The sequence below is a fragment of the Monodelphis domestica genome, chromosome 7 (genome assembly GCF_027887165.1).
Source record: "Monodelphis domestica isolate mMonDom1 chromosome 7, mMonDom1.pri, whole genome shotgun sequence".
Classification (NCBI taxonomy): Eukaryota; Metazoa; Chordata; class Mammalia; order Didelphimorphia; family Didelphidae; genus Monodelphis; species Monodelphis domestica.
Genome location: NC_077233.1, coordinates 173,674,030 through 173,810,149, shown reverse-complemented (window position 1 = coordinate 173,810,149; position 136,120 = coordinate 173,674,030). Strand labels below are relative to the sequence as shown.

At 38.1% G+C, this 136,120-nt stretch overlaps 3 protein-coding genes and 1 long non-coding RNA gene across 22 annotated transcripts in view; 1 reads left to right on the top strand and 3 right to left on the bottom strand.

The window, feature by feature from the left end:
- C7H16orf96 (chromosome 7 C16orf96 homolog) overlaps positions 1-25,890 on the bottom strand; it is a 90,768-nt gene extending 64,878 nt beyond the window's left edge. Inside the window, exon 1 of one of the 2 annotated variants that reach the window (XR_008913612.1) lies at positions 24,571-25,890. Coding sequence is in view for 1 of the 2 variants with exons in the window: in XM_056806105.1 (XP_056662083.1) it covers positions 24,571-25,017 (447 nt within the window). In the remaining variant the exon portion in view is untranslated. The remainder of the gene's footprint in view (positions 1-24,570) is intronic. The other variant, XM_056806105.1, reaches the window with a different exon arrangement.
- A 14,651-nt stretch (positions 25,891-40,541) lies between these two features.
- LOC103094907 (uncharacterized) lies at positions 40,542-42,640 on the bottom strand. The gene is made up of 2 exons (XR_470135.3): positions 42,468-42,640; positions 40,542-40,736 (listed from the first exon to the last, which is right to left on the bottom strand). It is a non-coding gene; the product is annotated as an uncharacterized LOC103094907 (long non-coding RNA).
- Positions 42,641-42,994: 354 nt separating this feature from the next.
- Positions 42,995-97,863, top strand: CDIP1 (cell death inducing p53 target 1). 11 transcript variants are annotated; one of them, XM_056806103.1, is made up of 8 exons: positions 43,042-43,176; positions 44,561-44,597; positions 59,698-59,829; positions 87,601-87,694; positions 90,759-90,853; positions 91,101-91,247; positions 95,269-95,527; positions 95,764-97,863. In XM_056806103.1, exons 5-8 carry the CDS (start codon positions 90,769-90,771, stop codon positions 95,873-95,875), a joined length of 603 nt encoding a protein of 200 aa, XP_056662081.1. In that variant the 5' UTR covers positions 43,042-43,176; positions 44,561-44,597; positions 59,698-59,829; positions 87,601-87,694; positions 90,759-90,768; the 3' UTR covers positions 95,876-97,863. The 11 variants fall into 11 exon arrangements, with proteins under 11 accessions (XP_001367575.1, XP_056662077.1, XP_007498816.1 ...); XM_056806099.1 differs by lacking the exon at positions 59,698-59,829 and having other exon boundaries at positions 42,998-43,176; XM_056806100.1 differs by lacking the exons at positions 44,561-44,597; positions 59,698-59,829 and adding an exon at positions 77,765-77,869 and having other exon boundaries at positions 43,019-43,176; positions 87,598-87,694.
- Positions 97,864-101,150: 3,287 nt separating this feature from the next.
- Positions 101,151-134,551, bottom strand: HMOX2 (heme oxygenase 2). 8 transcript variants are annotated; one of them, XM_056806094.1, is made up of 7 exons: positions 134,466-134,514; positions 124,735-124,829; positions 105,954-106,088; positions 104,517-104,634; positions 103,329-103,820; positions 102,023-102,146; positions 101,151-101,931 (listed from the first exon to the last, which is right to left on the bottom strand). In XM_056806094.1, the coding sequence occupies exons 3-7, from the start codon at positions 106,040-106,042 to the stop codon at positions 101,807-101,809; spliced, it is 948 nt and encodes a 315-aa protein (XP_056662072.1). In that variant the 5' UTR covers positions 106,043-106,088; positions 124,735-124,829; positions 134,466-134,514; the 3' UTR covers positions 101,151-101,806. The 8 variants fall into 8 exon arrangements, with proteins under 8 accessions (XP_056662072.1, XP_056662070.1, XP_056662071.1 ...); XM_056806092.1 differs by lacking the exon at positions 124,735-124,829 and adding an exon at positions 106,388-106,442 and having other exon boundaries at positions 134,466-134,510; XM_056806093.1 differs by lacking the exons at positions 124,735-124,829; positions 134,466-134,514 and adding exons at positions 106,388-106,442; positions 134,051-134,232.
- Positions 134,552-136,120: the final 1,569 nt, after the last annotated feature.

Genomic DNA, 136,120 nt, shown 5'->3' with positions numbered 1-136,120 from the left:
TAGTGTCTTGAAAGCCAAAATCAACCAGCTTGAAAATGAGGCAAAGGAGAAGAAAGATGAGGTAAAGAGGATGAAAGATGACCTCCATAGAAAATAAAACCAGAAATAGAAGGATGACCAAAAAGCCAAGGATGAAATTCAGTCATTAAGAACCAGAATACAACAACTGGAATGAAGTGACCTCACAAGGCAGCAGGACACTATAAAACAAAACCAAAAGAAGGAAAAAATTGAGGAAAATATGAAGCATCTCATTCACAAAACAGAGGATTTAGAAAATTGTTTGAGGAGAGGCAATTTAAGAATCATTGGTCTACCAGAAGACCATGACAAAAGAAAAAGCCTGGACACAATACTTCAGGAAATTATTCAGGAAAACTGCCCTGATATTCTAGAACAAGAGGGAAAAGTGGAGATAAAAAGAATCCACAGATCACCTCCTGTACTTAATCCCCAACTGACAACCCCCAGGAATGTTATAGCCAAATTCAAGAACTATCAGACCAAAGAAAAGATATTACAAGCTGCCAAGAAATCATTCAGATACCATGGAACCACAGTGAGGATAACACAGGATCTGGCTTTATCCACACTGAAGGACCGAAAGTCAAGGAATATGATGTTCCGCAAAGCAAGGGAACTAGGTCTACAACCAAGAATCAACTACCCAGCAAAACTGACTATATTCTTACAGGGGAAAGTATGGTCATTCAACAAAATAGAAGAATTCCAAGAATTTGCAAAGAAAAGACCAGACCTGAACAGAAAATTTGATCTCCAGGCACAGAACTCAAGAGAATCATCAAAAGGGAATTTAAAAAGAGGGAAAAAGAAAAACAAAACAAAACAAATAAAAAAATTTTAAAGAGACTCAATAAGTTAAAATAATATGTATCCCTATAAGAAAAGAGGTCATTGGTAACTCTTAAAAACTGTTGTTATCATCTGGGCAGCTAGAAGAATCACACTTAGAGGGAACAGTGACAAACTGTATGGGATGAAATGCCAAGAAATAAATATGTATATAGATATATGCATGCTAAATACATATAGTAGTAGTCTCTCGGTAACCGAGGATGACGATTGTCTTTGTGCTTTTTCATCTATGGTGTATAGATAAGTGTGCACAAAGACACTTGTGCGTAAAGGAGACTTAAGTGGAAAAGTCGTTGCACAGAGATAGTCCCACTCTCTCGGCTTTGGAAGCCTGGGTCCAATGACATGAAAAATCGTTACGACTGGAGACTTCCTCAGCTGCATTGGATGGCCGTAGTATCCTTTGTGCTCCAACACGCCCTAAGCACTCCACAGTGCTTTGCTGCATCACCATCTCAGCCGTTGAACCTTCTTGTTGGTTTCTTCAATCTGTTCAGCCGAAGTAGTCTTCACATGCTGGGTGAGCAAAGCCTACATGTGTGTATATACATTTATATACAACTAGAGCTAAAAAAAGAGGTTAATACTAAAAGACATGGGAAAAGAAACAAATGAGGGTAAATGTATATGTCACAAAGAAGCTCATGGCAGAAGGGGGGAGAACATTAATACACTGGAAGGGTAAAGAGGTTGGAGATAGGAAATACTCAACTCTTACATGCTTTGAAATTGACCCAAAGAGGGAAGAACAATTCAATCCATTGGGGCAGAGAATAGATTTGCACCCTATAGGGGAGTAGAAAGGTAACAAAACGACTGGTGGGGAGGGAAGCAGTACAAGGGAGGGTGAGGGTGGGGGGGTAATTTTAGAAAGACTACAAGGAAAATAAAGGGGGGAATAAAAACGGAGGGGGGTAGAAAGGGAAGTAAAATAAGGGTGGGAACTAGGGGAACTGATTAAAAAAAAAACATTGGTGTAGAAGGAAATAGTGAAAGAAGAAAAGGCAGGACCAGGAGTAGAAATCAAAATGCTGGAAAATACACAGCTAGTAATCATAACTCTGAATGTGAATGGAATGAACTCACCCATAAAATGCAAGCTAATAGCAGATTGGATTAGAATCCAAAACCCTACCATATTCTGTTTACAAGAAACACACATGAGGAAGGTAGATACGCATGGGGTGAAAGTAAGAGGATGGAGCCAAATCTATTGGGCATCAACTAATATAAAGAAGGCAGGAGTCACAATCATGATATCTGACAAAGCCAAAGTAAAAGTAATTCAAGTTAAAAGAGATAGGGAAGGTAATTATATCCTGATAAAAGGCAGTGTAGACAATGAGGAAATATCTATACTCAACATGTATGCACCAAATGGCATAGCATCCAAATTTCTAAAGGAGAAACTAGTGGAGCTCAAGGATGAAATAGATAGAAAAACTATACGAGTGGGAGACCTGAACCTTCCTCTATCTGAAATAGATAAATCAAACCAAAAAATAAATAAGAAAGAGGTAAGCGAAGTGAATGAAATCTTAGAAAAATTAGAGTTAGTAGACATGTGGAGAAAAATAAATAGGGACAAAAAGGAATATACCTTCTTTTCAGCAGCACATGGTACATTCACAAAAATTGACCATGTATTAGGGCATAAAAACATTGCAAACAAGTGAAAAAGAGCAGAAATAATAAATGCAAACTTCTCAGATCACAATGCAATGAAAATAATTAGTAAGGGTACATGGAGAGGTAAATCAAAAATTAATTGGAGATTAAACAATACGATTCTCCAAAATCGGTTAAAGAACAAATCGTAGAAACAATTAATAACTTCACTAAAGAAAATGACAATGATGAGTCATCCTTTCAAAACCTATGGGATGCAGCCAAAGCAGTACTAAGGGGGAAATTTATATCCTTGAGTTCATATATTAACAAATTAAAAAGGGCAGAGGTCAATGAACTGGGCATGCTAATTAAAAAAACTAGAAAGCGAACAAATTAAAAATCCTCAGATGAAGACTAAATTAGAGAACCTAAAAATCAAAGGAGAAATTAATAAAATTGAAAGTCAAAGAACTATTGATTTAATAAATAAGACTAGAAGCTGGTACTTTGAAAAAACAAATAAAATAGACAAAGTACTAGTCAGTCTAATTTAAAAAGGGAAAGAAAAAAACCAAATTGACAGTATCCAAAATGAAAAGGGAGACCTCACTTCAAAATGAAGAGGAAATTAAGGCAATCATTAAAAACTACTATGCCCAATTATATGGCAACAAATATGGCAATCTAGGTGATATGGATGAATACTTACAAAAATGTAAAGTGCCTAGACTAACAGAGGAAGAAATAAATTACCTAAACAATCGCATATCAGAAAAAGAAATTGAACAAGCCATCAAAGACCCCAGGTCCAAATGGATTCACAAATGAATTCTATCAAACATTCAAAGAATAACTAATCCCAATATTAAACAAACTATTTGACAAAATAAGCCAAGAAGGAGTTGTACCAAATTCATTTTACAACACAAACATGGTACTGATCCTAAAGCAAGGCAGGTCAAAAACAGAGAAAGAAAACTATAGACCAATCTCCTTAATGAATATAGATGCAAAAATCTTAAATAGGATACTAGCAAAGAGACTCCAGCAAGTGATCACGAGGGTTATTCACTATGACCACATAGGATTCATACCAGGAATGCAAGGATAGTTCAATATTAGGAAAAACCATCCACATAATTGACCATATTAACAATCAAACTGGCAAAAATCACATGATTATCCCAATAGATGCAGAAAAAGGCTTTGATAAAATACAACATCCATTCCTATTGAAAACACTAGAGACTTCCGGGTAAACATGGCTTCAATCTAGACGCAAATCGCTTCCTCTCCCAGGCACCAAAGAAAATAGACTACCTTAAAAGAGCATAAAAATCATCTTTGGAAGAACAGAGGGACTCTCCAGTACCCCACAGAAATGAAGGTACATGGGGTTTGAACATTGCCACACTATAAGGAGGAAAAACTTACACAAAAATGTGAACTGAGCCATCCTTCCCCGCCCCCACCTCCCCCATTGAACCAGAGTAGGGGATCAGAGTGCTCACCGGGACAGCGAGTGACTGAGGAATGTCTCTGTCTGGTGGGGCACACCAGGGTCCTTGGGATCTAAAGACTGCTAGGAAACAACCTCTCAGGGCGGTTTCATGGGAGAACCTTGCACACTGGAGAGCTTGAAGACAGTGGGGCCCCTGCAAACTGCGAACAGTGAGGAGTCTCCAGAGTCTGTAAAAATTGCCTAAGGCCAAAGTTTTGGCCTTTGCTGTAGTGAGGAGGGGGGCAAGTCAGGTTCCCTGGAAACTGACAGTAAATACCAGAGATCCATCCCTCAGAGCAGTTTTACAGGAGTCCTGTGCACCGGTGAGATCACAGAGCACAGGGGCAGGCGCGCTGAGCATGGGGGAGGGCACACGAACAAACCATGGAGGCTGGGAAGAAATAAATCCAACCTAATCCACAGAAAACCCACCCATATCACCCAGACCTCAGACCAAAAAGGAAAGGGGAAAATAACCACCAAAGGGATGGCTCACATGGCCCAAAATCAAGCCTCCAAGAAGAAAGGGAAAAAAAGTGACTATTGAAAACTTTTATGGCAGGAGTACCCAAGGAAAAGAAGGTAAAGAGGATGAAATCCAAACAAAATCAAAACATGCCCCCCCCCCCCAAATGGAAATTATCCACAAGCTCTGGAAGAACTCAAATTGGAGCTCATCCAAAAGATGGAAACCTTCTGGAAATAAAAATAGGAGAAAGAGGTCAGCAGTCTGATAGACAAGGCTTCACAATTGGAGAAAGAGCTGGAAGTCTCTAACAAAAGGGTAGGACAAGCTGAAAAACAAATCCAGTCCCTAAAGACCAGAAAGAAGGAACTGGAAGACAGTGAGCTTGCAAAACAGCAAGAATTAATAAAGCAAAGCCAAAAAATTAATGAATTAGAAGAAAACATAAAATATCTCACTGACAAGGTGATAGACCAGGAAAACAGAGGAAGGAGAGACAACCTGAGAATCATTGGTCTGCCCGAAAAACCAGAGATAAACAAAAGCCTCGATGCTATACTACAGGAGATTATAGAAGAAAATTGCCCACATGGTCTAGAGCAATGGGGCAAAATAGAAATATAAAGGGTTCATAGAACACCCTCTATACTAAATCCCCAAAAGACAACCCCCAGGAATGTAATCACCAAATTCAAGAGCTTCCAAGCTAAGGAGAAAATCCTACAAGAAGCCAAGAAGAGGAGCTTCAGATATAGAGGGGCCCCCATAAGGATCACACATGACTGAGCAGCTAACACACTAAGAGACCACAAAGCATGGAACACGATATTTAGAAAGGCAAGAGAGCTGGGTCTCCAACCAAGAATCAACTACCCAGCAAAACTGACTATATACTTCCAGGGGAAAGTATGGGCATTCAGCAAAATAGAAGATTTCCAAGTATTTGCTAAGAAAAGACCAGAACTTAGTGGAAAACTTGTTATCCAATCACAGAAAGCAAGAGAAACATGAAAAGGTAAATATGAAAGAAAGGGAAAAGGAGAAAAATCTTATTTTTTTCTTTAAGTCAAACTCTCTTCTAGAAGGACTACATTTATTTCAAATTATATATATTAATATGTGGGTAAAATGTATTGTGTAACTCTCAAAAATTTAATGCATCATAAGAGTAGTTAGAAGAATCATGCATAGAGAAAGATTGGGGCATCAAGAAGATTTGGTGAAAGGGGGGACAAAGAAAGAAAAAGGGAGGGGGGAATCATTGATGATACTAAGATTTACTTCAAGAAATGGGGGGGAACTAAATAGAATAATCTTTCCCACACAAAGATACACATGAGAAGGAGAGGGGAAGAACTCTCATATGAGAAGGAGAGGAAGAGAACACGAAGTGGTATTATTTAACCTTACTCTCAGTGAAATCAACTCTGAGAGGAAAGAACATCTAGATCCAGTGGGATCCTAAATTCTATCTTATCCAACAGGGTAAGAGAGAAAGGAAAATTAAGGAGGGGGAGTATAAAAAGGGAGGGAAGGAGAGGGGGGAGGGGAAGGGAACATAAAAAGGGAGGGGCTAGAAAGGGAAGCATATCAAGGGAGGGGACTAGGGGGCCTGACTTAAAGTAAATCACTGATTCAAAAGGTTATATAGCCAAAGAAGAAAGGTCAGAATTAGGGGAAGATATCAAAATGCCAGGAAATCCACAAGTGACAGTCATAACTTTGAATGTGAATGGGATGAACTCACCCCATAAAACGTAGACAAATAGCAGATTGGATTAGAACCCCAAACCCTAACATTTGTTGTCTTTAAGAAACACATATGAGGCGGGTTGATACTCACAAGATTAGAATTAAAGGATGGAATAAGACCTTTTGGGCATCAACTGGTAGAAAGAAGGCAGGAGTTGCAATCATGATATCTGACAAAGCCAAAGCAAAAATAGACCTGATCAAAAGGGATAGGGAAGGTAACTATATTCTGTTAAAAGGGAGTATAGACAATGAGGAATTATCACTAATTAACATGTATACACCAAATGGTATAGCATCCAAATTTCTAATGGAGAAACTAGGAGAATTGAAGGAGGAAATAGACAGTAAAACCATATTAGTGGGAGACTTGAACCAACCACTATCAAATTTAGAGAAATCAAACCAAAAAATAAATAAGAAAGGTAAAAGAGGTGAATGAAATCTTTAAAAAATTAGAGTTAATAGACATATGGAGAAAAATAAATAGGGACAAAAAGGAATACACCTTCTTCTCAGCACCACATGGCATATTCACAAAAATAGATCATACACTAGGTTACAGAAACATGGCACTCAAATGCAGAAAAGCAGAAATAATAAATGCAACCTTTTTGGATCATAAGGCAATAAAAATATTGATCAGTAAGGGTACATGGAGAGCCAAATCAAAAATTAATTGGAAATTAAATAATATGATACTCCAAAATTGGTTAGTTAGAGAAGAAATCATAGAAACAATTAATAATTTCATTGAGGAAAATGACAATGGTGAGACATCCTTTCAAACCTTATGGGATGCAGCCAAAGCAGTACTCAGAGGAAAATTCATATCCATGAGTGCATATATTAACAAATTAGGGAGGGCAGAGATCAAGGAATTGGAAATGCAAATCAAAAACCTTGAAAGCAAACACATTTAAAATCCCCTGAAGAAAACCAAAATAGAGATCCTAAAAATTAAGGGAGAAATTAATAAAATTGAAAGTGATAGAACGATTGAACTAATAAACAAGACTAGAAGCTGGTACTATGAAAAAACAGACAAAATAGTCAAAGTAATGGTCAATCTAATTAAAAAAAGGAAAGAAGAAAGGCAAATTAATAGCATCAAGGATGAAAAGGAGGATCTCACCTCCAATGAAGAAGAAATTAAGGCAATCATTAAAAACTACTTTGCCCAACTATATGGCAATAAATATACCAACCTAGGTGATATGGATGAATATTTACAAAAATATAAATAGCCTAGACTAACAGAAAAAGAAATAGATTTCTTAAATAATCCCATATCAGAAAAAGAAATCCAACAGGCCATCAAAGAACTTCCTAAGAAAAAATCCCCAGGACCTGATGGATTCACAAGTGAATTCTATCAAACATTGAAAGAACAGCTAATCCCAATACTATACAAACTATTTGACATAATAAGCAAAGAGGGAGTTCTACCAAATTCCTTTTATGACACAAACATGGTACTAATTCCAAAGCCAGTCAGGTCAAAAACAGAGAAAGAAAATTATAGGCCAATCTCCCTAATGAATATAGATGCAAAAATCTTAAATAGAATATTAGCAAAAAGACTCCAGCAAGTGATCAGAAGAGTCATTCACCATGATCAAGTAGGATTTATACCAGGGATGCAGGGCTGGTTCAATATTAGGAAAACGATCCACATAATTGACCACATCAACAAGCAAACCAACAAGAATCACATGATTATCTCAATAGATGCAGAAAAAGCCTTTGATAAAATACAACACCCATTCCTATTAAAAACACTAGAAAGCATAGGAATAGAAGAGTCGTTCCTAAAAATAATAAACAGTATATATCTAAAACCATCAGCTAATGTCATCTGCAATGGGGATAAACTAGATGCATTCCCAATAACATCAGGAGTGAAACAAGGATGCCCATTATCACCTCTATTATTTGACATTGTACTAGAAACACTAGCAGTAGCAATTAGAGAAGAAAAAGAAATTAAAGGCATCAAAATAGGCAAGGAGGAGACCAAGTTATCACTCTTTGTGGATGACATGATGGTCTACTTAAAGAATCCTAGAGATTCAACTAAAAAGCTAATCGAAATAATCAACAACTTTAGCAAAGTTGCAGGATACAAAATAAACCCGCATAAGTCACCAGCATTTCTATATATTTCCAACACAGCTCAGCAGCAAGAACTAGAAAGAGAAATCCCATTCAAAATTACCTTAGACAAAATAAAATACTTAGGAATCTATCTCCTGAGACAAACACAGGAACTATATGAACACAACTACAAAACACTCTCCACACAACTAAAACTAGACTGGAACAATTGGAAAAACATTAACTGCTCATGGATAGGACGAGCCAATATAATAAAAATGACCATCCTACCCAAACTTATTTATCTATTTAGTGCCATACCCGTTGAACTTTCAAAAAATTTTTTTACTGATTTAGAAAAAACCATAACAAAGTTCATTTGGAAGAACAAAGGATCAAGGATATCCAGGGAAATAGTGAAAAAAAAATACAAAGGAAGGGGGCCTTGCAGTCCCAGACCTCAGACTATATTATAAAGCAGTAGTCATCAAATCAATTTGGTACTGGCTAAGAGACAGAAAGGAGGATCAGTGGAATAGACTCGGGGTAAGTGACCTCAGCAAGACAGTATATGACAAACCCAAAGATCCCAGCTTTGGGGACAAAAAATCCACTATTTGATAAAAACTTCTGGGAAAATTGGAAGAGAGTGTGGGAAAGATTAGGTTTAGATCAACACCTCACACCCTACACCAAGATAAATTCAAAATGGATGAATGACTTGAACATAAAGAAGGAAACTATAAGAAAATTATGTGAACACAGAATAGTATACATGTCAGACCTTTGGGAAGGGAGAGGCTTTAAAATCAAGCAAGACTTAGAAAGAGTCACAAAATGCAAAATAAATAATCTGGAATGCATCAAATTAAAAAGTTTTTGTACAAACAAAACCAATGTAACCAAAATCAGAAGGAAAGCAACAAATTTGGAAACAATCCTCATAAAAACCTCAGACAAAGGTTTAATTTCTCAAATTTACAAAGAGCTAAATCAATTGTACAAAAAATCAAGCGATTCTCCAATTGATAAATGGGCAAGGGACATGAATAGGCAATTTTCAGATAAAGAAATCAAAATTATTAATAGGCACATGAGAAAGTGTTCTCAATCTCTTATAATCAGAGAGATGTAAATTAAAACAACTCTGAGGTATCACCTCACACCTAGCAGATTGGCTAACATGACAGCAACAGAAAGTTATGAATGCTGGAGGGGATGTGGCAAAGTTGGGACAATAATCCACTGCTGGTGGGGTTGTGAACTGATCCAACCATTCTGGAGGGCAATTTGGGACTATGCCCAAAGGGCAATAAAAACAATAAAATATGTCTGCCCTTCAATCCAGCCATAGCACTGCTGGGTTTGTACCCCAAAGAGATAATAAGGGAAAAGACCTGTACAAGAATATTCATAGCAGCGCTCTTTGTGGTGGCGAAAAATTGGAAAATGAGGGGATGCCCTTCAGTTGGAGAATGGTTGAACAAATTGTGGTACATGTTGGTGATGGAATACTATTGTGCTTAAAGGAATAATAAAGTGGAGGAATTCCATGGAGACTGGAACAACCTCCAGGAAGTGATGCAGAGCGAAAGGAGCAGAACCAAGAAAACACTGTATACAGAGACTGAGACACTGGTACAATCGAAGGTAATGGACTTCACCATTAGTGGCAATGCAATGTCCCTGAACAATCTGCAAGGATCTAGGAGAAAAAACACTATCCACAAGCAGAGGAAAAACTGTGGGAGTAAAAACACCGAGGAAAAGCAACTGCTTGACTACAGGGGTTGAGGGGATATGACTGAGGAGAGACTCTAAACGAACACTCTAATGCAAATACCAACAACATGGAAATGGGTTCAAATCAAGAACACTTGTGATACCCAGTGGAATCACAGGTCGGCTATGGGAGAGGGAAAGGTGGTGGGAGAGGGGGCGGGGAGGAAAAGAAATGATCTTTGTCTCCAATGAATAATGCTCGGAAATGACCAAATAAAATAATGTTATAAAAAGAAAAGAAAAGAAAACACTAGAAAGTATAGGAATAGAAAGGCCTTTCCTAAAAATAATAAACAGTATATATCTAAGACTATCAGCAAACACCATCTGCAATGGGCATAAACTAGAAGCCTTCCCAATAAGATCAGGAATGAAACAAGGATGCCCATTATCACCTCTATTGTTTAGCATTGTATTAGAAACACTAGCAGTAGCAATTAGAGAAGAAAAAGAAATTGAAGGTATTAAAATTGGCAATGAGGAAACCAAGCTATGACTCTTTGCAGATGATATGATGGTTTACTTAAAAAATCCTAGAGAATCAGCCAAAAAGCTAGTTGAAACAATCAACAATTTTAGCAAAGTTGCAGGATACAAAATAAACCCGCATAAGTCATCAGCATTTCTATATATTTCCAACACAGCTCAGCAGCAAGAATTAGAAAGAAAAATTCCATTTAAAATCACCCTAGACAATATAAAATACTTGGGAATCTATCTGCCCAGACAAACACAGGAACTATAGGAACACAACTACGAAACACTCTCCACACAATTAAAACTAGATCTAATCAATGGGAAAAACATTGATTGCTCATGGGTGGGATGAGCTAACATAATAAAAATGACAATCCTACCCAAATTAATTTACTTATTTAGTGCCATACCCATTGAACTACCAAAAAACTTCTTTACTGAATTAGAAAAAAAAACGTAACAAATTTCATTTGGAAGAACAAAAGATCAAGGATATCCAGGGAAATCATGAAAAAAAAAATGCAAAGGAAGGAGGACTTGCAGTCCCAGATCTCAAACCATACTATAAAGCAGAGGTTATCAAAACAATTTGGTACTGGCTAAGAAACAGAAAAGAGGATCAGTGGACTAGACTCGGGGTAAATGACCTCAGCAAGACAGTCTCTGATAAACCCAAAGATCCCAGTTTTGGGGACCAAAACCCACTTTTTGATAAAAACTGCTGGGAAAATTGGAAGCCAGTATGGGAGAGATTAGGTTTGGATCAACATCTCACATCCTACACCAAGATAAACTCAGAATGGGTGAATGACCTGAATATAAAGGAGGAAACTATAAGCAAATTAGGTGAAAACAGAATAGTATACTTGTCAGATCTTTGGGAAAGGAAAGACTTTAAAACCAAGCGGGAGCTAGAAAGAAATCACAAAATGTAAAATCAATAATTTTGATTACATCAAATTAAAAAGTTTTTGTACAAAGAAAAGTAATTCATCCAAAATTTGAAGGGAAGCAACAAATTGGGAAACAATCTTCATAACAAAATTCTCTGACAAAGGTCTAATTACTCAAATGTATAAAGAGCTAAACCAGTTGTACAAAAAGTCAAGCCATTCTCCAATTGAAAAATGGGTAAGGTACATGAATAGGCAATTTTCAGTTAAAGAAATCAAAACTATTAATAAGCACATGAAAAAGTGTTCTAAATCTCTTATAATCAGAGAAATGTAAATCAAAACAACTCTGAGGTATCACCTCACACCTAGCAGATTGCCTAACATAACAGCAAAGGAAAGTAATGAGTGCTGGAGGGGATGTGGCAAAGTCCGGATATTAATTCATTGCTGGTGGAGTTGTGAATTGATCCAACCATTCTGGAGGGCAATTTGGAACTATGCCCAAAGGGCAATAAACCTGTCTGCCCTTTGATCCAGCCATAACACTGCTGAGTTTGTACCCCAAAGAGATAATAAGGAAAAAGACTTGTACAGGAATATTCATAGCTGCGCTCTTTGTGGTGGCAAAAAATTGGAAAATGAGGGGATGCCCTTCAATTGGGGAATGGCTGAACAAATTGTGGTACATGTTGGTGATGGAACACTATTGTGCTTAAAGGAATAATAAAGTGGAGGAATTCCATGGGGACTGGAACAACCTCCAGGAATTGATGCAGAATGAGAGGAGCAGAACCAGGAAAACACTGTACACAGAAACTGATACACTGTGGTATAATCGAATGTAATGGGCTTCTCCATTAGTGGCAATGCTGTGATACTAAACAACTTGGAGGAACCTATGAGAAAAACCACTATCCACATCCAGAGGAAACACTGTGGGAGTAAAAATACCGAAGAAAAACAGCTGCTTGAATACATGAGTCAAAGGGATATGATTGGAGATATAGACTCTAAATGAACATCCTAGTGTAAATAACAACGTGGAAATAGGTCCTGATCAAGGACACAAGTAATACCCAATGAAATTGAGCCTTGGCTGTGGGAAGAATGGGTGTAGGGGAGGGAGGGAAATAATGTGATTATTGTAACCAAGGAATAATATTCTAAATTGACTAAATAAACTTATTCAAATGGAAAAAAAGGATCCAAAAAACTAGGAAAGCCTGACAAAACAGGTACAATGATTGTTAACACTGACACTATGACATACCAGGGTAACAAAAATTATTTTATAGAATCTCAAGAAGGAAATTCTGAAGATATTAACAGAAAAAATTCCCCAGCACTTAGGACACCACCCTGGCACAGAGTTAAAACATTTTTTTTAAACATTTACCTCCCATCTCAGAATCAGTATTCTATATTGGTTCCAAAGCAGAAGAGTGGTAAGGGCTAGGCTGTTAAATGACTTGCCCAATGTCACACAGCTAGGAAGCATCTGAACCCAGATTTGAACTCACGACCTCCCATCCCTAGGCCTGACTCTCAATCCATTGAGCCACCTAGTGATCCTCCAGAGTCAATGCTTAATAATATGTTGTTGACTAATAAATATTTGTTGATAGACAATTCCTATGTTGGAAGAAAAGGGAAAATGATGGGATGCACAGGGAACTTAACAACCAACTCAGATTTTAAAGAAAGGTATGCCATTCAAAATAACTGAAGACAATATAAAATCCTAGGAGTATTCATATTAAAATAAATTTAGCAACTTTATGAACACAATTATAAAACATTTTACACAGGAATAAAGTCAGACCTAAACAACTGGAAAAACATTATTTACTCATGGGTAGGTCAAGCCAATATAATAAAAATGGAAATTCCAGCTAAATTAATTTACCTCTTCAGTTCCATAGCAAACAAATTTCCCACAAATTATTTCATAGAGCTAGAAAAAAAAGAATAAAATTCATCTGGAAAATCAAGAATATCAAGGGAATTAACAACAACAAAAAATGAAGAGGCCAAGCTCTACCAGATTTTAAACTGTAATATAAAGTAGTGATCATCAAAACAATCTGGTATTGGTTAAGAAATAAACTAGTAGACCAAAGGAATAGATTAGTAATCAATACACAGTAGTAAATGATCATAGTTATCTAGTATTTAATAAACCCAAAGATACAAGCTTTTGGAAAAAGAACTTACTATTTGACAAAAACCGCTAGGAAACCTGGAAAACAGTTTGGTTGAAACTCGGCATAAACCAACATTTCACACAATGTACCCAAGATAGGATCAAAATGAATGCATGACCTTGAAATAAAGTGTGATATCATAAACAAACTAAGGAAACACAGAATTATTTACCTGTCAGACCACTTGATAAGGGAAGAATTTATGACCAAATAAGACAGAGAACATTATAAGAAGTAAAATGGATAATTTTGATTACATTAAATTAAAAACATTTTGTACAAACAAAACCAATGAAACCAAAAGAATAGGCAGATGGGTTGCCAGCAGAGCCATTGTCAATGATCTCTGAAAAATCATGGAGAATGGACAATGTACCACAGGTCAGGAACAGGGTCAATAATTTGATTTTCCAAAGGGGAAGAGAATAAATTTTGCAAACTATATACTAGTTAGTTTCATTTCAATTCTTGACAGAATTCAAAAACTTCACAAAAGGGATGGACTGTGAACAACTAGAAAAGGAAGCAGTCACCACAAAGAGCCATTAAATCGTCATCAAGGCATGCTATATTAATCTTTTCTCTTATTTTGACAGAGTTACTTAACTATGAGGTGCAGCTTGAAGATGAGTTCTGAAGATAAATTCTGTAGATATAGTCTAGATATTAACAGAGTATTTAATAAAGTCTTTCACGTTATTCTTGTGGAAAAGATAGAGATGTATGCTAGATTATGTTACTATTGGACAAATTTAGAATAAAAATTATTAATAGGGTATTGATATTCAAAGTAGAAGGGCAGGGAGGTGGCATAATGGATAGTGTCAGTACTGGAGTCAGAAAGACTCATCTTTGTGAGTTCAAATCTGGCCTCATCCACTTACTAGTTGGGTAACTATAAGGACCGGCCTGCAGTCCCTATATGTTTTTACCTGTGGGTGATAACCTGAGAAGGAGAAGGGAGACCGAAGTAAATAGGTGAATAATAAAGACTCAGAGACAACAAGTTAAAACACATGGGGAGTGGCATGAACTCCTTAATATTTCCCTTGGATAATTGATTAAAGGGAAACATGAGGAATAAGAAAACACGTGGGGAGTAAGAACTGCTTAATGCTTCCTATGGACAAGAGTGTCTGAGGATTAATAGGAAGCATGGGGGGGGGGGGGAGGCGACAATGTTGCGAGGAAAGAGAGAGATCAGGAGGAAAAAGTTAGGACAGAGCACTCCGAAGATCCAGGGAAGTAGAGAGAGATTTGCGCTTGTTCCCCAGTATTTATTGGAGGTTTTAGGAATGTGAATTGGGAGGTGATCAATGAATATGTAACATGGCATAGGTCTTAACATTGGTTGAATTGACAATGACGAGTTCAAAGGGGTGGAGATTAACCTGACATGCGCCTTTCAAAGGAATGTGGTCTGACAGGGTGCCCGCTAGGACCCTGTGGCAGCTCAGGAATTCTCTTGCCTTTTGGACTGTAACTTCTATACAATGATCATTAACTGATCTGACCATGTATCTGGTAAATGAATATATAGGATACAATATCAATACATCAACCATACTTCTCAGATGCTAACATGCCTGGTATGCTACAGTAACTTTGGGCAAGTCACTTAACTCTATTTACCTCCGTTTCCTCATCTGTAAAAAATGAGCTGGAGAAGGAAAAGACAAACCACTCCAGTATCTTTGCCAAGAAAACCCCAAATGCAGTCATGGAGAGTCAAGATAATAACTCAGAGTACAGAGCAAGAAAGCATAATAGGTATAAAGGAAGAAAGCTTCTAGGTCCTTTTGATGAATTAATCACATGTGTGAAAAGTACATTTTTGGTTATAGAAAAGTATGAATAGTTGAAGGGCCTGTATCAAAGAGTAATCATTAATGGTTCAATGATTAATTAGTAGGTAGTCTCCACTAGAGTGTCTCCGAAATCTATGTTTGACCTTATGCTGTTTAATGTTTTAAATCAATGGCATGGATGAAGGCATACTTGTAAAATATTTACATGACACAAAGCTAAAAGGGATAACTAACAAACTGGAAGAACAGAAACTGGATCTAAAATGGTTTTGATAGGTAAGAGCATTAGGCTAACTCAAATAATAAGAAACTGAATAGGATAAGTGCAAGGTCTCACATTTGAATTCTAAACAACAATTTCATAAGTATAGACTGGGGGAGGCATGATTAAAAAGGAGTTTGTCTGAAAGGTATTGAGGGCTTTAGTGGATTGATTTATAGGTCCAAATTTGTCAACAATGTGACATGACAGCCAAGAAAAGCTTTTGTGATCTTAGGCTTCATTAAGAAAAGGCAGAGCATGCAGGAATAAGGAGCTAATAAATCTGCTGTATTCTATTCTAGTCAAGCCATGCCTGAAGTGTTATTGTTCAGTTATGGGTGCCACATTTTACTTTAGGCAGTATACTGAAAAGTTAAGAGTGTCCAGGGAAGAAACCCAAGGTGGTAAAAGTCTTTAAATTCATGCCATATGAAGGAACTCAGGATTTTTAACCTAGTAAAGAGAAGACTTAAGTGATACATGACAGCTATCTTTAATTAATTAAAGGGCCAAAAGAGGAATTAAATTTTCTTTTTCTTACTTTTTAAAAAAATAAATTTTGATTACTATCATTTTTTTTATATCACCAAAATTTTCTCAATAATCCTTTTCTCTCCCCACTCCCAGAAAGATGGGATTAGATTGTTTTTTTCTTCTGCTTGGTCCCAGATGTTAGAACTAAGAGTAATGAATAGAAATTGAAAAGAGACAAATTTAGGCTTAATGTCAGTCAAAGCTTACCAGCAATTAGAACTGTCCAAAATTTTGAGTAAATGGCTAATAGATTCTCCCTCACTGGTAATCTTAAAGTAGAAATCATTTGATCATTTAATCACTTGTATAAAATGTAGAGGGGATTTTTTTTCTTCAGTTCTCAGTTGTGACTAAAAGACTCAGGTCCATTTCTGAAATTTTGGGATTCTGTGAAAATATGTTCATGTACATAACCAATCATAGTCTTTTTGGTTAGGAGGCACATAAATCTTTTTTTCAATGTTGTTGAACAAACACAGAATCTAACCATAGAAAAATATTCTAAATTAATTAAATTTAAAAAATTAAAAAAACAAAACAGAACTTGGAATCTAGCAACCATGCATGACAACTCCCTTTAAACTGAACCTTAGCAATCTCAACCAAGATCCTTACAGGAGCAACATTCATTAACAATAAAGCATTCCTCTTCTTGACTAATGACCCTCTTGAGGGCTTTGCAGCCATGTCCAAGCTTGTCTACTTGACTTTTTTCTGGGTTGTTTTGTTTTTCTATTTGAGTTGCCATTGGGTAATTGGTCTTACCTAATCCACCATGGCAGGTTAAGACCCTTCTCAAGAAGTCAGGGGAAGGAGGTTAGCCCAGGAGTTTAAGGACACAGATAGCTTCAGCTTACTCATAGGTATGTTTAAATGCCACCCACATATTTAAAGATATATGACAAGTGTGTTTTCTGGAGTCGTATCAAATTTAAGCTCCTCTGATTTAACTTTCAAAGACCATCATAATATAGTTTCCTCAACTATCCAACTTATTGAGCCACAATATCTTCTACTTTCTAACTCAAACCCTTTACTCTAATAGGCTCAATCAGTCCTTTCATTGTATCAGGACCATGCTGTGATCACTTCCACATCTGTTCAGATCCTCCCAAAGCTGAATCAGACCAGGTGTTTCTCTGTCCTCAGGGTAGGTAATTTTGATAATCTATTTCCCCAATAAGACCAATGGGGTTACATCTAAAAGAAACTGTTTAAGATACTTTTATCTCTTACAGTATTTACTTCTTATACTACTTATTTTCTTTTTAACTAAATAAAGCCTACTTAATAACACTGTTAGTACCTTGAGAGTAAAAACTACATATTAACAATACATGTATAACCCAGTGGAACTACTTGTCAGTTTCAGGAGGGGGAGGAAAGATCAGGAGGGGGGATCATGAATCATGTAATCATGGGAAAATATTCTAAATAAAAAAAGGGAAAAAATAAACTACATGTCATAATTTTTTATCTCCTTCAAGTGTTTAGAATAGTAATAGGCACCAGAATTGTTATCCTCTCTTTAGAAGCAAATAGAAATGGCTGCTCTTACAGTCTTTGATAACATAATAGAAAAGCTTTTGAGTACAACCTGATTGACAAAAATTCCTGGATTAAGTAGCACTGCCCTTACTAATATTACTACCAACCACTTCTTCATATCATCATTATCAACAACTATTAAATATCCTTGAGAATTTGACAAATAAAGCGTACTATAACCAGAACCTTGTTACAGACAAAACTCTTGTCTATAATTGGTTGAACATAATAATACTAACATAAAATTTTATAATGCATAAAATTTTTTATTGATGTCATTTGTTTTTAATATCACCTTCATCCTCAAATATGTATCCTCTCTCCTTTGAAAATCATCTCATAAAAAGTAAAAAAGAAAAAAATTTAAAAAGGGAAAAATATAATTCAGTAAAACACATCAACTATCTAACAGCACATGCAATATTCCATATCCATAGTCCTCCACCTTTGCAAAGAGCATGGGGATTGTATTTGCTCTTATATTCTTTTCGCCAGGTTTGCATGCTATAATTACTTAATAGTTTTAGTTGTTGAAGAATAACTTTCTTAATAGATATTGTTATGCTGAATAATTATAATCTCCAAACTGTATGGAATTAAAAAGCTCTCAAAATATAAGACTTAGCAGAAAAATAAAATTTAAGTCATGTGCTATTTGATAGTGGAGTTGTTTTGATGATACTTTGATTCTATATCCCAATGTAAAATGATCATGTCCTAATATGTTTATCCAAATACAAAATGAGATAATTTATCTACCTGTACCCCGTAGTCTGTCAAACATTAAACATAAAAGAATAATAGGCAGAATGCAATTTGTCTTTGGACTATTTCTATTTGAATCTCATTAAACATTAAGATGAGACACTTGTGAAATTATGAAAACCACAACAATGATGATGATAATACAACTCTATTCAAAGTCTGAGCCTAATTATGATTTGTCAAATTCTCTGTCTAATGAGATCTCAGAACCAAAGATAGACCTGGACCTGGCAATGCAGAAAATAGACTATAAAGAACAATTTTTTTCTGTTAGGTTGTTCTGGGAGATGGGCATTTGATGGGAGTAGTATCTTCATATTCTCAGACAGATGGTTTGGAATGTAGAAAACAAGTCACCATACTAAAATTATGAACTCTGACTACCGTTCTTAATACCTTCATCTAGCCTTAGTCTCAATATGATCAGTAGCTCTGTTCTAAGCCCCAATGCCACTGTCAAATGCAACTCATCTTTCCCCAACCCTGCCTTTGGTTAAAATGTTTCCTAATTGGCCTCAAGCCATTTACAGAGATATTCACATTTCTCCTCAGCTCTCTTTCAGTTCTCAAATTTCAACCAGTTGCACAATTAAAAAATACTTTAAAATTATATTACAGATTATGGGATAAATGGGTGAAGAGGGGAATAAAAGAAAGACCTTTAAAGGTTTATCTCAACCACAACTACTCACTCAGCTGCTTAGTAATCTTAGTGTAAATTTTACAAGTATGTGATGGGAGAGACATGGTTTGTTTGAAAAAGGTCCAGGAGTGTTAGTGTTTCCAAGTTCAATAGTGTGATGTGGCAGCCAGAATAGCTAATACAATTAGTTCTGTTACAACATTTGCTTTGAAAATGTGAATTTGTTCCAGCATGATTGCTATATTAAGGAATGATTTGAACATAATTTGGAATTTCACATTTGCTTATGTTTAATTTTGGCCATGAAAAACAGTGAGAATGTAGAAAACTACACACAGTTGAAACTAGTCCTTGGGAATACACAAAGCACACACACGCACAGCAGAAGTTGTGGAGTGAGGGCTCTGTTGTGTCTACACATTCCCACTCCCCCTATCTTCCACAGGAACTGGGGTATAGGCAGAGCAAGAGACCGACACCACCATTATTTAGTGTCATATTTATGTATTTCTTAACTATTTAGCATGTATGGAACTGCTACCATTTTATTAGACTGCTACATTTTTTATGTCATTGACAAATTAGTATTGTGCCCCTAACTGCATTTTCCCCATAAGTCCTGTGGTTTTTATTATGCAATTTTCCATAGCATAGGTGAATTTTAGGAACACATATTGAATTATAGTAAAATTGACCTATTTTTTTAACATTATTTTATTTGGTCATTTCCAAACATTATTCATTGGAGACACTGACCTATGTTATCTTTGACTTCATTAAATATGACATAGGTTCTAGGAATTATAAATATTGGAGTACAGTATTACAGTTAATTCTGTGGTCAAATTTTTAAAAAAATGTTTAACTTCCATCTTAGAATCAACATTGTGTATTGGTTCCAAGGCAGAAGACTGGTAAGTGACTTGTCCAGAGTCACAGAGCTAGTAAGGGTCTGCGGCCACATTTGAACTCAGGATCTCCTGTTTTGGGATCTGGCTCTCACTTCACCACCTTCATTTCCTCATTTTAAAAATGGAAACAGTAATGCTTGTACTACCTAACTCATGAAAATCTTGGGACAGAAGCTCTTTGTAAATCTTTAAGTCTTGAATAAATGAGTTATTGATAACATTAAAAACAATATTAATAATATGTCATTCAGAAGCCAGAGTGAGAAAGTAACTTCATAAATAATAGAACTTGGGCTGGGTTCCTATGCAATTTCTAGCCTAGTGCTCTTTCCAGTGCACAAAATTAGGAAATTGGTGACCAATATGGGAATCCACTGAGCCACCTAGCTTCCCCCTTGTCAATTTATTTTAAAGGACATTGAGAAGCTAGAGTGTCCAAAGATGAGCAATGAAAATAGATGATAAAGTTCTTGAGTTCATGACATATGAGAATTAGCTGAAAAAAATGAAGATGTTTATTCTGGAGATGAGAGAGGGAACGAGATGAGCAAGAATGTGTTAGCTACCTTTCAGTATTTGAAATCATGAAGAGAAAGGATTAGACTTATTCTATTTGTCCCCAGAGAGTGCAGAACCAGGAATAATGGGTAGACATTACAAAGAAGGGCTTTTAGGGTTGATATCAAGAAAAGCTACTTAATAATTAGAATTTTCAAAAGTGGAATGGGCTAGCTTGAGAAATAGTGGGTTTCTCCCTCTTTAGAGGTCTTCAGGCGAGATGGATGACTATTTGGCAGATAGGTTTATATATATGTATATATATATATATAACTTTTTTACATATTTACATATGTAAAAAAGTTCCTTTGGGGTATGGTTTTGACTAGTTGGCTATCAAGGAATTTTCCAACTCTAAAATTCTGCAGTTCTGAAACGACCTCCAGGAATTGATGCAGAGTGAAAGGAGCAGAACCAGGAGAGCTTTATACACAGACGGATACACTGTGGTACAATCGAATGTAATAGACTCCTCTACTAGCAGCAATGCAATGATCCAGGACAATTCTGAGGGACTTATGAGAAAGAAAGTTATCCACATCCAGAAAAAGAACTATGGGAGTACAAACACAGAAGAAAAACAACTGCTTGATTACATGGGTTGATGGGGATATGCCTGGGGATGTAGACTCTAAAAGATCACCCTAGTGCAAATATCAATAATATGGAAATAGGTCTTGATCAATGACACATCTAAAACCCAGTGGAATTTCTCATTGGCGGGGGGGGGAGGGGGAAGAACATAAATCATGTAACTATGGAAAAATATTCTAAATTAATTAATTAAATAAAAATTTTAAATTAAAAAATAAAATTCTGCAGTTCTGTAATTATGGTTTCATTTGTTTAGTTTTGCTACAATGGAAGGAGTGGTAGATTTATTCAGACAGAATCAGATGAGCCAGATTCAGATTCCTGGGCAAAATATTTAACTTCCTTGGGTCTCTGGTTCTTCATCAGTAAAATGAAGCTAGTCCTTTCCAACTCAAGTCCTATCTCTTCTATTAACCCTTTCTGATAAACGTAGATGACAGTGTGTATAACAGAAAACACTTGTGTCTTCATGATTGTCCATATTAGCTATATCACACAATTTTGAAAATTGAACATACCTAATTTATTGCTTGATTATGTATTATCTTTTGGTTTTGTTTTTTGGTTTAGACTTAGGATTTCATTATTGTGGGAAACTTCTAATGTGGAAACTCCCTCTTCTGATTAAATTCAGTTTCTGTGTGTGATATTAGATTCTTGGAGAATTGCCTTGGGGCACTGAGGGGCTAAGTGACTTACCCATGGTTATAGAGTCAGTACTTAAACCAAGTCTTCCTGATTCAAAGGCTGGTCTCTATCTTCCCTGGTTCTTTATGGTTGCTATTTTGGTTTCCCCAACAAGATTATAAATTCCTTTGGAGGAGGAATCACATATGCCATATATTTCTTTCACATCTTCAGTGCCCAATATATTGTGTATACACATAAGACACTCAATAAATACTCGACTTTAATTGACTTGGAGGATGAATTTGTCAAGCAATGTCCTCCTTCCTCATCTCTACCTTCTGGCTTCCCAGGCTTCTTTCAAGCCCCAGCTAACAGGAAGTTTTCCCGATTCCTCTTAATTCTAGTGCCATCCATCTATGGATTATTTTCTTTTTATCTGGTATCTAGACTGTAGGTTCTTTGAGAGCAGGGATTGACTTTCTGTGGATTCTTTGTATGTGTTAGCACAGTGTTTGGCATTACTGTCTGACTAACTTAGCTAGATAGTTGATAAATAGTAAATTTTAGAGAACAATGTTAGGTGAGAAACACTCAGCTGGCTCAGTAGGAACATCATGGGACATGAGCCAGTGATTATTTTTTTAATTAATTAATTATTTGCTTTTTCTTTTTTCATTTTTTATCTTTAAACCCTTACCTTCCATCTTGGCAATACTGTGTATTGATTCCAAGGCAGAAGAGTGGTAAGGGCTAGGCAATGGGGGTTAAGTGACTTGCCCAGGGTCACACAGTGAGGAAGTGTCTGAGGCCAGATTTGAACCTAGGACCTCCCATACCTCTAGGCCTAGCTCTCAATCCACTGAGCTACCCAGCTGCCCCTCATTATTTATTTTCTGGAGGATGGTAATAATGTCCTAGCATGGTCTCCCTTTTCTCCTGGTTCATATCCATCTTTCCCTGCTGTCAGTCAGGGTAATTGGACTACTGCAATGGTATCTAATATGCAGCCCAAGACCTCTCTCAGTAGGGTCTGAACCAGATATTTTAAAATGTAATTGGGGAGGGGCAGCTAGGTGGTTCAGTGGAAAGAGAGCCAGGCCTGGAAAAGGGAGATCCTGAATTCAAATTTGACCTCAGACACTTCCTAGTGTAGCCCTGGGCAAGTCTTTTCACCCCCAAATTGCTCAGCCCTTACCAAAATTGCTTAGATACTATTGATTCTAAGATAGAAAAGTAAGGATTTTTTTGGGGGGAAGTAATTGGGGAATATTTAACAAAATAAGTAAAAATATAATAAAACATTATAAATATTACCTTTTAAACTACTAATATTAAATATTACATTTAAAAACTAAGTCAATATATGGCCCATAGAGATTCTATATTAGTTCCTATTTCTATTTGAATTTGATGCTATTGAACTACAGCATAACTTTAACCACAATCACTTTGCCTATTGAAAAACCTTTAGGAAATTTCAATACCTACCAAATAAAATGGAGATTCCACAGCTTAGTGTTTAAGTCTCTTTGTAAATCTACTCTAACCTACCATTCCAGCCTCTCTCTCTCACACAATTCTTAATGTCCTTTCTGTTCTAATCAAACCCAAACTGGTCAGTAAATTGCTCTTTCCTCAAATCCTACCCTCTCCCAACTCAATGCTACCCTTTCATGCCTGGAATGGATTCCCCATTCCTATCTTTGTTCACATTTCTTTTTTTTTTACAAAGCTATATTCAGATGCCATTTCTTTTTTTTTTAATCCATTACCCCCAGAGGACTCTAGTTATACTTTTATTTTTTATTGTATTTCTATATATTTCATTAAATATTTCCCAATTATATTTTATTTATTTATTTATTTTTACTTTTAATTTAAAATTTTTTTCATGGTTATATGATTCATGTTGTCTCCCTCCTCCTCTCTTCCTTCCCCTCCCTGGGAGTTAACAAGCTATATATATATTTTCAGATGCCACTTCTAAAAAACCTTCCCCAATGCCCCAGTTGAAAGTGAGTTTTCCCTTCTCAAATTTTTTTTTTAAACCCTTACCTTCCATCTTGGAGTCAATACTGTGTATTAGCTCCAAGGCAGAAGAGTGGTAAGGACTAGGCAATGGGGGTCAAGTGACTTGCCCAGGGTCACACAGCTAGGAAGTGTCTGAGGCCAGATTTGAACCTAGCCCTTCTCAAATTTTTAATTGCACTTGCCTGGGCTTTTCTTTTATAGTTTTTCACACTGCTGATTTCAGTTACTTGTAATTTCTATGATGATAGGGATTGTGGCTTATTTCTATATAGCTAGTGCCTTGCAAACAAACAAAAAAAAATAGGTAGCATTTCTACAGTGCTCTCCAGTTTACTAAGCACTTATAGATGCTATTTCTACATAACAACCTTGTAAGTTAGGTATTTGTATTGTTCCCATTTTATAGTCGAGGAAACTGAAGCTGGCAGAGGTTAAGTGACTTGCCCTGGGTCACCCAGCTAATAAATGCCTATGGTCAGATTGGAACTCAGGTCTTCTTAAGTCCAGTTTCAACACTCTCTCCAACTGTGCTACCTTTGGTGGTTGATACAGGGGTGTTGAACTGAGCATAATAGAGGAAGAAAGGTGAGAGAAGAAAAACGTTCAGGGGCCAGCTATTCTTACCTTTGTCATTCCTTCTTCGTTCCCTTCTACCTTTTTTTTTAGCTGTAACATCTGCCACATATCTTGGGCTGGTGTTTTCAAAGGTTGACTTCTCTCCAACAGCTGCTTGGTGGTGGGCAGCGTTTCGAGAAAGGCTATCTGTTTTTCCACGGCAGAGAGCCGCCGGCCAAAGTCAGTGGTGACCTTCCCGGATAGGTTCCGGGATAATATTCCCTCTATACTCTTCTCTTCTGGCATTTCCAGCAGGCTTTTCGGAAGAGAGACCTTCTGGAAGGGGTTAATGTAGTCCTTCTCATTCCCTGGCAGAACCTTCTTCTGCTCTGACAAGTTGAGGTGCTCTATGATGCCCTGCAGCAAGATACGCAGGGCATTGAAATTCACCACCCCTGGTTCTGGGGTGCCAAGTGAAAGGTTCAGGAGGTCTATGAATTTAATGGTAAAGCTCATTCTGGCGCTGCTCGCTGCTCGGAAGGGAAGTCTGTGCTAACTCTCTGGGCAGCCTCAGTGGGAGTTTGTCAACTCCCCTCTAGACTAGTTGCCCCATAACGTCAGAGGTACACATCCTCCGAGGCTTCCGCAGTGAGTGAGCCATAGTCATTGTCTTAAGGAAGCTTCGGCTTGTTGCTATGACACCAAGGAACATTCTGCAAGACAGCCACTTCAGGAAACGTTTAGAAGTTGCATGCCAGTTAGGAGCACGGGATTAGGAGTCAGGAAACCTGGATCCTCCACTTGACTCTGCTGCCAACTCCCTGAGTGACATTGGGAAACTCATTCAATCCCTGGGGGCCTTGAATTTATCATCTGTAGGTGCATTAGGTGCATCCTTAACTCCCTTTTAATTCTAAAATTCTATGATTCTAAGCACACAATAAAGATAATAGTGATGCAGAGAATTGAACAGACATGTCTAGAATGGCTATAAAAATGTATCTTAGAACAAGGAAAGCCTGGGAAATTTATGGGAAAGTAGATAAAGGAAAATAACCAGATAGACTATATAACATTTCCTGGGAACCTAACAATTCACTTGTTTGGTCATGCTAGACTCTTCTTGATCTGTATTTGGAGTTTTCTTGACAAAAATACTAGATTGGTTTGCCATTTCCTTCTCTAGCTCATTTTACAGATGAGGAAACAGAGGAAAATAGGGTTCATTGACCTGCCCAGGGTCACACAGCTAGTAAACATCTGATGTCAGATTTGAACTCAGTTTGGTCTTTCTGACTCTAGACCTGGCATTCTATCCACTGAGACACCTAGATGCCAAAATAGTTAACAGAGAGGTGCGAATTAAAGCAACTCTTAAGGATTTGCTTCACACATGAGACTGGCAAAAATGACCAAAAAAGGAAAGTGACAGTCTTGAAGGGACTACAGGAAAATAGGCTCCATGAATGTACTGTTAGTGAAACTGGGAACAGGTCCAGGCATTCTGAAAAACAAATTTGGAACTATGCCTCCAAATTTACTAATCTGTGCATACCTTTTGACCCATCTATATCACTAGTAGGCCTATGCCCCCAGTAAAATCAAAAGAAAGAGGAAAAAATCTCTCTATAAAAATATATCAGCTTTTTTGTGGCAGCCAAAAACTGGAAAGGGGGAGGGCATTGCTCACCAACTGAGAAATAGTTAAGCAAATAGTGGTATATGAATATAATTGAATATTATTGTATTGTAAGAAATAATAAAATGAAGAATTCCGCAGAAATTGGGAAGACCTTAAGAACTGATCAGGGCAAAATGAGTAGAAGTATAATAACAATTGTAAGAAGAAAAATATCAACTTATAAAACATTATAAAGGAAAATAACTCTGAGAGTTTTAAAAACTGACAAATACTATGCTAAACCATGAGTCCAGGGGACTGAAAATGAAACATTCTGCCAGAGAGGTTGTTTTAAGGTGAACTTAAAATGTAGAATGAGATATGTCATTCTAGACATGGCCTATGTGAGAGGAGTCCCCTAGCTACATATGTTTCCTTGTCATGCATATTCCAGGCTTTTTCTTGTGACATATTTTGCTATTATATTTAATTAAATGTTTTTTATTCTTAGCAAATGTGTCCATTTGTTGGTTCGTAAAAAGAAATACACTGATGGAGATTCATGAGTCTTGCATGGATACTGACCTACTAAGTACTTCAAACATGTGCTATATTTCAGGAATCTAGGTGGGAAGGGAGCTCCAGATGCTACATAAAAAATGGAACAGAATAAAAAACAGGGCACATATATTTTGAAGGTCTTCTTTAAGTTAGTCCTCAGCATTAAGGAGATTGTAGTCTTGCTCCTCTCATAATGGTCCCCTGCTTTTAGGCAGAAGAAAGAATGTGTACTATACAACAAACAAACTTGGCATTGAAGTTTATTGTGAGTGAAAGAAATGTTGGAATGGCTCTTGTGATCCTAAAGGACACTGTGCCATACTTTCAAGAATTAATGTTGTGATAGGGAAGAATTCTCTTCCTTATATAATTTAATAAGAATGATTTGGCCCTGATTTCATCTTGATAGGAGGTCACATATTCTGGAGTGTCTCCTAGCTGGCAAAGGTTATCCCTTACACACTAAAGGATTGGTCAGTTTCCAGGAGCCAATTAATATGATTGGAAATAAACAACTGATTTTCTAAGCAGATTAATGTAAGCAAAAATGAACCTAGAATTGTACAGACACACTCACCTCCTTTGACTAAGCAAGTAATTTTTAATGCCAGGAAAAGAATGAAGAGTGAAAATTATGTTTATTGTATTCTCTGAATATATCCTATAAAAATAGTTATTTTCTGTGGTAATAAAAACAGTGAGAAAAAAGAATAGGACATAGATTTTTGGATATAACTAATGTGAGAATTTGTTTCTCTTGGACAGGCATATTTATTATAATTCATTATATATTTAGATAAGCATATTGCATATAATTAATTACAAATATATAAAAAACAATATTGCTATGTTTTATATTCTTAAAGATATAAAAATAAATGGTAACTCCCCCCCAAAAAAAATCCAAAGAAAAAAAGAGAGAACTTATTTGCTAATTTGGCCTAAATATTATGGGGGGGCTGAGGGTAGTGTAGGGAATGGGGCAGGTTTAGGGTTAGATTGAAATCTAAAATGTCGCATAGTTCAAAAAATCTGAAGGGTTTAGTATGTCACCATTCAATGGAACTCATCAGAGTTTGAGGCACCCCCAAAGGATCCTGGCATGGTTAGGATATTTCTTGGCTGCATGGGCTCAGAGCCCTACTGGAGGACTGGGATTTTACTTACTTTTTAATCAATTTTCAAACAAAAAATAAAAAGGTAGAAAAATGTACAATATCCTTGACCTTTAAAAATGTTTGTGTAATATTATTTATTTAATTAACTTTATAATATAACAATAAAAAGATTTTGATGTTCCATATAAAAATCTAGCAATTAAAATGTCTGCTAAACTCACTATGGTCTGTGGACTCACATGTGGTCTGTACTGGATTCAGTCCCAAGGGAGCCTAATGTATTTGTGTGTGTGTGTGTGTGAGAGAGAGAGAGAGAGAGAGAGAGAGAGAGAGAGAGAGAGAGAGAGAGAAGAAAGCAAAGCAGTTAAAATGAAAAAGAAGACTAAAGAAACAAAAGAAATGATTGGAAACTATTTAACTCAATTATATGACAAAAATAAGTTAAATGGCTGAATATTAAAAAAAAATAAATATCCACATTAATAGAAGAAGAAATAGTAGGTTTGAATGGTTCAAAATCAGAAAAAGAAACTGAATAATCTATAAATGAACTTCCAAAGGAAGAAAAACCCTAAGACTAGAAGGATTTACAAGTGAATCTTATTAGGGGTAGTTTGGTGATTCAGTGGATAGAAAGCCAGGCCTGGAGACAGACAGACCTAGGTTCAAATACAGCCTCAGACACTTCCTGGCTGTGTGACCCTGGAAAGTTACTTAAACTCAATTGTCTGGAACCAATACTTAGTATCAAGTCTAAGACAGAAGGTAAGGGTTTAAAAAAAGAAACAAACTAGTATATCTTATCAAACTGTTTTAAAAAACAATAGGAAGAAATTCTATCAAAATCCTTCTGTGAAATAAATATAGCCTATTCTAGGGGAGGCAAAGCAGACAAAAAAAATTATAGAACAGTGTTTGTAAGGAATATTGATACTAAAAATACTGAATAAAATATTAGCAAAGTACTTACATCAAAAATGTTAGAAAGGTCATATACTATGATCAGGTTGGACATACCAGGTATGCAGGTTTGATTCAATATTATGAAAACTACAAATATAATAAACCTTATTCAAATTAAAAACAATAAAAATTATGTGATTATGTTAGTAGATGAAGGAAAACCTTTCATAAACCATAAAGGTCCATATATCTTCCCAGTAGCAATGTATGGCTATGAGAATTGGACTTTAAGGAAATTTGAGTGCCACAGAATCAACACTTTCAAATTGTGGGACTGGAGAAGACTTTTCAGAGTTCCCTGGATAGTATGGAGATCAAATTATTCAATACTTAAAAGAAATTAATTCCAACCATTTGCTAGAGGTCAAATACTGAAGCTGACGATTAAATACTTTGGCCATAGAAGGAAAAGTCAGAACTCATTAGAAAAAGACCCTAAAGTTGGGAAAGGTTGAAGGCAAAAAGGCAGAGGAGATGGATAGATCATGTCTTGGAAGCAATAAACGTGATCTTGGATAGACTTCAGGAAAGAGTAGAGGATAGAAAGATCTGGTGTGCTATAGTCCACAGAGTTACGAAGAATTGGATATGACTAAATACCTGAATAACAACAATAATAACATTTATGCTGAAAAAAAAATTTTTAAAGGGAATGAATATTTTTTTTCTTAACCAGTAAATAGTATTCTTCTAAAACTAAGAGCCAGCATTAGTTGTAATGATGAATACTAGAGACTTTATGAATAAAATTAAGGATAGAATATAGATGTCCATTATCATCACTTTAATTTTACATAGTTCTAGAAATGTTAGTTGTAGCAATAAAATAAGAACAAGAAACTGAGGGAATAAGCATAGGCAGAGAAGAAAGAAAATTATTGATTTTTAAAGATAGATGGTTTACTTAGAAAACTATAAAATTTAAAACTTCAGTAAAGTAGCAGGATGCCACACAAATCAACAAATTTTATGTATATTATCAACAAAACCTAATAGGAAGAGAGAAAAAGAAAAATTCTGTTCATAATAACTACAACATATATAAAATATTTGGGAATCTAAATTGAAGATACAAAGAGGAATTATATGAATATGACTATAAAACACTTATTACAGAAATATATAGACTTGGATCATTAGAGAGATATTATTTGGTTGGGATGTACCAATATGATAAAATAATACCACCTACATTAATTTATTCAGTATCACAACATCTAAACTACCAAAGTGCTAGTTTAAAGAACTAGACCAAATAGTAATAGAACTCATCCAGAGGAATAAAAGTTCAAGAATCTCAAGGGAAATAATAAAAAAAGTGGGAAGGAATGGGATCTAGTGGTACTAAATCTCAAAGTATTCTACAAACAATTAATCATCAAGACTAGTTAGTATTGGTGAAAAAATGGGGAAAAAACTTACCAGTGGAACAGATTTTGTTCATGAGATCCAAAATTAAATGAGCAAAGAAATACTGTGTTAGTAAACCCAAAGTTCTTAGCCACAACGATAAGGACTCAACTAATGAATAAAAGCATCTGAAAAAAAAAAAATAGGAAAGCAGTCTTGTAAAAATAGGTTTAGACCTATATCTCCTACCATAGACTATATAATAAGATCCAAATTGATAAATGTCCTAGAAAAAAGGTCACAACGAATAATTTTTCAAAGCACCTTTCAATTTAAGTGTGAAGATGGGATTAACTCTCCCCTTGTCTATTTTTAGCTAATCAAATCAAGAACTTAAAGTACCCCTACTTACCATTAAGTATGAGAGTTTGTAAGGATGATATTAGAAAATAAGTATTGTTTTATTAGTTTAGGGATAAGAAGTAAAGTGGCTGGTTTGAGAAAAGAACTGGAGTTTGAAGCAGATCTGAGAGAGCATGTTAATTTCAGATGTGACAGTTATAACCGTTTTTCTATGTCAGTTACTCTCTCTGGCAGTTGGGAGTTGCTCTCTGACAGTTGGCAGAGACACATTCAAAGACTCTCAGGGCTGGAGGAGGTAATGTCTTTGCCTCTCTCTCTGTCTGAGGGAAAAATCTGAAGGAGCTCAGTGTTTTCCTTTCCCAACTTGGGAAACACTATTCACTATCTATTGTGGTTTTTATAGATTGTTTAACTCTGAGAAGACCAAAGAAAAACCTGGTCTTTGGTTTGGACCAGACTCAGAGTCCTAACTGGATTCTTGTTGAGACTCAATTAGCTAGTCTTTGCTATTTTATAATTTGAAAGAGAAGTTAAGATTTATAAGGATATTAGCAGTAGTTTTTATTTAGATAGTATAAATTTGGGTTAGTCAGATCAGGGAGGAGTAGTGTAGCCTGTGAAACACAGGAGAAGTGATTCCTTGTAGAACCTGGGAGTTTATTTGGGTGGATTTGGAATCCTTTAGAATTAGAAATCCTTTATTTATCTTTATATATTTCAATAAATATTTTATGTTTATAATAAGAGTCTCTTTAGCATCCTTGTACCTGGCCCTGAAGGGAAGTTCACATTTGAGCTTCATTTCATTACTAAGGATACTTTTGATTACCTCTATCAAAAGTATCTGAAAGTATATGAACAGTTTGAACCTGATTGGTGAGTTAAACAGTTTTAAAAAGTTTTGAACCTATATTGGGACAATTTTTCCATCTAAATATTTTATTTTATATTTTGTATTATATATATATATATATTTTATAACTCGCCAAAAATTATTTTCACAAGTCACTTACACAAGTAACACCTCCAAAGGCTACCCCCCTTGGGCAGTGCTAGGTAAGTTGAAAGACTGACACTGGTTTCTGTGAAGAAGGGGAAATGACAGGAAGTGACGTGGTAAAAAGGAGCATAAAAAGAAGAGACCAGCATGGTCTAGAGGCATTTCTTTCTTGGCTTCTGGAGAGATTGGTTCCAGAGATTCATTCCCTTCCTGGTGTTTGGAATGAGTGGCTGAGATTCCTACCTTGGCTTGGAGGAGACCTTTCACTGGATCCTGTGTCAGCTTGCTGGATGAGCAGCTGAGATTCCTGCCTTGGCTTTGGAGGAGGCTGCGTTGGTGGAACTCTGGCTGAAGACACCACTGGGACCTCTGGCTGAGGATTACTAGGAAATCCACATGGAGATCGGACTTGAGGAAGCACTGCTGGGGCTGAGCAGAAGCAGCACTTAGGGTGGTAGGCTAGATAATTCTCTACCTTCTTCTTACATTTTTCCACTTTCACTCTTTCCACCTCTTTGTAAATAAAGCTGCTAAAAGTCATTTTGACTTAAGCTATAATATCTTTAAATCAGCAACCACAATATTACTTTAGAATTCTCATATTTAGCATAAAACCTAATTTAAACTCTTACATAAGGGAGCTCCAAATAATTTAAAGGAACACCTTTCAAGCTATGCAAAGAAGAGTTCTTGAGCAAACAAGGGTTAATGAGGATGACAAAAGATAAAATAGATAATTTTGATTACATGAAATTGAAATGTTTTTGCACACATACAAAAATCTCCCTGCAGTTAAAACTAAAAGGGTAACAGTTAACTAGGGGGAAGTTAGGTTCAGGCTTGACTAGGCAGACTGTGTAGTTTAGATGCCATGGCTGCTAAAACACTGGGCAGGGCTAGTAATATCACAACTAAGCCTGAATTACAAAGAGTTGAAAAAAGGAAAAGGACATATTTGTACAAAAATATTTAGAGCAACTTTTTTTGAGGTGGTAAAGAACTGGAAATTGAGGGGATGTCTATTAATTGGGGAATGGCTGAACAAATTGTGGTAAATGAATGAGATGGAATACTACTGCAGTATAAGTGATAGGCAGAATGAATTCAGAATTCAGAAAAACCTGCAAAGACCTATATGAACTGATTCAGAAGGAAGTAAGAAGAACCAGGAAAACATTGTACACAGTATCAGCAATACTGTATGGTGATCAGCTGTGAAAGACTTAGCTATTATCAGCAATTCAATGATCCAGGACAATTCTGAAGGACTTATGACAAAGAATGATACCCACCTCCAGAGAAAAAACCACTGGTGTCTAAATGCAGATCAAAATATACTATTTTTCACTTTATTTTCTTTGTGTTTTTATTTTGGTTCTTGGTTTTATATGAGTATTCTCTCAAAATAATGATGAATAAGCAAATATGTTTTGCATGATCATGCATAACCCAGATCAAATTGCAGAAGCAAGGAGAGAAGGAATGAAGAGGGACAATTTGGATTTTATAATTTCAGAAAAATGTATGTTGAACCTAGGAAAAGCAACTGCTTGACTACAGCAGGGAAGGGGATACGACTGAAGAGAGACTCTAAATGAACACTCTAATGCAAATACCAATAACATGGAAATGGGTTCGAACCAAGAACACATGTGATACCCAGTGGAATCGTGTGTTGGCTATGGGAGAGGTGGTGGGAAGGGGGGGGGTTAAAGAAAATGATCTTTGTTTCCAATGAATAATGTTTGGAAATGACCAAATAAAATAATGTTTAAAGTGAAAAAAAATGTATGTTGAAAATTGTCATTATTACAAGTAATTGGGAAAATAAAAATTATTTTTTAAAAATATTGGATAGGGAGGATTAGGGCAAGCTACTTTTCAACCACAACTGACTTTTAAAGAACAGTTTTACTAGAACAGAAGAGGTTGATCAGTTTGTATAACCACTGAGCCATTAGTTCCTCTATATCCATAGCTAGAAAGATGATTCTTCATTATTTTAAGGTGCAAGTTGCTTTAGTCCCAAGTTATACATAAAAGGAATCTGGTCCCAAAGCTTTCATATGGTTGCCAGGAACCCAGTATTACAATCCTGAGAATGCACCATGGAATGATGAATATAGGCTGATTCAATAAGGTTTGACTCAATTTCTGCGAGTTTTCTTCTAACTCTCAAAATTCTGTGATTCTCTGTCTAAGCTCAGAGATAACACTGTGAGTTTGAGAGATTTGAAATTTCCATAGGGTCAAAGCTGAATGGCAACAGGGAAAGAGACCCCTGACAACTACTCTAGAACTTGTGGTGAGGTCAGCCACCAACAAGAAGACTGGGCCAAGCCAGACTGGCTTATTAGGAGTAGAGTTCAGGTAAAACATAAATATATATAACTGAGTGTCTTGCAAATTGCTTTATGTTTTGATGGATTTTAAATAGTAGCCTCCAAGAAGATTGTAATAATAGTTACAAATGAAGTTAATGAGTCTTAAGTTTGTTTTTGTCAAATGTGTGCTTGTGAATGTCCTATGTTAAAATTATTTTTGTATGTCGGAATAAATTATTTGTCCCAAATATGATTCATACTGTATAATATCTAGTTGCTCCCCTATTGTTAGGTGGAGGAACCCCTAGACCTTAATTTACAGGTTTAGTGAGCCAAGGAGTGTGAGAACAGGGAGCTTAGTGCTATCTCTTTAGAAGCCAGGCTCCCTAGGGTTGAAATTGGTCCAAACCACATATCTAGGTACAGAAGATGGAGTGGGCCCAATGCCACAGCTCCTATGGACACAGCACTGGCTTTTTAAGGTTAGACATGAAATATTTGAAAGAATCAGAAGACCTTCAGCTCACTGAAAAAGGACCCTAGAAAAGGCTGATAGAAAGACATCAACCAGACTTCGATGTTGTAAGATTTAAATTAACATCCATTAACTCCCACATATTATATTTTATAAGATTTATTAATAATCACTTGAAGTAGAAGAAATAAAAGGACAAAAGTAAAAACCTGAGTAAAACTTTCCTGACCATGTTTGCCAGGAAAAGAGAGAGAGGGGTGGGGTCACACACAAACTTTATCTCCAAAATGCAAGTACTTAACAGGAGAAAGAAAAGTGGGATGCTGGGATTTAGAGTCCTAGAGAGAAAATTCTAATTACACAATGTGATGAGAAGACTTAGAAAGATTTCAGTTTAGGGGCAGCTAGGTGTCTCAGTAGATAGAAAGCCAGGCCTAAAAATGGGAGGTCCTGGGTTCAAATGTAGCCTCAGACACTTCCTAGCTGTTTGATCCTGGGCAAGTTAATTTAACCCCAATTGCCTAACCCTTACTGCTTTTCTGCCTTGGAACTAATAGTTAATATTGATTCTAAGACAGAAGGTTAAGATTAAAAAAAATTTTTTTTCAATCTGCATGAAGTTGTACATTTAGTCAACTCTAATTGTATGTGATTTTCTGTTCTCTGAAGCTTCCCAGAACTTTATCTTTAATAATTACTGAGACTTATAAGGCTCAAAACAAAATACTTTTACCAGTGAAATGAGGGCTATCTCTAGGAACATGCTTAGAGTCACCCTTCCTGATTCCAGTTGACTTTATAGTAGCCCTGAAATTTTTTTAAATGAACCAACAGTCTGTTCTTTCAATAACATATATAAAGTAATTTTCAAACTTTAAAGCACTACCTAAGACTTAGTTATTATTGTCAATAGCAATTATGAGAAATTGATGCTCTATCTAGGGAAACATACATAAATATATACAAATAAATACAGGGTATTTGGTAGAGGAGGTACTAGCAGTTAATGGGATCAGAAAAGGGGGGCTCTTGAGCTGAACTTAGAATCTGGGAATGTCCTTGATATGATGTAACTCATTTGAATCTCATGCCGCAAAATCCAAGCATCTCAGAATTGGAAGTGACCCATACTTGGAAAATAATCATCTCTACAAAATATCCAACAAATAGCCATCTAGCCTTTTCTTGAAGATTCTAGTGAGTGGGAAACCATAACCTCCCCATGAAATCCATTTCATTTTTGGATGGCTCTAATTATTAGGGATTTTGTTTCTTTTAGATTTGTATTCACTTTCATTACATTTTGTTTTTTATAAAAAAGTAATACTCTTTGTAACCTTTACCATCCTCAATAGTGCTTTGCAAAGGTGGTGCTCTAAGCTGGTATCGTCCTTCACTGCCACCTTTTTCCTTGGTGAGGAGATTGTTTGCTGGCTAAGGTGGTTTCTGGTTTCTGGTTTCTTTTTTTTTTAATAAAACCCTTAGCTTCCTTCTTGGCGCCAATACACAGTATTGCTTCCAAGGCAGAAGAGTGGTAAGGGTGGGTCAATGGGGGTTAAGTGACTTGCCCAGGGTCACACAGCTGGGAAGTGTCTGAGGTCATATTTGAACCTAGGACCTCCCGTCTCTAGGCCCGGCTCTCAAACCACTGAGTTTCTGGTTTCTTTTGACTTTGTCCTTGTAGCAACTACTTTACATAAGTTAAAAGTTTTGCTGTGAATGGTGATAATAAAGATAAATCTTAATCTATTTCTATATCCCTTTGATTAACATTGATGGATCATTTGGATAGTTCAAGTTAAATTTGTTTGCAATGTCTTCTTTTTTTAAATCTATTTTATTTTGATGGTGATTTTAACCTTTGCTGTGACTTTTTAGTGGTCTCATTACACACAGGTTGAAGATTCTGACATGATTCCCACATCAGTAATTAGTCATCTTCTAAAATAATGATTTATCAGTTTTGTCAGTCTACATAGATATGTACTAAGGTTGTATTTTTTCTTCCATTTGGGAAGTATGAGAAGTTATTGATTTAGTGATCTATCCCTTAGTTTATTTCCAATCAGCATTTTCATTTTAGTGTAATTTCATAGGGGAAGTGATTATTTCTTACTTAATAATCAATAAACATTTAGTCAAGTCATTTAATCAACATTTAATCAACTAATATTGGTTTTATTTAGGGATGATTGAATCAGATTAAAGATTTTCTTTTTTTTGTATTAGACTCAATAAGTGTTCTTGCTTAAGCACAAAATGCTGAATAGAGGATATCCATCATTTTGACCTGATGATTAAGTAACCAAGTGGCATATAGGGCCTCCTCCATGAGCATGAAGACCAGCTAGTTTCCACTGAGTCTAATCATCCGAGATTATCATATTAGGCATGTCCTAATATTGTGGAAAATATTCCAGTTATTTTAAGGGCTCCTTCACCTCTGCCTCTCTGCCCTTGGTTATGTAACATTGAAAGGTGTTCATCTAGTCTTCCTGTAACTATTTAATCAATGGAGATGACCCCTCTCTTACCTATCCTGTCAACATCACCTCTAGCCTATCTAGTAGGTCCTTCTGGAGGGTCAGGGTATATAAATTTGCTAACTGATAAGACTGTGTGTTTTACTGTGCACCATCTATAACTTCTAAATATCGAGCATTATAAATCTGTGCCCTGCAGAAAGAGGGGATTATCTCAGATAGTGAAGAAGATCTGGGATCTGATTCAGTGAAGGAGACCAGTTGTCTTTAACAAATAATTATTGTCTCAGAGCTCTGCTTCAGTCATTTTTCTTGCAGATGACATATTTTTGGCACAAAGGAAGGGGGATAATGGTAAGATTGATTTTTTAAAATATTTATTACTTGAAAAATGAAATTAAAAACTAAAAATCAAATAGAGGAGAAAAACAATATATAATAACTCCCCTCACCCTATTCTCTACCCTAATACTAGAGATGTTAAAATAAAATCTGGACAATCACATTTAGTAGGAATATTATAGAAGGAATTATTGGCTATGTACAGATTAGACTAGATGCTCCCTGAATTCCTTTCAATATCATATTCTATGAATTCATTTCTATTTCAGTTTAGGAAATTTTAAAATTTAAACATGAAAGTTGTTGCAATTGATATTCTAGAAATGTGAATGCTTCATATAAAATACTATAGGAACATTCTTTCTAAGTCAGGAAGAGAGAGCTACTTCTCCATATGGCTCTCCTGCTCTATTCTTCCTTCCTGATTCCTCCCCCTCACGATGAAGATCCCCAACAAAACTCTCAGATTTGTGCAATTTTTGCCAACTAAAGCATTGTATGTGCAAAATTCCTTGTTATTCCTTCTATTTGCCAACTTCCATTTTAGATAGCAGAGAGGAAAATTAAATGCTTCTGTTTAAACTCCTTTCTCTTACGTTAGCTGAGTTATAGTGCTCATTCTAGCAATGCATCTAGTTGATAAGGGAGGCAGAGGATTTAGACAGGCTATCTTCCAGTTTATAAATGTGGAAATATGTCCCTAATTTTCACTGCTCTTATTCGGAAGAATAGACATCATTTTTTAGTCCAAAAAAAGGGAGGTTAGGAAAGAGGGATTTTACAAAGGAAAAAGAAGTTGATGGTTTTTACTTAAATACTTGGGGGGAAAGTTAGAAAATAAAAGCAGAGAAATTAATCAGCACTATGTGCCATAGTTTTACCAGTAGATGGCAATGGCAGTAAAGCCTAAGGAATAATATTTGCTGCTTTTACACATTGGGATTATTCTATTATTACCTGAGATGCAATTAACATATCAACAAATTTTCAGTAAATTATTGGCTTGATATTCTAAAAGCCAACAGGTGGGCCCTCTGGGATGACAGCCTAGCTCTGTGAGGAAGTCAAAGGAGCCAAGAAGCATATAACTAATGAGTTCATCAAGAAGGACTGGTGTTCTTTTCAGTCTGCAATATTAGAGCCTAGAGAAGATGTTAGAATTCAGATTTAATAGTAAAGGAAAATTGTACTTACCATATGTGCGACTCAATTACCATTTATTAAGTGCCTACTCTGTGCAAGGAACTGTGATAGGTGTTGGATGTACAAAGATAAAGATTAAGCCATTGCTGCCCTTACGGAATTTATATGGTGAGGGGTGGGGATGTTCAAGGAAAGAGAACTTGTACTCAGATCAGATAAATGCATGGTAATTTGAAGGGGAGAGCTCTAATACTGGGTGAGGAGAGAGTATATCAGGGAAAGCATTGGTAAAGGTCAGTATTGTAAGGAGGGGGTCAGGAGTTAATTTATATAAAGGTTGGACTGGATTACTTAACAGTGTGGTCACCAGGAATTTATATTAATTCCAAAGAGATTTATTTACAAAATGTAGAGAGAGTTAAATAAGGAAAAGCAGAGAGAGGATAGGGTAAGATATCTAGCCTAAGCACTAAGTAATTTACTTCCGGCCCGTAACCCAACCTGGGCAGGGAGAATTGGTTCCTAGCTGGCCTCAGCAAAGCCAAGAACCTGGGGGAAAACTCTCTCAAGAGGCTAGTCTCTCCTGAGGCTAGTTTCTTCAGAAAATATCCAGAAAAAGAATCAGCTCTTTCACTCACCACGTGTCAGTCCAACTGTCTCATCAGGAACAGGGTCTCAGGTCCAGTCAACAGATTTCTCCTTCAGTCTCCACTTCAAAGAATGAAGAAGTCCCAGTAGCACTTTTTCAGGAAGTTGTCATTCCCTTTTAAAGACACTTTCTCTTGCGTCACTTCTCATGCCTTCCCCTAATTCTACATCTACCAATCACAGTTGAAGTCCTGCTTTAGGACTGCCCAAGAGGCAGTCCAGTCAATTCTGATTTGTCACCCACTATTGCACACGTGGGTCACAGACATAAGTGGGATGTTTGCAGTTTTGGTGATTAGATCTAAAAATGGGCAGATCTCCATACTCAACTTTTAAGTAGGGTGTTTATACTTTTGGTGATTAAAATCTAAAAATAGGCAGGGGTTACAATTTTAATCTTCAAAATCAGGGGAGAGTTAATTTTAATATTCACAGTATCTAGGTTGAACTTGGAATGGAAATCAAAATTTTGAAGGGCAAAGGAAGGACATTCCATCTGTCAGGGATGGCTTGTGCAAATACATAGGAGAGGATGAAATGTTGATTATAGGAAACAACAAGAAGTCTAGTTTGGCTAACGTGTGAAGTAGAAGATATTTGAAATAAAGAAGGAATTGTGGAGGGCCTTAAAAGTGAGGCTGATTTATATTTATAATAGGAGAAACCAGGGTCAGATGTATAATTAGGTTAGGGTGATCAGAGTTTTCCCCTAAGGTACTGAAATTTAGAAGGTATTGAAAGAAGGTATTTTATTCCTTCAACAATAGAAACAATTGAGCTTAACATGTCCCCAGTAAGAATAATCAAAATGGGAAGCAACTAGATAGCTCATTTTCTCCTATTTACCCATAGAGGAAGTTCTCTATGTAAGCTCCTCTCCCATCAGGCAGGGTACAGGCTCCTTCAGTGGTGGCTTCCTCAGAAACAACAATCTCAATATATTCAGGGATGTCTCTCTGTGGGGTGTCTTAAAGTCTCTCCATCAATGTGCCTTTGTGTCTAAGATCCAAGGTCATTCTAAGAGGTTAGTCTGAGTATAAAGGAGAAAAGTAGAAGGGATGGAGTAAAATTGGTTATACATTTCTTTATTTGAAGGACTGGGAAAAAAGGAGGTGGCAAATAAGTTAAAGTCCTCCACTAATGTGTAAGCTTGTGTTCCCCATATCTGGTATCTGCATAATAACATGGTGGCAGACACATGACTTACTTAAGATTAGCTTGAGCCCAGACTGGGCTTGTAGCTATCTTCCATATAATGGTGCTTCTGTGAACACAGGTAGCAATTCCACTATGAGTAAGTCTAACCTGGGAGATAGCTTAGGGATGTTAAATGCAGTTATCAAAAGGATCTATCTTGACTTCACTGTTTGGTCATGGTTGAAGCAAGTCTTGTGATAGCTCTGGAAATGTATAACACCTAGAGGCTTTGATTTGATCAGACTTTAATCACTTTGATCTTGTCACTCCTCCCAGTTGCCACTTAATCACATCTTTGATTTCATCAATATTAGTTCCTGGTCCAATTGCTGCTCACTCTGATTCTTTCTTGCTGAAGTTTATTTAAACCTGCTTCTTACACCTCTAAGTAGGCATGCCTATACTCTCCTATGTCGTGTTGTTCCTCCTACAAGATTAAAGACTCTCATTGCTACTTTGGTAGTTCTCTTTATTTTCAGGTTTACAAGGAGTTTGAGAGAGGTGGGGAGATCATGGGTCCCTCAATTGGAGCTTACTGGCAGCAGAAGTATTCTGCAACTCCATCCTTCTTGGTGAAGACGACCAACAGTAGACAGATGAGTCCAAGTTTTGAGGTGGCTTACCAGAAGGCATGGACCCTGAAGAAACTATTTGGACCATGCAAAGTTAGTGAGGTGAAATACAGATTCAGTAGTTTCAAAATTTCTCATCATCTGATATTTTTAAGTAGCAACCACCCTATTCTTGATTTATATTTTACTTTGAGTATCTCTTCTATTCCCTTTTGAGAAAATCCAGATGTACGTTAATACTTAAGCACTAAGTAATTTTTCTTACTTGGGGCTAGTTGGGGTGTAAAGAGCCAGAAAGGATGAGAATAAAAACCCAACCCCTTTCTTTAGTGACCATGCTCTCCTAGATCTGAATATAGTCTGTGTTCTTTGAGGTCCAGAGTTGAGAGGTGTCCTTGGTAGAAAGGGAGAGGGGCTATTGTCCTCCCCTCAGCTGTAATCCGTTGTGCTCTTACAGGCACAGTACAGAGTCCACTGTGTCAATTATAGAGAAGTCAAGGAAAATGAGAACAGGGAAAAGGCCATCAGATTTAGCAGCAAGCAATGGTTAGTATATGGTTACTAGAGAGTTTCAATGGAGCAGCATGGGTAAAAAGCCTAATTGTAAGGAGTTTGAGAAATGCAAGTCATTTTGATATTGTGACAAGTATATATTTAACTTCTTTAGGTCTCACTCAGTTTCCTTATCTCTGAAGGAAAGGGTTGGACTAGATGAATACTAAGGCTCCTTCTAAACAAATATATGATACTATGATCCCATGTAAGTAGTGTGCTATGATCCCAAGTAAGTAGTAGAAAACAGAGTGGGAAAATAAAGCTAAATCCTTCCAATGAATGGAAGCAAGCAGTTACTTTGCAAGATTAAATATTATATATACACTCCTTTAGAACTTGAACTCAGGATCTGAAATGTTAATACACATATCTACTCTGAAAATTATGGACAAGGTAGAAAATTGGAGGAAAGAATACTTTATTTTTTCATTTCCCTTTGAACTTAAAAAAAAAGTATTATATACTCATCCTTATTAGAAAGTGAGCTCCTTGAGGACAGGGACAATTTTGCCTTTCTTTTTGTCTCCAGGGTTAGGGGATTCTACTGCTTGGTACACAACTAGCATGTCATTAAGTCATTAAGTATTTATCAAGCACTGTACTAGACATAGAACTACAAATGGAAAGACAGTCCCAATCCTCAAAGAGTTTATATTCTACTGAGTTAAGACAGCACACAAAGGGGAGCTAAAAAGAGGGAGGGGAGAAAACACAGAAGAGGGGGTATAGTAAAGAAAGTTCTTGGTCACTCCTGAATACTGGAGAGGGATGAAGACAAAATCTGTAAAAATCATTAAGTAAACATATGCCCTACATATTTACATACTTGTTGACTCCTTTGTAAAATGAAGATCTCTAATCAATTACCAAGCACTGTCTTAGGCACTATGACTATAAATTCTAATAATCAAATCTAATATAATTCCATTATCTCAATTCATTTACACAACAGCTGTTAAGAAATACGAAATATGCCTCACACACTTCCTAGCTGTGTGACCCTGGGCAAGTCACTTAATCCCCATTGCCTAGCCCTTACCACTCTTCTGCCTTGGAACCAATACATAGCATTGATTCCAAGACGGAAGGTAAGGGTTTTTAAAAAACAAATAAATAAGTAAAATAAGAAATGCAAAATATCATTCCCATTTTGCAGATTAGAAGACTGGGGCCCAGAGAAGCCGTGCGATTTCGAAATGCCATCAAGATAATTAGGAACAACTGGGACCGAGACTACGCGCTCCTACTTACCCTCCCAATATTTGAGGGCAGGGAGGTGAGTATGCTATTCTTATCATGTGGCTGAAATGGTACCCACGGGGCCCGCCTACGTTGTATCTGGCTCACTCGGCAGCTCCAGCTGAGTAGGACCACAAACCCCGCCTACTGGCACGCCACGCCCTGCTGGGATCGGTTGCTAGGGACGTTCTGGCCCTAGCTTGCCCTCCGCCTCCCCCTCCCCCCTGGGACTATCCCTTGCTTGCCGCTTTAGGCTAAGCTGAGCTGGAGCATCACTGAGAACTACGATGCTACACTAGACTGCAACCAACACAGTAACTTTCCCAGCTCACCCCGCATCCCCGATCACGGTGGGATGGGGAACGGGGAGGGATGGCATGTCTAACACCTAGCCACAGAGAAGGCCGAAAGACCCTGACCCTAGAATCAGAGGCAAAAGACCCGGAGGTAGGGTCGACCAGACAAATCACGTGCTGCGAACTCGGTGCCAGACTCCTCCTCCTCTCTTCCCCATCCCCCCCTCGCGCTCGGAGCGCTGACCTCATGGCCCCGCCCCTTGCAGTGACGTTAAAGGCCTCGCCCCTCTCCTCCTCTTCTCCAGCTACTGACACACGGAGGTGACAGTCGCTGCTGACCGTTTCGACTGCAGTCCAGTTTTGTCCTCCTCGCCGCTTTTCTTTTCTCGCAGGAGTTTTTTTCCTTAGGGACTCAGCCAGTCCTGGTAGGTAGCGCACCTAAGCCGGCGGTGGGTTCCTCGGGCGAGTGCTTGGCTGGGGGGAGGGGGCCCTGTCCTTTCCCCCCCTCCCCCGGGGGAGACACGGGCCCTCACTGGCGGTCTGGCAGGGCCCTGTCGTCCGTGTCTGGGGGCGTAACAAGTAGTGGGGGAGGGGGACGCGCCCCGTTCTCGTGGCGCTTTAGAGCTCGCGTCGCTTGGTTCCTCCCGTGTTACCGTCCTGGGCCATACTGCGGGTACTGGAATTTGAAGAACGGGGTGTCTGCAGGGAGAGCGGTGCATCGATCATTGCCCATGGTCCCTTCTTTCTTTCTGTCCCCTCTGCCCTGACGCCTGGCTGCGAGGGACGCGGAGGGGGGACAGATGGCGAGAGCCGGCCTGACTGCAGCGAGGCGGGCGTTTGTTGTACGGATGAGTAGGGGGCGCTTCGGGATGTATATTAGGGCTTTATCCCGGGCATCCGTGGCAGCTGTTATTCCCATTTTTCAGCTCGAGAGAAGGAGGCTGGAGACGGGTCGCTGCCTGTCGAAGGTTGGGTGGTGTATAGAATAGAGGAGTAGAGTGTTTTAGTGGCGGTGGTGGCAGTAGGGAAGTCCTGTACTCTCCTCTAACCCCAAACCTGGGAGTCTGGGTTCTAATTCCAGCAGCCACTCAATAGCAGTGTGACCTTGAGCAAGTGTTTTCACCTCTCTGGGCACACTTGATTGTAGTGACTTCACTGGTTTACCCCTCAGCTTCTCTTTAAATGGGACCTAGGGCCTCTGCAGGTATAAAATTAAGGGTTTAGATTAGATGACTTCTGAGCACCTCGCTCTAAAATTCGATGATACTGTTAAACAACACTTATTGTGCTCTGCCAAGTGCTGGAAATACAAAGATGAAAAATGGCAAAGTGCCGTCTTCAAGAACTTTACATTCCCTTGGAAGGAGACATGACATAAATTAATACCTCCTTAAATGAGGCAGAATGTAATGACTTTAAAGGATAAATCCAAACAAAGTGTTTTAGAAAAGTTTGAGGGAGGAGGGTGTTGTTAAGGATGGGGAAAGTGGCACTTGACCTGGCTTTAAAAGGATTTCAAGAAATAGTGAAGTGGAATGTATCACAGAAATGAAACTGCATGGGTGATGCTCCTTAAGTGCTGTAAGGCACCATTATGGCAATGATTCTGATTTATCCACACTTACTTTTGATGGCCACTTTCAATCCTCCAACTGCAGAAGTAATCAAGGAAAGGCAATAAGTATATGAAGAGTGGGAAATTAGGGTTCATTTTAGTTGAGGCTTGCAGAAAATTTCTCTGTTGGCATTTGAAGCAAGTTAAATGAAGCATTTTAGTTTTAATTAAGATGGAGAACATTTTCTTTACAGGTTGAAGAAAGAGGAAAGAAAGTGGTACTTCAAATAGGTATTTGAGTTTTCATCATTTTTTCACATACTCAAAAAAAACTTTCCTTCTTTTCATGTTCTTGCCAGCTGATTATGCCATCTGTTTGGATTCCTTTGTCATCATATTTATCAACCTTCACTCATTTTTCTCAGTAACTTTGACATCTGACTTATACTTTTCCCATTTTGTTTTTTGCTATCAACTCCAACCACTTTCATATTCATTTTGATGATGCAACAGATACTCTGCCTTTTCTTCCCATGATCTCCTTCTCTGTTTTCTCATGGTCACACCTTAGACTTCACTGTCATTCACAACTGTTAACACTTTAAAACTTCTGAACAGAACACAGAACTTCCCTTTCTGACCTATTGCCTGCATATTTCTACCTCTAATTGCTGTATCTATTTCTCCCTTTCTTTTTCCTTGACTTTTTATTCTTTCACTCTATTGTTTTTTTAATCCATTGTCTTCTGGGACAGAAGAGTGGTGAGGGGTAGGCAATTAGGGTTATGTGTCTTGTCCTAGGTCACATGGCTGAGAAGCATCCAAGGTTAGATTTGAACATGGACCTTCTGTTTCCAGTCCTGTCTCTATCCACTGATCCACCTAGCTGCCCCTCTCCCTATTCTTCTAATCTGTCACTTTTTCCCTTTTCATTTCCCTTTCTCTCTTTCATAGATCTGAATCTCTAGTTGCTGATATCAATAATGTATTCTCTTCTACCCTTGTGAATCCCTTGCCTTTTCTAGGTCTTGGTTTTTCCTGTTCTCATCCATCCTGTCCTTAATCATGTTTCCCTCCACGCCAGGAAGGGGTCTTCCTACTTTTCTACTGTCTTCACCACCTCCTTCCCCATCTCCTCTTGAAATCTCTCACTTCATAAAAGTTTCAATATATATGATACTTGTACCTCCATGAAGCCTTCCCTAAAAGTGGTCTCTCTTTTCTCAAATTTATCATTGCATAATTTTTGGACTACTCATTTGAATTTATCACATTCTTCCTCATATCATAATTATTTGTATGATTTCTAACAGATTATAAGCTGCTTGAAGCTACAGTTTTATGTTTTAACTTTGTGCTAGGTAGATACTGGGGATTAAGTGTTTTGCATACATTCGTTGCTTATTAAATGTTTTTTGCACAGAAACAGAATCCCTATCTATTTTTCTATTGCTACATTTTGATACTGTGGTTCCTTCCTTTATTCAGTCTAGGTACATATAAATTCTGACTGTGCTTCCCAATTTTAGGATTAGAGGAAGAGGGTTTTTTTTTAAACTTAAATGATTTTAATGAAGCTGTGTATTTATTTAGCTATCTACTTATTAATCATTCCATAAGTATTTATTTATTAAGTGATAACTGATTCAGGCATTGTGCCAAGCACTGTAGATATAAAGACTCCCCTCCCTCCAAGACAAACAAAAACCTTAACCTATAGTCTGTGCTCTCAAAGAGCTTTTATTTGAATGGGGAAGATAACTTGAAAATAAATAGGTACAGACAAAATATGGAAGAGCAAGAGGAAGATGATTTCAGAGAAAAGGCATTAGCAACAGAGTAGGGTGAGTGGAAGGGGAGGGGGGGGACCAAGAAAGGCCTCCTGGGGAAAGTGGTTTTTGAACCTGGTCTTGAAGGAAACCAAGAATTTCTAAGAGTTGAGGGAGAGCATTCCAAGCATGGTGAACACTCAGTAATAAGGCACAGAGTTGGAAGTTAGGGTGCTGTGTTTTAGGAAACCATCAAGTTGATCTGTATTGTTGGATCATAGAATTCATGGGGGGTGGGGTGAGTAAAGTGTAGTAAAATTAGAAAGAAGCCAGGTTGTGAAAACCCTTAAATTCGAAACAAAGGCACATCACTTTAACAGTCAACTGTAGAACAGTGCAAACAAGAGGTAATGTGAGCCTAAACTAGAGTGAATCCCACTTATACAATCCTGTATGAGTTATAGAAAAGAGGACATATATGAGAGAAGTTGTGGAGGTGATAGATATGTGAGGTGAATGAGACTGAAGAGTGTAGGATGATGCTAAGTTTGTGAATCTGGGTGAAAGTTGGAAAGAGGAGAGAGTTTGGGGTAAAAGAATATGTTTGGTCATGTTAAATTTGAGGTAACTTGGAGATATCCAAATAGAAATGTCCAGTGGGCAATTGGAAATCTCAGAAGAGAGATTTGGGTTTGACATGTAGATTTTGGAAATAATTTGCTAAGATATAATTGAACCATGAAGACTGATAAGATCATCAGGAGGATAGTATAAAGAGAAAAGAGAAGAGGGCATTAAGGGATACCTGTGTTAATGGGCATGATCTGGATGAAGATTCAGCAAAGGAGCCTAAGGAATGGCCAGAAGAGAGTAGTGTTACAAAAACTCACTTGAAAAGAGAAAAACCGCAAAATCCCAAAGGAGATGGTGGTTCAACTATGATATGCTGCAGAGAGAAGAGGGTTGAACTTTTGAGAAAAGGCCATTAGTCAATTAAAGTATCATTTATTAACTGGATTGAGAGCAGTTTCAGTTGAGTGAGGAGTGTGATAAGAAGATAGATTATAGAAGATTTAGAAGACAGTCAAAGGAAGGGAAATGGAGTCATTGAGTATAGATGATTTTTTTCTGACGAGTTTAACAGAGATGGGGAGGAAATATATATGGAAATAGCAGTTAGGGATAGTCAGATAAGAGTTGGCTTTTTTTAGCATGAAGGAGATCTCATGAGTATTCTTATAGACAGTATGGAGGAATCCATAGTAGTTTTGGGTATGGATTGTTCAGGGAGAACTAGCACCTCCGGTGTGAGGGCTTGCTGAACTCTTTCAAGGCTGCTCAACCCCCTTTGGTGTCCACCTTTGATCCACCTCACCTGTGGCTCCATGAAGCTGTAGCATGGGCAGCAGCCACAGCCAGTAAAATCATGTAGGTGAATGGGTTTGTAAGAGTTAAAATTGGTTTTGGTTAAATTAAGAGTTATAAAAAGTGGGTATGGTCGCCATTTATAAAAATTGACTCTTAAGTCATGAAGCTTTTAGTAGCTTTAGTAGCTTTATTACAGCAAGGTAGAGAATAGTAAAGAGAGGGAAATGTAGGAAGGAGGTAGAAAATATTGCCTAGCTAAATACCCCTAAGTCCAGATTTGAGTGCCCCCAGATCAGAATGGGAATCCTAATGTGAATCTCACCAGTCCACTAGAGTGTCTCTAGCCAAGTGTATCACCAAATTGAAAGACCAATGGCCGAAGAGGCTGAGCCCCAAAAGAATCTCCAACACAGAATCCCTCTTTCAGCAAGAGACACTAAGGCAGAATCACTAACACAGAATTAATGCTCAGCTCTCCAGTCTCGCCTTTTATAAGCCCTTTTCCCACATCACTTCTCTGGTTTCCACTGTGGGCTGGTCTATCACATCTCAGGAACCAATCATAGTTTCTTAATATGCCTGGCATTGGGCTGGGGGTGGGGGTAGGAGAGGGGGAGAAGAAACAGTATTTGTAGGATAGATCCACTTCTGGTCTTTGAGGGTGTGAACTTCCTTTTCTAGTAAAAGGTTCTTCAAGTGCTTGACTAAGTGTGAAAGGAGGGGCACTCTAAGTTCTTGATTGATTAGGTTAAAATAAATAAAGGGAGTTTAAAATTCCCTTTCATAGGCTGAAACCTAGTTGAGAATGAATGACAGACCTCAGACCTGTTGGTGAGTTATGCAGCTACTTACCCCAAGCACGTGAAGACTTTCTCCATTGAATTGGGCAAATGGAACATTTCCAAAAGCCATGAAGGCGGTTGAAGCAGGTGATCTAGTGTGCTTAGAGCTTGGTCAGACATTAAAGACACCAATGTCATCCACTGTATCTTCCACCATCACCAGTTATTCTGGTTTTTGTCTTGCCATTGGGCTTTGATGACTCTGGAAGACAGTGAGGCTGATGACTTTAGTAATAATTTCTTAAAATAATACAACAGTGAAGTTTGCCTCATCAATTAATTCTTCCTTTGTAGGATTATTAATTGAGCTAATTTCAATATCATTGTGTCTCAGGGAATAGGAAGGCCTGAAGAGAGGGAAGGAACTGACATGGGGAGCACTCAGCACACACAAAGTTTATTGCTTATGTTTACCATCTTATGAGTGTGCCTCAAGGTGTCCAAAAACAATTGTAATAGTAACACTACTGATCACAGATCACAGATAACATATGATAATAATGAAAAAGTTTTAAATGTTTCAAGAATTACCAAAATGTGACAGAGACTTGATGTGAGTACCTACTTTTGGAAAAAATGTTCACCACAGACCTTTAATTTGTTTACCCCACCTCCCAAAATGTGGATAGGTGAAGTTACAAGGATAAGGGACAGCAAAAGGAAATAATTTAATTTAGCTTAAGTTTTAACAAAATGGAATTAAAAACCAATTTTTGGTTAAAGGAGTGGGAATGGAAAGTTCAGAAGGGGAGGTCCAATGAATTGTAATATCAGGCTGATGTCAGAAGGTTTTTACTTTCTAGCCAATCAGAAGACACACCAATGTTGCCCAAGATTTTGCTTTGTTATCCTCATAAATCATCATATAAGACCTTACCCTTTGCCATAGATCCAATTTATCAATTAATGGCTAGCCTAGTCTCTAGGGTTGGAGTACTGAGTCACAATGTAAAGGTGGAGTTACAAGTCATAGGACTAGAAACATGACCCATGTGACCTGAGATTACCTGAGTGAACTTGTAAGAGCAAGGAATTTAGGCACATACATCAAAGGAGATAAATCTATGCAAGCTTGTTTGTTTTAACAAAATAAAATTAAAAATCAATTTCCACTTTCACTAGAGAGAGTGGGAATGATAGTCGGGTTAGTATTCTAGAGAAGATATGTAGGGATAGGATCATAGGTGTGGCCTGGGAAGGAAGAAGGGCCACTTCTTTGACAGAAACAGAGCAAAGTGGAGGACTATGTCAGAAGGATATGAAATGAAGAAAGAAGAAAAAATTCTCTGCAAATGGACTCAATTTTTTTTTTCAGTGAAGTCTGAAAAGGAACCTTTTTTGCCAAATCTGTATTGATCTCATTTTAATCGATCAATTTAAGTTTGCCATAATATCAACTAAAGATAAGGCATTCTTATCCAAGAGAAGAAATTCGATGTCTTCCTATGCAATAAGCATAATACATCAACAAAGAGATCTATTGCTAATAAGTCTCTGCTGTGTTTGAAGTTTTTGTTCATTAATGTTTTCACTTCCAGTCTTGGAGTGGGGATTTTGTTTTCAAGCCAGTATCCACTAGCACTTTTAGTTGGTTCACATAGGCCTTGTTTGTTCCTTTCTGTAGTTTGGGTAGTTCAGTAGTCTGCTGCTACTGCCAGTCTTGATGGGGTAGGTGGTATTAGACCACACCCTCTGCCTGCCTCAATCTCTGGCTTCTGTTTTAGTCTTCTAGTGGTTGAGGCTTCTGACTTCTGTTGCTTTTATTTTCTTTCTTTTGGCACATCCCTGAATCAGAAGTTGGTTTTATTCTCTGCTGTGACTCTAACAGGCTCCAGTGAAATATTGGATATCATGTTGGTTTTATGCCTCTATAGCTCTCCTGCACTCACATTGAGGTACTGAGCACCCTGCTGTGGCTCCAAGTGTTCTGAGGATTTCATGGTTTAGTCCTGTCTTTCTGTGCATCGACTGTGGGGGTTGGATCTGTCCCTAATTTGTGTCATAATATGCCAGAGCTAGTATGTGGTACCTGACACTGTTTATTGGAAGTGGCACTGACTTGTGACAGTCTTTTTCAGAATACTGACTGGTGTCCTGTCTGCAAAAGTTAAAGCCAGTTCTCCTCTTCTACCTGCCTTTTCTGGCTTCTAACAGGGGTTATGAGATTTTCTGTTTTTGTTTTTTTCCTAGCTATGGATGCTTCCTCATTTATCTCTGCTGGTACTGCAAGACCCTAAACCACTTTCTTGCCTGTTTCACTCTGTATGCAGTTCTAGAATGTATCAGGAAGCTTTCTTCTGCTTCCAGTTGTTTTTTTTAAGTCACTGGTTTTTCTGGTAGTATTTTCTGATATTTTGCTGAAGTTTATAGGGAAGATTTGGGTTTCTCAATGACTTTTCACATTACCATCTTAATTGGAAGTCTGTTACCAACACATTTTAACTCTGGTTGCAGATAGTTTATAAAAGCCATATATGTTATCAGTAAGTCCACTTATAGAACTGTTTCATGATAGGTTCTGATCTTGAATGGGTAAATTTCTGAGAAATTGTCTAAACCCTGGAAAAAGTCAGTTAGCCTCTTTTGATTTCAGCCCTTTTAATGTTTTTTCTTTGTTTTCTATAGACTCCACCCTTGTTTTGGTGTTATTTCTCAAAAATATGGTTCTTATGCCAGTGAGTGCTCTTGCTTTTTGACAAAGTAGTTAATGACTACTTACTAGATATATTCACTTGATAAATTTTACTTAAAACATGTTTTTTCAATATAAACTTCATTAGTTATTAATCTGCTGTCTGGATACCTGGGTTCAGGTGCCTACTTTTCTATTAATTTACTTTAACTGGACAAGCCATTTTACTTTTCTGTGCCTTAATAAACTTACCTATCTGAGGATATTGGACTAGATAATCCATGAAAATTCCTTCTAGCTGTGTAATTTTGGATTGTGTTTTTTTAAGATGATAATTCAGATTATAATTCTTCTTGCCTCAACCCTTGCCTATGTGTATCGTCTCCTTCATCAGAATGTGAACTTCACAAGATCAAGAACTATTTTGTTTTACATAAATGAATGAGCATTTATTATATGCCAAGCACTGTTTTTTAAAATTTTGTGGATACAAATATGAACAAGCCAGACAGTCTTGGACTTCAAGGAGCTTACATTCAAATGGGAGATGACTGTATATAAAGAGGGTGGTAATTCATGTAGAGGAATGGTTTGGAAACAGCTAGAATTTTGCATGGAGGCCTGGTTCCAGGCAAAATAAAAGGAAAATACACATATCAGAATTTAGTACAGTATGGCCCAGTATCTTCAGGAGATATATTCCAAGACCTACAATGAATGGCTGGAACTATGGAGATAATTGTGTATCTGCTGTTCACCACAGGTAACTGAATCATCTGATTACTGAATCAGTGAATATAGGGGTACAGCTGTCCTACCAGCACCACTGTTCTTGCACTTTGGGGCCATTATTAGAGCAAATAAGGATTTTTCTTAAATAGAGGTACTGTATTGATGCTTCTGTGAATGCAATTAGTGAGAATATTAGAGGCACAACTAGAGGAAAATTTTCCATGGGTATGGGGATAAGGAGAAATGAGTCATATATTGGGCTGATGAACTTTTAATGTTATAGTCTCTACTGATTCGGTGGGAAATTTGAATCTTATGAAGCATTTTTTTTTCCTGGAATTTTCCAATTTTTTCCCTGTAACTAACTACAAGTAACTGAATCAGCAGAGATACAGGGGCATAACTGTTTCTCAGAGGAGCAGAGTCCAGGTTCTATTGGGAAGGAAAATGAGAATTGTGGGTGTAAGCCATATGGTTTGGAAATACATTTGCATCTTCTGTGATTGGTACTGGCATGATGATTGGTACTTTGTAGGAATTAAATAAATTCTATTCATTTATTCCTTTTTTCTGACTAGAGGGAGGAGAAAGTAGGTGATCTAGAATGAGTTACTGGATTGAAGTTGCAGCCCTGTTACCCATGTGACTTTAGGTCTCTAAATATTTATGAGCCCATGTTGGACTAGATCTCTAAGACTTTACTTCTCTGAATTCTATAAGTGTCAGGCAGCATCCAGGGCCCAGTTGAGGCTAAGAATCCTAAATATGTAACTTGGTGTTTTTCTCAGTGATACTCAGGAGTCCTGGTGTAGGAATAGAGAAACCAGTTGATAGGGATTACCAAAGGATAAGGGAGGATTCTCAGGTTGGGAATGTGGTGGAAGATAGGAAAGTAAGGAATGAAGATGGGGAAGAGAAATTCTAGGGTAGTGACTAGTAAAATATTAAAAAGGGCATATGGGATATGCTATAAATTGATGCTGTCCTACTTTAACCAGACCCTCAATATACCAAGGCAATTCTTTTATTCCTTAATTGATTTCCTTCTCCCAATCCCTCCCCCCTTCCATCCCCAGGGCCTTTGTTACAGCTTCAACATTGCTCTTGTATGTATATGTTATTTATATACTCTTTATTAGAAAGTGAGTTCCTTAGCAGCAGGGGCAGTGTTTTTACTTTTCTTTGTGTCTGCAATATTAGCACAATGGGGAACACAGAATAAACTTAGAAAATTCAGAAACAATTCTAGCCTTTCTTTTCTATAATCAAGCTTTCTACACTTTCCTTTTTCCCTTTTCCGAGCAGAGGACTGTGTCTTTCTTTTTCTGGTAGTATTTTATTTTCCCCCAATTACATGTGAAAACAATGTGAAACATTGATTTTTGGTGGTGGGAGAGCAAAAAAAGATTTATTAAATTTATCCATTTTTAGACACTTAATATTCTATATGTATACATGATTCACAAACAGGTTTAAAGGTAGGAATTTTTAAAATTCTAATTCAGAATTCTATTTTTAAAGCAATGAAAAAGTCTAATAACACCTAAAATAAGCCATCCACTAGCCTTCAAGGAAGAAAAACCAAATTTCTCAAAACTAAGAACTATCAAATACAAGAAATATCTAATTTACAAAGTAGTTATATTCCAATGCTTCATTTAGAATAGGGGTTTTTGTTTGTGTAGCAGCTTAAAGTCTATGGACCTCTTCTCAGACTAATGTTTTTTTAAATGTAGAAAATAAAATACATAGGATACAAAGAATTCTATGTTAAAATAAAATTATCAGAATATTTTTTAAAAGTAGTTCGCAGACTTTTAACATGAATTTGTGTGAAATGAAAACTGAGGGGACCTTGAAAATTTCAAAGTACACCCTCTTTAAGGGAGGGGTAGAGAGAGATAAAGATATAGATATAGATGTGGGGCCACTTGTGGCAGATATCTAATCCTCTTCTTCTCACCCACCTCTTTCCTGCTTTCCCTTTTATTTTTTTATTTTTTTGAGATGGGAGGATGAGAGGCCAAGGATACTGAGAAGGCTGGAGCTAGGAAGAGAGAGCATGTATATATGGGAGGTTAGCAGGTGTTCACTTACATTCTTGGTTTCAGCCCTCTGCATGAGGTAGATCCTGGAACATGCAGATTGGGGGGACCTACTATATTTTCAAATCTTGCTATTTCTACCTTTACCACCTCCCTCATGACCAGCCCCGTTATCTTTATTCACATTGTAGGACTTAAATTAATGCCCATTACTTCAAGTGTTATATTTTATAAAGTTTATTAATAATCACTAGAAGTAAAGGAATAAAAAGGTAATTATCTAGCAAAATAAGACCATGTGACCAAGCTCTCCTTGCCTGCTTAAAAGAGCCTGCACCACCAAATCCACATCAGGAAGACGAGAGTGAGAGGTGGGGCAATACTAAATTTATATCCTTCCCATGTCAGCACATAATGTGAGGAGAGTGGGGTGCTGGGAATTATAGTTTTTAGGCTAACAGAGTCTAATAATACAATTCTCCCTGTGATCCTTTGGGAGACTAGTCTCCCCAATGGATCATTTAAACATAACTATCTTATAACTCTAAAAATCTTCTAACTAAAGGTGCATACAATATGGCACCTTCTAAGAGGAAACCAAAATAGTTGGAAATAAGAGGGAAATAGAAGAGAGAGAGAGAGAGAGAGAGCAAAACTAGTGTTTGCTAGGCTCGTTGACAAAAAGCCAATTGGGGGAAGTGTCCCCTTTGGCATAAGAGTTTACATTCAAAATAAGTGCATTCAACCCCCCCACAGTTCAATTTCACTACATCCCAAAGTTCATTCTAGATCTTTTTGGTGCAGTGTGTGGTTTCTGCAGGAATCTTCATGGTGCTTTCTCCAAGCAGTTCAGAACCTTTCTTGATTCAGAAAGATAGCAAGTTTCTTATCCAAAAATTACTCTCAAACAAGAAAAATTTTTATAAAACAAGAATTTTATGACAATTATACAGTCCCCCTTGAGGAGGGTGTTGACAAACCCACAGGTCACCCAGAGATACATAGCTGAGGTATGAGGTATATGAATCAATTGTCAAAAGAAAATAAAAAACATAAAAAACCCAAATAAATGAGAAAAAAGTAACTTCTGGATGAAATATAAAATATCAAAGTCTTATGTGTAAAAATTCCAAGTAAGGAAAAATAAACTTATAACAGGTCCTTGAATCAGGGCCCGATTAAAGGGATTTATGTCCCACAAGCCTGTAGGACCACTGTATTTAGTCAATCGACAGCTAGGACTACAGAAAATTGCCACACTTATGAAAGACAGAAAAGGGACTCGATTTTTGTAGTAGATGGGAATTAGCATTGCTTGGTCTGATTTACTTTTGCTATCAGGGACAGGTGAGCCAATATGGTAGCCAAACTTAGGTATTTGTCAAAATGTGGCACAGGGAAGACCTGTGTCTGACATATATCAAACAGCTGCAACCTTGAACCTCCAATAAGTCCTTTGTCTTGGCACAGATTCTTAATAATCCCACCGGGATTGTTTGGTCTCCTTGACCTTGTGCTCATAGCCACTATACAGATTAACTTTGTGCTTCCTTGGCACTGTGCAATGGCTCTTTTGTGATCCCTTCTCCTGGAATCAGACACAGTTATTAATCAAAGTTTTTTTTATTAATTTATTTTTATTTTTATTATTTATTTTATTTTATTATTTATTTATTTTTAAATTTTATTTATTTTTAAATTATTTATATTTATATATAAATATTAGTAATTAATTAATTCAATTTATTATTTGTTTTTGTTTGGTTTATTGTATATATAAATAAATATTATTTATTAATTTAAAAAAGTATTTTTTATTAATCAAAATAAAAACAAAGTTATTAATAAAGTCCCACAATATTTACCAATCAATGTCAGATTTCCATAGTCTAAAGCTTTAGGGTATGCATTGATATTAGGGCTAATGGATATTTTAAACTTATATGAGTGCAAAATAAAAAAACCATGAATGCTGGTAACATGTGCTTCAAGTACAAAAAAATGAGAGAAAAAAGAACCTCAAATACTCTATTGCACATACAAGGGAAAAAAATAATAAAATTAAAAAAATCAAAAATATATAGTTCACAATCAGTGACAACTGTGTTTGCCCAAGGAGAGGCAGAGGTAGTGGTGCTACTAGATATCTAAAAATCATTTCTGAAAGGCCCCTTACAATCAATTTAAATTTTTAGGTCATTAAATTTTCTAAAGGTTGTAAACAGGTTGTAACCAGTTTGATGGAGTCCACCCATTATCATCTATGTGACAATTAACAAAGGCGCAAAAGGCTGTTTAGGCAACATGTGACCTTGATGGATCTGGTGACAAACCCCAAATCCATAAAGACCTATGGTTTTGCCATGCAAAAGGGTTTGTACAAGTTGTTTTTGAATTTCTACAATGGTATTTTCTCCAGTCCAGTCATATGGGGAGGTATAAATAAAGATAGCAGGATGATGCAAATAAAAACAGTATAACAACATATAGCTAATAGCCAAAACACAGTAATTTAAAGTGACTATAGGGTAACAGAATATATTAGATTAGATCAATATGTGAACTTAACAAACAAAATTAAATCTTAAAAACAATCAGCAAATACAATAAGTGATAGGATAGTCACTGAATTCAAGAGGCCTTTTCTTCAATTCCAATAGCTGTGTTACAGACTTCTTCACTATTTGGAGAGGAACAAACTTGAACAGTTAGCAATGGAGTCTGAAAAACTAAAAATTGACCTCCAGACTCTTTAAGGTTCTTTACCCTCCCCAGTATTATCATCCATCTAGATTCCTTTGGTCAAACCTCTGGGGTTCCCCATACCTGCACTGGGTATAGTGTGGATGAATCCCATATATTGGATGTGTTGCAGAGTCTGGGCAGGCCAAAATAGCTAGGGGGTGTATGAAGATGAATCTAAGATTATTCAAGCTAATCTCAAGGACCAGCGTACCCAGTAACAATAGAGTCCCCCAAAACTTGGAGCTTTGAGAGCTCTGTAATGCTCTCCCAGAATGGGAATTATTTGAGATAGGCAGGAAACTGGGCCATGCTTGCAATTCTACTTCCTGTTTGGAAGAGTAACCTTCCTTTCCCTCCCCCTCAGGGGTAAAAATGCCAGGGAGCCACTTACTAACACTGCCATGTGGACAGGGAGTTAAGAGGCTAAAAGGTAAGCCCTTTAGGAGGCTGCTTGTTGCCTAAAAGAAGTATCCAGACTTCACATTCAAGTGTTAGCAATGCAAGGGAAAGAGGAGTTAATGCTTTACTAGCAACTGCAGTAGTAGGAGGAGCAGCAGCAGCAGCAGCAGCAGAAGAAGAATTAAGGGTTCTAAACCTCACTTCTGGTCGCCATAAATGTAGGACTTAAATTAATATCTAATACTTCAAGTGTTATATTTTATAAAGTTTATTAATAATCACTAGAAGTAAAGTAATAAAAAGGTAATTATCTAACAAAACAAGACTATGTAACCAAGCTCTCCTTGCCTGTTTGAAAGAGCCTGTCCCACCAAAGCTGTGTTAGGAAAATGAGAGTGAGAGGTGGGGGCTACACCAAATTTATATCCTCCCTACATCAACACGTAATGTGAGGAGAGTAGGGTGCTGGGAATTGTAGTTTTTAGGGTAACAGATTCTAATTACACAACATTGTCACTACTTAGTTCAAGCCTCATCACCTTTTGCCTACCCTACTAGTTGGTATTCCTGTTCTAGGTTTAGTTACTGTAGATCATCCTCTACATCATTACCAAAGAGATTTTTCCTTTAGTGCAGATTTGACCATATCACTCCCTTACTCAAAAAAATTCAGGGGTTCAATTCCTGGGGCCTCTGGATATAAACTATCCTGTTTACCTTTTAAAGTATTTTGACCTCAACATATCCTTCTATCTTTGTTGTCTGTTATTGCAAAAATTAAAATTAGATCTCAAATAATAAAAAATATTATATTTAGGAGGTTTATTAAATGATCATTAGAAATCAAGGAATGAAGAGGATACAAAATAAAAACCGCCTGCCCATGGATGGTTAACCATTTTCAAAATCCCCACCTTACCACCATCACTGCTAATTGCTGCATCATGCCAAAGAGGAGGAAGAGCCTCAAGGTCCACTTCCTTTATCCTCTGTCTACAGGAAGTACATAATGACAGGAAGTCAGTGGGCTCTTGGGATATGTAGGTTTTTTTTAGGGTAACAGATTTTCAGTTATACATTATTCTACCTCCTGTACTTGAATCTTTTCAAACTGGCTCTTTCCCTTTCTCATGAACATATCTTTTGCTTTTCCTAGGCTTTCCCTCAGGTTTGTAATATGCATCCTATTACCTCTTCAGAAAATCCTTTTTCTCCTTCAAGATATACTTCAGGCACTGCTTTTTACATTAAGCCTTTGCTAATCCCTTCAACTCTTTACTACCCTTCTTTCAAAGCACCTTGTCTCTATTTCTCTTTTTTATTCTGTATATGCTTGTGTCAACCTGGAAAACTACAGAACTACTAAAGTAATCAACAAAATCAAATCTTTAATCAGACAAGAGATAGATCCATAATAACCAGCCACTATACAGAGTTAAACTAAGCTCAGGTATCACACAGAGTCAAACCCTGGGGGCTCTGGGGACAATGTCTCTGAGAGGATCAACCAAGCTAGATGATTCTCCAAAGAATAATAGAACATAGCAATCTTATATCTTTTGGGGAATTAAGCATAGCAAACATACACTGATGGGTTGTAAGCAGGCTTGGGAAAGAGGCTATAGGCAGAAGCTGGTGTATCAGGGAGTGGTCTCCTACAATGGATAAAAGAAGGATGGTTTCTTATGTCCAAAGGGATTTAAAAGACTGCCTGCCTTTTGATCCACTGCTGGGTTTGTACCCCAAAGAGATGATAAGGAAAAAGACTTGTGCAAAAATATTTATAGCTGCATTCTTTCTGGTGGCAAAAAAAAAAAAAAATTGGAAAATGAGGGAATGCCCTTCAATTGGGGAATGGCTGAACAAATTGTGATATCTGTTGGTGATGGAATACTATTATGCTCAAAGGAATAATGAACTGGAGGAATTCCATCTGAACTGGAACGACCTCCAGGAATTGATGCAGAGTGAAAGTAACAGAACCAGGAGAACATTATATACAGAATGTAATGAACTTCTCTACTAGCAGCAATGCAATGATCCAGGACAATTCTGAGGGACTTAAGAGAAAGAACACTATCCACATCCAGAGAAAGATCTGTGGGAGTAGAAACATAGAATAAAAACAATTGAATCATGTGTTTCAATAGGGATATGATTGGGGATAGAGACTTTAGATGATCACCCTAGTGCAAATATTAATAATATGAAAAAAGGTCTTGATCAATGGCACATGTAAAGCCCAGAGGAATTGCTTGTTGGCTATTGGATGGGTGGGTGGGAGGAGGGAAGTGAAAGAACATGATACATAACTGTGGAAAAATACTCTAAATTAAATAAATAAGCTTAAAAAAAAAATAAAAAGGATAGTTCCTGCCAGGTATTGGTCTTCTTGGGAAAGGATTTCTGATACAATGGGGGAAACTTTCTAAGACAAAAAAGGTACTTAACATTTGATTATGTCTACTAGTTCCACTTAAACTGGAATCATTAAGTACTTTAAGATCTTTTGTTTGGTCTGAAACAAAGTCAGTCTGGGACTTCCCTTAAGGGATTGGCAAATTTGGGGTTTCCAGGTTTCTAGTTGACACTTGTCTCCTTCATTAGGAATAGGAGTTGGTTGTTTCTTTGTAATTTGTATCCCTAACATAGTGCCTGGTATAAGAATGTTTATTGATTGAGTCAGTCCATGAGACTAGAGGTGAGTTTGGAGACAAGTAGAGACAAAATGAGGAAGATGGTGTTAAATTTATGGTTGGACTGAATATATTTAATTGGTCACCAGGGATTTAATTCCTAAATCCCCAAAATGCATTACTAAAGTCAGAATGGAATTTATGGTAGTTTATTTTACAATAGAGGGAAGATATTAAGGAAGCAAGAAAGAGAAGAAAAGGAGAGAGAGAAAGAGAGAGAGAAGAGAAGAGAAGAGAGAGAGAGAGAGAGAGCGTGCGTGAGCGAGCAAGCAAGCTCTGGCTACCTCTGAGCCAGGTAGGAATTCAAAGGCCCAAGCCAGGGGAAATGAGTCTCAAGACGATGGGTTTATGCCTCCAGAAAGTCCAAGGAAAGGAAGTCAGCCTTTACACTCACCATGTGTTAGTTCAATCAGCAGATTCGTTATCAGCCTCAACTCCAGTAGAACTGCTTCTTACAAGAGGTTCCACTCCAAGTGTCTCCACTCCAAGTGTGGCTTTTCTCTCCAAGTGTCTCTGTTAATACTTTTAAAGGCCTTTTTCTCTTGCATCACTTCCCCTAAATTTTTATGTTTACCAGTCACAGCCAGTGCTTCACTCCAGGACTGACCACTCTTTCACTCGTGGGTCACAGTCCTCCCACTCAATGTATGAAATGGGTGTTCATACCTTTCTGTTGTTAAAATCCCAAATGGGTAGATCTCCATACTCAACTTTAAGTACGTGCTTACATTTTGGGGGATTAAAATCTAAAAATAGGGGATTACAATTTAATCTTCACAATCAAGGAAGACCTAAGTACCTTCATTGTTACAATCAGGGGAGAGCCAAATTTAATCTTCACAATGGAGAATAGGAGGAAAGGGATGGATGAATAGACTAGAGATCACAATAAAGGTAAAGAGCAGATCTTTTAAAAATATGTTTATTCAACTCTGAGGTATTACCTCACACCTAGCAGATTGGCTAACATGACAGCAAAGGAAAGTAATAAGTGTTGGAGGAGATGTGGCAAAATTGGGACATTAATACATTGCTGGTGGAGTTATAAATTGATGCAACCATTCTGGAAGGCAACTTGGAACTATGCCCAAAGGGTGCTAAAAGACTGCCTGTCCTTTGATCCAGCCATACCACTGCTGAGTTTATACGCCAAGGAGATAATAAGGAAAAATACTTGTACAAAAATATTTATAGCTGTAATCTTTGTGGTGGCAAAAAATTAGAAAATGAGGGTATGCCCTCCAATTGGGGAATGGCTAAACAAATTGTGTTGTATGTTGGTGGTGGAATACTATTGTGCTTAAAGAAATAATGAACTGGTGGAATTCCATGTGAACTGGAACGACCTCTAGGAATTGACGCAAAGTAAAAGGAGCAGAACCAGGAGACCTTATACAGAGACTGATACACTGTGGTACAATTGAATGTAATGGACTTCTCTACTAGTAGCAATGCAATGATCCAGAACAATTCAAATGGACTTATGAGAAAGAATGCTTTCCACATCCAGAGGAAAAAACTATGGGAACAGAAACACCAAGGAAAAACAACTGCTTGATCACATGGGTCTATGGGGATATGATTGGGGATATCGGTTCTAGATGATCACCCTAGTGCAAATATCAATAATATGGAGATAGACCTTGATCAATGACACATGTAAAAACTCAGCAGAATTACACATCAGCTATGGGAGGAGGTTGGAGATGTAAAAATTAAAATTAATGTCAGTAATAAAATATATTTTTGGTGATTTATTAATGATCATTAGAAATAAAGGAATAGAAAAGGTAATGAAATAAAAAGGCTACGTGCCCATGGCTGAGAGCCCATTTAGAATCCCCACGCTTACTTACCACTGCCACCATGCTCGCTGCAAGCCAAAGAGGGCGGGACCCTCCACTTCCCTGCCTAATATCCCCTGTCTACAGGAAGTATGTAATGACAAGAAGTCAGTGAATTCCCAGGAAATGTAGTTCTTTTTTAGGGTAACAGATTTTCAATTCAACATTCCCCCTGAAATCTGTGGATGACTAATCTCTCCATGGGATCTTGTAAACATAATCAATTTTTAAATTACAGTAATTTGGATAAAAGGGAAAAGAACAAACCCATGATTGCTAGGTGCATTGACAAAAAGCCAGTTAGGGGGCAGTCCCCTTCGGCATAAGAGTATACATACAAAACAAATGCATTCAACCCTACACAGTTCAAATCACCACATCCCAAAGTTCACTCTGGATCTTTTGGTACAGTGTGTGGTCTGTGGAGGTATCTTCATGGTGCCTTCTCCAAACAGTTCACTTTTTGGATTCAGAGAGGTAGCATGTTTCTTAACTTAAAATTACTCTCAAAAGAAGGTAAAATTTTCATTTTAGAACAATAACAAATTATCCCCTGAAGAGGGTGTTGAAAAACACAGGGATCACTTTAGAATGCATGGCTGAGTTATGAAGTATATGAATCAATTATCAAAAGAAATAAAAACATTAAAAATCTAAATAAAAGGGGAAAAATAACTTCTGGGTGAAATATAGACTATAAAAGTCTTATGTATAAAAATTGTAAGTAAAGAATCTAGGGTTACCATGCCCGGGGATCAACTTCCCAGCTCCTTTGGTATGAGACTGTTTTGTCCCATCCATTCACATTTTTACAAATGTGGGAGGTGGGGATTATAATTGCACTTCACTTTAGCTACTAAAATGGACCCTTTACCTCTTGTTTATAAATAACTCAGAGGTAGGCAAAATCATCAGACACAGTTTTTGAAAAAAAATCTAAAAATCATGTCTAAAGACCCCTTAAAATCAATTTAAGATATTTAGCTCATTAAATTTTCCAAAGGTTGTTATACAATTGTAACCAATTTTGATGAAGTCCATCCATCATCTATGTGACAATTTACAAAGCCAAAATGGAAGAAAAAGCTGTTTGGTTTTTTTAAATGGGCTTATTCAATAATATCTATTCAGTATTGTTATAGGGGAAAGGTAACAGTATATAACAGTAGTTAAAACACAGTAGATTAAACTGATTCAGTGTAACAGAATAGTATTGATCAGATTAATATATGAACTTAAAACCAACCAAATTAAATCAGCAAAATACAGACTTTCATAAAACAATGGAGTCTAAAAAGGTTTAAAATATTCTCCATTAATACTCTCCATAAAATACTCCAGTCTCTTTAAATTTTCTTTTTCTATCTGTTCAGATTCCTTTTGTCAGGGCTCTGGTATTTCCCATAGTGAGGGAGAACTTGGTTTTGAGGAATCCCAAACTGGATGAATCTTAGAGACTGGGCAGGCCCAAATGGCAAAGGGTTGTAGGGAGATGAATTTCTCCCCTGAGTCTCAGGCAAGATAATTGAAAGGATCAGTGCACTCGTGAATGGTAGAAAATGTCCTAAAACTGGAATCTGTTTGAAATAGGCAAGGCACTGTTCTTTCTTAGAGTATGCCATGCTTGAAAGGTTTACTTCCTTCCCCTTCCCCCCTGAGATAAAACTCTAGGGAGCAATTTGTTTCCTCTGCCACAAGTTAGGGTGCTAATTGTTGCCTAAGGAAAATACACCCTGGTTTTTTAACATTTGCCCAGAGAGCAGCTCCAAGTTTATGAGTTTCGAAGATACAGTGGCAGCTACCAGCAGGAATGAAGTTGGGGCTGGGGCCAAAGCCAGAGCAGGAGCAAGAGCAGGACTAGGAGCCAACAGGATAGTCAGCAGCAACCAAAGGCAGCAGTGAGGAACAAGGAACTTGGACTCAAGCAGATGGGTGAAAGAAGAGGCATATCTCTTCTCTGCCAAGAGTCCCTGGCTAAGTCTCTCAAACTAAAAAGGGTGGGAGGGAGAGCGACCAGGCAAAAAGTAAGGACTGAAGAAGTAAGGCAGAAGCTCCAAAGAGAGTTTGGAGTTCTCTCAGAGTTTGGGGGATGGCGGGGGGGGGGGGGGGGGGGGAGGGGCGGAGTCGTGGTAGGAGAAAAGTGGCTTAAAAAATGTATCTAGGCTACCTTAAAAAAAAAAAGAGGTTTTTTTTCTCCACTTCTGGTCACCATCATGTAAAACTTAAAATTAAATCTCAATAATAAAAATATCATATTTTTGGAGATTTATTAATGATCATTAGAACTAAAGTAATAAAAATGATAATTAAATAAGACCACATACCCATGGCTGAGCAGCCCATTTAAAATCCCCTCACTTATGCTACCATGCTCACTGCAAGCCAAAGAGAACAGGACCCTCCACGTCCCCACCTAATATCCCCTGTTTACAGGAAGTACTTAATGACAGGAAGTCAGTGGGCTCCCAGGAAAAGTAGTTCTTTTTTAGGGTAACAGATTTTCAATTATACAGAGGGAAGGGAGGGGAAGAACATGAATTTTGTAACTATGGAAAAATATTCTAAATTAATTAAATAAAAGATTCTCAAGATAAAAAAATTAAAAATATTTATTTGATTGTAGACTTTTTTCATTTTTGATAAATTTTATTGGTATTTTACATTGGCTAAATTTTCCTCTGTATCCCTACCTCCTCTTCCAGAGAGCTATCCCAACAGTATATTTTTTCAAAAGAAAAAGAGTAAGAAGAAAAAAATCAGCAAAACAATACACTGAAAAAATAATCTGATAATATATGTAGTGTTCCACACCAGTTTTCAGAGGCTTGTCTCTTCAAAGGACTAGGAGACATTTTCTCATATACTAACTACACTTATTCTTTGTAATTTTATTACATTCACTTTGAATTTTTTGTGGTTATTTTTTCCATTTTCAGTGTTGTAAATCTTTGCATATATTGTTTTCTTCTATTTACTTTACTTTTTATCAGCTAATGTCTTTCCATGTGCTTCTTTGTATTTATCATAGCCATCATTTCTTACAGCACAGTAGTATTTTGTTACATTTGCGTACCATGATTTGTTTAGCCATTCCCCGGTGTAATAAAATACTCTTCTTACAGATACTATATCAGGTTGAAAGAGGGGAGAGGTACAGATGGGCTTTTTCAAGATTTGGGGTATTTGAGGTTACAGAGAACCTTCTCTCTTAACCCTTACTCCTTTCAGGGTTCCCTCACCCTTACAAAGATATCTGACTGCGTTTATTTAACTAAAGATGAATTTAATAACAAGTTCAAATTGGGAAGATATCAGGGTAGAGGGAATAGGAATTGCCCAATATTTTGCCACAGCTTGGGTTTGAGTCTCTCACAGCTTTTGAGCTGAGGGCAGGCCTCACAGGCTTGTGGAGGGTTTCTTTTATTCCTGTCAATGCTTTATCTGTACTAGCTTCCTTAAATTCAAAGTCTTTAGCAGCAGACAGCAAGAGGAAAAAGAGAATCTGATCTTCAGAGCTGGTTGGGCCTGGCTCTTTGGGCTAACTCCCTAAAGACTGGCCTTACAGTTCAAACCGCTCCCCTTAAATCCTGTTGCTCGATGACATAATTACAGGTATCCAGGTAGAGCAAACAGTTGTGAAAAATCCAGAGGCAGGGAGAGAGCACTCCTTCCAGTCTGAGGGCCAAGAAAGAGTAACTTCAATTCTCCCCTCCCCCTTCCAAGTGTCTTTGCTGTCCATCAATCTTCACTAACATTCCAGCTGCTATCTTCTCCACCTCAGTGGCAGAAAGGCCAAAGCTTGATTCAGTTTTCCTTTCCACACCAGTCATCATCTATGTTTCTAGTTTGCATAAAAAAGATCTAATATGAATTGGAAGATGGGAGATGTAGAATATAGGAATTAAATTAAAGTCCAATACTTCAAGTACTCTATTTTTAAAGTTTATTTTCTGACAAAATAGAACCATGTGATTAAGGTTTTCTACCTGCTCAAAAATCTCTGTTACACCAAATCCTGGATAGGAAAAAAAAGAGCACTAGAGATGGAACCACACCCAATTTATAACCTATCTACATCAGCATGAAAGACAGGAAGTGAGTAGGGTACTGGGAATCATAGTTCTGCTGGGGATCATAGTTTTTAAGGTAACATTCAAATTACACAATAAGGATAAGTTGCTGTAGTTGAAGAGTGAGGCATCTTTTCTCTGGCAAAGCAGAATTCGTTTTAGACGCTGAAAGAGCTCTATATAGGTTAGAAGTTATATGGTCCCTGTTAACTGGGAAAAAACACAGAACTACTGAGTAGTCAGAAAAGCCACATTTTAAGGAAAAGGGGTTTCAGTGCTTTCAAGGTCTCCAAACAGAGTAGTTCGCTACAAACCCACGCAGAGTCCCAAGACCCTGGATGTTCTGGTAACTGACCCCCTGGAAGAGTCAACAGTGCTAGATTGACAACTCCAAGGAACAAAAGAATTTGGGGGACCTATATACCATTTGGGGGATCCAGGGACAGGGAAAGATGATTGATTGACTTTATTAAGACTACAAGGAAATAGGAGTGTCTGGCCAAATACTATCAGGTTTAGGAAAGGAACCATAGCCCAAGACTAGGTGTAATGGAATGGACTATTTACTATGGACTCTAAAGAGATGGTCTTCTTGGGAAAGGATCTCTGATACAATGGGAGAGACCAAGAGGACAAAAGGATATTTTAGCATATGCTTAGGCCTGGCATCTCCACCTAAACCAGTATAATCAATCATTTACCTTAGGGTCTGTTATTCAGTCTTATGTTAGCTAAGTTTGAGATTTCCTTCAGGGTGGATTCTCTGGGGAACAAGGGCAAACTTTGGGGTCTCCATCTTTCAAGCTGACTAAACTTGGGGTTTTTAGATTCCATGTTGACACCCCCTAAAAAACTAAAAATTAAAAATAATAACTTGACCCATTGTCATTCTTCTTTCCCATTCTGGCTTTACCTCTTGCCAGACTCCTGTAGTGTCATTCAATAAATATTTGAGAGCCAAGTAGGTACCTAGCATCATGGGGAAAACAAGTCTAAGACTTAGCTATATCTTAAGGAATTTGAAATCTAGACATTGTTAGAATAGGAACTTTAGAGATCATCATATCATAAACCCTTTTATCATAAAAACAAACCAAGAATCAGGGAAATGAAAATAATTTACTTAATATTATAGCTGGTTAGTGGCAAAGCCTTACTTAAACCAGCATTTCCTACCTTCTAGCCCTAAGGCACTTTGCATTTTTTCCTCAGCAGTTTGGAAAACAAAATGTACATTTAACAGTTAAAATACTAGGAAGTATATGATTAAGTGCCAAATAAGTATTTTTGATAACAAGACCTATAGGAACTCAGGAAGGAAATTGCTAATTTCCTTTTATAATAGGGATACTAGACAGGTACAAACCTAATAATGGGCTGTTGTTGGCTTTTAGAATCTATCCTAATTAAAGTTGTAGAAGTTTATCTCAAACAAGTTGAATTTGGTGGGCCATGGCAATTCATGAAAACATTTTACTGATTTAAAAAGGAATAATAAGAAAAAGTGCTAGACTTTTAGAGAATTGCTGTGGGCAGAGAATATCTTGAGTTCATCACAACATTCAACAAAGTCTGTTATGGTATTTTTTTTTTAGCCCTTCTGCCCTAGAATTAATACTAAATATCTATTACATGGCAGAAGAGTGGTAAGGACTTAGGCAATTTGGGTTAAGTTGACTTGCCCAGAATCACACAACTAGGAAGTATCTGAATGAAGAAGCTCCTGTCTCCCGGCTTGGCTCTATCCACTGAGACACCTAGCTGCCCCTGTTATGGTATCCTTAAGGACAAAATGGAGAAATAGTAACTTGCCCATGGTTCAGTAATGTAGTTAGGTTGTTGACCGAATCCAAATATAAATGGATCTTTGTCAGCCTGATGCCTAGTGGCATGTCACATAGCTCTATCTTCCATCCTATCCTAAGTTTTAAAAAAATTAGTGACTCAGTTATATTATAGAAAGAATTCCTAACAAATCTGATATAACAGAACTGGAATGATATAACAGAGCTGACACTGGATGAAAGACTTAGGGTCTTAAAACATCTTGGATGAGCAAAACAAATTTAATGTTTCATTGATTTTTTTTTTACAGTAGAATTACTAAGCAGTAGAATGGTTCCTTGTAACAAAGAAAAAAAATAGTTAAGCAAAACAACTTCTATGGGCACTGTGTCTAACAGCATGTGCCTATCGACAATTGGCCCCCATTTCCCCTCAGATTTGATTTTGGAATTTTCTTTAAAATCTGTGCTAAAAGGACTGCTTAGGACTTGTGTGAAATTTGAGAAGCCATTGGGATCTGTGCCACATAGTTTTTGAGATGCACTTGAAAAGAAACTCTTTGATCCTCCCCAGGAGCCCAGAGACTTTCTTGGAGTTGGAGATAGGGATATGTGCCAGTTGCTAAGGACTGAGGATGCTGCTTCAGTTTAAGAAGTATATAGAAACAATTTTGATCCATGACTCCCAAACTGTGAACTTCGATGTATCTAGGACTTTCATAAAGGCCCCAGTAACTCACCCATAGTGGCAGAAATGATTACTGCTTGCACATGCCAGATACAGGACATTGTGCTAGCCTTAAAATAAATTTAAAAATAAAGGGCATCTTTAAATATATATATGGACTATTTTATTTATTTTTTAGAATATTTTTCCATGTTTACATGATTTGTTTTCTTTCCCTCTGTTAAGTTAAATTTATGGGTTGAGACTGAATATAATAATAATTAGTTGCCAAGGATTTTATTTATAAAACCCTAAATGAAAGTACTCAAATCAGAATGGAGTTTTTATGGTGATTTAATTACAACAGGAGGAAGAAATTATTAGAGGGAGAGAGAGAGAGGGAGAGAAGGAAAGGAGTTTAACTCAAAACTGCTCTGGTTCAGGCTGAGCCAAAGTGGGAGTTTAAGGCCTTGGAGAGCCAAGGCAGAGAAGGGAGTCAGTCCTTATCATTCACATGACTGATCTGAAGGAAAGCTGTCTGCAGGGCTCCTCCAAGATTGAGCTCCAGGATCGAACTGATGTCTAGCCCTCTCTACAGGAAGTGATGAGAACTCCAGAGGCTGTTCTCTACCTCACTTCCTGTGTCTCACATGTGCCAATGGTGGCTCAAGCTTGGCTTAGGACAGCCCAGGGGGACAGTTAGTTGTTTCTGATTTGTCATTAGCTAGCACATGCCCATGTAGTGTGGGTGTGCACATTCCTGGGTGCCAGACAAAGCAAGATGGAGGAAATTTAAAAATCACACCTCCCCTCTTCCCTTCCCCCTCCTAGAGCAATTGTTTTAGTGGACTTTAGATCAGTATAAGTCAGCAGGAGGGCATGGATATTTCTGAAGCTAATACAATCTTAGGCTGTATTCATAGAAGTTTAGTATCCAGGACAAGAAAGAAGATGGTATTGATATACTCTATGCTGGATAGGCCAAATCAGAAGACTGATAATGAAAGATGCTACCTACCACCTGACAGTGGAACTCAGAGTACAGATTAAGATGCACATTTTTTGATATGGCTAATGTATTGTTTTAGTTTGCCTGACTTATTATCAGATTGTCATTTTTTTAGTTGAGGAGGGTTTTGGGGAGATAGTGGGGAACTAGCAGTAATGATACCCCCCCAAAAAGAAAAAAGAGTTGGTGTAATATTTTTTAAAGTACAGAAGAGAACAAAAGGATATTAGGAGAAAGACAAGTAGGACAGCTTTCAAATTAATGGGGGATTTTAAAGAATGCAAGCTGTACAAAATAATTCATAGTTTTATGAACAGGTTTGTGTATATGGACATGCTTATGCTTATTGATGTTTGCCAAATTCAAAATAACAAAATTACAATAAAAGTTCTACAGTTTTTCAAATATGTAGCTTTTTAAAATTTCCTGTCCTCATCACAGTTTCCTTAAAAAAAAATTCATGGGATTTGAATTGAACTGAGAGATAAGAATATGTGAAGGGACATCAAAGTCCTAAAGTAGGCAGTCAGTAAGTTGATTGGAGATGAAAACTGTGAGCCATGTACTGAAGTACTTGAGAAAGGAAGGAGAGTTAGTTAATAGTAGCAGTGTTCAGCACCAGGTAACATGGAAAAATGGAGTGAGGGACCCTCAAAGGAGAATCTGTAAGTTGAAATGGAAAGCAATAGTATACTAAGCCCTCCTGCTCAGTATATATGGGTGATATGAAGAATCATTAAGTAATAGTGTCTTCTAGGGAAAACTAGATTTCTAGGAGCATAAAAATAGTACAGCATAAAGTCATGAATTTAGAATTGACCTAGGGATAACTAAACAAATTGTACATTAATAGAATAGAATATTACTGTATTGTAGGAAACAGTGAAAATACAGAGAAGCATGGAAAGACTGACATGAATTGATATAAAGTAAAGTAAGCAGAACCAGCAAAACAATATATACAATGAATAAAAATCATGTAAATAGTAAGAACCACCACTGAGTGGTCAAAAATGAGTACTGCAAACTTATAAAGAACAAGCCTGTCCTCAAACATGAGATATGAAAAGCTATATCACCTTGCTTCTCTGGAGCTAGGGGGAGAGTGAGAAAGGGAAGGAGTACACAGTATCACACATAATTGTTTTTAATGTATTGATGGGTTTTGCTGACTTTTTTATCACCTTCCTCATTTAGATTTTTTAAAATTCATTGTTATAAACAGGAGAGCTTACTGGGAGAGGAAGAAATACAGGGGTAAATGAAGTGACATAAAAACAAAAAATAGAAATAAAAGTCTTTTTTTTAAACCCTTACCTTCTGTCTTAGCACAGAAGAGTGGTAAGGGCCAGGCAAGGGGGGTCAAGTGACTTGCCCAGGGTCACACAGTTAGGAAGTATCTGAGGTCAGATTTTAATCCAGGACCTCCTGTCTCTGGACCTGGCTCTTGAAATCCAGCCACCCAGCTGCCCTCAGGAATAAAAGCCTTTTAAAAAAAAACTGACCTCCATAACTTCTTTAGTCCAGCCCATATCCAAAGCATGAATTCTGACACACCATTAATGACAAGTGGTCATTTAGTCTCTATTTGAAGACCTCCAGTGATGGGAATTACCTATGTCCAGAGGCATCCCATTCCATTTTTGGACAGCTCTAGTTGTTAGGAAGAACTAGAGGGTACTATGGCTTAGACACTACCTGTGTGTGTGGATAAGTCACTTAAATCATTTTCCTCATCTGTATAATGAGCTGGAGAAGGAAATGACAAATCATTCTGGTGTCTGTGAAGAAAATATTGATGGGATCATGAAGAGCCAGACATGACTGAAGCAACTGAATAATAACAATTGTTAGGAAATTTTTCCTTATGGTCTGTACCAGTGTTGCGGGGGAAGTATTGGCATCAAAGCCAGCACTGGGGGAGCTGTTCTGTTTCCCCTCTTCCCAGCGCATGAGGACATTTTTTTGCATGCCCTGCCCCTCTGTCCAGCCATCCAAAGCAAGCACTTCCTCCCTCTGCCCTCTCTCTCTCTCCCCAGTGCACACAGAGCTTGAATTTGCCCACTGGACACTTGAACTGGAAAAGGTTTTCTGATGCTGGTCTATATCTGTGCTTTTCTTTGGTGTAGGAAACACTCTTTACCTGGGCAAATGAACCACCCTTCTTCACTATTATAATCTTGGAGAGTTGCCTCTAGTGTAGAGAGATTAAGTGATTTGCTCATCATACAACCAGTGTGTGTGTACAGTTGGGACCTGAATTCAAGGTTTGCTAATGCCAAGGCCTAGTATATTCCACTGAAACATACATACTGCCTCATTTTTTCTTTATATTAAACTAAAATATAACTTCCATCCAATCCAGTAACTTCCATCCCTTGATTGTAGCTGCTTTCTGTGGTCAAGTTGAACAAGTCTGATCTTCTATATGACAGCTTTATTTTAATAGCAGATAATATTCCACAAATTTTCTTTTGCTAAATATCCTGAGTTCTTTGAATTGCTCTCACATGGCTCAATTTTGAATTCCCTGATTATATCAGTCTCTTTTGGATGTGCATTCCTTGTCAGTGTTCCTTCTAAAATGTGGTAACTAGTGTTGGACATAATGGTACAGATGTGATCTGACCAGGGCACAGTACAGAGTACTATTGCTCTTTTGCTTTGGACACTTTATTAAGGTAGCCTAAGGCCTCATTAAGTTTGGTTGTCACATCACACTGCTGACTCATATTGAGCTTGCAGCTGACTCATCTTGTTAAGAATTCCCAAGACATTAGACATAAATATTCAGATGTAAGTACAGAAATAAGCCATCTATGCATTCTTTTTGGATGACATGCTTTTAGTTTATCTATATCACCAATTTTTCACCTCCCTTTCCCATCAGTGTGGATAATTATTTAGAAACTAGTTCTAGTCATATAGCAGTTTAATATTCACAAAATTCTTTGTGTATAACCTTTTACATAACAGGATAGAGCATAGAACCATTTGTAGTTCTTTTTTATTTTTTAGTTACGTGTAAAAACAATTTTTGGCAATTAAAAAATTTTTTCATTTCTTTATTTCTTGCAGCATTTTCACAGAAACGTTCAATCTTTTTTTTTTACTCTCTTACTCCCTACAACAAATATTCCACATATTTTATTTTTTAAATTTTTTTTTGAAAATTCTATTTAATTAATTTAGAATATTTTTCCATGGTTACAAGATTCATGTTCTTTCCCTCCTCTCCCCCAACCCCCTTCCCATAGCTGACATGCATTTCCACTGGGTTTTACATGTCATTGATCAAGACCTATTTCCATATTATTGATAATTACACTAGGATGATCATTTAGAGTCTACATCTCCAATCATATCCCCATCAACCCATGTGATCAAGCAGTTGTTTTTCTTCTACGTTTCTGCTCCCACAGTTCTTTCTCTGGATGTGGTAGTGTTCTTTCTCATAAGTCCCTCAGAATTGTCCTGGATTGTTGCATTGCTGCTAGTAGAGAAGTCCATTACATTTGATTGTACCACAGTGTATCAGTCTCTGTTTTCAGTGTTCTTCTGGTTCTGCTCCTCTCACTCTGCATCACTTCCTGGAGGTTGTTCCAGTTCACATGGAATTCCTCCACTTTATTATTCCTTTGAGCACAATAGTATTCCATCACCAACATATACCACAATTTGTTTAGCCATTCCCCAATTGAAGGGCATCCTCTCATTTTCCAATTTTTTGCCACCACTTTAGAGCACAGCTATGAATATTTTGGTGCAAATATTTTTCCTTTATTATCTCTTTGGGGTACAAACCCAGCCGTGGTATGGCTGAATCAAAGGGTAGGCACTCTTTTAGCACCCTTTGGGCATAGTTCCAAATTTGGCAATTGTTTTTTGATATTTTAGAATTCATTTTTTCTTCCCTCTCCTCCCCAAGGTGATGAGTAGTCTGATATAGGTTATATCCATAATTTCCATATTGCTTATGTCATGCACAGAGTAGAAATCTTATGAAGGAAATATAGTGGAAGATGGCATCCTGTGATCTGCACTCAAACTCCAAAAATCCCTTCTTTGGCTGTGGACAGCATTTTCATCATGAATCCCTTGTGGTTACCTTGGAGATTTGCTTTGCTGATAATGGTTTAGTCCATGGTTGATCATCATAGTGCCTAATTTCTGTTATTGTTTACATTGTGGTTCTGCTTATTTCCCTTTGCAATGGTTCATATAAATCTTTCCAGGTTTTTCTGAACTCATTCTGTTTGTTGTTTTTTATGGTGCAATAGTATTCTATTACAACTATATGCCACAATTTGTTCATCCATTCTCCAGGTGATGTATATCCCCTTAGTTTCTAATTCTTTGCCACCTGCAAAGAGCTGCTAAAAATATTTTGGTAGAAGTAGGTCCTTTCCCCTTATCTCTGATCTCTTTGGGATATAGACCCAGCATTGGTATTGCTGCATTAACATTTGCAAGTCTCTTAAAACTTTGATTTCATTTGAGAGGACTTTGGTATAGTAGAAGGAACTCTGGATTCTAGGGACCTAAATTTTAGCTCTAATTCTATTATAGCTAGTTGTGTGATATTGGGCAAGTTAGTTAATCTTGTTGTGGGGGGCTAAGACCAAAACTTAACAATAAAAAAGAGAAATTTATTAATTTAGAATGTAATGCTGAATCTGGCTAGGAGGACAGTATAGGTGGAAGACTGCCTCCTAGGTGGAATAGTATAGATGAAAAGCTGTTCCCAGATGACCTCAATTCTGGGGTCTTTATACTCTTTACAGCATTGAAGACATGACTTTGTGCCAAAGTGAAGATGTGACTCTAGAGTGGTATGCACTGAGGCCCAAAGACATAGGGGTAACCCTCCTAGTTTAGAGGACAGATGAATATCTGAGATACACTTCCTTGATATCATCAAGTTGTATCTCTCTGTCCATCTCAAATCTAAAGGAGGATAATCCTCTCAGTGTCTTATCAGAGTTACAGATGTTTTGGGTTAGGAGTCACCAGGATAGAATGGAACAAAGGAATTTCCCTCCTTGTAGTTTGCCTGAAACATTTCTATAGTTTTGGGAGTACAATGCCCATGCCAGTAGGAATGTCACTTTTACTTATTATGTTGTAGAAATTTACAGAGTAATTTCCTCCTGACTCTAGTAGACAAGTAGTACATATACTTTTCCCTTTATTCATGTCAGAAAAGTGGAGCCATTTGACCTAAGTTGAGTGACTGTGGTAAGAACCAAACCCAGTCTCTTTATATATATAAGAGTAATGGGAAAGAAAGAACAATCACTTTATTTGTCATAACTCTTAATTCTGTTCATATTCTTGTTTATACTTTATTCTGTTTTCTCCAAAGAGGTCCATTGGGTTAAAAGCCAGCCTTAGCCATAAATATCAATAGGCTAATTTCAAATTATTATTATCTACTAAATCATGTATGAGATTCTAATACACAGGCTGGGAATTTTTTTAGTAATGAGGAGCTAAGTGGGAGTGGCTATACTCCGTACTTGTAGGCTAAGAGAATAAAGAGGGAGATACAAAGGGATGGGAACATATGCATAATGAAAGGGACAGCAGTCTATTGCCACTCTAGATGAAACACTTGCCTCCCTTCTGTACTTTGTCTGAATTAATCTTTCCTTTGGAAAAGATACTTTGATCAACAAATCAGACTACCTCTGCCTGAGTTCACTTACCCTCTGATTAAATTATAAATTCTGAATTATGAGGAAAGGTGACATGGTGGAGTGAAAAGAACATTAGATTTAGAGTAGAAGAGGCAAGAAGTTTGAATTCTACCTCTGACATTTACTAACTATGTGATTATAGGCAAATCACTTACTCTCTCTGAGCCCATTTTCCTCATTCATAAAATAGGGGTGTTGATAATAATAATGATAATTATAATCATGGTATTTACTTCAAAGGATCATTATGAGTAACAAATGAGATTCTATATAGGAAATATTTTGCAAACCTTAGAGTCCTATGGAAGTATCAGTTATGTTAATAATAATATCCAAATAAATGATATTTTTACTGGAATGTGGATTAAGCTGGGCAGTAGTGCTTTTTTTTTTTTAAACTCTTACCTTCTATTACTGAGTTTTTGTTTCAAAGCAGAAGAGCAATAAAGGCTAGGCAAATGGGATTAAGTGACTTACCTAGGGTCACACAGCTAGGAAGTGTCTGAGGCCAGATTTGAACCTAGGTCCTCCCAACTCTGGGCCTGACTCTCTTATCTACTAAAACACTTGGCTGCCTGTCAGTCACTTTCTAAATCCTGTCTTGGGTTATCATGCATCTCCAACTTCTATTTTTTGGGTCCCTTTAAGGAACTACTTGCCCAATTAGCTTTTGTTTTGCCCCTTTATGACTCTACACATTTAGGCTCCATAGTATTCTAGCAGTTTTTTCTTTGATGTTGGGTTTCCACCCTCCGGAAACATGATCCAGGGAGCAGAATCTGGATGAAGGCCTCTTGGAGTAGTGCATCTATGGAGGCTTTTTGTTTAGAAAGCTCTGAGTGATGGGAAAGGAAGAAAGCCTCATTTCAGTCAACTCAACAAAAAAGAATGTTGTTCCCTGGCAAATGCCTGAGAACCTGCTTCTTGGGGAATAAATGAACCCTGAGGCTGACAAATGGGTTTGTAATGCCATAGCTACTAAGCAGAAAGAGAGCTCTCTACCAGTGTAAACACCCAATAACTAAGCTTGTGAATACAGCTTATTCCCTGAGAAATTTGGAGCTAATTACAACAATTCTTATGTTCTGGAATGACTTTAGCATGAAATGAATTGTAGAGGAGTGGTGATAGATACCTGTCCTTAATGCATTTAACATAATTTTTTTTTGAGACAAATAGACATAATTTTTTTTGAGACAAATAGACAGACTAGGAAGGACAAAGAAGCATCCTTTAGCCAGGTTTGTTAGTTAATTCTCGATTTCAGAAAGTAACTTAATAGACTTTGTTTCAAAGCAAGTAGCCTTGAACTGTACTGTACTATAAAGCTAATCAGTCAGCAGAGTTGAGGTCCTTTGATCTAAGTGTTTTCATTCTTGAGTTTTATCTATTAGGAAACCTTTGGGTTAATTTCATAATAAATCTATGGTTTTTATTTATGTAGAGCAAGAGTGACCTAAACCTTTTGGTGAGTAGTTATTACTTTTCCTAAATCCTCAAATTCCTGAGCAGGACAGTAGTCATCTGCATCCATACCCTTCTTCTCTAATGTGAATCCACAAAACTCATAGAGGAGGGGTTTGTGGCAGTGCTAACCAGCTTGGAGATATTACCGGTAAGGTCAACTATTAGAACCTTTTTGACTGGGAAATCCTGGCCCAGTAGCTTTCTTTCTGTGTACCTCCAGCTATTTGGTAAATATTGTCTTATAATCATCCATTCCATATACTCCAAATGGGATCTGTACAGTTCCACTCAATGGTAGACAAAGTAAGGGTTTTTAGTTCCATTTACCCTTTCTGTGTTTCACTAGGCACCCAGTGATCCTGTACTGCCTTACCAAAGTACATCCTCTCTGGGTAATGTCCATTTCCCAAATTATCCCTTCAAAACTTCCATTGCTGCTTTAGTGTCTTAATTTTAATTGTTAGAAAGTATCTAATAAATTAATTCACACTAAGGTATGAATGATCCTTAAATTTCCCTTCTTAAATCTTTCCAGCATTATTTGTATTTTAAAAGAGCTTGTTTAACCCAAGGAAGGAATCTCTGTGATGGGATTTTAGGTACTGTGAGGTGGAGGTGGGCAGCAGCCCTTCCTTAAAATGCCATATGATTTAGAGAACTACCTCTTCTCATGATAGGCTGGCCCTGGCCCTGGCCATGGGCTCTGTCATCTTGTATTGTATAGGAGGAAAGAGGAAGAAGAGACTGTGATTTGCCTTTGCTGACTCTCAGACCATAGAGGGATTTGGGAGTATATTGAGATGTTGAAAGTAAAAGTTGTTATCTTTGTTAGCCAGAGCAGCTGAAAAGATGACATTATCAGTAACCCTGCTTCTGAGTGCCTTTCTGATAGCTGCTTAGGTGGGGGAAAGGGGGTCTGCTGAGTCTGTCTGTGTACGTGTCTGAAGTCTCCTCATGTATGAGAGAGACAGTTTTTATTTACTATATGATCATTGAGGACAGTGGCCTAGCCTTGCTGGTGGGGTTTAATTTATTGTTTAGAGTATAATTCTGCCATAAGCTGCACCCCACTCCACATGGCCCAGAATTCTTGTATTCCTGTCCACTATGTTTTCTGATTCCCTGTATTTGTTGAAAGATGGAGAATTATTGTACAAAGTCTAATTGAAGGGAAATAGAATAACTTCTAAATAGGGCAGATAAGAAAGAGGGCAGTAGTAGTCCCCACTGCTTGGGATTTTGTAGCCTGGCCAGCAATGGCAGTGCTGAGATGGGGTGGTGGTCTCCCAGGAGTGAATGGAGAATCATCAGACCCTTTATTTTATTTGTGTTTGTGACCAGGTTACCCTGAGTAGAACTTGGATTTTGGTGTTCTTTCACTTGAACAATGTGAAATGTATAGAGATCACGTTTTTTAATATAGATTATTTTAATTAAATGTTTTTAGTTCATATAAAATGTTTTGTGATTATAGTTCTTTAGCTACAATTTGTAGAACTTCTTTTAGATTGTAGGCTTTTAGTCAAGAGATTGCTAACCTACTTTATAGATAACTAGTCCTTCAGTCAAGGCATCCTTGGTAATGTGTTCATTATACTGACATCCTTTTACACCTCAACCTTGTTTCTGCCTCCATCTCCCCACCCAGTAGCTCCTTGGATAGTTTCCATGTTTTTGATTTTTCACACAGAGCCGGCACAGTGGGATTGCACTGTGGTGAAAATGGCTTCAAGACCAGGAGCCTGGCTTCTTTCCAGGACTGCTGTGCTGGAGATCATCCTGCCATTTGATAAGTGTGAGTTATCTTAGGTTGAATCAAGTTTGATTTATTTTAGACTTGGATTGATATGAAAGTGGCAGAAATGAATAGGTGTTAGCAGGAAGCCAGAGGACATTTCCTATGGCTTCAGTAGGGCGGGTCAGTGTTGTGCACAGCATTATCTTCTCAATTTCTTTTGTATTAATGGAAAGAATAAAACAATACTTGATAGCAAGTAATTTATAACCAGAACATAGATTCATAAAATTTTAGTATTTGAAACTGTAACAAGGGAATCACTTTAAAAGACTGATATATATTAATTTAAGGTCGCCAAGGAATCAGCTATGTAATTCCTAAATGAAAAACTCAAGTCAGCCGTCAGCCTTTTTTGGAGTTTAATTACAATAGGAGTAAGAAGGGAATTAGAGATAGAGAGAGAAAAAGGGAGAGAAGGGAATAGGGCTTAAATACCCCTTCTGTTTAGGCTGGGCCAAAAGGCCCAAGCCCTTAGATAGCTGGGGCAAAGAAAAGAGATCAGTCCCTTTCACTCACGTGTCCAAAATGGAGAAACAGTCTCAGAGGCCCCCACCTTCAGCTTCCTTCAGAGCAAGCCTTCTCAGAGCCCAGGAACCACACCGACCAAAACCTCAACCCTCTCCCTGAGTCTTCAGACCCCCTATCTTTAAGGAAACCCTCCAAGTTGCCTCCCCTCAGACCTCACATCTACCAATCACTGTTCATCAATTTCCCTGTCAATGGAGGCTCTAGCTTAACCCAGGACCGCCCAGAGGTTTCTGGCTTTTGCACATGTCTGTTGAAGGTCATATTTTCAAATGATTAAATCTTTACTCCTTTGCTACAGCCCTTTCTAAATCCTGTTAACTTGAGTAGGGTAGAGATTGGAATAATTAAATTTTGATCTAGGCTGCAGCCCTTACTCAATCCTATTAGGACTGAATAGGGTGGAGATTTATTCCAAGTATCTCCATTGTATCAATTCTAAAATCAATCAAGACTCAAAGAAATTCCTGTTCTATGCTTAAGCATAGGTCAAAGTCCTTTCCATTGTTCAGCAAAGGGTTTCTGTCCTAAAGTAATCTTAAGAAGGGAAGAGAAGGAACCTCCCATGCCAATGGGGTTCCCATTCCAATAGACTATCAGTAAGAAATTTTCCAAGTATGAAATATCCCAATGGTGAAATTTCCAACATTTATAAGTCTAAGGAAATTTGAGGTTTACAAACTATGTCAGTTATCTGCACAAATGAAGGGAAGCAAGCAGACAATTTGAGTATTTTAGAATATAGATTTAAAATATCACTTGCTAAAGCACATTTAAATTTCTAATTGTGCATCTCATGTATTTTAAACACTATATTCATTGTGGTTATATGGTTTTGACTTGGGTGTGGTGTTTTGCTTGGCTGTGCTTGTATCATTAACCTGTGCCAAGGCTACGAAAAACTCCTTTCTAGGAAAACTCCTAAATGCATACTCTTGATTTGGAGACATTGGGGAGATCAATAGATCATCTTCATATATAATATCTGTACATTTATTTATTAGAACTACAGAATCTTGGTAAAAGTTATTATTTCTATTGGCTTTTTAGTTGATTTTCTCATGTCATCTGCAAAGAGTGATAGTTTAGTTTCCTCATTGCCTGCTTTGATCCCTTCAATTTCTTTTTCTTCTCAAATTGCTACTGCTAGCAAAACCACAGAATTTTGGAAGGGGTCGCCAAATAGGGTTAAACCACTTGCCCAGGGTCACTAGGTAGTGTCTAGTACATGCCTGAGCTAGATTTTGAACTTTGGTATTCCTAACTCCAAGCCTTGAACTCTATTCACTGTGTCCTACCTGCCCAAACCACAGAATCTTGGAAGAGTTAGAAGGCATTTATGAGGTAATCTAATCTAGCTGTACCTGAATAGGAACCCCTCTAAAATATTCCTAAACAGTAATCTTGCATTTACTTGAAAGCCTTTTGAGGCAACTTTTTCAACTTTGAGATGTCTTAAGTTTATTTAGGAAGTTTTTCTTTTACAATAAGCTGAACTTTGTTTCTCTGCAAATTCCATTCATTGTTTCTAGTTCTGCCTACTAGTGTGAAGTAGGAGAAATCTGATCTTTTTTCCATCTCTGAGCATTTTAAGTACTTGAAAACCATTATCATGTTTCCTTCAAGTTTTTTTCTTTCTCTAAGATACACATCCTTAGCTCCTTTAATCAGTCTTGTTACACCATGATCTCCTGCCTCCTCATACTTGGTTGCCTTCCTAGATGTATCTCAGCTTTTCAGTACTCTTCCTAATGAACACAATAACTAAATCCAAATGTGATCCTACAAGAGAATACAAATGATGTCTCTTGTTCTGAATGCTGTACGACTTAGTGTAAATTAAGATTCCATTACTTTTTTTTTTTGGTTGCTTTGTTATACTGTTGAGTTACTTTAAGCTATCAGTCCTGTAAAGTTCCTAGATCTTTTTTTTTTTAAGTGAACAGCTGGCTAGCTAGGTTTTCCTCTAACCTATAATTGTTCTTTTGAATTTTGCATATATATAGTTGCTTTTTATTAAGTTTCATCTTTTTAGCTTTGGTACATCATAATAGCCTGTTGAGGCTTGCTTTGGATCATGAAACTAGCTATCTCTTTGTTTCATCTGAAAAGTTGTATGTTTATTCAAGTTTAATTTTTAAAAAATGTATATTATAAAACCAAGATCAGATTTATGGGGCTTTCCATTATAGATTTTCCCTCCACATTGACATCCATGCCTTAATGATGACTATTGTATTCAATTATTAAAACTGGTTCTGAATCCACCTGGTGGTACTATCATTTAGCTCACATTATCTATAAGCTTTAAATTTAAAGTCTTTGTGAAATGTTTGCTGAAAATTGAGGTGTAATAAAAATGTAACATTTTTCTGATCTCTCAGTATGGTAATCCTATTTTTAAAAAGGAAATGGTTTTTTCCCCCCTTTTGTGATCACTATTTCCATCTCTAAATGCTCACAAACTATCCCTTTTTATGATCCATTCTAATATTTTACCAGTATTCAGTTAAGCTTATTATGCCACATTTTAAAGACTCAGTCTCACTTCTTTTTTTGAAAATTAGCATTTTTCTTCCTTCCTTCCCCTCCCTCCCATCCTCTCCTCTCCTCCCTTTTTCCTCCTTCTCTTCCTACCCTTAACTTCTGTCTTAGCATCAATTCTAAGAAAGGAGTGGCAAATGCTAAGCAATCAAGGTGTCAGCTAGAAAGTGTCTGAGGTCAAATTTGAACCCATGGCCTTCCAGCTCCTGGCCTGGTGTTTTATCCACTGTTCTACCCTGTGGCCCCTGCACATTTTTATCTCTATTCCTATGGCACCTTCCCCCCACCCCCCTTTTTCTCCCGTTCTCTGTGAATGTTCAAGGCTGAGTAAAAATGATAGTTCAACAATCAACTACATCAGTCCTTTCAATACCTAAAGTATAATTTGGCCTGTCCTGGAAACTTAAATTCATTAAAGATAACTAGATGTTCTCTTACTGTTCTCTTTTGTGTGGTGTTAACTATTTTTGTTCTATGCTGGTATGATCAATATCTCTTTGGTAGGGAAAAATAAAGAGTTTAAATGAGTGTGTTTTCTCTTGTTGTTATCCAGCCCACTTGAGCAGCAGTCCCATCCCTTCTTCCAAAAGAGCTCTTACTTGCTTTGTTTTGTTTTTAGAATTTACCACAAACCTTAACTTATTTTTGAGCTAAAATAATAATGATGACAATAAATGACACTTAAAATTTTTTTATTCAAAACTTCATAATTAGGGGACAGGTAGTTAGCTCAGTGGATTGAGAGCCAGGCCTAGAGACGGGAGGTCCTGGGTTCAAATATGGCCTCAGACACTTCCCAGCTGTGTGACCCTGAGCAAGTCACTTGACCCCCATGACTTAGCCCTTACTGCTCTTCTGCCTTGGAAGCAATACATAGTATTGATTATAAAGTGGAAGGTAAGGTTTTTTTTTTTTAAACCAACTTAGTAATTATTGACAAAAACATTCAAATAAAATAAACTTATTTTTTAAAAAAAGGTGTTATCAAACAAAGTAACAATAATAACATACTATTTGCCATGAAAGATTTATATGAAGTGGTATAACATGAACAAAAGCAGAGCCCAAAAAAGAATATGTATACAGTGACTACAAAATACTATTTGATCTCTGCAATGTTGGACACCAATTATCATCCCCTTCTTGTGGACACTCTCTCCTCTAGGCTTTTGTGAAGTTGGCCTATGTTTCTTTTTATCTGCCTGCTCCATCTTGGTTTCTTTTTATCTTATTATCATCTATATCTTTCCCCACTGTGGATGAATATATCCTAGGGCTCTCCTGCTCCCCCTTCTCTATAAATTCTCATCAGACTTTCAGCTTCTCTCTCTGCAAATGATGCCTAAATCTCCATTTGCAGCCCTCATTCTCCTGCTCAATCTCCAGCCCTCTGTTAGAATAATTTTGAAACTGTATCGGTTTGTTGGTAAGAAGGGCCAGCTGGCCAAACTTTGTAACAAAGTTGTTATAGACTGGGAAAAACAGTGAGGCCTGTATAAACGGTAAGGCCTTCTCGAGGGATAGGAACTGATGCAACGGTGGAGGCAGTAGGTAAAAAAAAGCAAAACTTCTTTTAAGGTTTATAGGGATTTAAAAGGTTTAAGGGAAAGGTAAAAGCTTAGCAGGAAAGATCCCTAAATACTAATGGAGTACCACCTTGAATCACACCCAACTCAAGGCCTCTCACAAGAACCACTTCCATCTGGTAAGCACTACCTTATGCCCAAATTTCTATCTATCTAAGCCGATTTCTAATAATTATTATTCTTATGTATTGTAAAGTTACTGCCTCCTTGTTGTTGAGTTCAATTCTCCAAATTCCAGTCAGTGAGGGTTTGGGGGCCTCGTAGCTTCTGGCCTGAAGTCCCAGACAAGCGTGCCCCACTCTGTACCGCAGAGGAACAAAAGCCAGATTTTGTTTGTCTAACTGTGGATCCTTCTTTCACAGCTCTTCCCAAAACGTTCACCTTTCTCTTCTTTCCAAAACGGTCACTGCTTCAAGGAATCCCGAAGAGCCCAAGCTGAGCCTCCTCTCTGGACAGGGAACACCAGCAGTGAGAGAGACTGTTGGGCTTCACAGAACTTCCAGTGTCTCAGGCCTCACAGAATTCCTAAGCAAGACCTTAGCTCCAGGTTCCACCCAAGACAGTCGGACCGGATTCACACTCCTGTCACTAACTTACCAAACCCCAACATCTATTTTACCCCGAATACTTCCCAGTAGCTGTGGAATGTATCCATTTGGATGTCTCGGAGGCATCTTAATATTTCTGTAACTAATCTTGGCCTCTAAATATCTACTTCTACCTAACTTTCCTTTTTATGCCAAGGGCCCCATGATTCTTGCATTAACTGAAGGGCCCTCCTCAGCTTTTCCTGTCCATTGCCAGTTCTGTCAGTCAGGCCCCTTCTCTCCGTTCATAACCACAAGCAGCCCAGTAGAGGCCCGCTCTCATCTGGCATATGACACTAGCACCTTAGTGGATATGCCAGGATCTGTTCTCTTTTCCTTCTAATCCATTTTACATACAGCTACCAAATTGGCATTCCTAAAGCACAAGCCTGACCATGTCACTTCCCTAGTCAAGAAGCCTCAGTGACCCTCTATGACTTTAAGGTTAAAATGAAATCTCCTTTGTTTGGCATTTAAAGCTTGCATAGCCCAGGTCCAGCCTATCTTTTCAGGCTGATTACATACAACTCCTCACGTGTTACATGTGTCATCCAAATTCTATTCCATCTCTCACATCTGTGCTTTTGTTCAGGCCTCTTCCCATGCCAGCAGTCACTCCTTTCTTATTCATACCTAGTGGAATACTGAATTCCCTTCAGGGCTCACTCAGTTCAGGTGCTACTTTCTAAAAGAGCCTTTTTCTTATTTCCCCCTTGTTAGTACCCTGTTTGGCCCCCCTCCCCCTTTACTTTGTGTTTACACGTTATACACTTTTCCTTCCCCCAAATGAAGATCCAATCCTAGAGGACAGGAACTGCCTTGTTTTTTATCTTCCTGGCCTTGTCACAGTGTAGAGAGACATTGTATAAAGGCAATTCTAAGAAGCAACAAAATTTGGCCAAAAGAACAGACATTGTTGCTTCCTTAGTATCAAGTTTACATCCTTCCTTTCTTTTGAGTCATTAAGTTTCAAAAACAGTGTTCTAGTACTCATGCTAAGAGGTAATTTTTGCTTACTGCTTTCAAGGAATATTTTTCTGTAGAGGACAGTATTTAACTGTTTTGATACCATACCAATCTGTTAAAGCAAAATACCATGTATAAGTAAACTTTTTAAAAAATCTATTTCTTCTGATATCTTCTGACTCCCTCCCCCTTTTTTGTTTTTCATATTTCATTCCTGGAATGCTACTCTTACATATACAACTTCTGTTATACGATCTTGTTGCCATCTTATATAGTGTAGCTTTCAAAAAATTAAGTTGATATGCGTCTTGTGTTTCTAGCTTATCTCTAGACTATTCCATCTTTTTATTTTAATTGGAACTGTATGTGTCCTCAAAATTTCAGTTTTGAAAACTTTGCTTTTGGGCCAACTTTTTTTTTCCCCCCAATTACATGTAATAACAATTTTCAGCATAAGATTTCTGAAATTATAAGATCCAAATTGTTTCTTCTCTTCCTTCCTCCCTCTCAATCTAGTTTATACATGTATTATACAAAACTTCCATATGGGTCATCGTTGTAAGAGAATACTCATGTAAAACCAAAACCCCTAAATAAAAACATAAGCCAATACAAAAAATCACATGCTTTAATCTGCATTCAGACTCTTAATTCTTTCTCTGGAGATGGATAGTCTTCTTGATCATAGGTCCTTTGAGATTGTCCTGGATCCTTGTATTGCCAAGAGTAGCCAAATCTTTCACAGCATAAAATATTGTGGTTACTGTATACAGTGTTCTGGTTCTGCTTATTTCTCTTTGCATCAGTTCCTGCAGATTTTGCCAGCTTTTTCTGAAATCATCCTGCTCATTGTTTATTATAGCACAATAGTATTACATCACTTACACATACCAGAGTTTGTTCAATCATTCCCCAGGTATGATAGATATCCCTTCAATTTCCAATTCTTTGCCACTACAAAAAGAGCTACTATAAATATTTTTGTACAGGTAGGTCTTTTCCTCTTTTTTTTTTATCATCTCTTTGGGATACAAACCCAGAAGTGGTATCATAGGATCAAAGGGTATGCATAGTTTAGGAGATGATTTTTTTTTTTAGAAAAATTTTAAGCTCCATCTTTCTGAACTTCCAGAAATCTGTTCCCTTAAATTCTCGAGTGTTAGAACATACTTTACTTTTTCCTTTTTTCTCAAACATGAATTTTAAAATGGTCTAATTGAAAATTTTTCTCATTTCTTTTTGTTTCAACAATTTCATCCTTACAAATCAGAATTAGGCTCATGATGATTGGGCAAATCAAGAATTTTGACAAAGGGAGAACCACTATAAATAAACTTTAAAAATTATTTTAAATAATTATTGAAGTTGCCTATCACTACTTTGCCTATATTATAATGGTAATGTTTGGGATTGGTTTCCTTTATTTCCTTCTTGTCTAGGCTTAGTATATACCCATGACTATCGCTTCTATATCTCCCTCTATTGATGCTCACCTAAATATTTTCTATCATGATTCTTCCCTTTCTAATGTAGAAATTTTCTTACATTTTAATATACAGTGCTGCTCTACCACCTCTTATCTCTTCTATTCTTGGCCAATTCAGTACACTTTCCCATCCTGAGCCCCAGTACCTCATATTTCATTGAAGTCACTCAAATTGAATTTGTCTCCATACATTAAGATTCTAGCCTTTCATTTGTATATAGATACCTGAGGCATTGGGTTTTATTGTTTTGTTTTGTTTTTTAAATAAAGATAACCTCCAAAGAAATCCTGCTTCGGTCCCTCATGGAATTAAGATGACTGGTTTCTCAAACATTTTGCAAGCAAATCAGAGGATCTGTTAAATTGGAAAAGGCTTCAAGTATGGGTCCAGTAATAGACTGTATGTTGGAGAGGCTTATTCCTAGGTTAAGAGTAGAATTATTATTTATTTTTTGACTACAGAAATTCTTGAAGACTATTCATTAAGTTAAGAAAGAGTTGCTATCTATTTTGGAGACTCCAGGTTTTCTTACATAATTGCATTAAAATATAGTTTCATGAGGTGAAAGATGGGGGGGGGGGATACAGCTAGATTAACAGTTTATTTGAAAAAAAAACAAAACTGGAAGTTTTAGCAAATTGCAAGTTCAGTATGAGTCATAAAACAACCAGAAAAGGTAATCTGATGTTAGACACTAAAATAATAGCTGTATCCAAAACAAGAGTAGTCAGTCTCACTGTACTCTGCCCTCTTCAGGCCACTGAGTGTTGTTTCTGAGAACCACATTTCAGGAAAGACTTTGAGTCCCATAACTTCCAGATGAAGATGACCAGGAGGATGGCTTAAGGGTCTTGAGAAATCATTCTCCTGGCAAAAAGGAAACCACCTCCTCATCACAGGGCTTACATTCTGTCAGTCACTGTTTTGCCTCATTGCCACTCACTGACAACAGTGTTTGGAAGATTTAAGTCAACATTCATTTAGACCTCAAGCTTATAGGTAAACAAGCATTTTAATTAAATTAGTAAAATCATGATAAAAATCAGGAAGCATGAGACATAAGTATCATAGGATGTAACATTCTAATTAACTTCCAGCTTCAATCTCCCTCCCTCACCGTTGAGATGTTTCTTCATTCTTCAGTTTTCAAGAACAGCAGGAGAGCCATCTTAGAGATGCAGTATCTTCTCTGTCTCCAGCTTTTCCCTCTTCTAGCTCAGTGGAATTTGGACTTAAGCAGTTTAACTTGAAATAGGATGCCTAGGACCTGGGGAGGGCTGCAGGGGCTTTTGGTGATTGTCTTATTTGTAGCAGTGTAGCTGAACAGAATAGCAAGGCTGTTGACTTTGTGGTCTTGTGGCTCTAGGATCATGGAAACTCCACTGTGCCTTGTTCTGGTTCCTGTACCTGTCTTGTCTAAAACCCCAGGACTGAAAAAGGAGCTGCTTGAGTACTCTGACTGCCACTGAAGGTGACAGATGTGGCTGTCCTTGTCCTTCTGGCAGAAGTTGGTCAGCAAGAATTTGTTGAGTACCTACTGTGCACAGTCCTGTGTCATGTATCGTGGAATTATAAGTGAAATATAAAATGTGTTCTGCCTTCATGGAATTTATAATCTGAGTAGGATTACCATGAGACAATTAATGAACTGTATGGGTTGTAAGAACAATAAGTTTAGAGAAGGAAGAGGCCACTGAGGACTATAGTAGCTTGAGGTTTTATAGAGGTCGGGTAATTCCAACTATGCTTTAAAGATGGGTAGGTTTTGATTAGGCAGAGAAAAGGGGAGAAAAAGATAAATAAAAGTATAGAGAATGGGGTTAGGGAAAGAATTCTCCTTTCCTTCCCAATTTTTTTTTTCCTGAAGACTCCTGCTACTTGTGGGAAGGTAAGGAGTAAAGACAAAAGCAAGGAAGGATGTCTATAAATTGGAGTTGGGCTCCTTCAGTATCACAGGGCATCTGGTGGGCCTTTTGCTTTGGGTGAGTTTTTCCCTTGCACTGACAGCTGTGCTTTTCCTTTCTCTCTAGCAGCTTCAGAAGCCTTTTTTCCTGAGGTGCTGATTTTGAGGAAGCTTAATCCTACTCTGAGGTTCCCCCAGAAAAAAAAAGACTCTCTTTGAATAAGGTAAAAGTCTCTTTTTTTTTAAAAAAAAAAAATCACTAACGGGGGCAGCTGGGTAGCTCAGTGGATTGAGAGCCAGCCCTAGAGATGGGAGGTCCTAGGTTCAAATCTGGCCTCAGACACTTCCCAGCTGTGTGACCCTGGGCAAGTCACTTGACCCCCATTGCCTAGCCCTTACCACTCTTCTGCCTTGGAGCCAATACACAGTATTGACTCCAAGACGGAAGGTAAGGGTTTAAAAAAAAAATCACTAAGAAGGATAGACAACTCTATTACTTTTAAAAATAGCTATTCAATAGGGCCATAGATTTAGCACTGGAAATTCCAGAAATTATCTGGAAAGAATTCAGAGAAGTTTAACCGTCTCATTTTATAGATGACAAACTGAGGCTCATCGGTTAAATAACTTGTTCAAGGTCCAAGTATAATAGAGTCAGGATTGGAATCTAGGTCTTCAAATCCAGCACTCTTTCTATTGCACAAACCTTTTCAGACATAAAGGCAGGTCCTCTTAGAATATCTGGGTCAAATATAAAATGTTCTCTGTACAGGTCTGTAGACACAGACCTTAACACAAAGTTTGTTTTACAAAAGAGCCCTAGTGAGTACAAACTAGTGAATAGCTAGTAAAAGGAGCTAGCAGTGATGAACAGCACTAAAATCCTGGCTTGTTAATTCCTAGTCCAACACTATGATCTGTAATTACACCTCCTACTTAATGTACTTCCAGAACCATCTTTCTGAAAAGGAGAGATGATTTAAGTCTATCATCTAAACATGGAAGAGGCCTTAGAAGCTGTCTAGTTCAGTCTCATTATTTTATAAAAGAAACTGAGACCCAGTGATTTTTTTCCTCCCATGATCTTATAAGTGGTAAACATCAGAAGGATTTGAATCCAGATCTTCTGTCTCCAACACTAGGGCTCTTTCTACTGTACCAGAAAAAGATCAGAGGACAAAAGCTATTTCCTTATTTTAAATTTAAAAATTATTATTCTTTCTTAGGGTATAGTGAATCTCTCTTCACCTTAACCTTTACCTAACCCTACTTAAAGGTAACATCCTCTATCATGCCTCCTTTTCATAACCAAACTCCTAGAAAAAGCTGGCTGTTGTATGTGTTTGTCTTCATTTTCTTACCTCCCCAGTGACTGTATTCCTTTGCAGTCTCACTCCTATCATCTCTAAACTGAAACAACTAATCAGTGACCTCTTTAATTGCCAAATATTAACCTTTTCTTAATCTTCTTCCTTCTTGATTCCTATTCAGCATTTGGCTCTGTTGACTACCTCCTAGACACTCTTCCTTGATTTTCATAGTTATCATATCTGGCTGATGCTTCTCAGTCTCATCATTTGTCTTCCACCTTTTTATAGACTCTTTGCAAAAGTTGGTTGGACTTGGGAATTTTTCGCCCTCATTAAGTTAACCCCCCCACCCCCAATATTAATTCAAACACTGCCTTTTCAGGTCTTAGCAATCCATTAGCGGAAGGTGTTACTTTCAAATAGTATGTCTTCCTCACTTGTAAAATTTAGAAGTTGGGCTGGATGATCTCGAAAGTCCTTTCCACATCTCTTGATTCTGTGTGGGTACTTAGTAGAAGTTTTAGGTTGTTTGGGGGGCTCAGGTTTATAGTGAGACTCGCTCTAAATGAATTGATAGAGATGTGGATGAAGTATCTATAGGCACATCCTGGATTCTATGATTTCTCTATTAAAAGGCAAACTCTTAAGGGACAGACTTCTGACAATGCTGAATATTCTAGTTTCATGGAGGGTTTTATTTTCTAGTGTACTAACTAGACCAGCTTGTTTTTGTCATTTTTGTGTTCAAAGGAAAATTACTGCTTGAGCTAGCTAGTGGAAGGTAACTCAGCCAAGCTTTGGATTAGGCTCAGAGAATGATCGAGGTTGTAGCCTGTTGACTTGATAGGAAAGGAAAAGATTGTCTTGGAAAACCTCTTGGTCTGAGCCCAATGAGTATTTTTTTTAATCATTACCGTCTGTTTTAGAATCAATACTAAGTACTGGTTCTAAAGCAGAAGAGTGGTAAGGACTAGGCAGTTGGGGCTAAATGCTCACCTAAGGTCATACAACTAGGAAGTGTCTGAGGCCAGATTTGAATCTAGGACTCCTGACACCAAGTCTAGTTCCATTCACTGAGCCACCTAGCTGCCCTACCCAATGGGCTTTTTTATTTTTTAATTTTATTTAAAATTTTTTATTCCAAATATTACAAAACCAAATAAACATTCCTATACACAAAAAGATTGCATATAAATGAAATCACAAATCTCTCATATGTTTAACTTTTCTTCATAGCTCCATAATAAATCCCATCCATAAGTGTCTCAGCCCCTCCTCACCCTTCTAGAATCACAGAAGGTGATTCTAGAAGATTCTGGGAGACCGACATGTTCATACAAATTAAGACTTTCACCTTTCAGTTCACTCTCTGGAGGTGATGTTCACAATTTATTCTTCCAGTATTAATTCTGTATCTGTGCATAATATTTCTTGGTTCTACTCATTTTGCTGTTCATTTTCCTGTGTAGTTCTTCCAAGTTTTTTTAAAATTAACCTGCTCATCAGTTCTTATGGTGCAATACTACTCCAACACAATCATGTATCACAAGTTGTTTAGCTATTCCCCAATTGATGCACATCCTTTCAATTTCTAATTCTTTGCCACCACAAAGAGAGCTGCTAAGCAATCAAAGCCAGAACTAGGTATATATGGGGAGGGGGGGATGCTTTAAATCATTACTGTTTAGAGAAATACAAACCAAAACAATTCTGAGATATCATTTCACACCTATCAGCTTGGCTGTAATAACTAAAAGGCAAAATAACCTATGTTGGGGAGAGGATGAGGAAAAATGGGGACACTATGGTAGAGCTGTGAAACTGATGCAAACATTTTGGAAAGCAATTTGGAATTATATCCAGACAGTTGTAAAACTCAAGGAGATCAAGGAAAAAGGAGAAACGTGTTCCAAAATATTTTATAGCAGTACCCAATCCTGAAAACTCTTCTATGTAATCATTTGGAATTTTTCCACAGGTCAGCAAAGATGTCCAATGACCCTCCCCCTCCCTATCCTGGGGACCCCTCAGCTCCCCTTTTGGAGGAGAAGACTGGAGGCCCACCTGGCACAGGTAGATCTTCTCACGATGTTTATTATAGAAAAACCACTGGCTTACAAGGGGGCTCCCTGGGGTTCAAAGTCTAGACCATTGTGAGAGCCTTTTTCTGAGGCATTGAAGGAAAGAGCCTGAAGAAATAACTTAAGACTGAAATCTCAAGGGTTCCCCCACCTAGGGAATTGTCAGCTTTCACTGTTCCTCAGAGGCAAATGCAGACCTGAGACAAGCTGACAGGTTCTCCTCTTCTCTTTTTCTACAGGCAGAGCATCACCAGCTATGGTTCAACCCCCTGGCATACCCCTGCCTCCACCAGACATTGGGCCTCCTCCATACGAGCCACCACTTCACCCTCAACCAAACTTCGTTCCTCCCCACTTGAATGCAGATGGTACTTATATGCCCCCAGGTAAGCTGAGAGGGCGAGTTTTTGGACAGAATATCCTGAATCCCTCATCGATTTAATTCATTTCCCCTTGCCTCCTCAGTATAGTATCTTACCTGATGGTGAAAATGATTGTCCTAGCTTTGATACATTCTACATTCAGTCTTGTTTCAGAGTACCTTCTCTGCAAGTACTGTGAGAAAGATGAGACAATCAATACTTGTTTTTCCCAATCATAGCACAGTTGTATGGGGGGTGGGGGGGAGGGTGGAGCAAGGCAGATACTAGAGACAGTATAACAATATAATGTGTAGTGTAAGATAAGTGGCAAATGGACGGTACATTTAGAGAGTAAGTGCTAAAGGCATTCTGTTCTCTTAGGGAGATGAATGCATGAAATTTATTTTTTAAAATTCAGTTTTTTCACTTTCCTTACCCTTTTTCCCCGCCCAATGAGAACAAGAAATACAAAGTCCATTACAAATATGTATAGTCATGCAAACCAAATTTTTGCATCAGTCATGTCCAAAACAAAAAAAAAGGGGCAAGAAAAAGGGAAGAAAATATACTTGTCTGTACTCTTGAGTCCATTAGCCCTCTACTTAGAGGTACATAGGAGGAGTCCTTTGGAATTATGGTTGATCTTGGATCAATATTCTTTCAAAATTGACTTATAATATTGTGGTTAATATGCAAATTCTTCTGATTCTGTTCACTTCACCTTGCATCAGATTATATAAGTCTTCCCAGATTTTTTTTGAAACCACCCTCTTCATCATTTCTTATAGCACAATATTCCACACTTTTACAGTCATTCCCCAATTGATGAGCATTCCCTCAGTTTCCAGGTAGTTCCAGCTTTGGGGGATATACTCAAAAGTTAGTGACTTGGTTTAAGATCCACCAAAGGAGAATGAGGAAAACAGGGGTTTTTTCATAGTTGAATTTAAACAGTACTATACAGTTGTTCCTAACATGTAAATTCCAATCAGCACAACATTCAGGGTATGATATTGGATCCTAGTATCTCCAGTATGAAAATAAACAGTGATTCAATTGGCTTTGGTTAGTTGCTTTCTAATATGTTCTGCCAGATGATGAATATTTTCAGATTTCTTAGAGCAGAGGTACAATATTCTTTTGGTAAGGGTGTATGATCTCCTTTGGCTAGCTTCATTGAAATCTAGGGTTCTAAGAGCCATTGAGCTGAAGAACTGGTCACTCATTTTTGTGCTCTTCAGAGTCTATCCCCATGGTACACCATAGCAGGAGGAAGCCAAAAGTAAGGATGGGTCCCACCAATGCAATAAATATCCTTCTGAATATTACAGTAAAACTACACTCGGGTCCAAGGAATTAGTTTACATTATTCACAGCATTAGTTTGTTTATACATTAAAGTAACATGGCAGGTGCTCTAGGCACAATTCTCAGAACCACTCCACCCATTGTTAGCCTGGCCCAGCAGCCCTGAAATGTCAACAGAAAATTGGGTCCTAAAATTCAGTCATCCGGTTCTTTAAAATAGTATTCAGGCTGGAAGGAATGTTTTGATTTTATGGTAATGTTGGGCCTGGGTAGACTCTTATCAATTTAAGTTATAACTGAAAAAGTCTAGGGATTCTATCTGAATTTAGTGGATAAAGCAAAAAAAGAATGAGAAGTAATTAAGACTACAGGGTATATCGAATATATACATAGGAATATAAGATAGCAACTAGTTAAGGGGCATGAAGCTTCCCAAGGGATTCTTGCTTGGAGGATGACTTTGGATTAGACTTATAAGAAACTCATTTCTGTAGACATTAGCGGACATAAATTCATGCAAAGAACAAAAGTTCATGCCCTAATTTCTGATTTAACTCAACTTCTAAACCAGGGCCTTTTGTTCAGTATTTTATATTTTGGGTAGGAAAGACATGAAAAAATAAAACAAGAATAAAGCAGTTTGGGAAAAGCTGTAGTAGTTCTTGGGAAGGAGGACATCTAAGGAAAAGCTTGTAGAAGGTAATACTTTAACTTTGGCTTGAAGAGAGACTTCTCTGCAGTGTAGGTTAGGTGGAAGTGCATTCCAGGCCTGAGTCACTTCAGCAAGTACTGTTCTATTTAACCAGATTGACAGTGTATAGAGGGGTTGAGTCCAAGTTGCAAAGGAGTTTAAATGCCATCGTTACTTATATTGACTCCTAGAGGCACAGGAAACATTAGAGTTTGAGCAGGGGGTAGCATTTTTAGACTTGCATTGTAGGAGAATCATTTTGGTAACTAGCTGAAAGGTAGAATGGAAAAAGAAATTAAGACCAACTGGGAAGTTAATGCAGTATCATCTCAGGCAAGAAGTAATAAGGGCTTGAACTGGGCTGGTGACCCTGTAAGTCAAGAAAGGGATGGATGCAAGAGGCATTTTGGAATTATAAACTTTAAAAATATTAGGCAAATGATTCAATATGTAAATTGAGTGAGAAGAAGTCAGTGTGTGTGAACCTGAATGAGATGGCTTGAAGGATGTGGTGCTCTGTATAGAAATGAAGGAGTTCAGAAGAGGAGGAAGTTTGGAGGAAAATTAATTCTTCTTTGGACAGGACTGAATATGTTCCTTCTGTACTTAAAACACCTGTGGTTTCCCTGTTGTCTTTAAGATCAAACATATATTTTTGGCATTTGAAGCTTTTCACAAGGAGGGAGACTAGGCTCTCCAGTTTATATAGCTATGCATAGACATGATGATCAAGAATGTAAAGAAAAGTGACATTTAGGAACTTTCTTATTAGAAATGCACAGAGAAAGGAAATTGAGGATCGGTCAGACAAGACAACTCAAAGTAACCAGTGTCATAGAAACCCAAAGAAAACAAAGTGTCAAGGAGGAGGGAGGTGCTTACTTCAAATGCTGAATATAGATTAAGAAGGATGAGGATCAGGAAACGCCCTCAGATTGACCATTAAATGGATGAATGGTAAATTTGAAAAGAGCAGTTTCAGTGGAGTGCTGAGATTGGAAGCCATATTGCAGAGGGGTTAGAGGTGGGAAAGTGATGGCCACCAGCACTCTTATGGCTTTCATGACAGTACTCTCACAATTTGACTTCTCACCGCTCCTCAGTGACCTTTGCTGATTGATCATCCACATCATGCTGAGTAGTTCCCTAATCCATAAAACCCACGTTCACCACTGATCTTAATGCCCTTTAGTGGGTAGGACAGCTGTGGTTTAAATTGTCAGATTGCTTGAACCTAAATAAAAAGTTAGTCTGATGGGCAGTTTCCCTCTCAAAACTCCTTAATGCTTTCAAAAAGTTCTTTCCTTAAAATTGATGCCCAAGACCCACAGAAAAATGGACCAGGAAAAAGCTGGGTATTGCCTCCTGAGTTTACATTCCCTTATCCCACTAGTATGTAGACACCCCCCCCCCCTCAGAATTGGGTGTTGGGTTTTCTGGTTGAAACATGTGGAATGTGTAACATGTTATCTTGAAGACTCTTTACTATGCATGTTTTTAATTATTTCAACTCCCAGAACAGCTTCAATTCCTGCTTAATGGCTCTCTTCTTGTCCCACCTTGAAGGTGTATGAATTTAAGTTTAAGGACTGTTTCCTAAGTTTTTACAGGGGCGAAAACCCTCAGCACTGAGCTACTCTGCTCTCCCCAGGCTGTGTATGTCAAGCCCTGGGTAGGCCTACAGGTTACTTAGCAAAGACAGTGATGAGATTGAATGGACTGACTGAGACTGGAAATCCAAGACACCTGGGTTCTGTTGTGAGATTTGCCCACTTTGGCTGAGTTAGCTGACCTTCCTCATTGCCTTACCTCCCCAGTTGGAGCTAGAGTTCTCTGGAATGAGGTCTTGCCCCATTTTATGAAGCATTTGAAAGGATGCAGGTGGTCAGAAATGGGACTTTCAATCATTTCCTTACAGGGTCACCTTACTCTGACAGTACATTTAAGTCCTTGTACAGATTTATGTTAACAGGTTTTTTTGGTTGGCCTAATGTTTGGGGAAAATTAACCCTCTGAATTGACTGTTTTTATTTTTACTTTTCCTTAGGCTTCTATCCACCTCCTGGCCCCCATCCTCCTATGGGCTACTACCCCACAGGTCCTTATCCAGGCCCTGGGGGCCACACAGCCACCGTCCTTGTCCCTTCAGGCGCTGCTACCACAGTGACTGTGTTGCAGGGAGAAATCTTTGAGGGTGCACCTGTGCAGACTGTGTGTCCTCACTGCCAGCAGTCTATTACCACCAAGATCTCCTATGAGATTGGCCTGATGAACTTTGTACTAGGCTTCTTCTGCTGCTTCATGGGGTATGTGGAAAAACCTAGCCTGGGGAAGAAAAGAATTCTGCCCATTCAAGGCTTGATATCTTTCATTGGGATTGGTCTGCATGGCTGCCCTACTCTCTACCTTTCTGATGATCCCCATCGTCTTCTGATCCTGTGGGACGGGAGCCCAATTTACTCCTCATCTCCATCCTCAACCCCTGTTCCTGCTCATAGCTTCTTTGTCCTCATGATTCCTTTTCCCTGTCTTTCCACTTCAGGTGTGACCTGGGCTGCTGCTTGATCCCCTGCCTGATTGATGACTTCAAAGATGTGACACATACTTGTCCCAACTGCAAAGCCTACATCTACACGTACAAGCGCCTGTGCTAACGGAGACCACCCGGGAGCTGGGACCCGGGATTACCATCTCTCCTTTTTGCTTGTCAATCCTATACCCTGTGCTTTGTTTTCCTGCTCGGCAGTAGCTTCTCCCTTTTTCCTCCGTAGGTAGGAAGCAGGGAACTCCTGTCCTCTCTGGTCTGTCCAGCCCGGGGATCTTTGTATCTATCCTGGTTTAGGGTTTGGCAGATCAGAAGTTTAGTGTCAGTGGGGTGGGGGGAAGTGACAAGCATGTTATTTTGAATATTGATATTTTGCTTAGTATATATAATCAGGATTTCGAGAGTGAACTAACTGTCCAGTAGCAGAGGTACTCTTCCCATTGAAAGTTTCCAGATCCTTTCATTGTGTTATTAGAGGTATTGATTCTTTCATATTTGCATCCTTGGGAATCAGAAAACCTGGATCCTGGAATAGTAGCTTGTTTCACGAGGCCTCTGGGATAACAGTTCCTCTTCCTACTCCCATATCCCTATGCCTTCTACAGTGACAATTACCTTCTATTACCAGTTTGCCCTGACACTATTGCATGTCTGTTTTGATGCTTTCCATTACTACGGAACAGCCCAAGGCGGGATGCTGCCGCAACTAGTCAAACATGGGATGTTGACCTTGGTGGTGTTGAGGCATAGAAGGGAGCCCTTGCTTATTGAGAAACCAAGGGGCAAGGTGGTCATTAGTAGCTATGGAGAACACACAACAAGAGAAAAGGTGGGTTTCAGAAGGCCATCCTGTTTCTAATTATACTAGAGAGTTTTAAGTTCCAATAAGAGTCAAATAACTGGGGTCACGTAAACTTGTAGGAACCAGATGCATCATGAAGGACAGGATTTCATGTTAATAGGAAAAGAGATGAAAGCACGGGCACTAGAAACTCTCAGGTATCATAAGTTTAGGCCATGTCAAAGCTCCATCAGACTAATTAGGAAAGAGTTGGTGAGGAATGAAGATCAATGCTCAAGCATGACACTATCTTGGGACAAGATTGGATGTCAATTTAGAAAAAATAGCAAGCAAAATTACACCCCAAACTTTTAGCAGATGCCACAGGCACATCTCAGCTCCCTTTCCAGAAGTACCAACATTGTACCTGTGGAGCCCTGTGGAGCCCCACCTCTAGGGAGATGAGGGCACAGTGGCAATGGAGGACTTGGCTTGTTCCTTTTGGACTTTTTCCTGACTGTACCTGGAATTTGGCATTTTGCCCTGTGTCTCAGTTGCACACCTGTCATGAAAGGGGGACTGGGAAGAGGCCAGAAAGACTACTACTGTTCTAAACACTATACTACCCCTACTTCCCAGACTTGGAAGTTTGTTGACTGGCCACTAGACGGCACATGCACAACAAGCTTTGTGTGAATTGTTATTTGCAGAGATTAATTTCCTTTAAACCATGTTTAGGAACACTATTTTTGCACTAAACCTTTTAATGTCTGTTGTGTTTAAAGGCTTCAGTTGGAAAAATCATGTTATTTAATTTGGTTTAGGTAGGGAATGAAGAGAGGCAATAATGGGTAATGAGGCAGAGCCAACATCTGATTAAGCCCTGATGTTGAATGTAAGACTTGGGACCTGTGTCATAAGCATCACTACTGCTATTGTACCCCTTACCTGGTTTCTGCAATTCAAATGCATGTCATCCTATTCAATGTGAACCTGTTTGTTCTCAAGTCTTAGTTTTATCACTTACATTAAATTGGCCCATCTGCCCAACTTTCCCTGTCCCCTGGGCTTCCTTTGCCCTACGTCGTTTGGATTTTTATTTTGCACGTGAGCAGCATTGGGCCCTGGAATATCCAAAACCTGTTTGGTCTCACTAAAGACAAGTCTTCAACCATCAGCCACAGCAGATTTTGGCTTCTAGAGAACAGTTCTTTTGATCTAAGGGGACAGTTGATTTTAGAAACAGTTCCAAATTTTGCCTCTGACTAATACTGCGTATGTGACTTTGGGCGAATAAACACTCCTTAACCTCTTGACACTGTACTTCTCCTCCTAATTATAGCCCAGGATCAAAGGTCTGCTGAAGCCCTTTCCCTACGGGCTTTTCCCTCTAGTCAATGAGTAACTCAAGAAAATGGTAGGGATATTAATGGCAACATTAGAAAAGGCAGTAACTACAGTGAGATTTTGTGTTGATAGAGCATTCCCCACCCACGGAAGCTGACAAGCTAGCATGGTTCATCTATCTCTAGCCCATAAGGGGAAGCTGTAGGAAAGGTGTCTCTTTGGGCTGGTGGCGCAAGTTGTTGTGGAGGAGCTCTCCTAATAAAAGAAAGCACAGGTTACACAAACCTCTCAAATTGTAAGCAGTCTTATTGTGGCTGCCCTCAGGCCACAGGACAGATGCTTCACCCTTTCTCTGCTCAAGTGCCAGATGGAAAACATCCCTACTTTGCAATATAACTTGGGTCAGAGTGAACGTACTGGCAGCTGGGGCTGAGAACAAACATTCCATTTATGTGCATACTACACATAAACAGATAGGTTTGCAATAACTAAGTCCCACCACAAAGTCACGGAACTTTACTGGAACCTAGTTAAATCAACTACTAAAGGTATAAGTTGAGTGGAGGCTTTTCAGGCATTTCATAATCGACTGGGAACTTCAGTAGAGGTTTCTCTACACCCTGAACCTGGACTATTAGACTATGGATAGTAGTGGTGTCAAGTCAAACAGAAATGGATCCCTCAAAGCTCTGTTGATTGAGAAAACCACAAATTACCATTGTTTTAGTATTTTATTCCCAATTAATCTGGTTTGGCTTCTCTAGGCAGTTTTGCGATTTTGACAGTATCTTGCATCCCTGTCATCAGAAAGCTGATGCTATAATGTTAAATTTATACTTAGACTTAATATATTTAATTGGTGGTTGCCAAGGATTTAATTTCTAAATCCCAAAACTAAAGGAATTGATGGTAGTTTCTTTTACAATAGAGGGAAGACATTACGGAGGAAAGAAAAGGGGAGGGAGGGAGAGAGGGAGAAGGAGAGGGAGAGCTCTGACTTCCTCTGAACCAGTTAGAAATTCTAAGGCACCAGTGGGGAAAGGAGTCTCAAGATGATAGGCCTTTCTTGGAGGTTCACACCTCCAGAAAGGGCAAGGAAAGAAGTCAGCTTTTACACTCCCCCAGTGACTGTCTAAAAGGAAATCAGTCTGAGGTCTCCTGCATGAGCTCCTCCAGGGGTCCAGTTCCACAGCCAAGTGTCTCTTCACTCCAAGTCTGAGTGTCTATCTTCTAGTCTCTCCTCAAGTGACTGTCTTCACTCCAAGTCCGAGTGACTGATCTCCAGACCAACTCAGATTGACTGATTGATTGACCTCTGTGTCTCTGTTTCCACTATTTAAAGACCTTTTTTCTCTTGTGTCACCTTCCCTAAATTTGACATCTACCAATCACAGCAGACGCTTTTCTCCAGGACTGCCCATTCTTTCACACATGGATCACAGAACTCCCACTTAATGTATGAAATGGGTGTTCATACCTTTTTGTGGTAACTTCACACCTTTTTGTAGTTAGTTCATACCTTTTTGTGGTTAAAATGGGTAGATCTACTTGAAGTACTGGGTTTACACTTTAGGGATTAAAATCTAAAAATAGACAGGGGATTACAATTTAATCTTCACAATAAAGGAAGAGCTAAATACCTTCATTGTTATAATAGGGGGCGAGCTAAATCCAATCTTCACATATAACCAACACCATAGGTTGCCCACCTGGGGAAGTTTTGGATAGTTGAGCAGGGAAAGTTCCAAGCTTACCTGCCCAGAAAGGCAAAAATTTTTGAGTGGAAACAAACATCTAGATTCAAAAGCACTCCTGGTTCAGGTACTTTTTCAAGATACATTGCCTACTTTCCTAGGCTTCAGTTTTCCTTACTGAGGCCTGGTCTGGTCCTTCAAGATAACTCTTAGAGGTCCATTTTAACTTGTTTTGTGGATTAAATTTTGGCTGTCTAGTAACATTTCCAATTTGTAATCTTGTTATTAGAGGATTGTGCTACTCTTTCTGTTGAACATTAACTTCTGTGTTTCTAAAGAAATATCGGGGCTTTTAGTAGGTCCATTACTCTTAAGCTTTAGGGTCAGGTTGAGCACCCTGATACAAACCTCTTCCAAGGCCTTATGGACAGATGTGATCCTCTGGCTGTAAGGCACCACCCTTCCCCACTCCTCATCCGAGGCATTCTTCAAAATATCTTCAAATCTTTAATCCTTTATCCAAATTAACTGTCTTTAATACTCTCCTCTCTCCTAACGAGTATTTATCTTGCAATTTGGCCAGTGATCAACTGCCCTTCCTTATTGGGTTGTTTTTCTCTTGGAGATGAATATCATCTGAAAATGGTAGGGATGTGACTGGCAGTCTCAAAAAGGCAGAGGCTCAAGAGCTCTATGATTATAACAGAGTATTTGATACTCTCTATTCTAAAATTCTTAAGGTAATTAAGGAAGGTGGCAAGCCAGCATTGTCATTCCATCTCTAACCAGATAGGAAGGAAACACTGAGGAAAGCTGGGCAGGATATTTTCACACAGCCTCTATGAAAAAGCTCCACCCAGCCCCCTCCTTTCTAATGAACTCAGGCTAAATGAGCGGAGGGCTGTGGCACCTCAGTGACCTGATTTCTTATGTCTATTGCTAGTGAGAGGAATAGGTAATGAATAGAAATGTGCAACTACAATCCTCTTCTCAGGGGAAAGAGAAACTGAAGGGAGGGGTAACGGCAGGGTAACCTCTACACTGCTCTAGAGCCAGCTCTTCATTTCTCCTGGTCCTCCGGCCTGAGCCAGTGTAACATAGTATAGTGGGGTTAAAACTCAAATAGAAACGAGGGCCACAATAGTATATAGAAGGATCCTGCAAGCCACATATTTACTTTGAAAACCACCAAGATAACTCATAGGTTTTACTCCACTTTTATTTCCCAATTGCTTTTGAATCTGGTTCAGCTGGACTCCAGAGTGCAGCTTGTGGGCTGTGTGGGGCCCTTGCGTCAGGATGTGAAACATCACTCGAATTTAGAGCCTGTCACTAGCTATGGGACCGCCACCAAATGGCTTCATCTCAGCTATAATAAAATTAGGCTGGATGAGAGCATCTCAAAATCTCTTCATTCCAATATTCTGGGGCTCGGACCGCCTTGCAAACAGGAAGTCAAACATAACTCCAAGGTTTGGAAGCCTGGTTGCCCAATGTACCTACTATCTAAGAGAAGCACTGGATTCCCTGCACAAGGCACATGACTGGAGAAGAGGCAGCAGTTTGAAGTATAAACTTTATTGGATATTTTAGCATTTACATTGGTTACATGTGGAGCCGAACACTTTGCTTCTGTTCTGTCCAGAAGGAACAGCAAGGGTTGGTGGCCTGAAGGAAGCGGACAAATTAAATCTGGGGTAGGAGCTGCTCCCCAGGCCTAGAAACACAGGCTCTTTCCCTCCCAGGGCTATCTGTCCCCCTGCCCTTGGTGTGGTGGACACAACGTAGCAGCTTTATTTCCCCTCCTTCCACCCTTACAAGTTCCCATTGTTCTGAAACACCTCATCCACTGAGTGAGAAGAGAGGAAGGAAGAAAAGAGCCCCAAGTAGTGGTGGAACCCTCAGGGGAGGGGTTGACTCCACTGCATAGAGGTTTTTGGATCTAAGCTGTGCTCCCTGGATCTCCAAGTTCTGGGTTTGAGTTCTACTGCTGGGGAGATCCATACCCCTACCCTTAGCAGCTGGGTTACAAAATCATTGCAAAGAGCAGTCTGTTAGGCATTGACTTTAGTGTCTGGTTTTATTGGTTGCTCGTTTTCTCAAACCCAGCTTAAAAAAAAAGTCACCTGAGGAGGTGGTTTAGTCAGTGGGTTAGGGTAGGGGTAGGGGTGTTGACTGGGATCATCCCTGGAGGGTACCAGAGTAATGGGCTCCTGCTTCACATGAAGTACCAAGCAATCAGTCCACAAACCAGGGCCAAAACAGCAAGGAAGAGTTGAAGGTTGAGCTGCCTCAATACAGCCGTAGCAGTTTTGAAGGGGCAAGCGCAACTCTCATGGGTACCTGTGGGGGCAATGCCAATAGGAGACAGCATGGAGTTAGAAAGCCAAGATGCCATCCCTGTTTGGAGATTTTGGAGAAGGGTAAGACCCACCTTTACTTTGTTGAGCAGCATAGTAGGGGCACTTGCGCACATCTCCTTTCCCATCATGTAAGAACTCTCCATCCTGGGATTCTTTGCCCAGCAAAGAGCCAACCTTGTCCAGTTCATTGAAAATCTGGAGGAGTAGAGTAGCAACTGAGTCCTAGAGGAAATCTCTCTTGAGGGGCTAGGGTGGCAGGTGCCATGACTAGAGCAAGGCTTGGTGGCAGAGTTCTGGGCAATTCATTAAAGCAGCAAATTTCTGTTGAATATTTCAGGCTAACTCTGTAACCCCTGGCTGATTTAGGTTAATCTTAAAATACCCACTTCTAAAGAGTGGAGACTGACCCCAGATCTGCTGTGGCAGCTTTTCTTGGTTCCTCAGTCCTTTAATCCTCTTACTGGAAAACATCCAGGGGGACCATCATACCAACCCAGGGAAGTCTCACTCCCAATATTCTTAAGGATTAAGATTAAGAACCGAGTAGTCTAAAAGCATTTAAAAAATAAACACACAAAAAGTACTGAGAGCCAGTTTTGGAGTCAGAGCCTTGGGTTCAGATCCCACCTCTGACACATATTGGCATCTTGAAACGTCAGTGCCCAGGAAATTCTCTAATTTGCACAACAGTTGCAGATTTATACTGATAGGCATGTGTCTCTTGTTATGGGGAGGTGAAAGCCTATAACTAGATGAGCAGCATTCTACACAGATTATACTAAGGATCGGAGGGTCCCCTGGAACAGGCCCAAAGATTTCTTCATTATCAAGACCCTGTGCCTAGATGGATGGAACCTGTTTCTTGACTGATGAAATCTGGCATCTCAAGAGTTTGACCAGACATTTCTAGGGCTTCTTGCTAGCCTCAGTGGGCCTCAAATGAGCTGTTGTATTCCTTCAATTGAAGCATATAATTCTAGAGCTTAATATCACCAGTCCTAAGACACTTTTTGAGGCTGCAAAAGGAACATCATCTTCCTAACTTGTCCTCTCCCTAAATCTAAGTAGGATGCGCAAGACACTGAACTTGCCCTGAAATTGGCTTCTCTCCCTTCTGAAGCCAAAAAGTGAGCCTTAGTCTGTACCTGGATAGTGAAAACCCTAACATTTTCTGAAATATTTTTCTATCCTGGAAACAGAAGGCTCTGATCAGCAAAGACTTTAGTAAAAACAAAAATTACTAGGTAGCTTCTTAAGCTAAAAGGTGGTGGCCAACTACATTTGTTTGGTCAGATATCATATTTACCCTTTTCCAACATTACCACCCCTCCAATCCTAAGCAATCCCACTTGCCCCCATTTATTCCCCTAGTGATACCTGCATGTTGTACTCAAAGGCTCGGTTTGCCTCCTCAACAATTTTCTCCTTGGTCTTCATATCCAAGTCCAGGGCATTCATCCTGGCCCGATAAAACTGCTTGAACTGCTGGGCATTGTCTATATTCTCAAACTGGTAGAACTGGGTCCCTTCTCCTGTGCTTGGTAGCTTCAGTACCCGTTGGGCCACCTTCCTAAGCACCTGGCCACCAGAAAGGTCCCCCATGTAGCGTGTGTAGGCGTGGGCCACGAGGAGCTCGGGCTCATGCTGCCCCACATAATGGATTCGGTCTATATAGCTCTGGGTGGCCTCTGAGCACTGCAATTGTTCCTTCCAGTCCTTTCCAAAGAAATACTCCATGTCCTTGGTTAGTGCCTCTGTGCGATGTAGCTCCACGGGGAAATATAAGGGAGCAAAGGCTGGGTGGTCCTTGTTGCGCTCCATCTCCTCTTCCAGGGCCAAGTATGTGAAATAAAGTGCAGTGGTAGCTAGCTGTAGTGGACAGGGCAAGGGAGAGGTGGCAGGTGTGAGTGTGGGTACAGCAGCTTCAGGGGCTCCAGACTATTCATTAGCACACGAGTGGTCACTAATTTAACATCAGACTCTTTAGAGGCACAGCCCTAATGTGTTCTTCACAAATGAAACATCTGGGCCCTCCAAGCTTAAAGCTTTAGCCACCTCATCTCCTCTGGTTAGACAACAATCTAGGGGGATTGCCGAAATTCCTGCTGGCTGTTTTCTATAGAACACCAGCTGGATGCACTGGTAGGCCTTAGTCTGGACACCCTGACAGTCTTCCTGTTCCCTCTCTGACTTTCACAGATCCTCTGGTGACCAGAAGGTCTCTATGAGCCACTATGCTTTAAAAACAGAAAAAGATATAATCCTGGACCACACTGTGCAAGTCAAATTTTATAAGTGATATCATTTAAAATATACTTCATCTTTTAAAAATCTTACATAATGAATTCCCTAACAAGCAAATATGAATTTCCCAGTTTAATTTTTAACTCAGATCTTGATTCCCTTCATCTCCAAGAGACAGTGGCAGCTGGGGCTGCAGTATTCAATCCCCACATTAGGATGAAACCTACACTGGTGGGGAGGTACAAGACTTTCCCACTACACCAGCCAAACTGTCCTCTACTCTAACATTCTTGGGATCCAAAATAATTTCAGAGTACAAACCTTAAAGAGATCCTTCTTGATGTGCCCTTTCAAGAAATCTTTGACAAACTGGGTATTCTCAGCACGGTCATGGGACTCCTTAGTCCCTTCCTTCAGGAGCTCAGACAGATCTGTTATTCTACGGAGAGAAAGCCCAGAAGTGGGATTTGTTGAGCTTGGTGGGAGGCGGTCCTTACCTGTGTACTAGCTCTTGTGCTCAGTTTTTTTTGCAAAGTGCTTTTAAAAGGACTTCTTGTCAAACCCAGACATTCAGTAAAGACTGTGCACCATGTCCTTGCTGGTAAGACTGACACATCCTAACCCTAACACATGGACAACAGATAGAGTCTAAATCCCAGCAAGTCAGTTTACTGAGGGAGAGAAGAAAAAAGCTGGGCTGGTTCAACCAGGTTTGCTGGCTCATTGAAAATGAGAGCTCTCAGCAAACCCCTAGAGCTTTCTGAAACCCAGCTCCTAGGAGAACCTATTACGAGACTGAGGGTTTTTCAGGCCATGCTATGGATTAGAAAAAGACAAAGATCTGACTGTAGTGGTACAGAGGTGATGCCTCCCTATGGGTGAAAATATTCTGCTGCTACATTTACCCAAATACCAGAAGAAATATATTTCCTGGTATGAATCTGTCTTACAAACATTTCACCAAGTCCTCAAGAGAACAAAGCTCCAAGGCAATAAGTCTCCCGCTGGACCTATTAGAATCTCAGGCTAGACGTGTAGAGGTGGTTAGTGACAACATTCCTGAGGCTTAGGCCTCTTAAAAATCTGGCAAGAGTCAAAACAAGAATTGAGGCATATCTGCAAAGTGGGACAAGATTAGGTAATCACCTGATAATCTAGTTAATAAGCACTAAAAACGGGAGGAAAAAATATGATTAAGAGAAAAAAAGGTATGTACCTGCTAAAAAGGTGACAACTGGGAACCCAAGAAAACTCCAGGAGCCACCTTAGGCCACCTGTTATGCCTGTCCTGCAGCTAGCACATGGGAACAATATTTTACTATGAGGGCAAGAGACCTAGTGATGCCAACATGTATCAAGTGGGATAGATGGACACATCAAGAAGGGTTTGACAAAGTTAAATAAAACACATTTTCTCCAATTACTCTTTCTTATATAAAATCACTGAGTTTAAAAAAAATGGAAAAACAAAGTTATGGAAATCTGTGATGAAATGTCTCACAACTACTGCTGTGTAACTTCTCAAAGTCCTAAGAGGAGATTCAAAATCAATGTAAAAACATTTTGGAAAAGTGAAAAAGTCAGTTTTAATTGCATCGTAATTCTGTTAAGCTATAGATTCAGGGCTGTTACTGTAAAGAGAAGTACATACCCCTGATATTAACAGTTGTAATACAAGTTTGTCCATCTCAAAATAAAAGGAATTTGAATGTGGTGAGGGAAAAGAGGAAGTTGTTATTTTAGGTTTAGATCACTCACTTTATGTGGTTTTCCCGTTCAGGTGTGCCATAGTTTTTTTTTTCAGATTCATCCACTCCATCTGATGGTGTCTCCAATTCTGAAGACATTATGGCTTAGTGCAGGCTCTTTGGGTTTTCTTTCACCCCTCTGATCCTGCAAGGAAACATTTAGGGAAAGCTAATGACGTTTTCCTGAATGTCCATGGAATTACCATATACTCTTCCTGACTACCCATGAAATAGACCAAATACCTCAGAATCATTTTTCTTAGAAATACTATTCTACCCTGGGCATGCTAGCATCCATATTTCACTTTGAGACAGTCCAATTCCTATCAGAGTGATCTGTACCTTTGTATAAAACAAAACAGCAAAAGCCAGTTTTCCATTTAATTCTAAGTCAAGCTGTTCTGAACAGTTTTATTTAGGAATGCCAACAGGATCCCAACCTACCTATATCTGATACATGGTGTCAAGGTCTGTGCTCCCTTGTCTACTGAAGACATGACTGTGTTTGAGAAAGAGAACATAGTTAAAAGGTGCTATTTCCTAAACTACTGAGACCCATGGATGCACATCCTTTTAAACTCAGTTGAGTCCAAATTACTGCAAAAATCCTACTTTTGAGTTTGGACAGAGACATAATCTGGGAGCAAAAGGCTGAGAATTGAGTTTACCAATCCTTACAGGTAGCTATAAAATAAATTTGATTTGCTTAGAAGGAATCTGATAAGGGACAGCTGGGTAGCTCAGTGGATTGAGAGGTAGGCCCAGAGACGGGAGGTCCTGGGTTCAATTCTGGATTCAGGCATTTCCCAGCTGTGTGACCTGGGCAAGTCATTTAACCCCCATTGCTTAGCCCTTACTACTCTTCTGCCTTAGAATCAATTCTAAGACAGAAGATAAGGGTTTAAAAAAAAAAAGGAATCTGATAGAAACTGCTAATTTTGGCTTTTCTCTAGATTCTGTTTGCTGGAAAACTGTGACTTGAGATTGAGAAGTATTTGGATTTGTATAAATTAAGTCCCCCTAACAGTGAAGATTTGTCCTCAGAAAGTGTCTTCCATTTTTTTTTTTAAAGTCTAGCAGTCCTGTTCTCATCAATTCAGCTCCACCTATCCATCTCCTAAGATACAATGCTTCTGGCATGCCCTCACCCTCAATCCATTTTCTTTCTTTTTTTCCTGCACTGAAGAAGCCTGGGATTTAGTGGTTCGAGGTACATAATGGATTTAGTTTCACTGTCTTTCAATCATCAAGCTTCTGAATAGGCAGGGAGTACAAGCTACTTACGACTCAATGTATATGATATAGGAAGATTGGATTCCTAATAAACCTCTACAGAGCAGCTTGAATTAGAATCCAAGATTATTGGTGTTAGATGCTTTATCTTTTGTTGTTGTTTTTTGTTTTGTTTTAAACAACAAAGATCCAGATTATCTCTTTGCAGTGGAATGGAATGTCCTGAAGTGGCATTTGGATGTGCGCCTGACACAGTCAAAATATGGGTATAGGTCAAGTATAAAGTAATGATTAAAGTGTTTTTTATTTATTTCCTGAACAGTGAGTTGTTTCTCATGCAAATGTCAAAATTATGTAAGATTGCTTGAAAGATAAAAGAGCAAGACATCTTGACATTTATATGGAAAAACAATCCATTCTCATCTAAAGTCCTATTTTTCTTTCTGTATGATATATTAGAATTGATGTATTAGAATTGATACTAAGTATTGCTTCTGAGGCAGAAGAGTGGTAAAGACTAGGCAACTGGGATTAAGTGATTTACCCACGGGTACACAACTAGAAATGTCTGAAGCCACATCTAAGCCCAGGTCCTGCAGCTCTGGCACTATCCACAGTGCTTCCTAGCCTGCCCCAGTCCCACCTTTCTGCAAGAAGCCTTTCCCAGTCTTCCTTGTTCTTAGGGCATTCCTTTCCAGACAACCCAATTTAACCTGGATATATTAAGAGCAGGTGCTGTTTTTTGTGTTTCTTTGAATTCCTGGCTCTTAACAAAGCACCTGGCACATAGTAAACATCTAATAAATGCTTGCATGTTAACTTGGCTATCTCCCACTCATTTTTACCTACTGAAATCCTTTCTTTCTGACCTAGCATAATTATTACATCTTCTACAACCTCCCTCACCCCTTTTTAAAACCCTTGCCTTCTCTCTTAAAATTAATACTACATATTTGAGCTGTAAGGTAATTGTGGTTAAGTGATTTGTCCAGGATCACAAAGCTAGGAAGTCTCTAAGGCCAGATTTGAACCAAGGATCTCCTGTCACCAGGCCTGGCTCTCTCTCACTGAGCCACCCCATGAGCCTTTTTGTCATCCTGTCAAGCTACAAGTGACCTCTCCCATAGTATAATTATTTGTGAATATTTTACATCAATATACTAGACTATAAGCTCCTCAAGGATATTTGATCATATTGTATCTTCAGGGCTTACCATGGTACATAGTACATTGTAAATGCTACATATCAAGTGATTTCCTAGTTGAAAAAGGATACAAGATGGTTATAATCAATAAATAAAGATTGAATAAAATTGGATATATGTCAAACAGAAGAAATTATTGGAAACAAAACCAATGTTTCTGATCATAGAAAGATAAGTGTGCACAAGAGCCACTGTAGTCCCTAGTAATAAGAGTAGGCCCCAGTAAAATCACAGCCATAGTTTAGAAGTAGTCAGACACGTAGCTTGCCCCCCCAGCATGAGAACTCAATCCAGTTCCTCCCCAAATACTAAATGTCCTTCCAAGAAATTACTGATGTAGGAATTCTTTGAGAAATTCTGTTAGATGGTTACACACACTGACATATTGAATTACCACCTATAGAAAACTCTGTTTAGAACCACTGAGGTAATCGACATCCATTGTCTCTATCTTGTAAATCATTACTAACCATTGTCTCTGCAAAAGGCTTACCTAATCCCTTAGCCTACATTACTTTCTCTATAAAGTATGTAGCCCAAATCATTAAACTTGGTCACTGATCAGCAAGAGGCCTTGGAGTCTGTCTATAAATCTGTCTTTTGACCATCCTTATCCCAACCCTGTTTCTCTTATCCCATTCTGTGACCCACAAATAGTTTGTAGAGTTGGACTGGACAAGCCACAACCTTTAAAATGTAAGACTAGAGAGAAATACTTTCACTGATTTACAACACAATAATAGGAGAGGCAACATGGTGCAAGTGGTGGATAGAAAGTCACCTAGGCACTCAAGAAGACTTGCCCTCACTTCTGATCTATCATTCCATTTGATAGGTAACTTCTTTAATCTCTTAGTGACCCAGGCAACACTCTGACACTCTAAGTTGTAAAGCAGGTCCCAATCAGAGTTCCCTATAGAGTAAAATCACTAGTCCAGGCCCAAATTAAAATAATCCAACAAAGGTTTCCTATCTCCCAACTCTGTACCTCAGCATAGGTTATCCTGCATGACCTATAATGTTCTCCCTCTTCAATTCTTACTCTTGGAACTCTTGCTCCCTTGCCTTTTTTTGGGGGGTGGGGGTGGGGGAAGGAGTGTAAATTACTTGATTAATTAAGAATATTTTCCCATGGTTACATGATTCATGATTTTTCCCACCCCTCTTACCTCCCCCCTCCTGGAGCTGACAAGTAATTCCACTGGGTTATAAATGTGCCATTGTTCAAAACCTATTTCCATATTATTCATATTTGCAATAGTGATCATTTAAAGTCAAAATCCCAAATCATGTACCCATCAAATCACGTGATCGATCATAGGTTTTTCTTCTGCATTTCTACTCCCATAGTCCTTTCTGGATTTCTACTCCCATAGTTCTTCCTCTGAATGTGGATAGCATTCTTTCTCATAAGTTCCTCTGAATTGTCCTGGATCATTGGCTTGCTGCTAGTAGAAAAGTCCATTACATTTGATTGTGCCATAATGTATCAATCTCTGTGTTCAATGTCCTCCTGGTTCTGCTCCTTTCACTCTACATCAATTCCTGGAGATTGTTCCAGTTCACATGGAATTCCTCCAGTTCATCATTCCTTTCAGCACAATAGTATTCCATCACCAACAGATACCACAATTTGTTTGGCTATTCCCCAATTGATGGACACCCCCTCTTTTTCCAGTTTTTTGCTACTGTGAACTTAAAAATTTATTCCTACTACCCTACTTAGACCATACTTTAGGGGAAGATGAAGTTGTAATCTCCTGATTGAACAATGAAGGTACTTAGTTCTCACCTTATAGTGAAGCTAGAAGGTTTAGCTAAATCTATTTTTAGATCTAATACAAAAAGGTGTTAAGTAACTATAAAGATTAAACTAATCACAAAAAGGTCAAATAACTCACAAAAGGTGAACTTAAAGAAATGTTAAGTAACTCTAAAGATATAATCAAATCAAAGAAGGTGAGAACTAAAAGTATGGGCAGGCTTGGAGAAAAAGCCTTTAATGTGATTGGTAGATGTGAAAATTTAGAGGAGACACAAGGATGAAAGGTCTATATATTTGAGATTTTTCGTCCCTCAAGGACATTCTCTCTCTTTCCCTGATTGGCAGTGGAGAGTTAGCTGAGAGCTGCGTGCTGAGCCTTTTGGCATCTTAGCGTGGCTAAAGCTATTGTCTGGTTCGGTGGTGAGTTTCTGGCTGAATTTTCCTCCTTTACTTTCCAACTTTTTCCTCTCAGAAGCCTCTAATCTTCTTCAGAGACCTAGAGGCGGGGAGTTTAAAACTCCCCCTGGCATAGGCCAAGTAGGAGATATCCTATATCCTCTTTCCTCCTTAAATTACCATAAATTTCCAGACTGACTTGGGAATTTTATTTGGCAACCATTTAAATCTAGATTTAAAGTCACAACCCTAAAATTATCTGACACTACTACAAAGAGTGCAGCGATAAATATTTTTGTACAGTATTTTTCCTTATTATCTCTTTGGGATACAACAAACCCAGCAATGGTATGGCTGGATCAAAGGTCAGGCAGTCTTTTAAAGTCCTTTGGGCATAATTCCAAATTGCCCTCCAGAATGATTGGGTCAATTCACAACTCTACCAGTGATGTATTAGTGTCCTAATTTTGCCACATCCCCTCCAACATTGATCACTTTCCTTTGCTGCCATATTGGTCATTCTGCTAGGTGTGAGGTGGCACCTCAGAGTTGTTTTGATTTGCATTTCTCTATTTATAAGAGATTTAGAACACTTTTCCATATGCTTATTGATAGTTTTGATTTCTTTATCTGAAAATGGCCTATTCATATCCCTTGACCATTTATCAATTGGAGAATGGTTTTCTTTTTTTGTACAATTGCCTTAGCTCCTTATAAATTTGAGAAATTAGAACCTTTGTTAGAGGTTTTTGTTATAAAGATTTTTTCCCCAATTTGTTGCTGCCCTTCTAATTTTGGTTGCATTGGTTTTGTTTGTACAAAACCTTTTTAATTTAAATGTAATCAAAATTATTCATTTTACATTTTGCAATATTTACTATCTCTTGCTTGGTCTTAAATTCTTGCCTTTCCCATAAATCTGACAGTATAGTATTCTATGTTCACCTAATTTACTTATAATTTCCTTCTTTATATTTAAGTCATTTATCCATTCTGAATTTATCTTGGCATAAGGGTAGGAGATGCTGATCTAAACCTAATCTCTCCCATACTGTTTTTCCAATTCTCCCAGCAGTTTTTGTCAAATAGCAGGTTCTTGTCCCAAAAGCTAGGATTTTTGGGTTTATCGTACACTATCTTGCTGCGGTCATTGACCCCTAGACTATTCCATTGATCCACTCTTCTGTCTCTTAGCCAGTACCATATTGTTTTGATGATCACCACTTTATAGTACAGTTTAAGATCTGGTACTGCTAGGCCCCCATCCTTCACATTTTTTTTTCATTAGTTCCCTTGATATTTTTGAAAGCACTGCCTTCTTAAATAAAATACTCTTTCCTCCAGTTGTTGGGCTATTGTAGCAAAAACTGCTTTAGTTATTTTGAATATATCCTATGAATATACTGTATCTCTCCAGTAGAATATAAATCCTTTTATGACAGGGACCACCATCTCACTTTTGCATTCGTTTTCCAAGTGTTATCCTAAGGACTTAATAAATGCCTGACGATTGATCTAGAATTATTAAGAAACTGATACATGTCTATGAAAGGGTGTGTAAAAATATAAAAGGGTAAAAAGATATAATGCATACCCTCCAATGTAACAATAATGAAGGGTACAAATAATTTTTGGAATATCAAGTCATATGAAAAGATGTTCCAATTGCCTAATAATCAGAGAAATTAAAATCTAGTCAATGTTAAGAAATGACTGTATAGATCTAGCAAAGTTGGCAAAAATAGCACAACACAAAAAGGATCAAATTCAATGCTAGTAGGGCTGCATGGAAATGGGTAGCCTGGTGTAAATATTTCAGAAATATTATAGATCCTTTGATCTAAAAATTCCATTGCTCAGATGATTTCTGAAAGGTATAATGAAATGGAAAAAAGGATACAGTTGTATAAAAAAAATAGCATTATTTTTATTAGCAAAAGACTACATATCCAGTGGCCAAATAAAATTATGATATAGTAATATAACTGAATATTAATGGAATAGCACTATTAAACTAAGTATGAACAGGAGGAAATGTGGAAAGCCTTAGCCTCTTAATTTGTCTGAAACGTCAATTTCCTATCTGTAAAGCAAAGGTCTCGAAGGTCCCCTCCAATTCTTAGATTTTTTATCTTATTATCCCACCATCAGGAAAAGCTTCACAGACCTTGAAGGAAGGGAAAGATTTTCAACAAAGATGAGGGAGAAGATTCCATTCCAGACATAGGAGATGGACATGACCAAGGATTGAGAGAAGTATTTTATGTAAAGGGTTAGGTCCAAGTGTGTATGTAATAGGGAGTAAAGTGGAAAGGTACAGTGGAGAAAAACTGCAGAGGATCATGATGAATACCAGGATTAGGATTTTACATTTAGAAGATGGCAGTGGCACAATCGGAACAGCAGACCCTTAAGAATGCTCGGGTCAGGAGAGCCGATGAACACTTTGATCAACAGCCTAGACAAGATGAACAGTTTGACTATCACAGAAGTCAGCCAGGTGAGAGGATGGGGTCTAAATCTAGGATGGGAAGAGGTGATGAAAAGGCTAGGTTTTAGATGGTGATAGAAGATGGGTTACTAATGAGAATGTGAGAGAAAGGACAGATATGTGGGGGTGAGCTTATGAGTCAAGTTTTGCTCAACATGTTCAATCTGATGTAGCAGGAGGGTATCCCAGATAGATGTTAAAGAGGCAGTTAAAAAAAAAAGGAAGAAAATAGATACTTTAGAGGAGCTCTAAGAAATTCAGGATAGAGAGAAGGATTTGGGAGTAATCTGAGCACAGAAAATTAGTTTGCTGCCTTGTTCAAATGCTGATTCCTTTATTTCCCAATCACCAAGAAAGATATGTTGTTTTAATAGAATGCAGGATTCTTAGATCAGATGAACAAAACAGGTGCCACCTGTGATGGCCTGTCTTCAACCTCATTAACCTTTTGCTTGCCTTCTCATAGTACATCCCACGTATGACTGTCTTCCCAAATGTTATGTGGCTAGGAAATATTAGGGATACTAGGATATGGTACACTTTAATTATTTCCCACATAGCTTGATTTGTATATATTTGTTTGCACACTGCCTCTCTCATTAGATTATAAGCTCCTTGAGGGCAGGGACTATCTTTTGCTTCTTTTTGTTTCCCTAGCACTTAGCAAAGTACCTAGCACATAGTAGGAGTTTAACAAATGTCTGATGATTGACTGAAAGCTAGCTTTGAAACACAGAATCTTGGCTAGGGTTCAAATTCTACACCTGACACAGAATGGCCATGTGACCCTGGACAAGTCACTTATTAACCTCTCTTTTATTGTTCTGGGAACTTTCTAAAACTAAAAATTGCAGAGAGTAGGCGGTGACCTGCATTAATAGTAGTACAGATTCAGTTCTTATCCCCCAAAGGTAAAGTGGCTAGGAAATGTCAATAATTTTAAGGGAAAAGACTTTAAACCCAATGATAAACCAGAGAAGTTAGAGAACTACCCCAGTTAGGGTGCAGATTTTTTATCTTGGTTTATCTTTAGACCTGTAAGCTATTGTACCAAACATTTAAATAATCCTAACAATACAAACTTTGTTTTCTGTGGCTCGTGCTAAATATTACCTATTATCTATATTGGTCTGAATAGAAGTGGCCTTAATCTAGGTTATAACCTTTAAAATGCTAACTGTTTTTGAAAGGGGAAAAATATATATATACTGAGAAAAGTAACAGCAAATATGGGTTTTATATAAGCCTTAGTTGTAAGGAAAAGTGTAGCTTCCATCTGGATGAATACTTTCAAGGGTCTGAGATCTGTATGAGTGCCCTTCTCAATGAGGCTCTCTTTTTAAGTCTCATTTTCCTCACTTGTAAAATGAAGAAATGACTTGTACCATGTATATATGATCTGTAAGGTCGGTTTTGTGACTCAAAGTCAATGATCTGAAGATCCCAAGGTCTTATACAGGGAGTGAATGAAGTAGTGGCAACAACACCTTGACTAGAATCTAGGCCACCTACCTTCTAACACAGTCCTTATTCTATTCTATTAGTTCCCTCAGCTCCTAAATGCTTCAAAGCACAAGTATCCTTAACTTCTTTCTAACTCACAAAAAGCAATCTTACTCAGAAGATTTTTCACTTTCATTTTAATTCCATTAACTTAGCTTCTGATTTTAGTTGTCAAGATGAAAGAAAATAATTTTCAAGGAAAGGAATTACAAGATTAAATAACTGGAATACCAATTGGCATAAATCAACTGGGACAAACTTACGAGTCCCTACATTCTTACATTGTCAAGATAAAAGCAGAAAGCACATACAACCAAATGGCAAACCAAGCTAGAAAATTAGTCTCTTCTGTAAAAATCCACACACTGGCCTATGCTTAGAAAGCACAAAGAGCTAGAAGCTGGCAAGAGCCAGAAGAAAGCTTAAGTGAACATCTATTTCCATATTTTCCAACCCAAAGTAGAGTGTATACCAATAAAGTACCAATTTCTCATGCTGATAAGTTCTTAGGAAGAAAAAAATGCAGACTGATCCTTGGGCATTCATCTGGATACACAGCATCAGATTCAATTCTTCTGAGAAACAACTGTGACAATGCCCATCTCAATTGTATGCATTTCTGCTTTAGAAAAACCAAAAGGTTTTACTATGGGATTCCCATCTGAATGAGACCCATTCTAAGGCTAATAAAATTAAAACAAAAAATTGTAAATCCCAGATTCCTTCCAACATCATAGTTTAAGGAAAAATACATGAAAAAAAGATATTATGCATTTGGTAACTTTTAAATGAATTTGTGTTTTATTGATCACAATAACATCTAAATACATTAAAAAATAACACTCATTTACAAGCCATATAATTATTTATGCAGGCTATAGAGGAAATGTCTATAGATACAAAGACCCTTTGTAATAACTGGCCTATATGCTAGAAACCACTGGATGACTGCCAATCAATGGTAACAGCTAAAGTGGCCTATATACAACAATGGTCACATTAATGTCTTATGGCTATTTATATCATATAAAAGATATCATAAGAGAGACATGGAGAGATCTCTCCAAGAGGAGATGGTACAGTCCCATACTGAGAGAAGACTTTTGAGCTATATCAGTCCTGCTACTATCGGGGGATCCAGAGGAAGGCCACATGGACAAAAGTTGCAAAGGCCAAGGAAATGTAGATTCACTGTAATCTGCATTAATGGGGGAAAATACTCACACCAAGGAAATCATGGATTCACTGAAGAGATGTAGTTCTTCTCATGACCTCTCAAAGCCCCAAAACATGGCAAAGATTCATGTCTTTCAATAGACTATTTTTAAACCATTGTTAAGAAACAAATTATCTATAAAATATCTATAAACCCTAAGCATTGCAAGGAATCCTGGGGCCATCTATTGTGTTTTTCTTAATAAGGTAAGTGAAGCCACTTCTTATCAACAGGTGTCAAGACTCCCAGTATGAAATGATGTACACAGGATATTCTGTTCCCTTTACCACTGTTGCTTGTTATGTTACTCTTTATATGTAAGGCATAAGCTAATTAATCCTTGTCTTCACAGACATTTATGTGCTAAGAGACAAAATATATTTTTAAAAGGCAAATGATTCTATGAACCCATACAATTCATGTACAAAAATCTGCTGCCACAAAATGAAAAAAGTTTGATAAAGGCTCAGACTTAGGAGAAGATGGATCTTCTGTTTTGCTTTTTCAAAACCAGCTATTTGGTAAGAAAGGGGAAGGCTGGGAACAAAATGGCAACCAAAAAGAGACAAGATAAAGAAGGTAGGGATAGTGTGGGGTCACAAGGCAATCTGGGGTGGGCTTGACAACAGTAAAACTTCTGTACAGTGAACTGAAATGCAACAATAGCAGGTAAGAGGAGAAAAATCAAACCCATTCTAGCTGCAGTGAAACCCAGACTCAAACACCATACTTCAGTCCTGGATTTTAACAAGCCAGCATGCAGCAATAAAGGATTATCAGCTGCCAGAGTGAAGAAGATAGAGAATACCTTTATATGTATGTATGTATGTATGTATGTGTGTGTGTGTGTGTGTATATATATATATATATATATATATATATATATATATATATATATATATATATATATATATATATATATATATATATATATATATATATAGAGAGAGAGAGAGAGAGAGAGAGAGAGAGAGAGAGAGAGAGAGAGAGAATTCAAATAAAATTAGGTAAGAACATTTCCAGCACAGTCTACCAACAGGTGGAAAGTGACCCAATTCAGTCTAAATAAAATATAAGAGCTAAAGAGACACAGAGCAAAATAATAGGATGTTTCAAATCAAGAAATATTTATTAAGCTCCTAAGGCATTATGCTACACTAATAAAATATAATCCCTGCTATCAAAGAGATTATAATCTAGTTGAAGAAATAAAACAGTATGAGAAAAGCGATACAAAATTAACAGTTCAAGAGAAAAGCAAGAAAGAATATACATACAAGAGAAAAAAGGATGCAAATGGAAAAGAAATTTCATGAGGAACATCTGAAAAATCATGGTACTTTTTATGTTGCCATTAAATGCAATTATAGTTATTTTAAAAGCCTGGTTATGTGCATGCTCAACAATGAGCTTTAAACAACAAAACCCTTACCTCCTGTCTAAGAATCAATACTGTATGCATTGATTCCAAGGCAGAAAAGCAATAAGGGTTAGGCAATGGAGATTAAATGACTTACCCAGGGTCACTCAATGATAGGCTTTTAATATTTTTCAAAAGAAGTTGTACATGATTGTTAAATAAGTGATACATAGACAGGATAGATGGCTTTCAGACTGGATAGTCAGGAAAGAGTTGGAGCTCAGTTCTTCTGAAGAATATAAGATTTGCACCAAAAGAAGAGGAAAGGCATTCATTCTTGACAGAAGAAAACTACCTCGGACTGCAGTGACTTTTTGGTCAAATCTAAAAGGAGGTGTTGGGAATTGTAGAAGAGTGAAGGCAACACAGAGGCTGAAGCAATGAGGAAACTGTGGAAGTGGAGGGAGTTGGACCCAAGTGAATTTTGCCAAGTATATGAGAGTTGTGTCTAATCTGAGGATCCTCAATGGCAGGAAGAAGCTAAGATTTTTTCTTTTTAAACCCATACCTTTGATCTTAGAATCAATACTATGTTATCAGTTCTAAGGCAGAAGTTAAGTGACTTAGCCAGGGTGACACAGCTAGGAAGTGTCTGAGACAAGATATGAACCCAGGACCTCTTGTCTCTGAGCCTGGCTCTCAATCAACTGAGCCACCTAGCCACCCCAGAAGCCAAGATCTTTTTAAAGAACACTCTGGAGAGACAAAGGGAATTGCCATTTGTTGGTGCAATCACAAAATACTGGCTGGTGGACCTTTAAAAGGCTGAGGATCTTTTGACCTACGTTTTGACTTGAGCATTCTTTTTAATTTGTAGCTTCAGCTCGGGTAACAAAAGATTTTTCTGAGAAATGATGTTATGTGTTTTTGGTTGAAGGGGAAAGAAAAAGTTGAGAAATGCCATAGGTGTTTAATGAATGATGTGTGCTTTCTCCAATATATAAGAACTGCCTGAAACTCAAGAAGCTAATGCTACCTGTGGGGAAGGAGTCATAACTTTCATTTGTTTTCTCTCAATCTGAGTCTAACAAGTTCCAGGTCATGGACTAAGTGGGGGTTGACTTTTTAAAATCTATTTCCATCCCTGAGATTGAGGATATGTGAAATTTTAATACAGAAGTATATAATACAAGATATATAAGCATGTAGTTGAAGGATTTTCAAAATACAGGTTTTCCTTTTGCATAAAATTTTTTGGCCCTCTCCTCATACCAGAGAAGAATTCTGAATTTTTTCTTTTTCTTTTATGAGGTGTTTTCAGTACATTATTGTAAAACAGGTGTTAAGTATGCAGTCATAAGATATGAGGTCATTGTTAATTCTTCTGGCCTTTATGTGTCACCTGATTTATTAAAAGATAAAATATGTTGAAATTATACAATAATATACATATCTTTAATGCATTTCTGAGTTTCTAAACTTCTTCCATGCCATCTGCTGGCCTTCATTTGTTATCTGTTATATCTACAAAACTCCCCAAACATTCCCATTTAATTTCTTATGCCAACCCATGATATACTGAAACTGTGATGAGAAAAATCAACATAGAAGGGATACCTATATTTTGAACAATAGCATCTCTGCAAGTAAATTATAAACTTCATCATCATATGACTCCCAGAAATCAATGGTTGGTGCTCTCATTAGATTAGAAAACTGCTGTTATGCCAGATATAAACTCACCTTTCTTTACTCACAAGTTATTCAGAAACAAAGACAAGATCTATTCTTCAGTGGGTCCTGACTTTATTGGATAAAATGATATTGGAGGGCTGGAGATTAAGTACTAATCTAAAAAAGGAGGAATTGGACACCACTATTCAATGCCTGGAAGGGCAGGGCTTCGAGACTCGATAGGTCTCAGTGAACAACGTAAAAGGAAATTCTAAGCAGACTCTTTGCATGTTAGGCTATGTCACAATGGGACTTTGTACGATTCTATAGTGCCTATCACCATAGTAACTACACAAAATATGAAATCTAGTTTAATCAATCCAATTGAAATTTGATAGGCATATTATAGGGATATTCCTATTTTTTTGATATGTCAACAGAAAACAGCATCCTCTAAAAAAAGCATTCTTCCATTTATTACACTTTGCATTCAGTCTACATTCATTGCTTCTTACTTGGAAAAGCTGCCCTTCTAGGTTTTAAGTCTTCCATAATCTGGTTCCCACCTTTCCAGTGCAATATTTTATATTATTTCCCTTCACAAAGCTTTTTGTTCAAAATTGACCTACTAGCTGCTCACACACACAATATTTGCTCTCTGGCCCCTAAGTCTTTTGCACACGTGGTCCCCTCTGTCTGGAATGCACTCTCCCATCTATGCCTAACAGATGCCTAATTTCCTACAAAGCACTGCTCAGGTGCCATTTTGTACAGGTTGCCTTTCCTGATCCTACCTTCCTCCCCATACCCAGTTATTAGTGCTTACTTTCTCTTGAAATTTAATAGCTAATATTTCTATAGCACCTCAAAGTTTACAAAACATTTTATAAATATTTTATCATTTTATACTCACAATGACTCTGGGAGGTAGGTGTTATTATCTCCATTTTACAATTGAGGAAACCGAGGCAGACAAGTGGTTATATGATTGCCCCACCATTGAATTGTTGAGGCTGGATTTGAACTAATCTTCCTGACTCCTGGTCCAACATTCTATTTTCTAACTTCTCACAGCCTCTTAATCATTTTGGTTTACTTTGGATTTGTATACATGCTATATGACCCTCCTATACAATGTAAGAATCCCTTGAGGAAAAGATCTACTTTGCTTTTGTTTGTATCTCTTGGTGCCTTATGCAGACACTTCAACTAAATAAGTATTTATTTATTAAGTATACACTGAGCACTGGGAACTTCTTTCTTTTTACTCCTGATGATCAACAACTCTCTAATTGATAGTTTTGTACTTCCTAGATTCTGTGCAAGGCTCAGCTCAAGTACCGCCTCCTACATAAGACCACTCCTGAAGTTTCCTCTTCCCTCATTAGTTACTGCCGTACATGTTTGTATTTACTTGCCTCTATACTGGTTGCTTTCCCCAATAAAAATATAAAGCAGGTGTTTCAAAGGTGGGTACTCTTGACCACAAACTTCTCTCTACTCTACTTCATCTTCTACTCAACTGTCAAACTGAGCCTCCTAAAATGCAGGCCTGACCCTATCACTTTCCCTATTCAAGCTGTTCCTGAGGCTCCCTATCACTTACTAAATCACAAAATCCTATTTAGTTTGTATAGTCCTTTACAGCCTGGCTGCTTTTTACCTTTCCAATCTTCTTCCTCTTTTTTTAAACCCTTACCTTATGTCTTAGAATCAATATTATGTATTGATTCCAAGGCAGAAGAACAGTAAGGGTTAGGCAATGGGAGTTGTGACTTGCCCAGGGTCACACAGCTGCTAGGATGTGTCTGAGGCCACATTTGAACCCAGGACCTCCCATCTCTAGGCCTGGCTTTCAATCCACTGGACCACCCAGCTGCCCCTCTTTCCAGGCTTCTTACTCCTCACTCACCTCACACACTCTGAAAACAAGTCACACCAACCTCTGAACAAGACACTGCATCTTCTCACACCTAGCAGATTGGCTAACATGACAGCAGAGGAAAGTAGTGAATGCTGGAGGGGATGTGGCAAAGTTGGGACATTAATGCACTGCTGGTGGGGTTGTGAATTGATCCAACCATGCTGGAGGGAAATTTGGAACAATGCCCAAAGAGTGATAAAAGACTGTCTGCCCTTTGATCCAGCCATAGCACTGCTGGGTTTATACTCCAAAGACATAATAAGGAAAAAGACTGGTACAAGAATATTCATAGCTGCACTCTTTGTGGTGGCAAAAAATTAGAAAATGAGGGGATGCCCTTTGATTGAGAAATGGCTGAACAAATTGTGGTATCTGTTGGTGATGGAATACTATTGTGCTCAAAGGAATAATAAAGTGGAGGAATTCCATGGAGACTGGAACAACCTCCAGGAACTGATGCAGAGTGAGAGGAGCAGAACCAGGAAAACATTGTACACAGAGACTGATATACTGTGGTACAATCAAATGTAATGGACTTTTCTACTAGCGGTAATGCAATGATCCAGGAAACTTCTGAGGGACTTATGAGAAAGATGCTATCCACATCCAGAGAAAGATCTGTGGGAGTAGAAACACAGAAGAAAAACAACTGTTTGATCACATGGGTTGATGGGGATATGATTGGGGATGTAGACCTAAATGACCACTCTAGAGCAAATATTAATAATATGGAAATAGGTCTGGATCAATGACATGTAAAAGCCAGGGGAATTGCTTTTTGGCTACAAGAGGGGTGGGTGGGAGGAGGGGAGGGAAAAAATGAATCATTTAACCATGGAAAAATATTCTAAATTATTTAAATAAATAAACTTAATTAAGAAAAAAAAGTCACTCCATCTTCAGACTCCAGGCACTTTTCACTGGCTGTCCCCTATCCCTGGAATGATTTCTCTTATCTCTCTCTGCCTCCTGGCTTCCTTCAAATCTCAGCTGAAGTCCCACCTTCTGTAAGAAACCTTTCCCAGTCCTTAACTGAAACTCCCCTTCAGTTTATCCTGTTTACATCTTGTTTGAACATAATTGTTTGCATGTTGTCTCCTTTAGACCTCTGAGGGAAGGATTGTTGTTTTTTTTTGTTTGTCTTGTCATCTCATCCCCAGCATTTAGCACACAGTAAGTACTTAATAAATGCTTGTTGAAGGACAGCTAGATAGCACAGTGGACAGAGTAACAATTCTAATACAGAAGGTAAGGGTTTTTTAAATAAATAAATAAATTCTTTTGACTGGCTAGCTACTTTAATTTTTGCCTTTCTCTACCCAGAACCCAAGACTCTGAGAAATTTAAATGACTTTTCTCATGGTTACACAGTAAGGCACTGTCAGAATCTGAACCCAGATCTTTCTGACTCCCAAGGCCAGCCAGGATGCACCTCAAACTCAAAATTACCACTGTGTCCTGGAAAAGTATACCAAATTTTGGGCTTAAACTATTGAATTCGGTTCACATAATTTGAGAGGAATTATTACATATAAATGATAGGCTTTCATGAAATAGCTATAGATCATCTCATGATCCTTTTTTAAAGCCTTGGAAAAGATATTCTAGTGGCAGAACACTGCTATATTATTATTCTGTGGTATTCTAGAAACTACAATAGGGAGCTTTTTATAACAAAGTAAACAATATGCCCCACCTATCCAAGTGAATAAGATCATTGGAATCAGAAACATCTATAGCTTTGAAAAAATTGAATTTTCTTCAAAATAAGAAAATTACTCAAAAATGTTCCCTTTAGTTGACACTTTAGATAGGACTCAACCATAATAAGCTTAAAGCAATATAACAACTTAGTAAAACATACCTATGTTCCATACATGCTAATTTTAAAGGAAGGCAAACATCAATAAAATGAAGATTTTAGTCTTAGAAGGGAAGAAAGTACGATAGACACAAAAAAGCAGAGATCGAAGAAAAGACACATAAAACTACATAGTTATCTATTCTCTCCACTGTGTCTGGATAGGGAAAAACAGTTATTCATAGGTATATAGAATGTATTCAACTAGTTATAGTACTTGAAAGAAAACGGACTGCTAACTGTCCTTTCTCCAGAAATATTAAGCATAAAATTGAGGGGTTAGAAAAAGAAGACCTCAGGGACCACCTAATTCAATCAACTTTTCAAATTACAAATAGGAAAACTGAGGCCCAGAGATTTAATGATTTGACCAAAGTTACACACCTAATTAGTGGTGGAGCCAGGACTAAAACAATCACTCCCTCTGGATTGCGAGAAAAGTATTTGGCATATGTTAAAATGTGGCATAAACTGGCACATTCTTCTTTTTATCACTCAGATTTCTTAGCTCCTATTCTTTCCACCAAGACATCATTCACATAATAAACCATATATTGAGCAACCTTAAGAAGTTTATATTCTGAGAAGATAAAAACTATAATACAATAGGAAACACAAATTATTTAGGAAAAGTATATTTAAGAAAGTACTTTGGGGATCCAGAAAAATGGGAAGGTGAAATATGACCCCATCACCATAATTTAGTTATTTCAAAGTTCAGAACAGCTAGTAATTTTTGACCAGTACGTAACAAATCAGCAACTTTTGAGAAAAGCATGTTCTCTTTCCAAGAACATAGAATATGATTAATGAAATATTAAATTAATGGCCTGCTAATGGCTGACCAGTTCAGATCTAATTTAAAAAATGTATTTCTTAGCCATAATTCTTTTAAAAATATTTTTTTAAAAGATTGAAAAACAGACAAAAGGGAATGGGGTAATGGCCAAATAGATAACATCAAAAGGAAGATATGATTTGTTAAAAAGCAGATGCCCCATAATGTTAATATTAAAATCCTCTGGAGACTGTATCTTAATTTATAAGTATTTATTAAATAATTTTAAAAGCTGGTCAGAGAAGGCAAAGGCATCAATCACATGTGGCCTGCTGTTCCCTTCCCATGCTTCCTCAGGGGACACTCGGATTGCTCTCCTAGGCAGCCCAGGACTCCCCCTACCCACCGCTCACCGTTCACCCTCACAGGTGCTCTTAGATACCTCCTCTCACCCCCTGCCCAGTGCTAGCCAACTCCTCTCTTTGATGGTTCCAAGACAAAAGAAACCCATTTCCTTTTTCCAGCCCAATTTTATGCTCCATGTGATGTCATTTTTCTGAGCTCCTCTTATTTGGGGAACTCTGACCTCAGTTCTGATTAGAGATGGGTCTTCCAATTACCAGGGAGTCATAGAGGGACAAGAGGCAAGTGTCTTCCAAGATGCCAGGAGTCCTGCAGCTTGGCCTTTAAGATGGTGCGAAAGGACACAGGCTCACACTATCTTAAATAGTTTGCTGACAAGCTTTGTTTGTTCTTAACTCTATCAAAGGGCTTGGGTAAATTGCAACTTAATTTGATCAGATAGTGGAGTCTCAAACTTAGTATCAAAATTCTCCCTTTTTAAAATCCAAAATTCTACTCTGGGTACCAAGAAAAAGGGTACTGGCTGGCGTTAAATTTTCATAAGATTTAGGAAGTATGTTTTGTCATCTTATTTTTACTGATACATTTTGTTTTTATATCACATTCAATTCCCTCCTTGTTCCCTACTCAGTGAGCCTTTCTAAAAGAGAAAAAAAAAGCTCAGTAAAGCCAACACATCAACTGTATTTGACAATACACGCTGTATTCCATATCCATAGTCTCCCATTTTAGTTTAGATGTGTTAGGGCTTATTTTAAACTGCTGACCTATCTCAATGGTGCAAGATACCCCAGTGTATGAAGTACTGAACAAAAGGTCCTGAGAATGTTAATCTGGTCGCTGTTATCTATGGCATATTTCAGAATCTAGAGACTGGCACATGAGAGTTGAGTCATATTAAAAATTCAGGCCACGAATGAACTTTGGCACTTTTGTTCTTTGTATGAGCTCATGACCATCTGTGCAAGGGATAGTTCCTCAGCAGTCAAGCCAAAGCCACATAGTCAAATGTGAGATCCTACCTCCATGAGAACTGTCCCCAAAGTCAGTTTCTCTCTCCATTTTCTTTCCTTTTGTCTTTGTCCCCTCAATCAACTGAAATGCTAAAAGCATAGATCTGGAAACAGAAGTAACAAATAATACCTCGTTTATCCACCAATCACTTGACTTTCCCTATAGTCTACCATCCAAAGTGGGAAGGCATTTCAAATGTGGAAGAGAGATGGGGCTTTTCCTGTATTAAAGAAGAAACCTGAGAAGCCATCTTTGAAAGCCACACTACCACATTTGGAGAGAGTCTGAGAGATATGGAGAATTTTCCTGTGTGTACTCTTCCTCAGATCTCAGTCAGGTACACACAATTAAAAATCCCACTTGGATACATAAGTCTTTGATTTGTCTCCTTTTTCCTTCCCTAATGTGGACATTTAATTACCTTAATACTCATCTGAAGAAGTCTTTGCTGCCAAATATTGGAAATAAATGAGTAGGGGAGAAATGATAAAAAAAGAGAAGGAAGAGCAACAGACTTCAAACTATATTATAAACACACACAGATGTGGTAGTGGTTAAAAAATAAAGGTACTGAGCAGATTAGAATAGACCAGACAATGAAGAATCAGAAATACAATTAGAACTTAATAACTCAGTATTTGAAAAAGGGAGAAGTATAAACTACCTAGGGGAAAAAAAAACTTCCTTGATAAAAACTGCTGGGAAAACTGTAAAATGATTTCATTCTATTTTATCTTCTTCAGTGGACTGCCCTCTCTATCATCCCCACTCTTACTAATCTTCAATTGGCTGTTATCCTATTGCTGACAAACACATCTCTTCCATTCTCAAGAAACTTACTAAGGCCCATCCTATCTTGATGCCTGCTAGCTCTCATTCCACACCTCTCCTCTCATCTACAATAGATATCTCCACTTTCTTTCCTCTTACTTTGCTTAACTCTGTTCTTGCTTCTGACTTCATTATTCAAATGAAAATGCTCTCTCTAAAGTTACTAATGATCTTTTTATTGTCAAATCTAATGGCCCTATCTCAATTTTCAGAACTTCTTGACTCCTCTATAGTATTTGACCCTTTCAATTTCCCTCTTTTGCTTAATAGTCTCTTCTGTATGGATTTTCATGTCACTCTTCTCTTTGTTCTCCACCTGTCTTTGATTTTTCTTCATTTTCTTTGCTGCATCTTTATCTATATCATGACTACTAACCAGGGGAGGTTCCCTTAGGCTCTGTTCTGGCCCCTCTTCTCTTCTCCTACACTATTTCTCTTGATCATCTCATCAGCTCCCATGGTTTCAATTATCATCACTAGGCAGATGACTCAGATCTATTTGTCCAGCTTTAACTTCTCTAATGACATCCTGTCTCACAGCTTCACCTACCTGTTAAGATTTCTTGAAAAGAATGTCCTCTGAATCTCTTGTCTCTCTCTACTCCATTTCTTTCTCTCTTCAGCTATCAAACTGAGCCTCCTAAAATGCAGGTCTGACCATGTTATCCTCCCTATTCAATCTGTTCCAGCAGTTTTTCTTTTATCACCTACAGGATCACATAAAATCCCATTTGGTTTTTAAAGACCATCACAACCTGGCCCCTTCAATGTGGCAAAATAGGGACATTGATGCATTGCTAGTGGAGTTATGAATTGATCCAACCATTCTGGAAGGCAATTTGGAACTATGCCCAAAGGGTGCTAAATGACTGTCTGCCCTTTGATCCAGCCATAGCACTGCTGGGTTTATACTCCAAAGACATAATAAGGAAAAAGACTTGTACAAGAATATTCATAGCTGCACTCTTTGTGGTGGCAAAAAATTAGAAAATGAGGGGATGCCCTTCAACTGGAGAATGGCTGAACAAATTGTGGTATATGTTGGTGATGGAATACTATTGTGCTAAAAGGAATAATAAAGTGGAGGAATTCCATGGGGACTGGAACAACTTCCAGGAACAGATGCAGAGTGAGAGGAGCAGAACCAGGAAAACATTGTACACAGAGACTGATACAATGTGGTACAACCGAACATAATGGACTTCTCCATTAGTGGTAATGTAGTAATCCAGAACAACTCAGAAGGATTTACAAGAAAGAACACTATCCACATTCACAGGAAAAACTGTGGGAGTAGAAATCCCTGAAGAAAAACAACTGCTTGATCACATGGGTTGATGGGGATATGATTGGGGATGTAGACTAAATGATCATGCTAGTACAAATATCAATAATATGGAAATGGATCAATGACACATGTAAAATCCAGTTGAATTGCTTGCTGGCTATGGGAGAGGGGGTGGGAGGAAGGGAGGGAAAGAACCTAAATCATATTGCCATGGAAAAATTTCTCTTAATTAATCAATTAAATAAAATTTAAAAAACAACAACCTGGCTCCTTCCTACCTTTCCAGTTTCTTACACTTCACTCTGCAATCTAGTCATATTAACCTCCTTATTGTTCCTTAAACAAGACACTCCAAATCCAAGCATCTTCACTGGCCTCAGCCTGGAAACACTCTCTAATATCTCCTCTTTCTCTCTTCACTGGCTTCCTAAGGCTAAAATCCTACCTTCTGCAAAAAAAACTTTTCCAGTTCTCCCTAACTGGAATTTATCCCATACAATATAGACAGACAGATAGTACATAATTGTTTCCATGCAGTCTCCCAGATTATCCCACAAACTCCTAGGGGGAAAGGGGCTTTTTTTGTCTTTCTTGGTACTCCCAGCAATAAACACAACAATTGGCATGTGGGAGGCACCTAAATGCTAGTTGATTTGACTTGAATTTCACCTCACACCTTGTAAAAGAGAACAGAAGATAAAAACAGTGTTGGACAGGCACAGTAATCTAGTAAATTGTTAATTAGCATTGACTGGTTCAAAAACAATTAGGAATTATGCTAAAGAAAAAAACAACACAAAAATATTCACACTCTGGTCCAAAAATCCCACGGGTAGGCAAATATATGTTCCAAAGTCAAAGATTAAAAAAGCCCCATATTCATTTTTTGTGGAAAAAAAAAAGATTTCCATCCATTGAGGAATAGCTAAACAAACTATGGTACAAGAATGTGACAGAAATGGTAGAGTTGGAGAACATGATAGAAGTAAGCAGAAGCAGGAAAACTATATAGGTAGATGGATAGCTATATATCACAAAAATGTAAAAAGAAGGAACAAAGAAATAAAACTGAATATTGTATAATTACTATGCCTGAGTTTGGTCCATGAGAAAATCTGAGAAAATATACTTCCCTACCTTCTTTTCAAAGGCAGCGGGCTACAGGCTTAAATTATTGACAGTATGTGTCAGGCTCAGTTGATTCTAGTTTGGTTCTACTCAATTTTTTAAAAACTTCTTTTTAAAATATTTATTAAAAGAAAACTTTTAAAATATTATCTCATTTGATCCTCAACCTTTCTTTCCCCCATTTTATAGTGTCAGTAACTGTAGTAAAACAGAGTGGTTAAGTAGCCTGCCTAAGGCCACACAGCTAGTAAAAGTCTGAGGTCACATTTGAATTCAGGTCTTCCTGGACTCCAGGTCCAGTTCGCTATTCACTACTCACTATGCTGGCATTTTTAAAGGGGAGAACTGAATTACAAAAATAGTTGGATTTTTTTAAGTTTGAAGTAAGTTTCCTTACTTTCTTTAGAGCATGAACTGTATAAAATTGGAATGGCTATCTATAGAAGGAAGTGAGTTACTCTTCACTGAAGGACTTAAGTGGAGGTAGGGGAATCAGTTTTAAGGATGTTGTCCGACCAGGATCTGAATGCCAGCTATGCCACTCATCTGTGTGACCTTGGGAAAGCCATTAACCTCTTTGGGTTTTAATTACTGCATTTGAAAAATGAAGGGGTTGGGGGTCGGACTACATATATGACCTTAGAGAAACAGAACGTCTCAAAAGAATAAAATGTTGGATCTGGAATGAAAGAACTTGGGTTCAAATCCCACCTCTGTCCCTTATCACCTATGTAACTTTGAGCATTTCCTCATTTGTAAAATGAGCTCTAATTCTATAATCCTATGAAAAAAATGTCCCATGACAAGGATCTCAAAAGCTTCCTCTGTTCCTCCAGTTTCATATTCCATTATTTGCTCTTGTCCTTCTTTCTCCTTCTTTTCCTACTTCAGTACAGAACCTCTAAATTCTAGCCTATCTTTCATGTTCTAACTCAAATTCTACTTTCTCTATCAGTCCTTCTTCAAATCCTCTAAGTCAAGGTTCTCTTTCTCATCTGTGAACTCCAGTAACACTTGACTATTTATATCTACATTTTCCAAACTATGCCGCATGGAAGCAATGTTCCAAAAAACATGGAAAGGTTGCCAGAAAATGTCAATGCCAGTAATGTTTCTCCTCTAAAATATTATCTATGAAAAGATCTGTGCCTAAACAGTATATACATTTTTGCCTTTCCTTACATCCCCAGGGTGTACATAGCACATAATAAATCCTTGTTGACTTCTAACTTGATGCAAAATCTTCCAACTCTGTTCCATTTTATTCCAGGGGTATTGAATATCTTCAAACCCCACAGGTCAGAAATGATGGGTTAAAACGTCAAAACTTCCATGGCTAAATTAGTTTGATCTAGTCACTTAGATTGGTGCTTACTATTTTACATGGTTACCTAATTGTTTTCTATGTCCACATCATGTTTCTCTGGTAAGAGTGTAAATTCCTTGCAGGTCAGGATTTCATCTTTCACTTTTTTTACATCTCCTTAGTGGCAAACACACAGCTATACACATTGTAAGGCTCAATAATTACATAATGAATACATTACAAGAATACTAACACAAGTCCTTCCTATCTTTTCTTGAGAGGCAATGGGAGCAACAGATAAATAGGCAATGAGGAAGACCTAAGTTCAAGAACCAATCCTCATTTCTAACTAGATGTTTTCACATAGGCAATTACTTTCCTTCAGTGGGTCCCAGTATCTGTAAAAGGTCCACTAGAAAGTGCTCACATTTTTGTGATGCTGTGAAGTATAAGAGAAAATATATTTAAAATAAGTTAATCATATCTAATTACCTCCATTTCTACTCATTTCATTAAATCTCTCCACTTTCTTATTCAGTTCTTCAAAAATCTAATTGAGTATGATCTGTAGCATTTGTATTTTACATTTAGCAATTCATTTAAATTATTGGTCACCTACCAATTGCTTGAAAATTTCATATAGTTTACAAACAAATTAGTAGGAAGATGTTAATTTGTTTAAATTAATTGAGTACTTATCTTAAAGTTTTTCAGGGTTGCTTCTCAGGAAGATCCTCCTCTTAATTTCCTTTATAAAGGAAGCAGTTAAAACACCCAGATCTAAGAAGGAAGTTCCTGTGTTCAAATCTGACCTCAGATACTTCCTAGTTGTGTGACCTTGAGCAAGTCACTTAACCCCCATCAGTTAGCCCTTACAGTTCTTCTGTCTTGGAACCAACACATAGTATTAATTCTAAGATGGAAGGTATGGGTTAAAACAACAACAACAAACTTAATGAGCTCTAATAAGGAAGGAAGTAATTGCCTAATATCTACTTCACCAATAATACAATTGTCACTTTTCTTTTTTCTCTCCCCCAAGTTGCACTCTTACATTTGAAAACTTGCTATAGTCTCTTTGCTAGTATTTTATTTAAGATTTTTGCATCTATGTTCATTAAGGTCGGTAGTTTTCTTTCTCTGTTTTTGGTCTTCCTGATAAGTTATCAGTACCAAGTACCATATTTGTGTCATAAAAAGAATTTGGTAAGATTCTTTCTTTGCTTATTTTGTAGAATATTGGGATTAATTATTCTTTAAATGTCTGATAGAATTCACTTGTGAATCCATCTGGCCCTGGGGATTTTACTGATGGCTTGTTCAATTTCTTTTTCTGATATGGGATTATTTAACACTTTCATTTGAGAGTGTGTATCCTGAGATAGTATAGAAAAAGAATACTAAATTTGGAAGTTGGGCTTGAATCCCAGCTCTTTAGGATACTTAACCTGTGTAACCTTAAGACACTCAGGGTCTCAGTTGGGCCTCTAATGACAGAAATTGATGGCATTTTAGAACCAAAAAAAGCTACTACTATAATTAAATCTCTCAAACACAAATTAGCTTCTTCTAAAGTGCTTGACAAACTTTAAAGAGCTATATAAATGTTATTTTGTCTTTATTGTTGTGGTTTTGTTTTGTTTTGTTTTGATTATATTGGTAAAGCTTTCCTTTAAAATTCAGTTTCCTATCTGCAGGCATTCTTACAGCGTCACAATATGGGTCTTCTGCAAAGTCCAAACTCATTCCCAGAGGGAGAAAAAAGGGACTCATACTTGATATTTAGCAGACCAAATGATTTTCCTTTCTGAATATATTAAAAGAAGTAAAAATTTTCAATGTTATCAAGTGGCTGCTTAAAACAGTTCACTTTTATGAAACATTTTTAAAATATGAAAATAGTAACCCTGGTGGAAATACTACTCTCTTCCTCCAAAATAAATCCAACTAAGGAAAACTTTTTTATAAAATCAAGTTTTCAATGTCAATCCCACTTCTAAATCCATTGGATAGGTTTTAGCCCAAGAACTTGGCAACTTACTTCCAATTCCATTCTGAAACTTTTAAATACTTGGGGCATAACAACTTCTTGGTAAAGGTCTGAAATATAATCAGCACTTTGACCTGTCAAATGCCCTCAGGCTGATCTAGAGAACAAAAAAATAGTAAAAAATCAACAATCATTTATTAGGTTCCTACCTTGTACCAAGCACAGTGCTAGGTGCTAGGGACAAAAAAGAAACAGTTTTTGCCTTCCAAGGAATATACATTTTATAATGGAAATAGCATGTATACATATAAATCAAAACAAAATAGGTACAAAGAATATATGAAGTAAACAGCCATGGGACTGATAGGAGTCCTTCCAGGGAGAGCATCAGATTTGAAAAGACTTAAAAGTATGAGGTAGCATTTGAACTAAACTTTTTTTTTAACCCTTTTAAAACCTGTACCTTCTAACTTAGAATCAATTCCAAGGCAGAAGAATAGGTAAGGTTTAGGCAACTGGGTTAAGTGACTTGCCCAAGGTCAAATAGCTTAGGAAGTATCTGAGGTCATATTTGAGCCCAGAACCTCCTGTCTTCAGGCCTGGTTCCCTATCGAATGAACCACCCACCTGCCCCTTGCACTAAGCTTTGAAGGAAGTTAGAGCTAATAGGTATATATACATGTAGAGGTACATTCTCTGTACATCCCAGGCATGGGGGTTGGGGGAGTGAGAGGAGATAGCTGGTGCAAAAGCACAGAGTACAAGAGAGGTAATGTTACATACAAAGAATTATGTATAGTTCTTGAAGAAAAGTAATGTGTTAAGAAGCCTATAAAAGTAATCAGTGCTAAAGGCTTCAAACCATGTGTACAGGGCACTTATCAAACCCCTCTACCTCCAATCTCTTGCCCTGGGGCATTATTTTATCATTTTTATTATTATAACATGAAACCTTTCCTTCAGAATACTTCAATAAAATTTGTTTTACAAGTTAAAAAAAAAAAGATCCATACTTACATCTTAGTATGAATAAGTATTGGTTCCAAAGCAAAAGAGCAGTAAGAGAGGCAAACAGAAGTTTGTGTTTTATCCTAAAGGCAATTGCAAGCCCAATTAGGACATCATAGGCAGAGAAGTGGCCTAAAGTTTAGAAATATCACCTTGGCAGCTGTGTTAAGTGTGTATCGAATTCTGTGGCAAAATAGCTAAGTTAGGAAGAACCACTAAAATAAGTATTCAGTTTATAAAGAATTATTATGGAGATATAAAAAAGGTCTATTCCCCCATATCACACACTTAATAACTTACTAAACTTCTCCTTCCACTTAAAACAAATGCCACAAATTGTCCAAAAAGGCATTTTTCACTTAATTAAAATTAAAACATGATAGATACATGTGTACATGGGATTGTTTAAATTCATGTTACAGTCTCCATGGAAATGCCATTCTCCTTCCCCAAAGCCTAAAATGGGGAGAGTGACATCATCAAGTGAACAATTCCACTAATCTATTCTTAATAAGTTTTTAGAACTACCACCCTAATATAGTACAGTTGGGAATCTACATGTTGTTAAGCAAATTTACTATTCATTAGAAACAACTTATATGACACTGTACAAACTGGCAGTGTGTGTGAAAACAGGGTAAACTGTTCTTAAACAGCCTTTATCAGGCAATTAGTTAAAAGCTTTGTGCTAATGAGGTCAAGGTCACTTGTGTATTGCTTGTACAGACCAGTTATCTCTCTGGCGATCTAACATTCTCACAAAGGTGTGCAAAAGTTAACAAAAAAACAATTCGAATTAAAAGTTTACACCTTATTGATGAAAAAATAAAGTAAGGAGTTCTACATTGCTGCAAACCTTTAAGGAAGCAATAACTAAGTCTGCATAATTTACTATATAAATACCTAGCTATTACCCTACTTCAAGGGATGTGATTTTTGTCCACCAATGCAGATATCATTCCTCCATGACTCAGTAAGCTGGTCTGTTGAAAGTTGTAGCCAAAATTCTGTCACTTAGAACCCAACCTTATAATGAGCTAGATCAAACCTCTGACGAACCAAGTTGGTAATGGCCCCAAACATAGCTAAGGAGGCAAATATCTGATGATAAAAGAGGCAACGTGGGTATATAATAGGAAAAAAGCACAAGCTATGAAACCAGAGGAACTAGGTTCAAATCCAGCCTTTGACATTTATTACCTAAGTGACCCTGAACATGACTTCACTGTCCCCTGCCTCAGTTTCCTTATCTCTAAAGCGTTAGGGTTGGAACAAATAACCCAAAAGGCTCCTGCCAACTCTGGATCTGACAAGACTTGCTACACTCGTCCAATCCCAATGTTTCTAGCCTGGTCTCAAAAATTCGAGGTTCCAAAGGTGCATTTAGTCCCGATTCTATAGAAAATTCCAAACCCCAGCTGGGTTTCTATTCTCATCCAACTCAGGGCTTAAAGCCAGAATAGCCTTAAAAAAACAGCAACAAAAAACTCAAAATCTGCACTGTCCCCGTAAACTGCAGTTACCCCCGCCTCCAGTGGAACAGTCCTTCCACAAAATGTCCTTTTGTTTCTTTCCCGGCCGAGCCTCTCACTCCCTGAAGATGAAGGCAAAGGCAAGGCTCCCGGGGTTTCGGAGCTTCCAGAGGTGGCGAGGTCGAATTCTCAGGACGACCCTCATTGGCCGGGCCCAGATACAACCGCTCCGCCGAGGTGAGCTCGTTTCCGCACCTGCCCCGCCCCAACCCCACCACCAGCCCGGCCCAGAGTGGGACACCTTCGCGACCAGGTCTACTCCTTCCTGGGGGACTCCGCCGCATCCTGCCCCCGCGACTCTGTGGCTCTGCGGCTGCCGCCTCCCCCACACGTAGCTGATCCCGGTCAGGGAGATTCTCCCCTCCCCGGCAGGGGTGGAGGGAGCAGTCACCTGGCTACGCAGCCAAAATGCAGGAACGAGACCAGACGGAACGTGACCCGGTTCCTCCTTCCCTCCCTTCTTTTTCTGCCCCAGTCCCCCCCAACTCCCCCGCACGATCTGGGCCCTCAGGGATCCCTTCTAGGGGGGCACATGACGAGGAGCCCAAGCCACTGACAAGGCCGGAGATGCGGACCCCGTATAAGAGAGAGGAGGAAGGACTGGCGTCCCGACCCAAGCTCCCAAACAAGCCGAAACCTAACGAGTAGCTGCTCACCGTTCAGCCCGGTCCGCCGGCTCCTCCGCCTCAACTGAGTTGCCGGAAGTGGCCACGCAGCGCGGATGGGGGCGGAGTTTTCGGCTCCCGGCTTAATTATTCATGTTGAGGGAGGGGCTTGTCTCCCAGCCCCGAAGTGAGCGATCTGTCTATATACCCCAAGCTGAACAGAAATCCTTACAACAGTGTACCTTCTTGGGTAGCAGCTGGATGATAGGAAGGTCACGGACAGGTGCCAAGAGAGACGGGACCTAACCTTCCCAATGTTTAACATTTGACCCCATACCAAATTCCTTCCACATCGATCCACACTACAACCCTTGGAAGAGGGCAGGGCAGGTAACTACTTTCACAAACAAGGAAACAGACACATTTGTCCCAAAGCAAATAAGAATTGTTTAGGTCCAACCAGATTTCCTTCGGGGTTTGTTCTTCTTGGGCCCTGTTTTCATTAACGGCTTGACTTTGCCTACTCGTGGCGCTAATACTGCCTCAAGAGGCCCAACTAGGAATTTCTTCCCATCCTGACATTTTTTTGCAACTAGTGTCTGTGTCATTCTTTTAGCATTTCATATACAGATTTTTCCGTCCTCTTAGTGACTTGTGTGTGTGTATCTTCTCTCTCCAACACAACCTCTAGATGCTTAATAAACACTTTTCCAAGTGATTGCTACTTCTTTGCATTTCCCATGACTTTTAACATAGGTCACTTTTGAATTACTTTCTTCTCAGTGGTCTGACATTCAAAAGAATTTTGCCTTTCCATAGAACTATGCCAGTTTCCTGAATGAATCATGTTAACTCCTTATCTTCCCTGAGGGGACTGTGTAGTATAATGGATAGACGTGACCTAGGAGTCAAGAAGTCCTGCCTGGACTTGAACATTGGTTTTGTGTGCATGGCTAAATTATTTAATGACAATGTGTCTCACCTTAAAAAACAACAATAAAACATCCTCCCACCCACAGAACCTCTTAGTTTAAATAAAAGTAATCAGATTTCCAGTCAACAAAATTTAACCTCATAATGTAGATAGCTAAGGACTATAGAAGCTTTTAACAAGTCCCCCTTTTAATACTATCCATTGAGACCTACACTTCTGCAAGAGTGTGGGGACAGTGCTCCCCGAATTACACTTTTTAACCCTTACTTTCTGTCTTAAAATCAATACTGTGGGTTGATTTCAAGGCAGAAGAATGGTAAGGGCTAGGTAATGGAGGATAGTGGCTTGCCCAGGGTCCCACACAGATAGGATGTGTCTAAATTCAGTTTGGAACCCAGGACCTCTTGTCACTAGATCCAGATCTCAACTTAGCTGCACCCCCAACCTGAGTTAAATTCTTACCCCCACAATTCCCCTTTATGAATTAGAATAGAAACTTCACAAGATATAAATGTTAGCACCAAAATTTTCTCTCCATCAACTGGTCCATAAACCAAAGCAATCATTGCTTTGGATGTGTAGGATTTAAATTAATGTCCAATACTTCAAGTATAATTTTATAAAGTTTATTATCTGACAAAAAAGAACCACATTACTAAGTTTTTTAAGTGGGACTTAAGTCCCACTCCACCAAGTCCCAGCTGAAGACTCTCTTCTTCAAAAAATATGTTGCCTTACAAATTTATAAATATGTTGTTCCACTTCCCTCCCC

Excerpts from the sequence above, each read along its gene's own strand:
- CDIP1 (XM_001367538.4), top strand. The coding sequence starts at position 90,769 with ATGTCCAATGACCCTCCCCCTCCCTATCCTGGGGACCCCTCAGCTCCC. Across the intron at positions 90,854-91,100 it reads TGGAGGCCCACCTGGCACAG|GCAGAGCATCACCAGCTATG; the intron begins GTAGATCTTCTC and ends CTTTTTCTACAG. Across the intron at positions 91,248-95,268 it reads TGGTACTTATATGCCCCCAG|GCTTCTATCCACCTCCTGGC; the intron begins GTAAGCTGAGAG and ends ACTTTTCCTTAG.
- HMOX2 (XM_007498756.3), bottom strand. The coding sequence starts at position 106,042 with ATGTCTTCAGAATTGGAGACACCATCAGATGGAGTGGATGAATCTGAA. Across the intron at positions 104,635-105,953 it reads GAACGGGAAAACCACATAAA|AATAACAGATCTGTCTGAGC; the intron begins GTGAGTGATCTA and ends TTCTCTCCGTAG. Across the intron at positions 103,821-104,516 it reads TCAAGAAGGATCTCTTTAAG|CTAGCTACCACTGCACTTTA; the intron begins GTTTGTACTCTG and ends TGTCCACTACAG.